The sequence below is a fragment of the Lissotriton helveticus genome, chromosome 11, assembly GCF_964261635.1.
Source record: "Lissotriton helveticus chromosome 11, aLisHel1.1, whole genome shotgun sequence".
NCBI lineage: Eukaryota > Metazoa > Chordata > Amphibia > Caudata > Salamandridae > Lissotriton > Lissotriton helveticus.
In genome coordinates this window covers 169190010-169334188 of record NC_136072.1, presented here as the reverse complement: position 1 = coordinate 169334188, position 144179 = coordinate 169190010, and the positions used below count along the sequence as shown (strand labels likewise).

General features: G+C 45.2%; 1 protein-coding gene across 1 annotated transcript; it reads left to right on the top strand.

Moving 5' to 3' along the window:
- Window positions 1-70638: 70638 nt before the first annotated feature.
- On the top strand, window positions 70639-143766 carry APOD (apolipoprotein D). Its single transcript, XM_078665631.1, has 4 exons — window positions 70639-70791; window positions 96473-96594; window positions 104283-104377; window positions 143253-143766. Exons 1-4 carry the CDS (start codon window positions 70663-70665, stop codon window positions 143483-143485), a joined length of 579 nt encoding a protein of 192 aa, XP_078521757.1. The 5' UTR covers window positions 70639-70662; the 3' UTR covers window positions 143486-143766.
- The last annotated feature ends 413 nt before the right edge of the window (window positions 143767-144179 follow it).

Here is a 144179-nt window from a genome sequence, read left to right as displayed (position 1 = left end):
CAGGGGCACCCAGGAGAACAAGCCGCCACCGCCGAGAGTCACTCTGCTTGAAAGAACCGCGCCGCCGCTCCGGGAACCACAACACCCAGCAGGCCTCGCGGCGGCGCGCAAACCGACGCGCTGAGAGAGCGCCCACGGCACCATAAGAGAGGAGACACCCCGGCAGAGCGGGGGAGACGCTAAAACTTACCTGCATCACGCCGACTGTGCCAGGGGCACCCAGGAGAACAAGCCGCCACCGCCGAGAGTCACTCTGCTTGAAAGAACCGCGCCGCCGCTCCGGGAACCACAACACCCGGCAGGCCTCGTGGCGGCGCGCAAACCGACGCGCTGAGAGAGCGCCCACGGCACCATAAGAGAGGAGACACCCCCGCGTCGCGGGACGCGAGCGGGACGCCCGGGGCTAAGCCCGGGCAAAGGGCGGGCCCTCTACGGCACGAGTAGGCCAGGCTAGGCCACCTCCCTAAAATCTTTCACTGTGCACCAGGGAGCAGTTCTTACCAGTTTTTTGTGAGTGAGGGTGTTAATGTTTTGGATTGACCGCTTCCTAAGTTCTAGCTATCCAGACGGGGGTCGACAAACAGGCTGTACAGCTGCCGCCGAATCGCCCAGGAGCTTAGAAAAAGGAAGGGGCCATTGTTGATAAGTTGATAGCAGACAAAACACCTCTACGAATCAGGAAACAAGTACGCTGGATAACTGCACAAGGCATTGAAGTAAGACTTTTGTTTTAACTTTGAAAATAATTCCTTGTTATTTTATTGAGTTGTGGGCGTAAGACTATCACACACCTTTGCGTAACTATGCCTAAAAGAAACCATCATATGGCATCTGAAACACCAAAGAACACCATGGAAAACTACCTTGTTCAAGTGGTTAATGAGATAAACAGTAAGCGCAGACAATCATTGGGTCTGTCCCAGTCACCTATTCTCCACCCCTTGAGCTCACCCATTCCCTCACAAACAAATGAGTCTCTGCTATTAGACTCTAACAATGAGGCCCATGAAACAGTTTCTTCAGTAGATGTTAATATCGACACCAGTGCAGCTAATGTGGCGGACACTGAGCAACATGCGGACAATGATCTAGATGCACAGGTTGTCACTGAGGCTGAAGAAAATGATGAAAAAGAAGAAGTAGAAGATGAACCTCCTGTAAAGCAGTCTTCAAGGGCAGTTAGAGCCTGTCGCAGATTACAAACTAAGCAAGGGGGGTCACGAAAAAGCAAGGTTTTATCACCGCAAAAATCAAAAAATACTTGCCAGAATCATGAGGAGAACAATTTGAGGGGAACATTGGATGAGGACCTAATGTCACGAATAGCGGAGTTGCTAGAAATAAAAATTCAGACAATTATTAAGCCACTTATTAGCAAGATTGATAAACTTTCTGCAGAGATAAAGAAACTGGGAGGTACCCAAAATGTATTAGCAGATGCGATAGGAAATGTTTTAAGTAATGCTAATAAGGGCCGTGACTGTCCAAAGGAAGACAATGAATCTGGGTTAACATTAGATACTACTCCACCAGGGCCAACTCTTCCAGAATGCCCACAAACTGGCCATATTATCAATGACTTGCCACTAGAAGCTCCAATTGTTCAATTAATTGACCCACCACATGTCACAGTGCCCCCTACTTTTGAGGAAAATTCTACACAATTTGTAGTTGAAGCATCACCATTGGTGTTAGTGTTAGCCAATACACCAATTCTACCACCGGGTCAAATTGAGTCAGCCTCGTCACTAATAAGCAAGGCACTATACTGGCTGTCAAATAATATGCGGATAGCACAGGGAGGAGAACAACGGTTGGCTGACGAAATTAAAACGGCAAGGAGGGTTAGATGGATAGGAAATAAGCAAAAAAAATGGAAGGGCGACTGTGTGATATTAAATTTTTCAACTCCAGCTGCTCTTCCTGATATTCTATCCAATATACTTCCACCACAAAGAAGAAGTAGTTCCATAATCCCCCTTTCATTAGAATTCTTTTATAATGAGTCGCAAAAAGCAAACAATCACAAACCTCCGAAGCCAGCTTGGTTAGTTAGAGATAATGGTTGGGGTGGGGGACCTACAATGTTTGACATGACCTATGCTTCTAAAAACAGGGTCGGTCCATGGCAAGTTAACCAACATAACACTCCTCGTCACATTACTCCAGGGCAAAACTGGAACCTAATGGGTAGGCGAGGGCCTGGTATACTGGCTAATAACCGTGGGACTTCAGGCACTGCAAATTATAACGGAGGATGGCTAGGTATGCAGCAGAATTTATTGTATCCTAATACACCAGCACCCATAGGCAATGGCAACTATAATGGAGGATGGCCGGGCACTCACCAGAACCCACCTTTTCCTATCACACCCGCACCTACATGGAATGCACCTGCAAATGGTTGGGGTTTTGGGGCCCCATCTTTTAATTGGGGAGTCAGCACCTCAAATAGATATGAGGCCCTAGCTGGTCTAGCCGATTGCGATTGACTTGATGGAGGGGCTTTGACTATGTCATGTGGTGCAAATCATATACATCTTGATTTGCTTCCTGAAGCTGCACCAAAGCAGATTGTATTTATCAAAAATCCTCAACAGTTATCGCATCCTGTTGACACAATGGTACGAACACCACATTCAGATGTAAATGGGTCAACGACACTACAGCAGGTAACAGAGAAACTAGGTATTCTAGGATTAACAAAAATTATCTGCAGGAACATCGCAGGTCTGAAAAAAAATCTTTCAGATCCGGCCTGGCATGATTATCTGGCTAGTGGGGATTTAATTATGTTCCAGGAAACTTGGGGGCTCGAAAACTATTTTAAGGTCGATTATAGATCTTTTTTCATCCCCGCAGTAAATACAAATGGGGGAAGACCTTCTGGTGGCCTAACAGTGTGGGTAAAAATTACAGGAGGCCTGTCCTTCAAGCAAATTGATACAAAAAATCCCGACCTTCTATTACTTGAGTTAAAAAATACTATGGGTTGCAGCATCTACGTGATCAATATCTATAGTAGACCACATCGATCATGTAAAGAATCATCAATTGTAACCCACTTGAGCAATATTGTGGCGGGGTTTGATCAAAATGCAAAAATGATTATAGGTGGTGACTTCAACAGAGGTTTTGAACCTATAATAGGTCTAGAAGACATCTATAAGGACGAGGACAGTGCCAACAATATCCCTTCAATTGACACAAATTATAAAGCTCCCTGTACAGTGAGAGCCCTACAATTATTGAATTTGACTTTAGAGTCAGGCTTGCGTGCCTGTAATGGGCGTTTGCCATCAGACTGCCCCAGCAAACCAACATTTACTAGAGGGGCGAATCCCAGCCATTTAGATTATTTGTTGGTTTCTTTGAATTTATGGCCCATGACCATTGACTTAATGGTGGATGATCGCATAGAAAGTGACCATTATCCCCTGATTTTATCTGTCCAGACTCAGATCTTTAAAACCCCTGATAAAAGCGTTATTAGTACAGTTTTCTTGCCACAGGATCCTCTAGTGGCAAATAACCGTAGATCCTTGAAGTGGCCAGTGGTATTAGACAACACAAAAATCATTACTCAAATCTATAATGTATTTGTGAGGCATATGTCTGCTCTCTTAGGAAATAGCACTGTCACACAAAATCCTCGTCCGATAGAATCCCCTGTACATTTAATCAACCAACTTGGCGAGATCCTGACCAGGGCGGTAAAAAGATCATATAACGCCCAAAAGAGCAAACAAACAGGGATTACCTGGTACAACCAGGAATGCCGGAAAGCCAAGCGGACCTAATTACAGCGGTCAGGGGGGGTTCAGCGGATATTGTGAGAACTAAGAGAGCTCTGTATAAAAGAACCCTTTTAATGGCCAAAAAAGAGTGGGACGAAAGGGTTTGGTCAGATTTGCTGGACGCATGTAAGTGTAAAGATCAGACCTCTTTCTGGAGCCTCATTGCTAGAGGCACCAGGGGGGCGACTGAATGCAAAGATAAATTCTTAGAGGAGAAAACATGGGTCGAGCACTTTACCTCGTTATATTCTTGTGAAAGCTCAAGCGAGATTGAAGGCTGGGATAGTTTGCGGGCTCTTTTTGCATCGCATAATACACCTCTTGCTTTCTCTCTGACAGAAACAATTCTAGCAATCAAGGCAGTTAAGCCAGGGAAAGCGCCAGGCCCTGATAAAATACCAGGTGACCTCTGGAAACACGAAAATTATATCTGGGCTCCTTATATCAACTTATTATCCAATGATATTGCCCAAGGAGCTCCTGTTCCAGAAACCTGGAAGGGGGCCGAGATTGTAACACTGTTCAAGAAGGGTGATAGGTCAAATCCTTCGCATTATCGACCTATCAGCCTAATTGACGTGTTGCAAAAATTTTTTGCCCGACAAGTTCTTGGCCGGCTTTCCTCTTGGATTGAAGAACACTCTATTTATACAAAATACCAGGCAGGTTTTAGATCAAAGATAAGCACTGTAGACCAGGTTTTTAGATTTTTATGTTTAGTCTGGAAATATACGATTATAAGAAGTTCCCATATATACGTGGCTTTTGTTGATTTGAAGGCAGCTTTTGATATGGTTCCAAGGGTAGCCCTATGGAAGACATTAAGTAAGATGGGCGTACCTGTGAATATCCTTCAAATTTTAATCAGACTCCATGAGAATAATTATGCACGAGTTAGATGGGGACCAAATGGAGAAGTCAGTAAGAAAATAAAAATAGCAAAAGGGGTAAGGCAAGGGTGCGTAATGGCACCTACCCTATTCTCTTTATATGTCAATGACATTCCCGATACTCTTTTGGGCTGCGAGCATGACTCTCCCAAATTGAGCGGGCAAGCCGTTCGGGCACTATTGTTTCCAGACGACACTATTTTAATTTCCCAGACACCCAGGGGGCTCCAAAACCTTTTAAATACATTTAGTTTGTATTGTCACGACAAGGAATTGGAAATTAATTCCTCAAAAACAAAAGTTATGACAATCAACCCTCATAAAGGTTTTAATAAGGTTTTTAAGATAAACAATGAACCTATTGAAGAAGTCCCCAATTTTAAATACCTGGGTATTATTTTAGATAGCCAAGTAACATGGAAAACACAATTGGAGAACTCGAAACTAAGGCTGACCCAAAATCAATGTCCAATTTTAAAGAGGCATACGAATAGCCATTTTAAAGCAGTCTCACCAGCCATTGAATTATTTAAATATAAAGTGCAAGCATCTTCACTCTATGGCGCGGACCTTTGGGCCTATGCTTCAAAGGATACCTTTCGAGTGAGGGAAAATTCCTTCATTAGGCAACTCTTAGGAATACCTGGGTCAACACCACTGACACCCGTATTATGGGATCTTAACTTTCGACGTACAGATGACTATGCTTCTCTTCGTCCGCTCCTCTATTGGATCCGTTTATGGTCCGTTGAGGAGCTGGCTGACTATAGAGAAGCACTGAAAGAGATATTGGCTATAAGAAATATTACGCATTTGCCATGGTTAGAGTACGTCAAAAATGGTTTGAAAAACTAGGGTTAAGTGACTTTTGGTTTGACCCTGACTCCCTCACAAATACTTCAAAAAAGATCTTGAAGCAAAGGTACTGGGACTATACTAAAGACTCAGTGTTATCAAACCCTAGAACAGGGACTCTAACCTCGAAATTTTTTGAAATTAAAATGACTATGCAATTAGAGCCCTTTATGGATGAAATTCAACCTCCACTGGCCAAAAGCCTATATTTAAAGTTCCGGTATGGTATTCTGCAATTAAAAGAAAGGACAACTAACTGGAACTGTAATAAGGGGTTGGCCGGGGCCGCTGGCTCCGATATATGTGAGTTATGCGAGATGAGGCTGAAAGAGGATGAGTCCCATGTTTTATTTATATGCCCAGCATACCTTAGAGCCAGGAAAAAATGGCTTAAGCCAATCTGCAAAAGGTTAGGCCTCAGACAAATTAAGGTTGGATTTAGAATTTTTAAGGGAGACACTGCACAACCGATCGTGTTCAGCCTAAGTCGTTTTCTCTTATGTGTAGCCTTGATTAGGAGGATGAAAAACCTAATGAAATAGGCTACTCCACCATGTTATTGAGTCATCTGTTAGCTGCTAAAGTGCTGCTTGCTTTACTGTCCTGATGTGTATTCTTTTAACAAAAAAACAGATGTTTAATTTATTGTTTTATTATTTGTATATTCTGTGTTCTGCATTCTAGAGGGGCCAATCAAGATCTGCCAACTTTAAGTGGATGATTTGGAAAATGAATTGATTTTTAGGTATTTTTTGTAAAGGAAATGTGTTGATATTTTTACCCATTGCTATTTTATCATTATGTAATATATTGTGATATTATGTATTATGATTGAATGTATTGCATCTTACAAGGTTTTTTAAACCGAATAAAGATTGAAATGAAATGAAAACTGCAAAAATAAACAAAATAAAAAATAGGTTTGCTACATTACATTACCATTACTAAGAATGCTGTCTTAGAATGGTAGATAAAATACATGGGAACCAAAAGACAGAGTGACTGCCCACATTAGGATCCGCGTGAACTTAAGTGTGAGGTGATAGCCTGTGTAGTTAGCAGCTAGGTATGCTGATAATAGGGTATCAGCTTAAAGTTAGGGTTTGGCTTAGTTTTGGGGTAAGGTGATAGGTTTTGGGTTAAGGTTAGTTTAGTACAAAGAGTATGCTGGGAGATGGATCTAAGCATAGGGCAAAGGCATAGTTTAGATGAAAGGTAAATTTTAGGATTACGGTTAGGGTTGGTGTCCTTGGCCAATCCCAGAGCTCACAAATATATCCCTGTGTTCGCCTCGCGTAGCAAGAGTAGACCTAGTCAGATATATGATTTGCCTTTGTTGGGAAGTTCGTCCTTAACAGTTTGATATTAATGCTAATTGCTTTGTTTAGTTGCAACTGCCTATTGATTGCAGCACACTTGCTCCTTAATAGACTATGATAGTGTCAATAAATGTATTATAAACTTTATTTCTTAAGTTTACTATAGGCATGCAGGAGTGAGTGAGGAAAGGAGAGGATCTGTTTCCACGGCTCCCTCTGGGACTTAAGGGTCATGTTGAGGTTGTCAAAATCACCTGTTACTCTGGAAAGGTAAAGGGATCAGGTGAGGCACTGTGAGCTAGCAAAGATTGGGTCGGCAGATACTGACGCCGTAGAGGGATTTAGTCACTACATTCTGACCTCCTGTCATCCTAACACACATTCAGGGTAACCAGCAGAATCCGTTCAACAATACTACAGAGCAAGCAGTTCATACTTACACTCAAAAAGGATATCTAAGATCAGAGGTTCAACGTGACACTTATTTCCAGCAGCATTTTCTCCCATTTATAAATTCATTTATATCCAAAGCTGGAAGCCTCAGCTTGGTTTGTTATTCTGATGAGGCATGTTTCATTTTTTTAAATGTGGCATAAAATATTTTGTGATTTCACTCTGCTACTTATTGATTGCGTTCAACCCCCACACATGCTCTACATCTAAATAAAGGAACCTAATGATTCAATATTTAGTATCATGACATTTAAATGTGTACCTACGGGCTCAATGTGCAAATATCCAATTGCAAACCAGAATATGCATTTTGCTCACCCACTGGATTGCACATGAGTATGCAATTGCAATAGGACCTATGTACTAATATGTCACTTCTCAAATTGCACATTCGCAGGGGGAGGGCACAAAATGACCTGGTCAATGAAAATAAATTAGCAAGTTCGTAATTTGCGACCCCCTGCGAATAAAGGGATGGTGGCCTCTAGGGAACAACAGACCACCAGCATTGCATTTTCTTTCCCAGCCTGGGTCCATTAAAGGAATAAATGAGGTTTTAAGAAAACCTATTTCTTGTTTGGGAACCTACTGGGGTGAGCGTGCAATGGTCACATAGACCAGTGCCTGCTCCTAACGTGGATGCCCAGTGTTATTCCCCAAGGGACAGCTTCCACTTTGTTAAAAAGTTTCTGTCCTCTGAGTTGTCGGTAATATTTCAATGGTTTGCAATTGCCGTCGCTAGCCATAGGGTGATACCAATGCGATTCACGGTTAGGAGGGGGACACCCCTTCCATACGATTCTTATTGATTTGAAAAATCCCTTTTGCATGTCTTAAAGCCTTTCATGATCACTAAAAGTGGTTTATAAATATCAGAAATGTATATTCCAGTCACAAATCCTTTTGCACGAGTGCTAATATCTTGTAGCAATCCTAGGTGTCATTTCAATCTTCTTTTGAGAGCTGACTAGATTTATCTTGACCCTCAAGACAAGCAGGGAGACTCTTGCAAACAACAATGATGTCACTGGCTCTGAAAATGTTACTCACCCCCACCCTTAATCTCCATTTATTTCCATATGATCTTTCTCTAAAAACACCCAATCTCACTCTCTTTAAGAAGACTCAGAATTTAAGAGGGATGCAAATTTGTGGTGTGGCATTTTATTTGACTACAGGGTAATGTCATGCAATAGCAGAATCTGGGTCATGAGAAATTCCTTCTGTAAAAGCACCATCCACCACACTTAGACCCTTATTATGACTTTGACGGTGTGGAAGGGTGGCCGCCTCGCTGCGGCCCGCTCCCACACTGACCAAGCTAAAACAGCCCCCCTGCCAGATTACGACTTTTGAAGTTGCTGACGGGCAGTTCTTTGGCGTTCCCACAGGGCTTTGAAATAGGCACCTCAATGGGAACATCAAAGCATGTTCCTGCACGGACCGAAATTCACAATATTGTGCATTTTATTCTGTGCAGGAACATGTGGGTGCATGCATACAGTGGGCACATCATGTGCACCCATGCATGCATCCCATGGTGCAGAGGCACAAGAGGGCCCTGTAGGGCCACCTTTGTTTCCTCACGCCACACTTTTCATGGCGGTCGCACCGCCATGAAAAGTGAGGTTGTGAAGGAACTCCTAATATGCTTGACGGTGCCGCAGTGGCACTGCCAGCATATTAGGGGCTTCAGACCGCTGCACCACTGCCAAGGGCAGCAGCGTTCCATTGGCAGTCGAACCTCCACAGAATTAATGTGGTGTGGGGACCGACAGTCTGGCAGGCGGATCACCAGTCTGGCAGTCCGCGGGCCGCCACCACAGGTTTGGCTGTCAGTTTACTATCACTGTTTTTATTCTACACTATATTTTTTGTTGTTATGCATTGCTCGATTATTCACATTTGCCTGTAAAGCGCTCTGATTCCCGCAATGGTCTTATTCGGGCTATACAAAACGTTAAAATAAATAAATTGGACTGCCGTACTCGTAATAACGCCCTAATTATGAGACTTGCGAAAAATATCCTGTGGAAGTTTACATCTAGTGTACAACTACAATTTTATACCTACAAAATTGAAAATAGGATTTCTGCTGATGCCAACAATTAGTCGATTTGCCAAATATGTCCTCGAATTCTTTTAAAAACTAGGCTAGCTCCCAGAGGCCAAGGTTTGCATGCCACATCCACAGCAGTAGATTGTCCCTTTGTGCTGCTCGGGGTGAAGAAGCACGCTCTGCCCTGCCACATTCCCAACAGAACAATGTTGGAGAAGCTCTGGCCCTGGAGGCCTTAGAGACAGGCATCAGTGCGTGGCAATGGTTATATGAGAAGATCAGGCGGCATGGTGTTACTTTCAGAAAGGTCTGAGGGCTATTCAAGCGCCATAATCTACAGCAGGAGAACAAAAGCTGTGCACAGAAACTCAAACACGGGGACAAGCACAGGGCGGAGAACAACAGAGAACTTTGTTGAAGAGATGAGTGTCATTTGGTCTCAGGAGTCTGAAAAGTGCACATCGTTCACACGACAAGTAGCCAAAAACCGAGGCAGGATCCCCTCTCGGAAATCCTACACGCTTTAAAAAAAAGGATTATTTTTCTGCACATCGGAGGAGACTTGGAGCAGCGGATTAGACAGAATGAACCCACATCTAAGCAGTGCTTGAAATGGAAAATGAAAAGTGCAGGTACTCTGTGCCAGAGTGCCTGTTTGTTTCTGAGAAGTGCAGGTACCCTGTGCCAGAGTACTTGCTTGTTTCTGAGAAGTGCAGGTGCCCTGTGCCAGAGTGCCACCTGCTTGTTTCTGAGAAGTGCAGGCATCCTGTGCCAGAGTGCCACCTGCTTGTTTCTGAGAAGTGCAGGTACTCTTTACCAGAGTACCCTCTTGTTTGAGAAGTGCAGATACTCCGTGCCAGAGTACCTGCTTGTTTCTGAGAAGTGCAGGTACCCTGTGCCAGAGTACCACCTGCTTGTTTCTGAGAAGTGCTGGTACCCTGTGCCAGAGTCCCACCTGCTTGTTTTTGAGAAGTGCAGGTACCCTGTGCCAGAGTAAAACCTACTTGTTTTTGAGAATTCCAGGTACTCTCCAATTAATGGTATTGCATATTAACTGAGAAGTGCAGGTACTAAACCTCTCAAAATAAAGAAGTGCAGGTGCTCAGTACTTGAAATTACCAGGCCATTTAAAGCACTGCTTCTAAGAAACAGTTTCCTTGCGATATAGCTTCTGTGCTTTGAGCTGTATACACATCCTTCTTTCTGAAATCTGGTGGCTTAGTGGACTAATGTGTCCACTGTAGGGGCCTGTATTCGGCCTCATGGTCATAGGTTCGAATCCCAGCTGGGTTCACTCAGCCTTTCATCTTTCTCAGGTCGATAAAATGAGTATCATTGATTTGGGTAACAAACATGTTATTCAGCACTAAGATATATTTCTGGGGTAACATGGGCTTTACAATTACAAATGTTATATTATGTTAAGTTAAGCAGTGTTCTCCAGGAACCAATACCAGATCTGTCCGCTCTCTAACCCGCGGCATATGGTTTTTCTATAGTTTGTGAAGATCATGAGCGTGGTTCTATGCAGATGGCTGGCAATGCTCTTCTTTCACCTATATGGAGCAGGGTCCTTGCAAACTGGTTACACTCAAAATATGTACGCTTGTCTAGTTTTGGCCATCCTGTGTAGCAGCCGCGCTGCTCCGAAGTATGGCTGCAAAAAGTTACTGAAGCCAACGGTTCTTGTAGGTGAGACCAGTTGGCCTTGCCAATGCTTGTTATTGTTTCCTGGGTTATATTTTTCCTTTGGGTTGTAAACTGCCCCAGTGATATGTGTAGAATCCCTTTTCCACACATGCTCTCAGACTGCACAAAAAATTAAGACCCTATCCATGCTGGTGATGTAAATAACTACTAGAAGCAGGATGCAGTGGGTGTGAGGAGCTAATAACCAGCAGGACTATTGTAAATGGTAATTTCAATGTAGCATTTCCGGTGTAGAGGTTGCCCGAGAAGACTCGATGTGAGGGTGTGCACCATTGCTTATTTTACAATGTCTCAAATTAGAGGAAAGAGTCTCATTGTTGTGAAAACACTGCAAAAACAAGGATGATTCCCCAGCATTCACTATAACAATTATTTCCAGTGGTCAAGGGTGGGGGGGGTCTGAGGGGTACGACAGGCCCACGCTTTTTAAATTTAAGGAAACAGTTCCCCTACTTTTTGTGAAAAGACAACTGTCCCGGGATGGTTATTTCTGAGAGTTCAAGGGGCATATTATCAAGCGAGTTTTCGCTAGTTTAGCGGCACTTCCCGGCGATACAGCGGCCATTTTTATATCGCACCATTAACAAGGACTCGCTAATAAGCTTTAGCTCTTGTTTTCTGACGATATTAGCCATTTTCCTTTTCGCTTTGCATGTCAGCCATGTATATCGCTAATGACATGCAAAGTAGGCGTTCCTGACTTAAACTCCATTGAAATAGTGACAAACACAGCTTCCGTCTATTATCAATGCCCGCGAAGCGATAAGAAAACTCGCGCTTATCACTGGAATTTATTACCTGAAAAAAACTTGACTTAACCATCGTGTCAATGGTAGGTGGAATGGTAGGTTAAGTACACACTTTCCTATTAGCAAGCTTTTCATTAGCGCACTTGATTTATCGCGGGAACACTATTGCTGGTTTTACACGGCATCGCTGGATTATCTATCACCTTGGCGATACGTGTTGATAATACAGCGCTATCACTGCGAGGAAACCCAGCGATAGCCAGCGATAAAAAAACCCAGTTCTAAGCATGCTTTGCGATAATTATCGCAATTCGTTGATAATATGCCCCCAAATGCTTTAGCTGAAAAATATGCAGGGAGACTCCTTTGCTGTGAATCAGAGGGAGGGCAGACAGCTAAACAAGCCTTCCTGCCAGGGTGCCTGTGGCCTGAGAGACATGTAAATGTGCGCAGCTGGTCAATCTGTACATGCAAAGGGTGCTTGGGAGCTGGTATTGGCTTTAAATGATGGAACTACTTGAAACTTTCTGATGACGCACTTTTATTCTTTTTGAGTGGTATTGGAAGGGAGTTACTACCTGAGCTGTGAAGTGTGTGCTTTGTTTTGGAAGAACTAATTTATCTTAAACCTTTTTGCTCATTTTGTCGCAGCCTATCTTTATACCGTATACAATATAATTTTAAAATAATTACTTTAATATTCATAGTGCTTTCTATCACATGCTAGGACCTCGTTTCACTAAGCATACACAAGTCACTATTGTCCACTGCACCAACCAGGATTCAGTTCTGTGGCTCTCTGTTGCAGTGCATTAACTAATAGAGGTTTCATAAAGTACAATAGTACATTTCCCACTGATTCGCTTAACTTGTAGAATTTATTGTTCGTTTCATGTGCATTATCCTATTTGTAGTTAGCTGAAGCTAAAGGACCAAAAAAAGTTATAGAATACTTTGTTATTTAAGCCATGCCTTTGTCTACGCCCCCACACTCAGGCACCTTGACCCCGTTGTGTGCAGCATCCCAGTTTCCATGCTTATTTTTAATGCACTTCGACCAGCTGATTATTTCAACTGCTTCAATTGCGGAAGTCAGCAAAGGTGCCCATGGAAGTTGCAATATCACCAAAGGACATTAACACGGTGTTGTTCAGTACCACACAGCGGTGCCATGCTATATAATGAGTTTGGGCAAAGTGTGACCCAGAGCTGCTTAATATAGTATCCTGTTGCTGAGTAGGAAACAGTGTATTCTAACCTGTGCAAAAATTCTGAATTTCGACACAGCGGTATTCAGTACGGTATTATAGTGCGTAGCATCACTCAGTGACTGCTTGGTGTGGTGCACGACTGTCCAACATACCAGTGTTATCCTGTGTGATTCCTGTTGTCAGTGCTTGGTGTAACTGTGGTAGGCTGTAGCCTTTCCTCTGTGGTCTCAGGTAGAGCAACACGCCTGAAGCCTTTCCTCTAAGGTCTCAAGTACAGCAATAGACCTGAAACCTTTCCTCTATGGTCTCATTTAGAGCAACAGGCCTAAAGCCTTTCCTCTATGGTCTCAGGTAGAGCAACAGGCCTGAAGCCTTTCCTCTATGATCTCAGGTAGAGCAACAGACCTGAAGCCTGTCCTCTAAGGTCTCAAGTACAGCAATAGACCTGAAACCTTTCCTATATGGTCTCATGTAGAGCAACAGGCCTAAAGCCTTTCCTCTATGGGCTCAGGTAGAGCAACAGGCCTGAAGCCTGTCCTCTAAGGTCTCAAGTACAGCAAAAGGACTGAAGCCTTTACTCTATGGCCTCAAGTACAGCAACAGGCCTGAAGCCTTTCCCCTATGGTCTCATGTAGAGCAACAGGCCTGTAGCCTTTCCTCTATGGTCTCATGTAGAGCGACAGGCCTGTAGCCTTTCCTCTATGGGCTCAGGTAGAGCACCAGGCCTGAAGCCTTTCCTCTAAGGTCTCAAGTACAGCAACAGGACTGCATCCTTTCCTCTATGGTCTCAAGTACAGCAACAGGCCTGAAGCCTTTTCTTTATGGTCTCAGGTAGAGCAACAGGCCTGTAGCCTTTCCTCTATGGTCTCAAGTACAGCAACAGGCCCGAAGCCTTAACTCTATGTTCTGAAGTACAGCAACAGAACTGGGCAATGAAAGATACAGAGATCCAAGCACTGTTGTTCTCCCTTCCTCTAATATTTATGATGGAACATGAGCTCTGCTAGCCCAGGGCGTGTCGCTCGTGCAGATACTCAGCCTTGCATTATTGACTGTGGTGCCCATGAAGAATTTCACTATTTTATCTCCCTTGAAACTTTAATAGGGGAGCAGAAGTCACGTTTGGGTGTTCTTTGGGGTATTGTCTTTCCTACTGAACTGGGAGTTCAGCCAACAAAGAAGTTATGAAGGAGAAGGTAATTAGAGAAGGAAGAAGGTGGGCAGCCACAGAGAATATCTCTCTCTTGATGGTTAGTTCAGGAAACCAAGCTACAGAGTCTAACATAAGTATCAACAGAAATAGACAGACAAGTGTGTCTGTGTTTGCCAGACTGCAGTTCATCAGCTGTAATCAGGAGACACATGGTCTCATCACACATTGTTAGACAGTGTTCTGTGAACGGGTGTAGCAGCACCAAAGCACAATTGAAAAGATCAACAGCTTTTATTTCAGAGATCAGAAGCAGCATAGGACTCCAACAACAGAACTGACAACCTTATCCTACAATAGCATGCCATGCAAACAAGAACTATTAGCATCTGTACAGAACACACCTACCCTCTGCCTCACTCGCACACATTCCCCGCATCTGCAAAAGCAAAACTGGAGGCCTCTTATTCTCCTACATCGCACCCAAGACTTGGAACGGCCTCCCTCAACACATCAAAGCCTCCTACTCCAAGAAGCTGAAGACCTGCCTCTTCATGTAAACACCTTGGGCACCTCACACCTGCCCAAGTGCCTGGATACTCTCTCGGGTGATTAGTGTGCTTTACAAATCAATATAACATAACATTTATATAAAACAACTGAATATATATAAAAATACAGGAACAACAGAAAAAATTGAACGAGCGGAATAAAATGTACACAAAGTTCTTAGAAAAAAACATATGTAGAGCACACATAATGTGTAGATTGAACATTAATAAATCCTCACAACCCGTACTCCTTTAACCACTCAGGATGTGTTTTATTTGTCTGCATGCCACCTTCCGCTCAATGTTAGTCACTTGACATCTTTCATGCACAACCCTTTCATTTGAAAAATAGCCTTCTGGTGTTCCATTTCTCACCTTATTCCAAAAGAACGGTGTTCCCAAGGTCCTGTTGGGTTTTTATTTGGATCAGAAATGTTTTACTTCACTTTACTCACCCATCCTTCAAGTTGAAACAAACAAAATCACCTACACAGAATTTACGTCTAGGACCACACATCCCATCATTAATTCCATCTTTATACGCATCCTATTCAGTTATCACCCACCTTGACACTTGCATTTGATCACAATGTACCACTTCACAACTTCCCATTTATGCAGACATGCATCAGTGGCTCTAATTCTTTCAAGTGGCAATACAAAATGTGGTTTCCCTGTCACACACTGTGGAGTGTTTCTGTAACTCCAAAGCATCTTTCTCAACTCATTTTTCCACTTCAACCCTGCTTCCTCAGCGAATTGTAAACACTCATTTAACACAATACTAACCTTTCTACTAGACCATTTCTCTTGAATGACATAGAGCTCTCTTCTGGTGAACTAGTCTGTGACTCCTTAGAAATTCTTATATGTTCCCTGACACAAACTGAGGACCAGTTTCTATAGCAATTTCCTTAGGAATACATTCTGGAATAGAAATATATGCTTTGTTATTAACACATTTACAATTTTTTATCTCTGGTCACTTCACAGATTGTCAATCAAGACTATGACTAACTTATCCTTCACTGCCCCATGGCCGAATTGCAGGCCCATTGTCGTTTTCCCTATGTTAGCATAAGCACTTTGCAGACTGCCCTCTGCTTTGCTCACGTTACTATATAAACATATTTTGCTTTGTGCCACACTGTACTTTCACACAGAATCTGCTGTTTTCACGTTCTGTTCTTTCCTGAGATTTAGTCTGCACACTGTAGCCAGGTCAAACAACAATGCCCCTTGTTATTTTGTTCTGGCCAGGCCTTAGCAGTTAGACAAGACTCACAAATGCAGCTGTTGTTTGGGAACACATACTTTGTCATGTAGATATGCACTGAATAGGTAACAACACACTTGAAGAGTGATCTTTCCAGGGAAGAGATCTTTTCAGCACCTGAGATGTAGAAATTTCATCTGTGCATGCTAAGGTAATGGGTCTGCTGCCAACACCCAGAGATGATCTGATATATAATTACTTTGCTTTTGTAGAAGGGGAGGCAGGTTAGGTTATTCTGTCTTCTATAATAACAGTTCCTTTCATGATTTATGGACTACTTACAATGCTGAGCATATTTGTGTTGGGCATTTTCTTACTTATTGTGGCATGTATACTGCACACTACAGCACGATAGTTAAAATAAACATTTTAAACATTTCTCGTGTCTCTGTCAGATCTTATTATGGACTAGTACGAGTGTGAGATTGAAAGGGTGTGTCCTGCATCCACAATTGCTGAGAGGGTTGGGAGTGTTGTGTTCTAGGGTGTCTAATAACGTGTTACTCTGTGAGTGAGTAGAAGGGCAAGTGAAACACTATAGCTAGTCGGTCCTGGGCTCATGGGTACTCAGGTGGTAGGATGACTCATTCCCTGCCTACTAAGGTTCTATGATCCCAAGCATAGTTCTGTGACTCCGCAGAATCCCTGCAATATTCCAAGGTGACTCACTCACTACCAAATACATGATACCACACATGCAACTGACACATTCTCTTACATGCTTCTCTAGATCACGATCCATATTTGCCACCAAATATTCATACAGGCTTTCTTCTTCATGGAAAATGTACATAGAATCAAATCCATCACACTTTGATGAAGAGATGCAGGAACAAAAACTCACCTTTAAAAATACCTCCTTGACCACTGATAATTCCTATCAAACCAGTTAAAATTTTCCTACCAGCTCGTCTTTTGCTAGTTCCTTCTTCCTTCCCTTTGAAACGTTTTCCTTAACACACAATTCACCATCACAATTTATGCCTTGCTTCCATTCTTTTTCAGTAATGGCTCATCCTGAAGTTGTCTCAATATTCGCTACAATCCAGTTATCCTCTGTCTCCTTGAAAGTATCACAGACTGGACAGGTAATCAGGTGTACACAGGTACATACTTTACCTAAAATAAATATTCTTGTAGCTTAATATCGACTTGGCTTTACATGGAGTAGCCTCCCTCACCCCTCTGGTAGTAATAATATCCACATGTGGTTTACGGTCTGCACACAATTAAAACTTCATTCCGCATAGGAAGGGCTGGAGCGCACAGCGCAGAGTGAGGAGACTGATCAGTTACCTTGGACTAGGCCACCCAGGGTGGTTGCAGCATGTGTGCTGGCTGCTCATGGTAGACTGACAGACCTGGTTGCCTGAGTAGGAGGCAGGGTGGACCCTGTCGCATCCAGGTGTGTATGGATCCAAGATGGTGGCCGGCCCCTGGAACCGAGCCATTTTGATGTGCATTCTTCTTTGGTGGACCAACAGCTGTTATCAAGAGGGCTAGTATTTGGGGTGGCAGCCTGAAGACATCAATACCGAGGGGCTGGATCTGAGCCTGGATCTGTGCTTCAACAGATGTGGTGATGATGTAAGCTGGCATGGACGGGAGTGGCTGGGCCAGTCTTATCCTCACACCACCTGTGGCTACATTCCTTGAGCACCAGGATAACCAAGGAAGCCATCCCAGTCCCGATCTGCCTGATGTGCGCCCCCCTCTCTTGTGGGTAGAGGGGAGAATGTGTCTGTGCGGGGGCTGCCACTGACATTTTTCTACCCAACTACGGACAAGCAGCCCCCCACATGCAGTTCACCAGCATACTGCAGAGGGGGCTCTGAAAACTGAGAGCCAGCAGGAGTGGGTGGCCTGGGCAGGCATTCCCAGAAGCACAGCTCCTGTGGAGGGTGCAGAATGTGAGCATTACTGGGGCATTGTGTCTGGACAGCTTAGAACTGGGGGGCTCTGTTGCCAGCAACTGGTAATTGAGCTGCACCTGTGACAGGAGGGTGCAGTTGCAAATGAAGCACATGGGCCACTAACAATGCATGGCCAAGTTAGAGGAGGGTGCTATCTGAATGTGCTACCACAGGACTCTGCTAGAGTGATATTGTTCTAGGGTGTCTTGCATCAGACTTTCACCATTGTAAACCACAATGGGAGAGACAGGGCATTGAAGTAATTGCACCAGATTAGGATAGAGCTGTTTGCAGGGAGGAGCTATGGTAGAAAGATGCAAGAGCAACACAGGTGTGGCAGTGCCAACGGGGCTTCAGATTTAGCTGCCATATCTTAACTGAAGTGAACCTACTTGGGGTGGACATCATCAAAAGTAAACCAGAGACTAAAAGTGGCAGAAAAACCAGCTGGGATCCTAAAAGCAGAGGCAGTCTGACACACCTTCTGGCAATAGGCTAAAAGAAGAAGGCAGATCACACCATAGTAATATACATGTTATAGGATTGCCAGAAAGAGTGGAAGTCAACTCCCTAAAACCCTTCATACAGCAATGAGTGAGAATCCCTGTGTCCTGCCAGCATCTCAGAAATATTTGTTCGGCCCGAGCCTTGGCCCCATGCCACCTGCAGAGGCACAGCTCAGAGCTGTGTTTGTAAGGATTCTGAATCATAAAGGCAGAGACATAATCCTGCAACATGCCGGAAAAGAAGTAGGCAATCAATATGAGAACAGGTCACTGATCCTAACATTGACTAAAGCAGATGGGACCGGGCTGTCACCTAGGTTGTATTAATGACACCTCGCACCAGCAGCTCTCAAGCCCATTTACTCAATCCCTGAAAGTTGCAGACAAGCGTAATGGAAAATGTTCTGTCTGAAATGCACCTCCAAGGCTCATGGAGGAACAGGTGGAGGTGCTGGGAAAAGGCCTTCAATTAGAGGAATGTATGGCAGCCATCCAAAATATGCCTAGGGAGGAAGACAACAGGGATGGATGGGTTTCCACTGAAATTCTACCAGAATCCCCACTCTTCTCTGACAAGCTCCTAGAGGGCAAACAAATGGGCTGATTGCTGGGAATATGAGGTACGATATTATAAAAATGCTATTAAAGCCTGTAAAAGACCTAATACTCCCAGGATCATACAGACCCCAAAATAATGATTGTATAGACTCATCTCTATGATAGGAGTAGACATAAAGATATTAGCGGAGGCCCAGGTGAATAGGCTGGTTTAAGTAGTTTGCATGCTGGTACATGATGATAAGTGCAGTTTCATTATGGGCCGTAGCACACTCATGAATATTAGAAGGCTGAACCACGTATTTCATTCTGTGAACCAGACGGGGCTAGAGGGTGCCCTAACAGCACTCAACATAGAAAAAAGCTTTTGATACATTTGTTTGGAATTATATGCTCATGGTCCTGCAAAGGTTGGGGTTTGGCACATGCTTCATTGGTTGGATGGAACTATCCTATACCATCCAGTTGGCGAGGGTTGGATCCAGGGGAAGGTTTTCCACATAATTGGAGATTCACAGGGGCACCAGAAAGGACTGTCCCTTGTCTCCATTGCTTTTTGCCTTAGCAGTGGAACCCTTAGCGATTAGGCTGAGGACTGTGAGACTGGGAGATACATATCGGGGACACATTGTGTCCATGTACACAGATGACACATTGTTATATATAAGTGAATTGCTGAGGTCAGTCCCCGTCATTCCACGAGAATTGAACCTCTTCACCAAAATGTCAGGGTTACATATAAATAGGGACAAGATGCTACTGTGCCCCTTGGGCGGCTGTCTACAATAGAGAGTGCTCACTTGCCTAACGCAGGCTCAGTTTGGGAGACAGATAACTTCCATTATCTTGGTGTATGTTCAGCCAGTTATGTTCTGCACAATACATTGTGCCCTCCATAGAGATACTTTTAAGGAGCTGGGCCACATACTGACATCCATAGTATGGGCAGGGAAGAGAAGTTGGGTCTGATTAGAAGTTCTTAAAAAACGTACAGAGGAAAGCAGCTTTGGTCTGCTTGACAATACTACATGGCGGCACAATTGCAGCATACTGCAAAATGGTGTGACAAAGCCAACAACTGGGAGAAGAAGCTGGTCGGTGGCACGCCGGAGGGAGATACTCTGCCTCAGGTGCTAATAAAGGGTGGTTCCCTGTGAGGTCATTATTTACAAAGAAATGACAGAACATGTTGTTAGCCTCTTTTGGCGTAACGATACCCTCTGCCACTTCTGAAACGCAGAACTGCACCATATTTAAAAGAATATGATGCAGACCTGCGTTTCCCCCTGCCCTGGCGCTAACTTTAGCAGCCTAGCGCCAATGCAGGCACTCTTGCACCATAGTGCAAGAGTGTCTGTGCACAGGGGAATATTGTTTATGTGCAGGATGGTCCCCCTTCCTGCACATAAACAATCTTTAAATGCCGCTTTGTAACTTCTATGTAAGCTGCTTAATGCAGCACAGACAGAAGTTGCAAAATGGCATTTAAAACAATTATTGTTTAAGTTCAGGAAGGGGACCTTCCTGCACATAAACAATCATTGGCTTTTTGCTGTTTCTATGTGTGCTGCACAATGCAGCACACATGAAATCAGCAAAAACGAGGAGAAATTAAACATTGCTCGTTGTTGCGCCAGGGTAAGACCAGGTTTTCCCTGGTCCTAATTCTGGCGGTGCCTCCTATTTACACCTCCCTTGTAAATAGGAGTGTAAATAGGAATCAATGGGTGTTACGATGCAACACCCACAGCAAAACCCATTGCCCTCCTCTTTCACGCTAAGCATAGTCTGAAAGGGGGTCTTATTTACAAGGAAGCATTAAGCCACATTAAGTGGCTTAACGCTGCTTTGTAAATAAGCCAAGGCCACTATCACCATCACAACGTCACTGAGATGTTGTGTTGGCGATAGGGGCTTGTAAATATGCTCCATAGTCTATATGATTCCACAACCCAGGGAGAAAACAGTGAAAACGTTTTGAGACACACACCCTTCTCTAGAGGCTTGGAAATTTGGTGGGTGGAAGCCTTTTAGATGAGTTAGCACTGACATGTATAGTGTCCACAAGAGAGAGGGCAGATGCAACACACCAGGAGACCTAAACCCAGGTGAAACCTTCACCTTGTTCGCAGCAGCGCAGGAGGCATTTGTATAGGACCAGGGCAGTTCCTTCAATTTACACGATGGTCAGGAACAGCCTGGGAGCTATGGGTGGATTTTTGTACTATTCCTGCTGCCTCACTCACACTAGAGGCCCTGTTAACAACGGAAAGTGGATGCGAGCTGGTTTAGAATCTTTATAATGCTCTGAAAGTAGATAACGTTAACATTCTCATTCCAGCCTGGGAAGTAGTCCTGCAGACACTTCTGTGAGAAGGAGAATGGGAGAGAGCATGTACTATGCCCCTTGGTTCGCCCCCCATACCGAAGGGGCGGGAGATATGGCTGGACATTGAGCCTTATTGGAGGCCACCTCCTCCCTCCACCGGGAGCAGAACCTGGATTTGACAGAGGGTATGAGAGAAATGGAGAAAGGTAGGGAAGTTACTGGGCTGAGGGACACTGGGTTCAGCCAAGTCGTAAATTTACTTACAGGTATTTGGCCTTGGGGGTGGAGGGTATTTAACTGCAGGTGCCTGGCAAGGGGCTTTCTCTCTCCTGGGGTGTGGTATGCACATGGAGACACCTGCAGGCAAACTGGGAGTGCATTGTGAGAAATTTGAAAAGGGTCAATCTGGATCCACGACATTGAGATCGCATGGCTAAACTGTGATCTGGTGTGCATAAGTATACCATGTTAAACTGTATACTCCGGATCTTACTGTAAGCCAGGAACCGTAAACCTCACAAAAAGCCGGGGATGTTAGTAGGTTGGTTACGCATTGCCATTCACTGGCTGGACCATAGAGCCCCCTGTGGTAGAGGAATGGAGAAAGGACCTGCTAGAATGGGATTTGGCAGAAGAGATAAAAATTAGAGCAGTCAGGACGATGAAAAGGTGAGTGAGGACGTGGCACTGTGGGAGGACTTGATACAATTTTTAGTTCGCCCTGAAGGCATTAAAGAGGATGTACATCAACAAGCAATGAATGGGATGGAACACACACTCCGTGGTGTATTCAATTACGTACAGTTGTGGCGTGCCTCAGGAGTATCACGCTCTGATCAAAGAGTGTGGCTGAATCATCAAATAGGTAGCATCACCTCCATAGGTGACGTGCCCCTGAGCACAGCTAAAGGCCTGCTGAAAGCAGGATCTATGAGTCTAGTTAAATGCAGTGATCAATACATTAAATAAATTGGCTGCGTTTTGAAAGTTTTTTATTTTTCCGATTTTATGGCTCCATATCGAGAATAATTAATCCAAAGATGTATTAATCCATTTTATCATTCAAATGAGTCTCCCGATGCATTTCGGGCAGAGGCTGCACTTCTTCAGGGGTAATTTCTATAATGTTCTTAGTAATATCTTTGCATACTTTGCCTGCATCTTGATATGGGTACTCATTGTCTTACACCGTTTTGCTCATCTTTGCACAAAATGTTATGTTAAAGGATTTAAGTTGTCTGTATAACCTCTATGTGTGTAAAGCGCTCTGATATCCGCGAGGATCTTGTTCGCGCTCTATAAAACTTTCAACAAAAAAAATAATTAGATTCCCCATATTAGACCAATGTTCTGATGTGTTACCTTTGCCTCAAATTGTAAAGAGCTCTGATATCCTTCAGGATCAACTCCGCGCTATATAAAACTTTATAAATAAATAAATAAATAAATTGTAACAAACCAGCAATTAAAATGATGGACTCTGACTTTCCTATTTTTTTAAACAGGCAGGGTGGGAGGTTCTTCAAATCTTTGATCTTAAATGAATTGTTGTTTGAGGTGGTGTTACCTGCGACTAAGGAGCAGTGTTTGTGATAGGCCAATTACCTAAAGGTGAGCCAAAGGATACCCTTAGGGGAAAATGGCTTAACAAAGGGAGGTATCCCTCATCAGCGTGTTGGAAACCCAACAGCACACATCGGTTATATGGCCTCCCTACTGTAGAGGTTCAGCATTACAAGTGGAAATCAAAAGCTATTCTTATTCGGTGGACTGGTGTGGCTCACTGGTTAGAGGCGGCATACCCGGAAGCAGAGAATGGCCCGGGACCAGGGTTCAATTTCCGACGCGGCGGGGTCGTGGACCAGGGTCAACGGACTCGATAATTCTCGCCTCGGTGCTTACTCTAACCAGGGACCACACTCGGCAACTCTGGGCATTAAGCTTGCCTCATCTCTACAACGGCCCCCCACAGATGCCGGGGATGCCTGGCTCCACCTTGGAGATACCCAGAAGGGACCATCTCACAGGGAAAGCCAGGACGGGTTCCCCAGCGGTCTTCAGTGCCAGGACGCTTACGGGCAACAGTGCGCTTTACAAATCCAGCACATTTACATTTACATTTTAACCTTCTTGATGCTGTGACCATGCTGCAATACTACAGGTCTCCACACACCTTGCACTGTGATAAATGTAGTTCCGGTGCAGGAGTTTGCACTTTTTATCCTTGCTAATGCTGTGTTCATGCAACAAGAACATACTATTTCCAAGATGCATTGCGTTGAGGAATCCATATTTCCAAAATCTAAATGAGCTAGGCTGTTACAACATTGTTGAGATGCCGGTTCAAATTAACATTCAAATTAGCTCTCCCCACGAGCCTCATCCCAGCTCTCAGACACTCAAAGCCTTGCCCTGTCCCTTCCCCTCCCCTTCCTCCGACCTCTCCCTCGATCCCGAAAAAGGATAACCTGACTTGCTCCACCATCAAGAGACCTCAATTCCTCAACCTGAACCACAACACCCTAGATGCCCCCAACTCCCACGATTCCGTGTCACAGCGTCTCGCGGCTCTTGAAAGCCAGATAGACGTAATCTCCCTGAGCCTAACGGAAATCCTCTCTAACCTAGGTATAGCCCGCAAACACTTGAAACCCCCTTCCAGGTCTCCCCACTCCATCAACACAAACCGCCCCCCTAGGCCCACAGAAACCACTAGTACCCATCTGCACAGTCCCCCCTACTGGGTCCCGGGCTCATGTGCATAAGGCCTCAAAAACCGGAGCCCCCTTCCCTAGGACCAAGAGCCATACTCTATCTGATACAAAACACCCGACCTCAAGGCCCTCCAGAACAGAAGCACCTACGTCAGACTGTGAAGCAGCCTTACTAGCCGATGCATACCACACTCCCGCCTTAGACTCTCCTAAATCCAAAATTCAAGTGATCACAGGACACCGGAAAGACCTTACCTGCACCAAACCATTGAGACATCCTGTCCTGACCGCCATACCTAGGGCGACTAAAGATAGAACTACCAGCAATCAGGTGCTTTTCACCAACTGCCTACTAATCAACTGCAGATCGGCCTCACTACACGCAACGGAACTAGCCGAGGCGATCCTCACTCATGATATCGACATTGCGTTCCTCACGGAGACCTGGTTGAATAAGCTATCTCCTCCCTGTCTAGACATGCTCGTACCACCTGGCTTCTACCTCATCACCAAAGACAGGATAGATCAGCAAGGAGGAGGGGTTGCTATCATCCACAAGGATAGTTTGGGCATCTCGGAAACCACCTCTTTCCACTACGATTCTTTTGAATGTCTATCCGCCATCATCAAGACCAAAGACAATGATTCTTTACTATGTCACCTGCTCTAACACCCCCAGGCAGAAACAACGCTTTTGGTGAACAATTATCCGACCTGATAGCTCATGGTGTACTTAGCGACTCCAATAACCTAATTCTGGGTGACCTGAATCTACGATGGAACGAGACACACAATCCTCTAATCCAATCGCTATCTAGCCTCCTCGATGATAAAAACCTTAAACAACACTGCACTGAGGAAACTCATTACAAAGGAGCCACATTGGATGCCATCATTTCGCAAAAGATCTCTATCACGGTCAACCACATACTTCCCGTCGACTGGTCAGACCACCACATGATCCTATTTCATATCAATCACCCCATTATCTCCTACCAACCTCCACACGACCCCCCAAAATGAATGATAGCCTAGAAGCTCAGTTGAACTCACTTCTCCCGGACAACAAAGCCCACCTCTCCACCAAAGATCTCACTGATCGGTACAATTCCGAGCTAGTGTCCATACTCGACAAACTAGCTCCACTAAAGCTCAAAAGAAGCAGAGCCACTCCATCCAGAACATGGTTCAACGATGACCTCAACACAGAAAGGAGAAACTTAAGAGCCAAAGAAAGAAAATAGAGAAATAACCCGACCAACTGAAATCAGCCCGTAGGAAGTACAACAACCACATCAAAAATAAGAAATCCAACTTCTTCCGCGAGGCACTGGACGAGGCTAAAAACAGACCGAAGGAACTCTATAGCATCATCAGACAACAAACCTCCAAGCCAGTGTCCTCATCTGTACAGGCGTCCAAAGAACTCTGCAACAACTTTGCACACTTCTTCAACGATAATATAGCAAGAATCGAACTATCATTAGACATCAATGAATCACACCCCACGAAGAGCAGCTCGGCTGTACCCCCTGCCCTCTCTCCTGGCTCTTCTCTCACCCCCTGGCTTAGCTTTCTCCCCATTCTAGAAACAGAGATAATCTCGCTGATCTTGACCTCCAAACCATCAGCTCACATCTCAGATCAAATTCCTCCCCTACTAATCAAGAAACTGAAGCACACTTTTGCACCTATATGGGGCAAAATCATAAATAGCTCCTTAAAAAATGGAGTGGTCCCTGATTGCCTTAAATTGGGACAAGTCACCCCCCTGCTGAAAAAACCCGGTCTAGACTTGACAGATCTGAACAATTTCAGACCTATATCTAACCTCCCCTTGCTCTCAAAAACACTTGAGTGCTGCGTTCTTCATCAACTGACACAACACCTGGATAACATCAACCTCCTAGACCCCCACCAGTCTGGCTTTAGAAAAGGCCGTAGCACAGAAACCGTGATGCTGAACATCATTGATGACATCCATGGATCTCAGACAAATGCTGCCTCCTCATTCTCCTTGACCTCTCGGGGACATAGACACTGCCTGCAGTATCACGGACGGGCGCAGCTCCCGAAGCGCCGCAGCACCAACAGCAGAGGGCTGGGCTTTGCTCCGCCAGGCTCCCGGCCGGGCTTGGCTCTGCCCGGGCCCCTCCCACTTCAGTGACGCCCTCACCAGCGCCAGGAGGTGCATAAAGGCAGCGCCAGCAGCGGGCTCTTGTTGGGGGACACAGACACTGCCTGCAGTATCACGGACGGGCGCAGCTCCCGAAGCGCCGCAGCACCAACAGCAGAGGGCCGGGCTTTGCTCCGCCAGGCTCCCGGCCGGGCTTGGCTCCGCCGGGGTCCCTCCCACTTCAGTGACGCCCTCACCAGCGCCAGGAGGCGCATAAAGGCAGCGCCAGCAGTGGGCTCTTGTTGGGGGACACAGACACTGCCTGCAGTATCACGGACGGGCGCAGCTCCCGATGCGCCGCAGCACCAACAGCAGAGGGCTGGGCTTTGCTCCGCCAGGCTCCCGGCCGGGCTTGGCTCCGCCGGGCCCCTCCGACTTCAGTGACGCCCTCACCAGCGCCAGGAGGCGCATAAAGGCAGCGCCAGCAGCGGGCTCTTGTTGGGGGACACAGACACTGCCTGCAGTATCACGGACGGGCGCAGCTCCCGAAGCGCCGCAGCACCAACAGCAAAGGGCCAGGCTTTGCTCCGTCAGGCTCCCGGCCGGGCTTGGCTCCGCCGGGGCCCCTCCCACTTCAGTGTCGCCCTCACCAGCGCCAGGAGGCGCATAAAGGCAGCGCCAGCAGCGGGCTCTTGTTGGGGGACACAGACACTGCCTGCAGTATCACGGACGGGCGCAGCTCCCGAAGCGCCGCAGCACCAACAGCAGAGGGCCGGGCTTTGCTCCGCCAGGCTCCCGGCCGGGCTTGGCTCTGCCGGGGCCCCTCCCACTTCAGTGACGCACTCACCAGCGCCAGGAGGCGCATAAAGGCAGCGCCAGTACCCCGTCCCGCGGGACGCGCGCGGGCACGCGCCGGGAGAAGCCCGGGACAAGGGCGGGGCCGTCTGTGGCCGTCCGGGGCAGGAGGAGGCAGGGCAGGGCCCGTCACCCTGTCCGGAACTATGGGGAAACGCAAACACGCCACGAAGGAGGGAGAAGGTAAGAACGCCAAAGTTCCACGCAACCCAGAGTCAATCATCTCATATCTTACCTCTGCGGTGGGGGCGCTGACTAATGAAATTGCAAATGCTGAGAAAGAATTGGGTCTTGTACAGACTGGCTCGCCTACCCCAGACCCCCGGGTCGATCCCCATTCTCACCCCCAGAACCTGAGAGACCCGGCTCATCCAATCCCACTCGAACCCAATATAATTTTGGTCACCCCCCAATCCCCTCACATGGCCAACCAGTCACCACTCCAAGATAAGGGCAACGCTGTAGTACAGGAGCCTCAGCACTCCTCCATGCCAAACAGCACAAAATCCAGTGACAATGCTCCCCCTCACCAGCCCATTACCAAGGCAGACTTTACAGCTCCTCAAGGATCCCACGCCTATTTGGCAGACTTGGTTGAAGAGATGTTTGCATTCCGGCTGGAACCACTACTGGTAAACATTGCAAAAGACATTGTGGACACCTTGAAACAATGCGTAGACAATATTTTGCTTAAATGTGGTCGTATTGACATCTGCCTTAAAGAGCTGGAGCTGCATACTCGGGGGAAGCGAGACTTGGGAAATTCGGATTTGATTGATAGCCACGAGGTGATTATGGCCTCCCCAGGGCAGGGAAACAGACCAGGTCCCATTATAAGCATAAACCCGCCCGAGGGCGCTAAAACATCTCATGGGGAGGCACAGAAGACCATAGTCATGGGGGTCCCACCTGAGCATAAGGCAGCCTATCCTTCAGTTACAGAGCAAAGAAATAAGAGGTCACAGGCAGATCGGAACCACATAGTGGAGCTCCCCCAGATGCAGCACCCCTTGTTATTATTTTAACAGGAATCCCACGCCTAAATGGTAATCAGAGGGAACTAGAACAGGACCTACTAAACAGAACTAGAAGGTGGTGCGCACAATTTAGTACAGGGAGTGCAGATGTGGGAAAACATATCATAGCTGCAAGAAGGGTGGATTGGGTGGGGCGACGGGAGAAATGTATTCCCGGTGATTGTGTGATCGTTAATTTTAACATTCCCAATATGGCGAACACATTACTCTGGGACGGATCTGCCCTAGATGGTGTAGGTATAAGACCTCTGCCACTGGGTTTCTTTTATCCACCTCCATCCCATCCACAGCCTAACATAAGATCTCGGCACACCCCCCCACCACTAGGCCTCGGGGGGAGGGCAGGGACGGGGGAAGCGAGACACTACTCTTACCAAGCACACCAGGCTCGTCTATGGGCGGGGGCAAGGACTGTCATATCGGGTCACATTGCCCCCGATAAGTTAGCTGATACCAGGGCAGACCCTGTTGCGCTGAGTAATAGGTTCTCACCCCTCGCAGATCCCTCTACCCTGGATCTAGTGGATTGACAACTACCAAATGTTTTGCCCGCACACGAGAACCACCCTGTAGTCAACCTATATCATAAAACAGTGGTACTTAGTTGGAACATAGCAGGGCTAAGGAGGAAAGCCGGGGATGTCAGATGGGTAAATTTTGTTTCAGATCATGACATCCTGTGTTTCCAAGAGACGTGGGATACAACTGGTAACTTTTACTTAAACGGTTATCGTAGTTTTTCAGTCAAAGCAACTGCTGGGAAGGGAGGGAGGCCCAAAGGGGGCCTGTACACAATCATTGCTATAAAATTGGCAGGCTCCATGAAGAAAATAGATTCACCATCGGATAGTTTCTTATGTGTGGAGTGGGTTAGGCCAAACCTCCCAACAATTTTAATCGTAAACTTTTATAATGCGCCTGATAAGGTCCCGGGTAACACCCACCTGAGTTCCTTATCCTCTTTTTTATGTCACTATAAAGCACAGCAATCAGTCATATCAGAAATTATCCTCATGGGAGATTTTAACACACACCCCTGCGGATGGGACTGTTTCTCTAAACAACATATGGCACCCCCGGGTGCAACCAGTCCCCACTTTGAACATATGGCGCAGGAAATGGAGTTGGAAGAACTACTTGCAGACACAAACCTGTTTGAATTAGCGGGGCCTGAGGGCGAAAACAGGGCTCCGACGTTTATAGGTAGAGATGCAAATACTGTCATCGACTATATTTTCATTTCTACAGGTCTTGTAGAGGCGGCATCCGACCCCGAAGTTAAGGTGACAGCATTTAGCGACCATAATCCTCTGACCCTGACCCTGAACTCTGGGAGTAACACTGCAGCCCAGGTTGAGCGTCTGGGCGGTGGTAGTGATTCCATTGTTCCCAAGGATCAGGGGAGAAGATTAAACTGGTCCAAAGTGGTCCCGGACACATTTTTTCACCATCTCAATGCAAATGTACAGGCAGATCTCTTAACATGCTCAGACATTACGGCAGCGGATACAGAAATCATCAAATCTTTTTCTAACATTTTCACACAGGTACGCCATGACCTAACCCTAAAGAATAAGCGACCTGAAACTGACCGCCCTAGGTGGTTTGACAGGGAATGCTCTAAAGCACACAAGGAGGTCATGGAGGCCCTTAAACAGCAGCCGAGAAACCGTGAGATGGTGACTCAGTGTAGAAAGTCGTATAGATTATCCATCACTAATCGGAAAAAGTCTATAAAAAATGAGGCTTGGGACAATCTCACATCAATTAACATCCTCAGAGATAGTTTGAAATTCTGGGCTGTGATAAATCATCCTTATTTTGCTGAGGAGGAAAACTCCATTATGGACTGTGTTATCCCGGAGGAAGATTGGGTTGCCCATTTCAGCAAAATTTATAACAGCGATGAGCCACTAGCCCCAGATAGTCCCCATCAGCTCATACCCCCTGAAGTCCCCTTGCAGTTCAGTGAGCATGAGGTAAGCCGGGCCATTCTGGAGATGACAAAATGTAAAGCTCCAGGACCAGACGGGATCCCCGCAGATCTTTATAGGTCACCCATGACCACGTGGGCAAAAATACTTACCAACGTTTTTAATTCCTCCATAACAGCTGGGTTCCCCAAATCTTGGTCCTCCTCAACCATCATCCCCATTTACAAGAAAGGTCCCCGATCAGACCCGGCCTGTTATAGGCCAAAATCACTTATCGACTCTGCCGTGAAAATTCTAGGAAGAGTCATATTACAAAGACTGGGGGACTTCATCAAGGAGAAGGGGGTCCTCTCGGATCTGCAGTATGGGTTCAGGGCTGGGAGAGGAACCATGGACCAGTGTTTGAACTTACTTATGCTGGTTGGCAAATACACAAAGGCCAAGGAGGGCAACTTATACATGGCGTTTATGGACCTCTCCTCGGCTTTTGACTTGGTCAACCGAACCAAGCTATGGCCCATGCTTGTCAGCCTGGGCATTGATGCATCACTGGTAAATTTTCTAGCGGCACTCCACTCAGATCTGACAGCCTCCATTAGAACTGATCGGGAGGGCAACTGTACTCGGCCATTTCGTTCTAAAAGGGGTGTTAGACAGGGCTGCATATTGGCCCCCCTCCTTTTCACTCTCTATATCAATTCACTAGGGAGAGAGCTAGAGCACTCATCACCCGATATCCCTCGCGTAGGGAATACCTTGGTGCCCACACTCCTCTACGCGGACGACGCGGTGCTCCTAGCCCGAACAGGGATCGGGTTACAAAAACTCCTTGATGCTTTTGGAGAGTTTATGGGCTCACTTGATCTGGTGATCAATAATAAAAAATCCCATATTATGGTGGCAGGGAAGCGCCGGAAAACCCAAAAAGTAAAGACGTTTACCTGCATTGGCGAGGGGGTGTCCAGGGTACCAGTCTTCACCTACTTGGGTGTCATTTTTGAAGAGGGGGGGTCCTGGACGGCTCAACAGAATGCAAAAAGTATAGCAATCAAAAGATCAACTTCAGCTCTATTGAGCTTTGCAAGGAGATTGGGCTCTCGCCCAATGGATGCCCTACTGAAAGTGTATAAAACAAAATGTCTGTCTATAGCCAAATATGGCGCCCCCTTGTGGGGTTTTTCGCCACAAGGGAAAATACAAATTGCAGAAAACACTTTCCTCAGAACACTGCTTGGAGTTCCGCAATCAACACCAGTGTTTTCCTTGCATACTGAGTTAGGCTTAGGGTATGTCACTGATGAGTTACAACTGGCCCCCTAGTCTATTGGGCTAAAATCTGGCTAAATAACGAGATCCCCTTGAACCACTGCATTCTTAAGGACTGTATGGCGCTAGATAAAGTGTCGAAAATTCCCTGGCTAGCATATATTAAAAATGAGGAGAATAAATTGGGTAGGCCAGACCTTTATAAACATCCTACCAACACAGTTAAAGGGGATATAAAATGGATCAAGGACAATTTCTTGCTAAGGGCGTACCAGGCTAGGGAGGAGGAGGAATTAACTAAGCCAAGAGTTAGAGCAAACTTTTTGCTCCTAACCACTCCTTCTCTAGAACCCTACCTAAAAATTGTAAGCAAACCCTTTCATCGCCACCTCCTCATCAGATTCAGGTTTAACATCATTCAATACTCCCTTGGGGATTTCCCAGTCTGGGGGGTTCCAGACTCATTAAGTCCTTGCAGCTGTGACAATTTCTCAGAGCAGACCCTGATGCATTTTGTCATGTTCTGTGAGCACTACAAGGAGGGTAGAAGGCGGTTTCTAATTCCTATCCTGAGAGAAGTGGGCTTCCGACAAGTACGCCCAGCCTTGCTTTATCTACAACTATTGGGTACTACCAAAGTAATGCTTGGGGTTGCTAGCTTCCTGGTGGCTGCTATGCGTATCAAGACCAGGAAACTATCCCCGAACATTCAGGTGGAGTGACTAAAGACACGGGGCTGCTAGCTTCCTGGTGGCTGCTATTGCGTTCTGAGACCGGGAAGCTATCCCCGAACATTCAGGTGGGGTGATTAAAGACACGGATTTTACTGTTTTTATTGTTTTAGTGTTTTAATCCACTTGTAGTATGCCCACTTTTATAACTATTGAATGTATTCTTATTATCATGATTGCTGTATGTTCCCAATTTGATGAAATGTGCCATTTTACTGTATTGCTTCTGCTTTTATGATTTTAATCAATCGAATAAAGCTTGTTTTGACTGACCTCTCGGCAGCATTTGACACAGTGGACCACAAACTCCTCATCAAGGCTCTCCAAGAAAGAGCTGGCCTCGGCGAGGTAGTTCTCAAGTGGTTCTCCTCCTTTATACACAACCGCACGCAAATAATAAAAATCAAGAACATCACCTCGGAAACCCAGCAAGTTAACAAGGGCGTCCCCCAAGGATCGGTGCTTTCTCCACAGCTTTTTAACATCTATATGGAATCGCTCTCCAAGTTACTCAATAAAGCCAACATCCGCTTCCACCTCTACGCGGATGATACACAGATCTATCTGGAAACCTCCTCTTTCACTGACATCCAAAGACTAAATGATGTCCTGAAAGATGTTCAAGAATGGCTAACAAACAACCATCTGAAACTAAATCCAGACAAGACCGAGACACTCCTCATCTCGAACAAGGACGACAACCCTCAAACCACGGAATGGCTAAAGACAATCGATGCGCTCAAAGGGAATCTTACTCTAGCAGACTCTGTTAAATCTCTTGGCGTCACCCTGGACCCTAAACTAAACATGATGAAACACATTAAGAACTCTGCCAAAAGTGCACTCTTTAACCTCAGACTTCTGAACAAAATCAAACCATACATTCTTAACAAGGATCTCAAACTGGCCACTCAATCCCTGGTACTGTCAAGACTGGACTATGGGAACGCAATCCTAACAGGTATTCCTAAATCACACTTGGCACCGATCAAAACAACATTACATGCGGCAGCCAGAATGATAGCCGGCATCAAATAATCTGATCACATTTCCCCGACACTCAAAGAACTCAAATGGCTACCAGTAGAAATGCGAAGTAACTTCAGAACGGCCTGCCTAACCCACAAAGCCCTCCACACCGGCAAACCCGAATACTTGGCAAAAAAACGCAAAAAAACTGGCCAAGCCAGGAATCTGAGAAGCTCTACCTCCCTCCTGCTCATCCTACCTAAAACCAGAAAGAAAAGAACAGCGGACTGCTGTTTCACGGAACACGCCCCTAAAATTTGGAACTCCATCCCCACGCACATCAGAACCATACCGTCCTTTGTGGAATTCAAAAGCCAACTTAAATCCTTGTTCCTCATCCGTTCCCTTGGCTGTGGATAACACGGAACAGACTGCAACACCAGAACTCTGTGCCCGCATTGAACGCTGAAATCAAAGAAGCTCTGCAGTACATTTATGCAGCTCTTACTGTGACACTCATTGACTGCCAACCTTTATTATGTCATGCTTCTGTTGATTATTTGCTATTCTCTTACTGCAAAGCACATTGAACCATGAAACCAAAGAAGCTCTGCAGTACATTTATGCAGCTCTTACTGTGACATTCGTTGATTGTCAAAACCTTTCTTATGTCATGCTTCTGTTGATTATATGCTATTCTCCTACTGTAAAGCGCTCTGTTACCTCTGGGTCTTGACAGCGCTATAGAAAACTTCTAAAATAAATAAAAATAAAAATAAAAGCAAGTTCAGTAAAACAATACATCTAATAAAATATACAATAAATACAGATAAAAAGTTAAATAAAACATCAACAAAACCGTACAAAATTCTAAAAGTGCAAAGGTTGCTAGACAGTGCAACACAGCACCACTTTTTTGGTGCATGAGGAATTAGGCATAGGCTTTGTAACAAGCATTATCGCCTTTCGCCCCTTACACTTTGGCTGAAGATTTGGTCTTGGCCAGGTATTCAATTAAGTAAGGCGATTCTGCAAAACTGTCTGTCCTTGGTTCACCCACTACATATATGTAACACGAAGGGAGAAAAAGAAAGGCTGAGAGATAACCACATCTGCCTCCAAAGTATTTATATAACACTAAAATGGTGTGGTAACTTTACATCAGATACCCCTGGAGGAGTGAAGCCCCAGATCTGTATGTGTAGGTCCAATATTTTTTATAGAACCATATTATGTTTCTCTGTCTCCTATTGAGAATGGCAATTCCAAGAACTGGACGAGATGGACCCACTCACGTAATGTGACATGCTTTATCATAGGTCACCTCATCTCACCCTGGTAGGATAGTGCCACCAGGGTGGACTCAACCTTGAGTTGGGCTGTCCAGAGGGAGTTCTTAGATATTCTTCTCTATTCTGGATACCAATGTTCCAAGTACTAACTAAAAATACCTCATCAAGGAGTAATGCCCTCTTCGATCCTACCAGTCTGCTATTGAAGAGGAAACGAGTAGGATCGAAGAGGCATTACTCTTTGATAAATGTGTGACTACGGGAAGTGCCCCCCTCAACCAACCATGATGCTAATAGCTACAAAAATATAGGCATCTAAATCAAATGTCTTGAACTCAGAGAGGTAAGGTCTCTCTGTTTTGAACTTTCCCCCTGGCCCTCACTTGTTGATAGGGTAGGGTTATATTGAACAACCCTGATGAATGCCCAAGGCCTGTTAGGTTGCTAGGAAGGGCAGAAACGTGTTGGAAAAAACTATGGGGAGGCAAGAATCATAATATCCTGGGCCAGACCCCTTCATTACCTTTTGGTAAATTGTTTTATCTATACCTAAGGTACCACAATCATAAAATGATACTTAGTGGTATACCATGAGGTATTTTTAGTTAGTAACTGGACCATTGTTATCCAGAAAAGCGAAGAGTATCTAAGAACTCCCTTGGGACAGTCCAACCCGAGGTTGAGTATGCCCTGGTCGCACTATCCTATCAGGCTGGGACAAGGTGGCCTATGATAAAGCATGTTACATTACGTGAGTGAGCCCACCTCATCCAAATCTTGGAATTGCCATTCTCAATAGGAGACATAGGGCCATATGTAGGTAGCTAAATACCGGTCGATAACGGCCAAAACTCGGTAAATTTGCCGTTACCGACCGGTATTTAGGCATTTGAGATGTAGGTGGCCGAATTTAAGGATTCGGTAAATATGAATCATTACCGAATTCAAAATTACCGAATCGGTATTTACCGATTAAGTAAATACCGAATCGGTAAATATGAAACGGTAAAATGAGAGAAGATATGTAGGTATTCTCGGAAATACCGAATTTCATGAAATTCGGTATTTAAGAGTCGGTAATTAACACCAACTAGAAGCAGGTGGTAATCAGCCACATGGTATATAAGCAATCCCAAAATGCAACATTGTGATCACTATGGTGGCTTTCTACGTCATTGCATGGCGGCTCCGGCTACAGGCAGCAGGAGAGAGGATCTGGAGACGCGAGGAGCAAGTCTACAGACAGCAGATCACACTCTTCCAACTTACTGAGGCAGAGATCCATGAAAGGTACAGGCTACACCCCCACACCACACTGGACTTGATAAGGGACCTGCACCCACTCCTAGAGCACCCAACACCAAGGGCGCACGTCATACCAACACATGTGCAGGTGCTCTGTAGCATACATCTCCTTGCATCTGGCAATTATCAGGGGGTGATAACTGCGGTAGGTGGGGTGTCTTAGAGTTGCCTGTCCCGTTTCTTTAGAAAGTTCATGGATGCCATGATGCAGAGAATGCACCACTACATCAGCTTCCCAAACACACAGGCGGAACTGCAGAAAACCAAGACAGACTTTTATCAGATTGCACAGTTCCCGCACGTCATAGGCTGTATTGATGGGACACACATTCCAATCTGCCCTCCTGCAGCCACTGAGTACATCTACAAGAACAGAAAGTCCACACACTCAACAAATGTACAGGTAATCTGCAACGCTGGCAACATAATCACTGACATTGTGGCCAAATTTCCTGGGAGCACCCATGATCGTACATATTCCAGAACAGTGGGATCTACACACGGCTGGCTGCTGGAGATTTTGGGGAAGGATACCTGCTAGGTAAATCACTGTGGCACACCCTGATAGATACTGCAGCTGAATGTGTTCTTTTCTTTGTCACTAATGGCACTCTCTTTCCCACCTATGCGATAGCGCTTATGCCGATGCGGTCCTTTGTCCTCACTCCCTACCTGAACCCATCAACCCGGAGTGAGAGACGCTAAAATGTGGCACACAAATCAACACGCAACGTTGTGGAGCACACCTTTGGACTTTTGAAAAGCAGGTTCAGCTGCCTCCACAAAAGCAGAGGTCAGTACACACCCATCATCTGTTGTAAAATCATTGCAACCTGTGCTATGCTGCACAACCTTGCCACAAAGAAAGGTACAGAAGTTGAAATAACTTATCATAAGGACATTGATGATGGACCTGAACAGCCAGAGCCCTACGCAGCAGGAGTAGCGCCAGCAACAGATGGGAGACTAAGACGGGCAGTGATCACACGCAACTATTTTTAAGTGAGTAAGGAGACACAGCCAGGCATTGCATGTGCATGACGTCGTTTAATAACTGGGCACTACGACAATTAACAAATGGCACACCATGCCAGTCCAATTGGTGACAACCTTAAGAGGTAGTCAGGGGTTACTTCACCCAAAATTTGTACATTAAGGTGTGGGCAGCATTAATGTCTGCCCCCACGCACAACAGTGCTTGATGCCTGCAGCTGGCTATCCTGACTGGATGTTGAGGCAGGGCCAGCAGCATGCTGCCTGCTGCTCCTCCGGATGTCAGGAACAGGTGGTGTATTGCTATTCCTGCTGGTGGTCTCTTCACTCTCCCCCACACCTAGAGCACCAGCGTTGGCTGACTGGGTGGTCAGCAGCAGTTTCATAGCGGATGTCACCTTCCCCATCCCCCTGGAGATATCTGTGCAGCAGTGCACAAGTCCCTCCTGCATTGCCACAGAGAGCCTGCAAAGCAGGGAAGTGGCAGTTGCCAGACGGTTCACCGCCTTGGTGTGCTGCTGCATGTACTGCCTCTCCCTGCGCCTTCTTGCCCTGTCGTCCTCTGCCATTTCCCTGATGCCCTCCACCATGGAGATGATGCCCCGGTCAATGTTTCCCATGTTTTGATTTAAGTGCCGCATTTGTCTTTGCACTGATTGTATGGCCTAGCCCTGCAGGCGCTGTACTTTAACCATGGTGGCCTCCAGCCCTCCGAAGACCCCGTCACCCTGACGAGTTGTGCTGCGCTCCCGGACCCTATGGCATCTTGCACCTGTGTGCACACCCTCGGAGGTGGACTTCAGCCCAGCATTGGTTTCCTCCAGGGGTACAGTTGGTGTCTCACCCTCGCTTGTGTCGTCAGAGGACAACTCCATGACATGGAGTGTGGGTACAGCATGCCTCCTGGGCCTTACCACTACAGATGCAGTTGAAGCTGGTGAGGCTGACTGTCCTTGAGAGTCCTGCTGTGGTGATTCGATCAGCAGTGGCGATGCTGGCTCTGCTGTGTTGGCTGGCTCTAGTGGTGAAGCTGCCTGTGGTGTTGGTGCGGGTGGTGTTTCAGTGCTGTGGCCTGCACTCGTGCTGGCATCCTCAGTTCTTCCCTTACGGGGTACCATTCCTTCCTTCTCCTGCGCTGTCCTGTGCGATTACTCTCCTGTGGACAGATATGGATGTTAGCTCAGTGGTCCAGCAACCCTGTATATCACTATTAAATTACAATCCTTTCATACTATCTCAATGTCCTCTACTGCTTCTGACTGATGTGTGTGGCATGCCTTGTTGTTTGGTGTGTTGACTGTCATGATGGGTGTTTCAATGACTACATCTCCCATGATGCATTGCTTGTGTATACCAAAACCTGTACTGGAGTCCGGTTCACACAGCCACATTGGGGAAGGGGGACAGGGAAGGGGGAGGATTACTGGGCATGCTCCTTACCTTGTTTTGTGGCAGCTCTGGCTGAGCTGTCTGCATCCCCAATCCCAAACACACTCTCAGGCTCCAGGGTCGACTCCACCAGCTGCTCCAGGTCAGTGAGGGCAGGTGCCCTGCTCCTTCCTCCCCCTGTGACACTGGCCTCTTTCCTCTGTGCATCCAGCTTCTTCTTCGTTATGATCCTGAGATCATACCATCTCTTTTTTAAATCATCAATTTCTCGTGGGCTCACCCCTATGGCGTTCACCTTCGCCTGGATTCCCAGCCAGGTCTTCCTCTTCACAGCCTCTGCTACCTGCAGGGACTGTTTCCCAAAAAGCTGGGTGTGGTGTTTCACAACCTCCTCCACGAGCACCTGAAGCTCACTTGTGCTGAACTTCAGCTTTCTTTTTCTATCAGCTCCTTCCCTCTGTGAATCTTGGGATGCCATCCTGCAGTTCTGCTCAGCACAGTTCAGCCAGAGGCTCAGTTTCTCACAGCTCTCCAGAAGGTTCTGATTGTCTGCACTGCATCGGCGTGGCCACTTCCAGGTTGTGGGGTGGGGTGGATGCACATGATTGGTTGAATCCTCAATTGCTTGTATGTTGAATCTCTGATTCGGTATTTACCGAATTGGTATTTACCGATTATTCGGAAAATACCGATTCAGAAAAATTTTCTGAATTTTTCCGAATCGGCAAATGTTACCGAATTTTTAGCTACATCTCATTTACCGATTCCGGAATACCGAATCGGTAAAATTCGGTTTTTAGGAATCTGTAAAATATATTTACCTTAATATGGCCCATAGAAACATATGGTTCTATAAAAAATATTGGACCAACACATACAGATCAGAAACCTCACGTACTACATATCCCATGGCTCAAATATATCAGAGCCTCCTTTCAGAACCTAGGCATAGGTGATCTATTTGGCTCACCAGTAGGGGTCTGTAAAACCGACAATGCTTGGGTTAAGGAACATTTTTTAAGGCAAAGGCTTATGGACAGAGAAGGGATTGAACTAGCAAAGCCCTGTGTCCGGCGTCATATTATGTTGAGGACAGTGTCACTTACACAACCTTATCTTCTATTTATATAGAACCGGAATGGTATATTTCTGTTAACTAGGTTTTGACCGGACTTATTGCCCTTTTTGTTAGCTCTTCCGCAGGGAAACTACATGCTAACAAGCATAGGAAAAGTAGCGCTAACCCCTGTTAACGCTACTTTCCTAACACCTGCTTGTGACCTGATTTAGCCATGTAATCCAATGGGAGGTGGATTCCATTGGTTAAGATTACCCTGCTCTATCAACAAGGTTATCGACAATTTCAATGGACTATCGCTGGAAAACCAGCGATATTCCATTGAAAACGGCGATAAACCCCACTATCGCTGGGATTTTTATCTTCATAGCGTTTAGCGTTGTTAATATAACGCTAACATGGAATTATCGCCAGCGAAAGATTTTCTCACGCTAACAGGGGTGTTTTCAGGGTGTGAGAAGAAGTAATGCAGAAAAGGATGGAGTTGTGTTATTCCAAGAGAGCAGTATTGATGTGTACACAATGACAGGGTGTGCCTTTGACAAGATGTCTTAGAGTGTGCCCTAGTTTGTTGAGGCGTAGAGTGGCAGATCGCTTACGGACATATAAGTCGGCGGTTGGAGCTTCCCCTGTGTATCTATTCACCACATCAATCCTTTGCATTAAATAACATCCGGCACCCCTGCCAGCCACGACCTCTTACTCCCTCTGCTTCCACCAAAAACAAGCTGTGGCAATGCACGTTAGCCTTTCCTATGAGAACACAAGACCAGCCTCACTGACCATAAAACACTAAATGAACCCTAACCTGGGGGTGCTGAGTAGCGTGCTAATCATAATAAAGTGCTGCATCAGCTGGCCAGGAGTAGTACGTGCTATTTAAATCCAATTACAGTGCAATATTTGCTAACTGGTCAAAGTTCAGAGCTTCGAGATTACCAAGCAGAGTGAGTGCATTAGTGATTTTGTCAGCCAATCAAGCCGGATACAGAAGTCTCCTAGCGTTGTGAAAAAGGAGTTGCCAAGCCTTTGTGCCAAGCCTTTGGTGAGGTTAGGGTTGGAGCTGGGAGAGTTGGAGATGGAAAAGAAGGAACATGTGTGAGTGTGTGAGTTCTCATCCAATGCAAACTCACTGTGTGAGTTTGCATTGGATGAGAAGTGTGTCGTAGCATTGTGCTTGCACAATGTTGACGTGGTTTTGTGACCTCTTGGTGAACTCGTGCTGTTTTTATTCTTGTTGTAGCCCAGGCAGCTGGTTGGTTGATTGTTGAACGTTCTTTGCACAACAGTACATTTTGTTTTCTGTGTGTAGTTTTATATAGCACTAACTCGGCCGAAGGTATTGGCGCGCTTTACATAAGCACCAGTTACGTTACACAAGGACTCAATCCTTCTTGGTAGGCACGGCGAGATGGAGTGATTTGCCCAGAATCACAGGATGTTGAGCCAACGCTGATGCTCGAACCTGGTTCCCCAGCTCCAAAGTGGGCAGCTCTGGTCCTAAGGCCACATCCTCTTCCCTTTCTCCAGTTCATTCTCAAATGTCCTGGCACGTGACTAAGATTCCATTTAAAAGAGCGGGAAGTTCCTTTTCACGCCTCCTGAAGGATTGGAAAACCTAGAGATACGTTAAAGAACGAAACTATGGCGTCTTCCTGCCTCCGTGGGGCGTCTCCTTCAGAGCTGTGCTTACCAGCCCTGGAAGGGCCATAACTTCCAAGCAGGTTCAATGTCTCGAGCCTTCAGGCGCACGCAGTATCGGTTGCATCCGTCAATGGGTGAGGGCCTCGTCAGCTCGGCTACGGTGACTCTGAAGGGGAGACGCCGACACCGCCATGCAACGTGCTCCATTGTGTCTGACCTGGTTTTGCCGTCCTTCAAACGCGGCGGGCGCGAGGGTGTGGTCGGCTTCCGCGTGAGACGTCACGTGCCCGGCCGTCCTACATAAAGTGGTGCACCTCAAAAGATTGCTATTCCTCAGAAGACCGGATTTAACTGCGCCACACAGGACTTGGAGTCATTTTCAGCAAATTAAAAACGGTACATGAATTCTTAATATATATATATATATATATTTATTTTTTTAATGTATTTATATAATTTATATTAGCATCATCTAGCTTGCAAGTTCCTCGTTTTTGAAACACGTTCAGATCTGGATATATATTTTAAAGTAGCAGGATGTCTGTTGTGCCGCCTTGTTTGCAGGTTTGAATTCAATGATGTTTGCAGGTAAGGTTGTCTCTTTCCTCAGGGAAAAATACCTTCCATTTGTATGTGTTTTGGGGACTCTGGAAGTGACGAATAGATGGTACTTATTTGGCAGTTTGTGTAAAATTCAGTTTTCTCTAAAAAACCAGCAATTTTTCCTCTGTTTGCTTTAAAAGCCAATTTAGGGAAAATCTAGACAGCATTGCAATTGTTTTAAAGTCTTTCTATCTTGTATTTGCTCTTTTTAGTTTATGTCACTAAGCGTGAAAAAACGCATTTCAGTGATTTTCATTACTTTTTTTTTTACTGGTCTTGGCATTAAAGGTGGCCAGGCCGGTAAAATACTACTAGGTGGCAACCCTATGAATGCATATATTAAAAAATGACTGCATGTCTGAAGCATGGATTAGTTATAGCTGCATGCATCAGTCCCTTTTTTATTGTTCTTTGATATTGTAATTACTTATATTAATATTCATCTTCAATAAATACATCTGCAATACAAAATCCATGTCTGAAAAGTTTATAAATTCAGTTTGAGTTGTCCAGTATTCAAGTTGTAAATCATAATCTGCTTTTACAGCCGATCGGCAGTTTAGTCTTCCTTAGTGCTTTCTACTGGAGTTCTCTTCTGAATCGTGGCAGGGTCTCCTCAGCATTTCATCCTTCCAGGGTAGATACATTCAGTGCCACTGAACAGGCAGTACTATCGGCTGTTACTTGTAGTGCAGAAAGGTGCTGTATAAAACAAGTAATTACGTAAAGTGACTCGTGCTGCCTTTTTGTTTATAATTATAATAAACGCCCACCCTTGGTTGGGGTACATGGCCGTCTCAAAGTGATCAGATTTGTCAATTTCCTTCGCTGTCATCAATCAATCATAGGAAGGATCAATGGAGTAAAGAGACTGCTGAATTTTTCGAGGAAATAGGATTTGTTGTACAAGCAAAAATTAAAAAATCAATAACAAACAGTTATTAAAAATGTAAAGCTGATGTAATGCCAGATATTTACACCTGTGAATGTGCCGTTTTCAGGCATTTTGAAGAAATGTCCATAGTGCATAGCTTGTTAGCGTGGCCATATAATGGAATATGCGAAAGGATTTTGTCTGAATCATGAAACAGCAAGCATTGGCAAAGTCAACAGGTATCATCTTGGGAACCTATCGGCTATGCAAATGATTTTAGCAATATGTTACTGTGTGTACATTGCATAAGTAAATATTTTGGGGCTTATTTATGAGAAATTAACGCTGCGTTTGTTTCGAGGCACAGGGATGCAACATATTTACAACAACGTGTCACATATCTGTGCCTTTCCCTGGGTTGACGCACAAACTGCTGCCATGCGCTGATGCAGGCACCCTTGCACCATGGAGCAAGGATGCCTGCGCCGTGGGGAGATTGTTTTGTGCAGGAAGGGGAACCTTCCTGCACAAAAACAATAACTTGAGGTGATTTCCCCTTCCAATGCGTGCTATATAGCGTGCTGTAGAGTACAGCACACATTGAAAGCGGAAAAACGAGGAGAAATTAAATAATTTCCTCTCGTTGGGCCTCGCTACGCCACCCCTGGATGGGCGTAGCATTCTGACACATTTCCAGGTTCATGATTGCTCATAAGTCTGAAAATGCATCAGTGGACATGGGTGTTGTGTGGGGACACCCACAGGAACACCCATGTCAGCCCCTAACACGCAATGTGTTGCATGAAACGGGGTGATTTTTACGAGCACACGTAAAGCCACACAGGGTGGCTTTACGTGTGCTTGCAAATTTCACGCAACATGATGCACCAACGGTGCAAGGGGTTCATGAATAAGCCCTTTTGAGTGTGTTAACATTTGTAAACTCTCTTTGCTTTAGTGCAATTTTGCATTGCAATTGGAATTTGCTTTACTAAGTATTAGCAAGGCCAAGAGGTCTCAACTCTAAAAGGCTGAGCTATTAGGTTTTACAATGCTTGTATGGTACATGTGAGCTCAGTTGATTTTAGGTGTTCAGGTGAGTTCTGGCTGATGGATGGTGTTCATCAAAGGGCATGATTGAGAACTGTGGGGCTGAGACTGAAGGCACTGTGAGTCAGTGGGCCATGTTCAGCTTACATGATCATTCAATACTTGGCCTCTATCCACTGCACAAATACCGATGGCCAGATATGTACCATTTGTAATTACAAGCTCAAATTATTTATCAAAAAGTCAATGATGTTACTCATTTATACCAAACTGCCAACAAGCATTTACAAAGCCGATAGGTCTGTCTTGTTTTAGCATATGTTTGTTGTGTGATAGGTCTGACTGTAGTTGCAGAAAGGCAGCTAAATGCCTGTGTAGCAGCATGCTGTGTAAACCACAGGATTGTAGTTCACAAGTTTCAAGCCACGGCCTTAATTACTAAGGCTACATCCCTATTAGAGACCCCCCCTCTGCAGTGGTTCCTTCATGGGAGCGGAGGAACGCTACCCCCGATTTTATTTTTCCTACTTTCTGCCGAACGGAGAGGGCAGGGCGAGGCCAGTGGGTCATTGCTGCTGATTGGCAGCAATGACGAGTGGCCCCTTCTTTATGAATTGCACGTCGGTTTGGCAGACTACATTATTACAGCCAAACAGACATGCGTAATTCAACCTGCCCAATCCGGCTGTCATAGACAGCTGAGTTGGAGAGCAGGCACAGCCCTTCAGTGCTCTTCAGAGCGCTGAGACAGCCTACTTCAGCCAATCCAGACACTTCTCTCATGGATCATGAGAGCAGTTTCTAGATTGGCTAAGGAGCTGCGGGACCTCGCAATGAAGGAGTCTGGAGTCGGGGCCAGAGAACATCGAGGACGTGCTGCAGACTAAGGTTAGTGAACGTTTTTTCCCCACCATTTCTAAATGTTCATATGCATGTTTTTTTATCATTGTATTTATGTTGTCGTTTTATGATGTCGACTCACCATTTTCGTGGGTCACCAACCGCCACTGGACTGCCCACTTTTTTGTATCTGACATGTAGCACTATGGCCACCAATTGAATATTGCCCACAGACAGCAAAAGGCCTTTTTTCATAAGATAAACTTAACAATTGTGATGTCAAATCTAAAACTTGTGGAGCAAATAGAAGCAATGGCCGCTTTGTTCCTCTGCAGAACTCACTCTGCCGTCTCTGGGAGGGCAGGAGCACAGCATCCGCCTCTGGGTGTGGAGTCATGCAGTTCAGTGAAAAAAACACAGAGGGCCTGGCTTCCTCTATTGTGACACCCCAGGCTGTAAGTGTAGGTCCCAGGTTTTTTCGGTGCCACAGTGCTCCTTAAGAAGTGGAGCTGCAGTATGTGTTCTTCGGCAAGATTCATCCAAAAGTAATGCAGGACATTTGCTCCTGGATAAACAGATGCAAATATCCTCCACTTCTATGGGATTCAAGTACAAACTGCTGGGGCGTAGCTATCAATAGTGCAGCAGGTGCAGTGGCACCATAGGCCAGGGCTGTGATCAGTCACAGCTGCTCCCGCAAATCAGTAGTGGGGTGGGGAGGGAGGGGATGAGGGGGAGAAAGAAAAATCACTTGCCCGCCGGCTGCTGCCTCTCTTCCGTCCTCTTCCTGGGTTCTGTTGGAGCAGCAAGCAGAATAGGGTCCCCTAAGTCCATCACAACGCTGCAGTGCAGCATTGTGATTGGTAAGCACCCAGGCTTCCCTGAGCCAATCACAACGCTGCAATGTAGCGATGTGATTGGTCTGAGCGCCATTGTTTGGCACTCATATGGGGTATGGAAGCCTGGGCATGTTCTCCATCCAGGCTGTAAACAGCCTGGATGGAGAACATGGAAAGTGCGCATTAATGTTTGGCCGGCCCCAGAGGGCCAGCAAAGCATTCATGCGCACTTAGGAGGGTGCCAACAGTCCCTGCACAGCCTAGCCCCGTCCCACAAAACTGCCCCAACGCAGAAAATTAAAGGATAATAACATCTTGTTATTATCATTATATTACATTTCTTTTGCTGTGCTGAAAAAAGGCAGTGGGGCGATGCTCCTCCGCCTTAGCCGAGGAACCGCCCCTGGCTGTGAGGGACACACAGCATGGCAAATATAGCCGACTTTTACTGCCAAAACTTTCGACGAGGGCCGTTTTCCTTGCTTGTGCAAGGGCCCACTGCAGATTTTCTGCGTCAATGGTAAAGGAGGAAATATGAGCGAGAAACAGCAATGGGCAGCAGCAGGGTGGTGGAAGCAATATGGTGGGTGGAGTTGTGGAATCATGGTAGAGGTTGTGGTTAAGCAACAGAAGGGTGGAAGAAACAACAAAAATGGTGGGCAGAAGAAACACGGAGGGCACGGGTGGGGGAAGCAGCATGGAGGATGGGGGTGAGGAGCAAACTAACAGGGAGAAAGAGCAACATGGAGTGCAGCGGAGGAAAAGTAAACAAGTATGAGCAATGAGAACAGGCAGTGGAGAAGCACAAGGGCAAGAGAGAGGATGCAACATGGAACATGGGGGAGGAAGAGAAGCACACTAGGGAGAAGGCTGGAAAACACATGCACTCATATGGAGTGCTTAAATAAAAAGAAAAAGGCAGTATCTGAAAAATGAGCAGTGAAAGGACGCACACAAATAAGGCACCCACGCTTCAGGAGAGGGACAAGCACAAGAAGAGGAAGGAAAGCTCAAATAAACTAATGAATAAGAAACAAGCAAATGAAAGGGACAAGCAGTGGATGGTCTCTAAGCCCGATGTAAACTAACCGCACGGCTTGCAACAGAGAGCGCCTGCACTTATTAGTGAGACCAATAGCGGCAGGCACAGGTAAGAGCAGTCTGTGGGTTGGGGCAGGGGCAGGCGGGGTGGGGGTCAGGTGAGTCAACAGACGGCGTGAGAAGTATAATTACATTTTAAAAAATCAAACCACTGGCCTTGCACTCACCGATGCGGCGAGTACAAGGTAAGTGGTTTTGTTTTTTTGCATGTAATTTTACTTCTCCCGTCCTTTGTCGACTTACCCCCTCCCCCTTCTCACCGCTCTTACCTGTGCCGGCCGCCACTGGGTGAGACCTTAAAACGTACAGGGCCAGACTTGGAATCAAAGCAGCCCTTGCAATTTTTTGGGGACCGTCCCCACCCCGGGGGGAGGGAAGGTGCAAGCGTGAAGCACTGCTTCTTAACAAAACCATCCCCGAGCACCACTGCTTTTGTTACTGGGGGCATCTCTGCAAAACCAGCCTCCACGCTCCAAAACCAGCCCCCATCCTTACAGCCTCCTGGACAATAACCCTCAAACTCGCCCCCACCTCCCCTCTTTGTAACATCCACCATACTGCATACCAATTCTGCCAACTAAATAACCAACACACCCTTCTTTTGTTGTGGTCATTTAATTGGCCGCAGTTTTTATTTTTTGGAATACAGTGATAATATACATGACATTTGCATTTTTGTTCTTGTTAGCCTCTTTTCTTTTCGGTAGGTTGGATTTTTGGGCTCCCCTTGTGCGGAGGAGAGGGGTAGCTTCTGTCCAAGGAGTTAGGCCATGGCTCACTACCTTACTGGTTCTGGTTGTGCCCACGCGATTGATTCCTTTAAGAACCAAGTTACCGGCCCCGGCTTTCCAACTTCGGGGTCCGGTTTTGAGGCCACAACCAGGTTTGAGGCCGGTCGAGAGCACTGAGGGCGTGAGTTGACGCTGCAATCGAGGTCGCCGACCCTTCTGCAAAAAGAGCTAAGTGTCCGCTCGTACATGCTATTGCAACTTTACTTCTTTTTCTTTTAGGATGTGCCAGGTTTGCTCCGATCCCCTCCCGAGACCCATGGTGCTAGTAGCGCCCCATTTTAAAGTGAGAGTTCTACCTTGATATACCACCTTGAGGGGCACAGACCTTTTAGGTCCATTGATCCCTTCATAAGGAGTACACGCATTTGTGTTTTTAAATCCCCCCCATTCTAGAACGTTTGTTGTAAATAGCACACCTTTAGCACGTCACTTCCCAGAGTTATCCGCTATCATCCTCTAGGGGCTATCTGGATGGTGCTTAAAATCAATGTTTACTTTGGGAACACCACTTAAGCCACATATCATGGAGCACTATGATAACTCAGAAAGGCTCATATTAATAATGTTTATGTTTGTCTTCTGTTTGTCTATGTCCTTCACTTTACAGGTGCTGTAACACTCCAAAATTTGTGGAGTATTTTTGGAATGAGTAATTCACTCTTCCCCCATTTTTAAGCACTTTTTTCACTTTTATAATTTTCACTTTCACGTCCCCAGGTCAGGGTGGGTGATTAGAGAGCCCATACCGCCGGGGTTTAGTCCTGACGAATGCCTTGGTAAATGAAAACCACCCTTATGGCAGAAACATGTTGACTAAGATTGATTTGAGTATATTCTGTATTTAACCAACCCTAAACCTTGGCAACTAAATCCAGACACTTAATACTCTTTGTTCTGTGCCTTAGGGATCACTCATTAAAAATTTGTTTTTGATACCCTTTTTAAGGCACTTTTAAAACTTCACTGTAATTTACATCACGCCCTCCCCACACAACCAGCTCCGCAGTCTTTCTGGCGTCGTAGCACACCAAAGAGGCACTCGGCCTCTTTGGTGGGGCCCGATGATGAAGCATGACACTGACTAGGTCGGTGTGTGAGGGCTTTCTTTACCACCCAAATCGGGTGTGCTAACCTTGTTTTGACTCCATTACCTGTGGTCTTTAGAGATTTTTCAAAGATTGACCAGAGATTGATCTGACCTCTCTTTTCTTGTTTATGTGCATCTGGTTGTGCCCTGCCATCCGGCGGGAGCTGGGCTGCGAGCGCCGTCTCTGTTTTTACTACACCCCCTTTCTTGGTAGGCCGCATCACCCAGCCTTGAGGGATCTGAAGGTGAGCGGTCTTACCCTCTGGCCAGCTCTCCCAGCCGTGAGGCATCCCAAGGTTAGTGGTCCCATCCTGGTACACCGCCCTCCGGTGTGCCTTTTTACCAACCCTAATCCACGTAGTTCTCTGTCACACCTTCCCCTAAGCCTCAGCCTGCGACATTGCTGTACCTTTGGTGCGGGTGGGTGGGAAACTTCTGCGTCAGGCGCTGCTCCCCCTGCTCCGACCGTGGACATGGAGCTTACCTGGGGGAGCAGCCTTATATCCCCCCCTCTCCTTTGGTGGCCTGGTAGCCTGCCTGCCAGCTAGGCCCCTCATTGGGCGATTCGTATCTCGCCCCCCCCCCCCCCCCCCATTGGTCCCGGCGGTCTGTGCTGGGGGCGGGGGGGGGGGGGGGGGTTGTGGCGAGCCCGGGCTACTTTCAGGCCCTTGCTGCTTGCGCGCCAAATTTTGGCGCGCTGACTTGTTCCTGGGGGGAGGAGACAGGCACGGCGATCGTTATGGCGCCGGCTCTCGAGCCCCCCCCCCCCTTCGTGGAGGCAGCCTCTGTGAACGCCAATGCCTGCTATGGCCAGTTCAGCCCTGAAATCGTGCATAATTAAATGTACCTCAAGTAGGGCAACAGTGATTCAGTTTTGACTCGACACTGTTTTCTTTCACTACTCATTTAATTGATGTTTATATCACAGCCATGGATCCCAAAATAATAGTTGTTGTAAGATGCCATTTAAAGTTCAGAAGAATCCCAAGCATAGCTGCATCTCTTTATAAGGTCTGTGGTCACATCACATGGAGTGAGCACTGGAAGTGCTAATTTAAAAAAGGCTTCTGACACAGTTTTGGGATGACCGGTGTCTTTAATAGTTGAAGAGCTGGTGCAGTGGTATTTTACCAACTAAGATGGGAGTAAATGATTGTTTGTCAATGTAACTTTAAAGGAATATGTTGCTTTTGTTGACAGAGCACAACCCAATAACATAATAAAGCAACATTACAATGCGGCAAAACCATAACAAAGTGAAACAGAATAGAAGGAAACAAAACAACTAAAATAAAACACAACATAAGACCACAATGCAATAATGGAACGCAAATACAACAGCAAAAGAAAAAACACATTGCAGCAACAAAAAAAACAACACAACAAATATACACACATAATCTTGTGATATATTAACTCCTCCACACATCTGATTTCTTAATATGAAAGTGACAGGTGTATGCACCAAACACTGCTTTAATTACCCCCAGGCCATATAATAGCACCAGTCAACAATGTTTTGTGATCTGACCCCACATGTCTTGAATCCTAAAGTGAGTCCTACCGTGAGTGGTGCTAATTAGCTATGCTGCTATGCAGGGCTGTTTCTGAATGAAAAGAAATGCTTCCAGAACACATACAGTGTGGATAGGGTAAACGTAAAACTGAAGACAAGTGTAAAAGAAATCTGAGATGCACAGAATAAAAGAGGCACACCTTTTATTGCAATAAGCGTCTCACCAAAGACTTGCTTTTTGCTGGGTGAAATATTTTATATTTTGTACAATGGTTGATCGGATTGCTTGCACTGCTGAGGTAATTGGAAGACACCTTTATAAAACGTTCTCATTTATGTCTGACCTGGTTATTTCACCCTTCTGTGGTTGGGTGTGGTCAGTTTTAGCTGATGTCACGTGCATTCTCACCTTACCTAGTGTGAGATCATCTTGAGTCAAAAGTCATAGGTACATAACAAACATGAAATGTACCCTCCGTTCTGCAGGGTAGTCTCTTATTGGAAAGAGGTCCATACAGGGTGGACACTGAATAATCCTAAAACTGAAGACAGGTTTTAAAGCATAAAAGGGATGACAAGAACAGAAGAAGCACACACGTGTTCATATGTGGCTCTTTTCTACAGAAAGAAACATTGTTCAAGTTTAACACAAACTATGTTGCTCTTGAGATAGAAGGGAAAGTATTAATAAAATGGTGTCTTTGAGTGTCTTTGCAAGACCAAACCATTATTATTCGAGAATTTGCTTTTATAATTTAGAAAAAATCACAGCACAGTATGGGCCGCCTTTACCACTTAATTCCAGCGGACCTAATTGACACAGGTCTGACAGCCTACAAAATGAATAAATACATCATTTCCTCGGGGAGTTAATATATGAAAGATAGAGCCCCTCTCATACTTTGCTTTGTAACATTTTAAACACAGATATTCGGTGTGTCTGTGAACAGTTGAAATTGTGTTTTATAGATTTGGGATCATTGATTGTCTTGGTTGATTAATGTGTACTGAAGTGAAAGATTTATTTTCAACATCTGCACCGGAGAAAATACATCCTTAATATTGTGATGAAAATAAGATATGAAAGGCAAACACGCTGCTCTTAATCAAGGTGGAAATAACCATGTGGGGGGCCTCACAATCAGTAACACGTCTGTTAGCTCCACCCCCACTGGAGTTATAATACCGAGAGTGCTAGTAACTGTAGGGGTGAGGTGAAAAGAAACTAAGGGATTGCATGAGGAAAAGTAGAAACTTGAGTGTCGCCCTAGAAATGAGGAACCTTTTATTCCCCATTCACGTCTGGTATTTTACTCAGAAATCTTGGCTGCTCTAAATTGCCGGAGCCTCTGGGTGAAAGACACCGGGTCTGTAAATTTACCATGGGCCTTTCACTTCTAATTCTTGTACCAACCCCAACAAATTAAGTAGGTACTCGCAAACGACACCGGAGATGTGACATCTTCATACGCTAGCAGCGATTTCCACCTATGCTTCCGAATTGATATTTTTCTGTATTTTTATTCATTTGCGGGAGGTTGTCAGCAGAAATACTACACATAGGTTACAACATTATTTGAGATTAGGGTTCATAGAACAGATTATGAGATTTACCGTTGGTGTCCGAGACGTGAGACAGACACAACTCCATGTATATTTGCAGGTGCATCAACTAGGGATAGGGCTTGAGGTAAACTCTGAGGGGTAGTTTGAACCTAGGCAGGATTATGGGTGTATCTCACAGGGAAAGGTGTTTCCAGAGGTGAGGCACCAACAAGTAAAAAGATTGAAAGCAAGAGGCAGCATGAAGGAACGATCAGGAGGTCTTAGTTACCAGAACGGTGTGGTCTGTATGGAGTTCATCAGAAGACAATGTTGCCATGGTCAAGGGGCGGGGTTGAACTTGGGTCACTTTAAACAGAAAGTGAGTAATTTATTTTTGTCTTTGATTGGAAGATTGTCTTGTGGTGGTGTTGAATGGAAGTAGGATTGTTACTTGGGAGTTTAAAGGGAACGTGTGGCAAAGACAAGGGGAGAGGGTGGAAAGTGGAAGGCTGAGTAGAAGACTGTTAATTGTTCAACATTAGAGTGTTTATGAGAATTTTAGCATTTTGGAATGAGAGGTGGTGTGAAGCTTTCAGATGAGCAGCTGGAATCTGACTTTTGTGGCCATGGTACAGCTATGACTCCAATTCCATTCTAGAATGTAAGAGATTGGTAAAGTTGCTAGCAGGTGGTGATTGGATACAGGTCCCGGGGACCAAAGTTAAAGGAAGGAGATGTCACTGGCGAGGTGGTTGGTGCAGCCGTGGAAGGACACATATAATAGGGACACGTCCAGGAAAAGGACAAACACAAGAAGAGGAAGGAATCCCCCACACAATAATGAATATAAAGCAAGCAAATGAGAGTAACAGTAAAGTCAGCCAGTGATAAGCAATGTGCTGGTTCAAAACCTACTGTTAGTCGACAAAAGATCTTTTTGGAAAAAGCCAGTTTTCACCATCTGTTGAGCGAGACCTAAAAACAGAGATGGAAGCCTAGTCAACACTTTCAGAATCTTCAGATTCTGAGCCGTGCACAAGCCTGGACCTGAGCAATACAAGTCATGATTTATTGGCAAACATCATTATTTCCAATCATGTCTTTCTCTTCCCCCTTCTTCCCCCTTTGATTGTTTTGCCCTCTCTTGCTCTCCGAAAATGTCAGAAGGGGAAAAATATGTGCCGGTTCCCCACCAATAAGTGCCGGTGGGCCCCACCCACAACCACTTGCTCAAATTAAGCACTGAATTCCTGATCCTGTTTCTCTCACCTTTCCCGGAGAAGAATAACAGCCATCTGGTCACATTCTAAGATTCTGCAAAGACCGGGACATGATTCTTAGGTAGAACTTTATATGAAGTTTTCTGTATCCATTTTTAATATGGCCTTTCTGTCTTTGCTTACTTTAATTATCAGTCAGGGGTCATAAGAGCAGCTGTAGAACACATTGTTGAAAAGTGTTCTCTTTGACCATTTACTGTATAAAGATATACTGCTTAAGATAAGCAGAAGAAATACCACCATAGGTGGATATTTCAAATTTTTGTACTGGAAGGGACATTAAAATACCGGCCAGGTGATAATCCTAACAGGGAGGCGCCTGTTGTGAGTATCTGACAAGGTGACCACCTGCACAAAACTGATCATTGAGTAATCAGCACATACATTTGTGTCACTTTTTAATCATTTGTGTACCACCTGTTCAAGATGCTTTTTTTTTTAGATCTGGCTACAGACAGCTTTAGTTCCCAAGGTAGGCTTCATGTCAGCACAAAACTGACCATTGTGTAATCAACACATACATTTTTGTCACTTTTTAATCATCTGTGTCTGTTCAGACACAGATGACAAACACCTGTTCAGAATTTATTTTAGAGCTGGCCATAGGCAGCTTTAGTTCTCTGGCAGACTTCATGTCAGCATAACAGATAAAATGCAACATCACATTGACATTGACATGAAGAGGGGCATTGAGTCATCATTGTTCAGGCATTGATTTCATTGCTTTGTCTTTTAGTTTTGTTGTTACATTTTGCATTGATTGAAAATAGTGCTTCTTCATTAACGCAGCTGTTATTCACAGGCTCACTGTTCTGAAATAATATGCAGTGGCCCCAAGGGAAAAGTTATCACCATTTCCTAGTGCCATGATACCCTTCTGGGTGAATGTCACACTCGCTAAATTCCATATCATAGAAAAGCACTTAGTGTCACTAGACTCCTTTTCCACTTTATTGGCCTCATTTACGAGGCCCCTTGCGTCACTTTTGTGGCATCAGAGGGTTACTTTTTCGACGCTCTGGTGGCACAGTGTGCCGCAGCATATTTACAAGGCCACTCAAAGCCTTTTTGCTTGGCTTTTCATGGCCTTGTAAATATGTTGCTGGGGGTGTTCCCACTCAGCACCCATGGAATCTGAAGCATTCCCAAATTTACACGGAATCGTAAACCTGGTAAATCGTCAGATTCTAACACCACCCCAGGGGTGGTGTTAGGGAGATGCGACGAGGAGAAATATCCTTATTTCTCCTCGTTTTTCCCTATTTCTATGTGTGCTGAAGAAAGAGGAAAACATCTCTCTTGATTGTTTTGTGCAGGAAGGTGTCCTTTCCTGCACAAAAACAATAACCCCACCAACGCAGACACCCTTGCACCACGACGCATAGGTGCCGGCTTTGGCACATGGCAGCCCATTGTGCGCCAGCGCAGGGAAAATGCACAGGAATGTGCTGTATCTCATAGCTGCGGCACATTCTGTCCTTTTCTTTTGATGCAGGACAGCGCAGCAAGATTCCTTACGGCACTGCGCCAAAACCTCTTAATGAGACTCTTTGGGCCTCATATATGAAAAGTGACGCATCGCTGCGTGAAAACAGCGATGCGCCACTTTTCACTGCGCCCTCCTTGCGACTCCAATGATGTGTCATATTTAATGTATGACTCATCATGTCGCAAGGAGTTACAGATATGTCAGTATTTCTGACGTATCTGTAAGCGCAAAAGTGATGCATTGCTGGAGTGTGTCACAAAAGTGACACAACTCCAGCAATGCGCCCTTTCACATGGGGCAAGCCCCATGTGAAAGGGCCTGCGTCAGTCTTACGCCTGCTGTGATGCAGGTGCAAGATTTTGACGCAACAGCTCATAGATTTCACTGCGTCACTTCTACGACCCTTCCTTGCGTCAATACGCCCCCCTTGCATACATTATACCTGGCGCAGTTATCATGTAGCGCAGGGGTTTACAAAGTGACGCATCTACCTAGATGCGTCACTTTGTAAATATGGTGCAACAAGGCACATTATTTACGCTGCTGGTGCGTCACAAAAACTGATGCACCGGCGGCGTAAAAGTGACGCACGGCCTCATAAATGAGGCCCAATGTGCCTACGACGAACAGAACAGAGAGCAATCAGTCACATTTGACAGACTACCAATGTGAGTGATTTCTGATCATAATGCTCAGAGGTGACCACTGAGAATGGGGTTTCCCAAAGAAGGTAATGAAAATCCCATTGTAAAATGACTCCCATTCATCTTTGTAAATGTACCCATAATCCCAGTTTACAGTGTAGGTTTTTGGTAGATACCTTTACCTTGAACACCCTTTTGGAAGAAGGGAACCTGCCGAGTGCTGTCTTCTCCTCCTTAGCCAGTTTCACTCCCTCTCTCACTGCTAGTGTGCTTTGCTTTCTCCTATCACACCGCAGAGCCGCTTTCACATAATCCTGGCATAAAATCTCTACTGCATTGATTATTGATTCCTCCTCTTACCCTAAACAGCTAAATCTCCAGTGCCTTGTCTGCAGATGTGTAGGCACCAAGTGAAATCTTCCAAGATGTATTACTTGTCCTTTGAATTGAAATTAAGTGGATGAATGTTTTTGAATAATTATGTGTCATTTTGCATATATTGCTTCTCTTAAAACACTCATGGAGTCAGTGCACATTACAATGAACATTCTAAGATTCTGAACCTCGAAAAACCACTAGCTACATCATATATAATAACAACAAACATTGCAAAGACAATAGGTTTGGTTGATAGCTGAAAATACTAGTCAGACCCACTGACATTGCCAATGCTTGTTCATCGATTTAACCAACTACACTCTTAAAGGCTTCTCGCCAGTTTTCCAAGTTCCTAAAATGTCCACAAAATGCTTGGAAATCGATTTGGTTAAGAATAAGAAAGAAACATAATGTAGATTTTTCAAAATAATGAATTTTGGATTTGTATAGGATTCATGGATTTCTAGATAGCGGTACTAAATAATGGTAGTGTTTGCAGTTTAGTATTGTCAGCCTCGAATACCAGCATTGGTGCTAAGTCTAACAAAATGCATACGCATACCTGTCAATCATCTACCAAGTTCTATACCGTAAGCACGGAAAGGTTTGGTATTAAGATAACTTTCTTGTGTAGACCTGTTGTTCTTATTACAGTACGAGTGTGCGAATCCATATGTGTTGGGTTATAAAAAAGGTTAAATATTAAATATATTTGATGAGGTGGGAACAAAGTCATTGATGCACAGTATTCAAAACTGGGTTCAATGTCTACAACTACTTATTCTGATTAGTCAATGCACCCACTCATTTCTATAGAAAATACCTTTCCCATAATCTTCTGGCCTTCTGATCTTCTCACTGGTGGAGTGAGTGATTTTTTTCAAAATACATCCCTTGATATGGAAGGAGATGCAACTATCATTTGGTTTCCAGATAAACAACCTTCCTTGTAAACTGAAGTTTAAAGGGGATCGTTTGGTTGTTTGTGTCTTGTTTGCACTATAAGCATCCTTGTAATCTTATTTAGACAGTAAATTTAAAAGAATCCAACTTTTACTTTGAAAATATATACTTTAAATATAAAACGCAATTAGTCTGAAAACATTGAAAAGGAATTAATTTACCCATTTGACCTCAAAATACTTTCTTTTCCTTAAAAGGAAAAATCTACTCTCTGATCTAAAGGCTATACACATTTCTTCTCAGTGAATCTTAATAAACAGCTCTGTAAACTAATCGGGGTCTGGTACTCCCTAACATCGCCTCAAAATGTAACACTAACCTTCAATCCATATCCCTGTCTAGTGTCTCCAATGTTACCTGCCAACACACAAATCCACACAGAGTCCCTGAAGGCTCTATCCTCACCTTGCTTACGTTGAATCTTTACACAGAGACTGTAGTGCCCTAATACATAAACTTGGCACTGACGAGTATGCTGATGACACTCAGCTTTACATCAGAGTAAAGTCGCTTGAGAATATCTCATTTCTTTGGATCACACCCAAAGTTGGATAGGTAAATTTAAGCTAAGATGGAGAAATCATACATCTCTAGCAATGACATCACTGACCATATACTAAGATACTACAATATCTTACTTTTTCCCAACAAAAAGGCAAACCCGCCAATAATACAAAATGCTCCGGAGGACAATACCAAAGAAAAATGTTTAACATTTGACACATGACATGAAGTAAAACAATGACACAGAATACTTCCACAGGGACCTACAAAGGTGACAGAACACTTTCAAACACTTCATCAGATTCTCAATACACCACTGTTCTCTGTCAGCCATTCTCATCCTTTCTACCAATAAATGTTCTCACCAGTTGGACAGACCAGTATAATCAAACAACAAACTAACCATATCAAAAATCTATCATTTACAATACATTTATCATACATACCAGAACATCGTTCTTCTCTGTTCCAACGTACAACAGCAACACATACACTATTTTCCAAATGCCCAGAGCAAGGTGCATCCAACATATACACACATTTATAAATATCTAAGGCAAAAAGACTGAAAAAACAAATCTAATAGGTCCTCAGATGTCTATTACAACCAGACTGTTTGTACAAAGTTTGTACAAAACATCTAAAAGGTCTGAACTTGCCCCTAGTAACTAAATTACCTATAGAAACATCTTACAGATCTTGACATGCATATTGGAATCAGCCTGCCTCTAGAAACATGTTTGAGGTCTTCACATACAGTTAGTAACCAGACTACCTGAAGAAACATCTAATGGTCCTAACGCATGTAGCAACCAAACTACCTTTAAAATCATCTGGCAAATCTTAACATGAGTATAGCAACTATCCTGCCTATAGAAACACCTGACAAGCCTCCATATGGTTAAAGCAACCAGATTGTGTCTAGAAAGGTTTCTTAACATACATTTGGCAACCAGACTGCCTGCAGCAACATTTGATAGACCTTCACATGTGAATACCAACCAGAGTGCCTATAGACACATATAAAAGGTTCTAACTTGCCTATATTAATCAAGAGACCTGCAGAAAAATCTGACATAACTTGGCATGCCTGTATCAACTAACATTCTCAAAGAAACACCTGAGATGTATTCACGTGCCTTTGGCAACTAGTCAACCAGTAGAAACATCTGATAAACCTTAACATGCCTAAAGCAACAAGACTGCCCATATAAACATCTGATAGGTCTTCACTAGGCTAAAGCAACCAGGCTGCCAATAGAAACCTCTCGCGTATCTAAACAGGCCTGTAGCCAGGAGACTGCCTGTAGAAACATCTGACGGAGCTTCACATGCCAATAGCAACGACTGCCTGTAGAAACATCTAACAGGTCTTCAAATATCTTTCGCAACCATATTGTTTGTAGAAGCGTCTAGCAGGTCTTTATATGGGATGTGTGTGAATTAATACAAAACAAAAACTGAGAAACCACATTTGAGGAAACCAACTCATGGAAAACCAATTTCAAGGAAAGACAATTTTAAGGACATACAAAAAATCGAAAATTAAAGGAAACATTTTAAAGAAAATATAATTTTAAGGGAAGTGCAAAAATACATTGAACTTAGGTGGAGTTTTGGATTACTGTAAGGGTTTGGGTTCAGGGATTGGTAATGTTTTGGGTGATGAGGGGTTTTTAGGGCTCAGGAATAAATGGAGTTCGGGCATAGAAAGGTTTTTTTTAGGGTTCAGACATGGTTCAGTGTAGGGGTGGTAAGGGTTTTTAGGGTTCACGGATAAGTGAGGGTTAGGTGTGTGAGGGTTTTTAAGGTTTCTGGGATGGGTGGAGTGTAAGGGTTTTGAAGGGTTTTAGGGTTCAAGGATGGGCATAGTTTATGGCTGGTAATAGTTTCTAAGGTTCGAGAATGGGTAGCGGCTGGAGCAGTGAAGAGGTTTCAGGGTTCAGGATGATGTGAAGTTTAGGGTGGTGAGGGGTTTTATGGATTCAGGGATGGGTGGAGTTTAGATGTAGAAAGAGTTTTTTAGGGTTCAAGGATGAGTAGTTTAGGTTAATGAGGAGTTTTTATGGGTCATTGATGGCTGGTGTTTAACCTGTTAACCGCGGCCGTTTCTTCGCGGCAGTGCGGCCGTTTTAAAGAACTGGCGGGGCTGCGTCGGCCGTTGAACGTGCGCAGCACCAGCCAGGTAGTGCTCCGAACATTCAACGGCCGACGATAGCACTTAACGGGTTAAGGGCCGTGGGTTTTTTTTAGGATTCAGACATGGTTGGAGTTTGTGTGTACTGAGGTGTGTTAAGGGGGGTGCAATGGGTGGGGTTTAGGAGTAGAAAGCGTTTTTAGGGTTAAGGAATGGGTGAAGTTAGGTATAATGAGTGATTTTATGGTTCAGGGATGGTGGATTTTAGTGGTAGAAAGGGCCTTTAGGCTTCAGGGATGAGTGTAGTTTAGGTGTGGTAAGAGGGTTTAGGGGAGAGTGACTGATGGTGTTTAGGGATTTTGAATGGTCAGCAGTGGATGGTGTTTATGGGTGGTGATGGGTCATTGAATTAAAAGCATTTAAGTAATTGACAATGTCAAAGATATATAAAAGATATAATGTCCCATGAAGTAAAGCATTGAAATAAATATCTCCGACAAAACCGTTTTTGAACGAAAGATCTGCAACCATTGCATTTATACTTAAAAATTAAGCATTCAAAGGCCACTTTCTCCCAAAAAGATATTCTATGAATTGGTTTCTATGAAAAGGTAAATGCCATTAATTCTGAACATTTCCATTAAACAGTTTAGATTAAATGGTTTCTCAGTAATGGTATTCCATGAAATAGTTTATTTATGAAATCACATACAACCGTTTATCTGCCTATAGCAACCACAACTAAAAAAGTCATCATTACACAATATTACGGTATACTTATGCACACCAAATCATGGTAAACTAAGTATGCACCCTTCCTGGCGTGTAGCCCTCTGGCCAGACACAATGCCTCCTGCCCTGCAACAACTACAAAATCAACATGGCACGGAGCCGCCGTATATAGAACTCTACAGACTGTGAAACAGCCTGTGGAAGCCACAATCACATATGTTCCACACTTTGATCAGAACAAGGATAAAAGGACACACAGAAGAGCAGCCAAAAAGAAAGATGCACAGGGAAATTGGGGAGGGTAGAGCCAAGTATGTAGTAGTGCAAGAGCAAAAAATATCACTGCAGGGCAAACGTGGGCATATAAAGTGCTTTGGTGTACGTCCTGCAAGGAAATGTTTGCAAATCTTTAAAATTTCAGCTTCATACAACACTTCCATGCTGCAACATTTTTAATATATACGTACAAATAAAGCCACTATTTTGTAGAATAAAGTGCACCAACATGCCCTATGCAGAGATCTGATACTCGCCTCTTTATTCCTCAAATGAATCTTCTATTCTTTATTTTCTCCGACCTTTTTTATCCTTGAAAATTAAGTATAGCTTCCAAATAGGATTTTTCTTGGAAGTTATGAGGTTAATTGTAAGTAATCTCCATTGAAATTTTTACTTTCCTCAAGTATAATTTCTCAGAGTTTAATGCACCAGAATATCATCTCAGTGTAGTTATAGTTACAATTCATGACTGCAAAGCTCCACTGTTCTTTAACATTCTTCAAAGGGGCAACATTATTTAATCATTTGCATTGTTTCCTCCTATTAATGATGCCATTATGGTAATTCTTCCTAGAAACTGACATAATCACACTTGTTCTTCCTCCACTGCGTTTCTTGCTGTGTGCTTCAGAATCCATGATGGAGTGTAGAGGTAGTATAGGTTGTGCCACAACATAGGCATATGCTCCAATAATACAATGGATTCAAGCTAGGCTGGCTGACGAGGGCTGTTAGCCTGAAACCGGTCCCAGGATGCTTGTTTCCGGTCCAGGGAAGACATGGCTTGGCAGTTCGGGCTGGACTGTTCCCATGAGGCACAGGGTCAAGACTGATTTGTATATAGCTGGGTCTAAACTGAGGTGGCGAAGTGAGCTAAAAAATGATGATGGATTCAACCCAGATCTGTGACTGGAGTTGAGTGACTAAAAAGTTTCAGCGCTCCGTCCATCATCTCATTGTGTTTGCTTTGTTTGTCCTAAGTTGGCAGGGTATGCCCAGACGTGGGTCTCTCGCACACTTTGCCACTGGATTCAACCTAGCCTGGCTGATGCTGGCTGTTAGCCCGAAACTAGTCCCAGGATGCTTGTTTCTGGTCCAGGAAAGACATGGCTTGGCAGTTTGAGGCACAGGGTCAGACTGAATTGCATATGGCCATGTCTGATCTGGGGTGGCAGAGTGGGCTAAAGAACGGTGATGGACAAACCCAGATGTCTTAACTGGGTGTGAGTGTTTGATTGGTTCAGATGCTCCGTCCATCACCACCCCCTTTTGTACCGCTTTGTTCGCCATAAGTTTGGCAGGGTATGCTCAGACGTGAGTCCCTTGCTCACTTTGCCACTGGATTCAAGCAAGCCTGGCTGAAGACGGCTGCAATGCCAGAAACCGGTCCTGGGAAGCTTGAGTCCGGTCCAGGGAAGACTTGGCTTGGCAGTTCGGGCTGGACTGTTCCCATGAGGCACAGGGTCAGACTGATTTGCATATGGCCATGTCTGATCTGGGGTGGCAGAGTGAGCTAAAGAACGGTGATGGCTCAAACCCAGATCTGTTGACTGGGTGTGAGTGTTTGATTCGTTCAGATGCTCCGTCCATCACCACCCCCTTTTGTACCGCTTTGTTTGCCATAAGTTTGGCAGGGTATGCTCAGACGTGAGTCTCTTGCTCACTTTGCCACTGGATTCAAGCAAGCCTGGCTGAAGACGGCTGCAATGCCAGAAACTGGTCCTGGGAAGCTTGAGTCCGGTCCAGGGAAGACTTGGCTTGGCAGTTCGGGCTGGACTGTTCCCATGAGGCACAGGGTCAGACTGATTTGCATATGGCCATGTCTGATCTGGGGTGGCAGAGTGGGCTAAAGAACGGTGATGGCTCAAACCCAGATCTGTTGACTGGGTGTGAGTGTTTGATTGGTTCAGATGCTCCGTTCATCACCACCCCCTTTTGTACCGCTTTGTTTGCCATAAGTTTGGCAGGGTATGCTCAGACGTGAGTCCCTTGCTCACTTTACCACTGGATTCAAGCAAGCCTGGCTGAAGATGGCTGCAATGCCAGAAACCGGTCCTGGAAAGCTTGAGTCCGGTCCAGGGAAGACTTGGCTTGGCAGTTCGGGCTGGACTGTTCCCATGAGGCACAGGGTCAGACTGATTTGCATATGGCCATGTCTGACCTGGGGTGGCAGAGTGGGCTAAAGAACGGTGATGGATCAAACCCAGATCTGTTGACGGGGTGTGAGTGTTTGATTCGTTCAGATGCTCCGTCCATCACCACCCCCTTTTGTACCGCTTTGTTCGCCATAAGTTTGGCAGGGTATGCTCAGACGTGAGTCCCTTGCTCACTTTGCCACTGGATTCAAGCAAGCCTGGCTGAAGACGGCTGCAATGCCAGAAACCGGTCCTGGGAAGCTTGAGTCCGGTCCAGGGACGACTTGGCTTGGCAGTTCGGGCTGGACTGTTCCCATGAAGCACAGGGTCAGACTGATTTGCATATGGCCATGTCTGATCTGGGGTGGCAGAGTGGGCTAAAGAACGGTGATGGATCAAACCTAGATCTGTTGACTGGGTGTGAGTGTTTGATTGGTTCATATGCTCCGTCCATCACCACTCCCTTTTGTACCGTTTTCTAACGTCGGCATCAGTTAAATTCTTCTGAATGATTGGATATATAGGATATTATCCTGGGATCAGTGACATGGTAGAAGGGAGGGGCGGCCGTAATATGAAGTTGACTCTGTCATGGTTTTGTTAAATGCCGGTTACGTAATTCCTTAACCAAGAATTGGCTAAAGGTTTGTTATTCATGTAGATCTCGAGCTGGGACATGACTTGACTCTATATCCTTATTTCGGGTGACTGCCTGGTGACGATACAATGGCTTACACGGGAAAAATTGTGAACACACTATTTAATATATTAAGGTGAGGCTCTTGTATTAATTGATTTGGAGACAGGATGTGAGGCATTCCCTTTGTCTAATGGCTCAACTCACCCCTTTCAAATTATATAACTAATTCAACTAATCCACTTGAGTTTTTTCTCTTGAGTAGTCAATCAGTACTATAAGCACGGTGTAAGCAGGTTCCACTCAGTATTGCTGTGAAATGGATTGTGTAGATGTGGACAATTGTATGTTTCTCTCCCTTGTGTTTATGATTATAAATATTGTGTATGTACGTGTTTTGTGGGCTGTCTAGTGAGAAACTACATTTAGTGTGACTTTTTGATGTATTATGACATCACTCAATCAAGCATTTATAAAACGCACCACATAACCGTAAGCGTTCCAAGGCGCTGGGGGAGGGAGGGGCTGCAGCTAGTGGTCGAAGAGCCAGGTCTTGAGTAGTCTCCTGAAGGTTTGAGGGTCTTCCGTCTGCCGAAGGTGGAGAGGGAGGGAGTTCCATGTCTTTGCGGCGCGGTAGGAGAAGGACCTGCCTCCGGAGGTGGTCCTGTGGATGGTGCACAGACATAATATCGACTCCAAAATATCGTTTGGACAGTATATCGAGTTTGAAATATCGTTTGGACAAAATATCGACAGGACAGAATATAGACAGCCAAAATATCGTTTTTAAGGTAAGTGAAGTAATATCGACTGTAAATAATATAGAAAGTGAAAATATCCAAGTATATAATCTAGATAGTAAAAAATATCGTTTTTTTAAATAATATTTAATTATTTATAGTGTTTTTTCATGTTATAATATGTGTGAAAAGTGTCATTTTATGTTATAATTATTTTTAATTAATGTTTTTTTTTTATTATTGTGTAATTTTATTCTGTAGCGGGTTGTGGGTTTATAGGGGAATAGGGTGGGAAGTAATTTAATTATAATTAATTAAATATGTAAATTTATTAATTGGTAGTAATATTTAATTAATTGGTAATTAAATAATATTTGTTAATTATTTAAAATTTAATTGGTAATTAATTTAATTTAATTGATTAATTGCTAATTATGTAAATTTAAATAATTTATTTCCTGTAGCGGGTTGTGGGTTTATAGGGGAATAGGGTGGGAAGTAATTTAATTATAATTAAGCATGGGCGGATTTTGCGGATCCACGATTCGCGGATTTGCGGATTCACGGATCGTGGATCCGCAAAATCCGCGGATTTTGCGGATTTGCGTATCCGCGGATTTGGGGCGGGGCTTCCATGCGAGTGCACATCCCTCTTGTGTGTATAAAAGGTCAGAGACCGATCAGAGCAGCAGATGAAAGATGCAAAGGCCTCTGGGTAGATGTATAGTGCTTTTACTACACTACAGCTGCCTAAAGTGCCAGAGAGTTGTCTACAGCGACCAGGTGTGTGTTACTATGCAATTGCGCCGAAGGGCGCAGGGGTCCCTTGAGTGAGCTGCCCATCATAGTGGGTAAATGGCGGGAAGACGGTGCACACCGCGAGTGTGTGGGCGGGGCCAAACGGACGGCGCTTCCATGCGAGTGCACATCCCTCTTGTGTGTATAAAAGGTCAGAGACCGATCAGAGCAGCAGATGAACGATGCAAAGGCCTCTGGGTAGATGTATAGTGCTTTTACTACACTACAGCTGCCTAAAGTGCCAGAGAGTTGTCTACAGCGACCAGGTGTGTGTTACTATGCAACTGCGCCGAAGGGCGCAGGGGTCCCTTGAGTGAGCTGCCCATCATAGTGGGTAAATGGCGGGAAGACGGTGCACACCGCGAGTGTGTGGGCGGGGCCAAACGGACGGCGCTTCCATGCGAGTGCACATCCCTCTTGTGTGTATAAAACGTCAGAGACCGATCAAAGCAGCAGATAAAGATACAGAAGCTCCTGGCCACAGGAACAGCACGAGGATTGCGCTCGTGAAAGTCAAGAATGCAAAGGCCTCTGCCCAGCATCACACCTAATTTTCGATGGTATATTTAGGAAGAAGGCACATCTGCCCAGCCTTAACAGCGCTCACAATTGTTTTTGGGCAGATGAATGAGTCACTGAATTTAAGCTTCAACTAGGGCACATGCTTAATCGATATCTGAAAGTGCCTGCGGTTGAGGTTTAATTTTTGTGCCAGGACCGTCGTGCCAAAATGAACCCTGCCCTTCATATTTATTCAAGAAGACACCACCGTTTTGTGCCTGTTGTAACTAATTTACGATGGCGCCGGCAAGTTGCCAGCGCCATCCTAAAATAGTTACTAAATTAGCTTCAACAGGAAGCTCTAATAGATAAAATAAAGCAGGCGCTCGATGACCTGCTTTATCTTATCTATTAGAGCTTCCTGTTGAAGCTAATTTAGTAACTATCTTAGGATGGCGCTGGCAGCTTGCCGGCGCCATCATAAATTAGTTACAACAGGCCAGCAAGGCTTGAACTTTTGCCCCCGGAATCCGCCGCTCGCGGATTGCGAATTTTCGGTAAATTCGCGAGAGTTCGCGGATCGCGGATTTACCGAAAATTCGCAAAATCCGCGAGCGTAGCGGATTTTGCGCTCATGCTTAATTATAATTAATTAAATATGTAAATTTAATAATTGGTAGTAATATTTAATTAATTGTTAATTAAAAAATATTTGTTAATTAATTAAAATTTAATTGGTAATTAATTTAATTTAATTGATTAATTGCTAATTATGTTAAATTAAATTATTTATTTCCTGTAGCGGGTTGTGGGTTTATAGGGGAATGGAGTGGGAAGTAATTTAATAATAATTAATGAACATTTTTGTAATTTTTGGGTAAAGGGGTATTTTTAGGGTTCAGGGTCAGTTTTTAGTTTTTGGGTAAAGGGGTATTTTTAGGGTTCAGGGTCAGTTTTTGGTTTTTGGGTAAAGGGGTATTTTTAGGGTTCATGGTCAGTTTTTAGTTTTTGGGTAAAGGGGTATTTTTAGGGTTCAGGGTCAGTTTTTAGTTTTTGGGTAAAGGGGTATTTTTAGGGTTCAGGGTCAGTTTTTAGTTTTTGGGTAAAGTGGTATTTTTAGTGTTCAGGGTCAGTTTTTAGTTTTTGGGTAAAGGGGTATTTTTAGGGTTCAGGGTCAGTTTTTGTTTTTTGGGTAATGGGGTATTTTTAGGGTTCAGGGTCAGTTTTTAGTTTTTGGGTAAAGGGGTATTTTTAGGGTTCAGGGTCAGTTTTGGGTTTTTGGGTAAAGGTTTTTTTTAGGGTTCAGGGTCAGTTTTGGGTTTTTGGGGTACAGGGGTACAGTGTAAAAATGAAGTAAAATTAAATTTACATTAAATTAATTTAATGAAATTAAATTAAATTATATTAAATAAATTTTTACTATTTTGTATTTGTACGTTAATAATATTGGCTATTATTTAATTAAAGTTTGTTACTATATATATATATATGTTTTAAGAAATATGAATACAAAAATATTTTTTTTTACTTTCATTAATTATTTAATTATTAAAAGTTATTTTAAGTATTGTTAAGTATATTTTAGTAATTAATTTTTTATATTAATGTAATTAAACATTGTTTTTATTAAAGTCGATATTTTTTACAACTATATTTTTGTAAACGATATTTAAAACTCGATATTTTTGTACTTACCTGTTTGTACATAGAAAGTCGATATTTTGACAGTCTATATTTTGTCAACGATATTCTTGAAGGTCGATATTTTGTCACTCGATATTATTTCAGTGATCCCCTGTGGATGCGTGGGATGGCGGCCAGGGAGAAGTCGGCAGAGCGGAGTCTCCTGTTGGGTGCGTAGAATGACAGTCGGTTGTTGAGGTATGCCGGCCCGGTGTTGTGAAGGGCCTTGTGTGCTTGGGTGAGGAGCTTGAAGGTGATTCTTTTGTCGACGGGGAGCCAGTGTAGGTTTCTCAGGTGGGGGGTGATGTGGTCTCGGCGGGGGATGTCGAGGATTAGGCGTGCCGAGGCATTCTGGATTCTTTGGAGTCTACTGAGGAGTTTGGCAGGGGCTCCGATGTAGAGTGCGTTGCCGTAGTCGAGCCTGCTGCTGATGAGGGCGTGTGTGACGGTCTTTCGTGTGTCGGTAGGGATCCATCAGTAGATCTTGCGGAGCATGCGGAGGGTGTAGAAGCAGGTTGAGGAGACAGCGTTGATCTGGTTGGTCATGGAGAGTTTCGAGTCGAGGATGACTCCCAGGTTGCGTGGTGTAGGGGCGGTGCCCAGGGAGGTGGGCCACCAGGAGTCGTCCCAGGCTGAGGGGTTGGGTCCGAGGATGAGGATCTCTATCTTGTCTGTGTTGAGTTTGAGCCGGCTTTCTTCCATCCAGTCAGCAACCGCCTTCATGCCCCGGTGGAGGTTGGCTTTGGCGGTGCGGGGTTCGTTGGTGAGGGAGAGGATAAGCTGGGTGTCGTCGGCGTAGGAAATAATGTTGAAGTTGTGGAGTCTGGCGATGAGTGCGAGCGGGGCCATGTAGACGTTGAAGAGCGTCGGGCTGAGGGATGATGCTTGTGTGACACCGCAGATCGTCTTGGTGACTCCGGAGCGGAATGGGGGAGGCGCACTCTTTGGGTTCTGTCGGAGAGGAAGGAGGTGATCCAGTCCAGGGCCTTGTCGCGGATCCCTGCGTCGAAGAGGCGTGTGCGCAGTGTGTGATGGCAGACGGTGTCGAAGGCCACGGAGAGGTCGAGGAGGATGAGGGCCGCCGTCTCCCCGTTGTCGAGCAGGAGTCTAATGTCGTCTGTGGCGGCGATGAGGGCGGTCTCGGTGCTGTGTTTCTTGCGGAAGCCTGACTGGGAGGGGTCGAGGATGTTGTTGTCTTCCAGGTAGCGTGTGAGCTGGGTGTTGACGATCTTTTCGATGACCTTAGCTGGGAAGGGAAGAAGGGAGATGGGCCGGAAGTTCTTAAGGTCGCTCGGGTCCGCCTTGGGTTTCTTTAGTAGGGCGTTGATTTCGGCGTGTTTCCAGCTCTCAGGGAAGATCGCGGTCTTGAAAGAGAGGTTGATGATGTTGCATAGGTGGGGTGCGATGGAGCTGTCGGCCTTGTTGATGATGTGGTGGGGGAGAGGGTCGGACGGGGCACCTGAGTGGATGAGCTCATTGTTTTGCTGGTGTCTTCGGTGGTTACGCTGGTCCAGAGGGTGAGGTGGCCGTGGTTGGAAGGTATCGGTGGGGCCGGGGTGGTGAGGTTGGCGGTGTCCGTCTGTGGATTGAAGCTGTCATGAATGTCTGTAATCTTGCGGTGGAAGAAGGCAGCGAGGGCATCGCACAGGGCTTGTGATGGGGGTATGTCGTTGGTGCAGGAGCTGGGGTTTGAGAGTTCCTTTACGACGTTGAAGAGCTCCTTGCTATTGTGTGCGTTCTTGTCTAGCCGGTTCTTGAAGGCGGCTTTCTTGGTGGTCCTGATGAGGTGGTGGTAATTGCGGGTGGCGTCTTTGAGGGCAGCGTGGCTGTCGGGTGTTTTCTCCTTGTGCCAGGTGTTTTCCAGTCTCCGGCTGGTGCGTTTGGAGGCTAGGAGCTCTGGGGTGAACCAGCTGGCTCTTTGACTGGTATCTCTGGAGGCGAGTTGTCTTGTTGGGGCTAAGGCGTTGGCGCAGTCCTCCATCCAGAGTCTGAGGGTGCGGGCCCCTTCCTCGGGGTTGGTCGGGTGGGTTGAGTGCGAGGTGTGTTTGCAGTAGTTCCTTGGTGATTTTGCTCCAGTGGCGTCCAGAGATCTGTAGGGTGCGGTGGTGTGAGATGGGTTTCTGGAAGGTGAAGTGGACGCATCGGTGGTCGGTCCAGGTGAGTTCGGAGGTGTGGCTGAAGACAACGTGGGGACTGGAGGAAAAGATAGCATCGAGCATGTGTCATGTGTCCGGCGATGTGGGTAGGTGTCGTGACGATCTGCGTCAGTCCGAGGGAGGTGAGGTTGTCGATCAGGGTGGAGGAGTTGCTGTCGTTGTTGTTTTCCAGGTGGTAGTTCAAGTCGCCGAGGAGGATGTAGTCGGTGGAGGTCAGTGCGTGTGCGCTGATGACGTCTGATGGAGTTGCAGAATTGGGGGTGGGGTCCTGGTGGTCGGTAGACGAGGGTGCCTCTCAGGGTGGTCTTGGGTTCCGTGTGGATCTGGAAGTGCATGTGTTCGGCGGTGCTGAGGGTGTCGGCGGTGTTTGTGGAGACCCTGATGGTGTCCTTGTGGATGATGGCGATTCCTCCGTCGACGCCATTGGTGCGGTACCTGCGGGTGATCTTGTATCCGTCGGGGATGGCCACTGCAATGTCTGGGGCGGAGGTTTCGTTCATCCAGGTCTCGGTCAGGAAGGCGATGTCAGGCGATGTGGAGTCGAGCAGGTCCCAGAGCTCGACGGCGTATATGCGTGCGGAGCGGGTGTTTAGCAGAATGCATCGGAGCTGGTTGGGTTCCGTAGTGGCGAGTGTCTCGGCGACTACGATGCAGGAGAAGCTGCAGTTCCGGCAGGTGAAGGGGCCATGGGTGCGCTTTGGGGCGGCCTTATGGCAGCTGGAGGGTCGTCCAGGGTTGAGTGCGATGAGGGTGTTGGCGTCATACCGGACACGGGCTGCCTGGATGCTGCGTGGTCCAGGGGTCGTGGCGCTGGGCGCGGTCCAGGCACGGACGGGCGCAGACAAGCTTGCCTTAGGTGCGCCAGCCGCTGCACGCGTCCGCTGCGCAGCCTCGCCGCGGCCGCCATAAATGTGGGAGTGTGGTGGGCGTCACAGCTGGGAGGCGGGGGGGGTCCACAGGAGGCCGGCGAATCAGGAGCGGGGGGTGGGGCCGCGGGGGAGTCAATGGCGGGAAAGAGAGCGAGGCGCGAGGGAGGGGGCGGGGGAACAGAGGCGGAGAGCGAGGCAAGGGCGGCAAAAACGGGCACAGCGACCGGGGCTACCGCGGGATGAGCAGGCAGAGGCGGGAGAGCCGCTGGAACTGGCAGGCGGCAGCGGTGGGTCACAGAAGGTCTCAACAGGAGGCAATCGGCGGCGGCGAGCTGTAGCTGGAGGGGGAGTGACCAACCAACTGGTCAAGGGTCGCCAGGTGCGTTATATTTGTGCTTTATTAGTGTGATCCCTATGGGACACACAGGGATTAAGACGTTTTGTGTATGTATATATGTAAATATGTAATGTCAGTTTTACACGTTTTTATGTGTGGTGAGTTATACTGTTTTTTATGTGATTGTTTCAGCCCTGATGAAGTTCCTAGTGTGACAGGAACGAAACGCGTTGGCTGATTTTAATTCATATGCAACAGTTTTCAATAATAAAAGAAGATGATGGACTGAAATTTGCCATATTGAATTCATTTCTGGTGCACCTTCCATTTTGAAGTATATCCTATTCATTCACATGTTGGTAGCCTTATCAATGGCGTAGATGTGCTTCCTCAATGAAAACAAGCTTTGGCAAAGCCAATAGGTCTATTGGCTTTGTCAATGTTTTTCTTATCCATATTGTACAGGAGCGCTGGCTTCAGTGCAGCATGGCTGAAAGTAAAAAAAAAAAAAAGCACTATGACATGGTCAACGCTGGCTGTGTCATACAACTTTGTTTCTTTACTTTCAGTCATTTTGCAAAATTGGCAAAGCCAAAAGATCTCATATTGGCGAGACCTATTGGCTTTGCCACTGCTTCTTCTTCTATTGTCCCACATTTAAGATATGTTATGTTTTCTATCTGTAAGTGGTGGGTTACTCCCACAACACTTTCACATACACTTCATCCCCAAGTATTGTCATCTTGCACATCCCAATTTAGACGCCACGCTACCACTCTTTTATCAAGTTTCCTATGTTTATCACCATTATTATAATACTGATAAGGATAGTGATTAATATTACCTTTCTTAGAATTGCCATTCAATTCACACTAAGGGCCTTAATTAAAGTTTGGTGGATGGGATACTACGGCACAAATGTAGTGGATGCCCCGTCTTCTGTATTACAAGTGCATTATAGCCAGAGCCACTGGAATAATCCAAATATGCGGCTGCAGCATTTGTAGCATAGTTATGAATATGCCACACTTTTCCACATAATCCATAATCTGGTGCATAATCTACAGATTTCAACAAAAAACATGTTCTTTCTAGCTCAAAAAGATAAAACCTTACTATAGCGCTTGTAATACTGCAGACTGGATATACACTAAGTATACACAGAGTATTCCATTGACCACCTCTTATTAATTTGTTTTCGTTTGATTGATTTGCTAAAGATGTTTTCATAAACAGCTGATTGGTTACTGAAATATGTGTTGTTTAAAAAAACATTGAATAATGTTCTTGCTCTAAAATAAAGAATGTATAGGTGCAAAGAATTTCAATCACTGTTGCTGAGTTCCATACCATAAACTAAAGGTATTTTGCTGCTAAAAGGATTTTAAAATTAGTGCCAAGATGTGTTAGTGATATGTAAGCCAGCCTCCAGGTGCCATAGTGTCCTCATGCTAAATATTTTATTTCTTTACAGGCTTTATTTGTTGTCACGAAGGATTAAAAACATGTTGGAGTTATTTGTAGTGTTCCTCATCCTCTCTAGTGCTGAAGGTGGTCGACTCTTTAGCTTTGACAGAGTTACCTATGGTGATTGCACAGAGCCACCAGTCCAGGAGAACTTCAATATAAGCAAGGTCAGTTTACCTGTCTTAACAGTTTGCCGTTTGTGAAAAAACTCAGCACTTTTTTGTACTGCTTATGTAATGTAATGTAATGTAATGTAATGTGTATACTTGTAAAGCGCACTGTTGCCAGCCGGCGTCCTGGCGCTGTATACCGCTGGGGAACCCGTCCTGGCTTTCCCTGTGGGATGGTCCCTGCTGGGAATCCCCAAGGTGGAGCCAGGCATCCCCAGCGTTGATGGGGCCGTTGTGGAGATTAGGCAAGCTAATGCCCAGAGTTGCCGAGTGGGACCCCTGGTTAGAGTAAACACCGAGGCGAGAATTATCGAGTCCGCTGACCCTGGTCCACGACCCTGCCGTGTCGGGAATCGAACCCTGGTCCCGGGCCGACTTCTGCTTCCGGGTCTGCCGCCTCTAACCAGTGCTGCTTATGTACTACCAATTGGAGCAGACATGTTTTAAAAATATATTTTACCTTCACCCTTTAAAAACTATATAACCAAATGGGCCTTATTGTTGTTACGACTTCTTTTGTGCCACATGAGACTTATCATTAGCACCTGCTTCAAGGGGGGCAAGCTTTTGGTTTTCTATTGTTAGATTACATCACAAGACTGACTATAACGAGCAAGGGCAATAATACAGGTGTCCATAGTGCACCATCAGTGATGTGCTAACTATACTATCTGGGCAGCTGCATAATGGGCACTTATCCATATTAATCTAGTTTTAAGTTCTGCTGGAGCTATTGGGGTGCTAGTGTTTATTTAATACAGTTATATGTGTGTATGGTTTTTATTCATGAGGGCCGGATATTTGGCGTACCTCCAGTTGGTGATGGTGCATAAGTGAAGCTGCAAACCAGAGTATAGGAGTAATGGCATCTAGTAAAATTTACTTTATCCATTGTAAGCTGGCCTGCCAAGGGAACGATGGGTGGGGCAATAAGATAAAGTCATGCCTGTTAAGAATGAATGTGTCCAAAGCCATTTTATAAGAAAGAAAATTCGGTGAACTCTGGGAGGCGGGAAACATCACTTACAACGAAACTTTTACAACGCACTACCATTACAACGCGGTCATTACAACGCAAACCATTACAACGCATTGCGCTGGGGGGCGCTCTAGGATAGGGAATAGGTTAATTTACTATCCAATAACCTTCCCTAGTGTCCACACGGACTGGAGTTGGAATAGTAAATTAAACTATTCACTATCCAACACCCAAAAGCGCTATGCGTTGTAATGGTATGCGATGTAAAAACCACGTTGTAAAGGCATGCGATGTAAAAGCATGCGTTGTAACGTCATACATCCCTGGGAGGCTGTTTACCAAATGAGAGGCCAGATACTACTTCTCCTTTACATACTCTATCAGGTTAATTCACTATGACTGCCATGTTGCATTCATTTGTGATATAAACAGAGTGACATATCTCCTGCTGTGCTTACTCATCCCCAATATAAGTGGTTGCTTCTACTTTTTGATGATAGCTGAGCACATTGCTAGCCAAACATAGCTGCTATTTGGTAAGGTTGGGAGGCTTACTTTGCATTCTTCACTCATTCTTAGACTTATTTAGGCTCACTGTAATGCCATTGGGAACTTCTATGATGTTACTCCAGCTGATGTCCATCTATGATCAAACGAGGGTCAGTAGGGTTACTTGTTCCACTCCACTGTGTACTCCACCTGCCGCAGGATAGGCCATTGGTCGGGTGCGCCAGCATGTAAACATTTTAAAGTTTTTGGGTGTTTTGAAATATCCGGTCAGGTTTTTTGTCACATCATGCTATTTCCCCCACCTGCAGAAGGCATGGGCGCAAGAGCATCCAGTATCTCATCTTTAGGCCTGCATTGTTGTAGAACTTGGCTTCCCAAACATGATTGAAGGAATCATCCATTTGATATCTTGACAAAAGCAATATGATATAGAGAGCGAGGCATTCAAAGTGGGGACTAGAGGTGTCCGAATAGGTGTCTCAAGAGGTGCATGTAACACTTTGATGTGACAGATTCACGCATTGAAGAGAAACCACATGTTGATGGTGAATAACTGGATATCGCCCAACTCAACCTGAGAGGGTTTCTATAATGACAAAGCTAATTGACAAGTCTGTAGGCTAGGCAAGTTTGATTATGGCAGCTGAATTGTCGAATAGCACACCAAAGGCAGAATGCTGCCAACCCTTAACATTGACGTTGACAGTGGTGATAATAATGCACCCACACCACAATTGTGTTGTATACCTGATCAGTTCAGACCCTGTCGTCCTAGGTGTGTAGACAGAACCTAGTAAAACCTGATAGTTCAAACAAATTCAGAAAAGTACACCAATCGCACATCCATATTGGTTAGAGTTCCCCAAAAATAAAAGGTCTGAAACTTGTGATGACTTAGCTTCACATAGAGCTCTTTAATTCCTCACCCCCATCAAGGAAGTAGTTCGCATTTGCGCCATTATGTGTCAGTCATGAATCTGAAGAAAAAGTCTGGGTCCTTTGGCATTCTTTCTTTTGGTGACATAGGATAGTCTCTGAAATTATTGGGCTACTCAGTGGTGAATCACTCGGGTAGTGCACCTTCACATGTATATAAATATATATATATATATATATATATATATATATATATATATATATATATATATATATAAAAATATGCACCTGAGCATAGGATTGTATTTAAATGTTTACTCATCACAGCTTAAAATACCTGAATTTTAACATGTCCTTATGCTGGACTCTGTTTTATGTGTGATCTCAGATACTGAATTGTGCTCAAGGTTTGTCAAAATCAAGAAGTACAAGCGTCTCTCAATTTGTTTGTCCTAGTCTGTAATCTTTACAACAACTATATTTCCACCCTTGTTGCCCTTCTTGTTAACTCTTACTGCTTTATATTTTGATGCTCACTGTCAAGTAATCGGTCAGTGTCTCTGGTCAAAGGTATAAATGCATTACTAACCAGTGAGTCTGAAGTAAAGTAGGCAATGACTCGTGTCATGGAAAATCATGGAGGTAGGGTCTACTAAATCGCTTGGGTACAGAAGGGAATGGTTATAGACTACAGGGAAAAGTAAACAAGGAGAGGGCAACTGGACCACCATGGTGGGAAGGGGTGCAGGGGACCTTGCCTAAGTGGTTCAAATGGTCACTGCCCATGCAGAATTCTACAGAGGAACAAACAACTGGACAGGGCAGTATGTGGCTCCCAAAGTGTGAAAGAGGTTAGTGGATGCTTCCAGAGACCACTGTGGGGAGGGGGGGGGCGTTTTTTGGGGAAGACAGGTGTTGAGAACAAAAGAGGAAGAGGAAACCTCGAAATGCAGAGACAGGCGGGAGAAACTGCAAGAAGAGAGGGTAGAAGGGAATGTTAAGGGGAGAAAAGAGGATAATTAGGGTCAACGTGGAAGGGAAACATCGTTTACAACGCGGGGATTACAACGCGATGCTATTACATTGTGGTTTTGCTAGATGGCGCTCTAGGACAAGGAATAGTATAATTTACTATCCAACACCTTCCCTACTGTACGTAGACTGGAGTTGGAATAGTAAATTATACTACTCCTAAGTCCAGCGCCCTCCAACGCAAGTTGTTGTAACGACTTGCGTTGTAAAAACCGCTATGTAATGCACCGCAATGTAAATGTATGCGTTGTAACGTCATACATCCAGGTGGAGCAAGGGGGAGAATTATCTGTTTTTTTAATATAAAGTCCCAGACAAATTGTGGGCTCTCAATTAGATTTCAAAGGCAAAGTTGCTAATGGGGGGAAGTAAACAAAGATGTTGAGAAAAACTCTGTCTCTCATTTCAGTTGAGTCTGTAAACTGTTTTTGCAAAAAATAATAGTCTATGAATCACAGAAAATACTGACAAAGGGGTCTCCATACATTAGCAATGAAACTTAGATCCCCAAGAGAAGGAAAGATGCAAATATGTACTCTACTGCACGCACTGTTTCTAGTATCGAACAAATTACTAAATTCTCACAAAGTGTACAAGGCAGCGTCTAACTGAGCTCATGAGATTAGTAGATGCCCGTCAAAAGGAGCAAAAATGTAAACAAATTCAGCTGAGCAAGCAGCTTTGCAAACTTCATCTCTCAAGTGCCAAGGCACAGTGTGTCGTAGTCCCAGCGATGTGAAACTAAGGAGCTAGGTCCATACGGGGCAAGGGGTAGGCTGGACCCTATTATATCAAGCAAAACAACGAGATGTGCCCAGGGCTTTAAGTGGGATGAAAAAACTGGGGGGTCTCTCAAAGGGGCGTGGTCAGTGTAATTAGGGGCGTGGCTCTAAAACACTTATGGAAAATATCTGTGTTTAGGATAGTGTGCCGCACGAATTGTATTTTGCTGTTTCTGTCATTGCATCCAGATATGTGATACAACAAGTAACATCATACTTACAAGTAAGTACTATTGGCTTTGTCAATGGTTATTTGTTGCATTAGATAAATAAGCTGCAACTATGGATTGTTACATATAATATTGAAAAGGCTTGCAGTTAAAGCCCTGGTGACCCTACCACAATGTTGCTGCTTTTGCCACAATGTTGCTGCTCTTTCGTTTCAGAAAGAGAAGGGAAATCCAGAAAGAAAATGACTCTTTAAAGGAGTTCCCCTCCCCCACAGCGCTCACCTGGCATGACGTCATGCCCATGCCGTAACTTCGCCGCTACTGAGAAGTGAGGGCAGCGCACATCCATGTGCTTGCTGTCTCGAAACGGGTCTCTATCTGGCTCTTTTGCGCACTCGCACTTTTTTCCAGACTACAGTGACAGCAAACTGCAGTCCGGGAAAAAAACACAGACCACCTGTGCCAGGGTTCAAAACAGAGCCCGATAGAGACCCGTTTCGAGGCCCCCATAAAAAAACTGCCGGTGCTCAGACCCCTGGAGACCCGGCCCACTTAAAGCCCTGGATGTGCCTATACCCAACTTATTTTCAAAAAATTCTTCACATGAGGTTCAAACACACAATTATTTAATCTGATCCGGTATTTTTATTTATACCCATCTGGTTTATAGTATTTTTAAATCTTATATTTTATCTCTCAAGCAGAAGAGGAGAAACTATACATTTAGATACAATTACATTAATATACAATAATATTTACAAACATGTATATACATTTCAAAAATCTAAAATAACATACATCCAAAACACAAACATCGAACATTTCTGTTTTTCATTATGTTGAATCAATCCATATCCAAAGTAAAGGACAAAGTCAAAGAAAGGAGACAAATGAAGACAAATTTTAACTAGCAACTGCTAGTATGCACGATCAATGTTAATGCTTGCTCCGGCCGTGTCTCCTTTTCTTTTTAGCCCATTTTCCACCATAAAATAAGTATTTTTTTGCTTGACACTTTTTTTTGTGGTGATGGCCGTGCAGTCATACGTTGCACTGGGCGGCTCTATGCAGGTAATAAGCGGACTGGGTTAATTTTCCTGATTGCCCATGGCTCGCCTTCCACCTCCGCCCGTGGCCTTGGCAAATCCAGCGATTTCGAAAAGCCTTAAGATATTTTTCATTCAATTTAGACATGTCTTCTCTAAATAATTATCGTTCCGTTTTCTTCTTGTTAATTTTGACTTTCCCTCTTTCTGCTTTACGTTAGGAGCCCTCCTCCGACACTCCAAGCACAAACGCAGTCCTTTGTTTTATTTGTTGCTTTCACCCTCCCACCTTTCGAGCACAAATGCATTGGTTCCCTTCCCCCACCTTTTCCGAGTGCATCAAGTTAGGCAGCAAGAGGCCCGGGCACCCACTCCGCCTCAGATCACATTCAGGGTGCTCAGTTGCCCACTGGGTTGCTTACCGACGGATGTGGGTTCTAATCTCCTACAGCACAGACATCGCCATGGGGCATCAGCGAGCGTATCTAAAAACATTTATAACTGTTGCAAGTACAAATAGTACGCATGCAACGTTTCCCTTCTGTCGCTGTTTCTTTTTAATTTGGTCTTTCCCTCTTTCCGCTGCACGTTAGGAGCCCTCCACACGCAGCTTTGGGGTTCTCAGCACACATGTACATGCTGATGTGACGCTGCTACAGCTGTATTACACTACGTTCTCCTCACCCTCCACTCTTGGTAGAGCTGCGCCTTGTGTGTAACAAGTGGTGTGTGTGCATCACAGGCAGAGCAAACGCAAGTGACAGCGACTTTAATTAACGACCACCCTTAAGCAATCTCATCAGTAGCCATGCTTCCCCAGTCTTGGTGTCTGTGTGTATCGCTGTGAGTCACTGTGTCTGTTTTAATGTATCTGTCAGTGCGCACTGGCTTTTACTTATATTGTCTGCTGTGTGCTTAAAGTATATCTCTGTGTCGCTGGGTCCGTTTGCAGCGTCATTTCTCTGTCACTCACACTTACCTGTTTGCCCATGTGTTGTGCGTGTCTCCATGTGCCTCTGTTTCCTTTTCACGTCTAGAGAATGGTCTGTTTATTGTGTCTGTTTCCGTGAGTCGCACCTTCACGCTGATTACCTGTCTTCATCTGTGTGTGTGTGTTCAGCTCTTTGAGGATCTAGCTTGTGCGGTGGTGTGTCTGTCAACCCGTAAGCTCATCGGTTCATTCATGTGTGTGTCTTGGCGCGATCAACAAATCCAGACTTCTCTGCAGCAGCTTCGGCCTCACAGAATGAGCTGTGTTTACAGAATACACATCTGCAGGAATGAACACATCTCGGCAAGCACGCGCAACACCCTGTGATTCTGGGCAAATCACGTAATCTCCCCGCGCCTAATAAAAATGAATGTGCCTCTTGTAACATTACTGGTGCTATGTAAAGCGCTCTGATACTCTATACCTTTGAGTCAAGTTTGCGCTATATAAAACGCTAAAAAAAAAACAACCTTTCCATGAGACCTGTCCCGGTGTGTGCATTATCGTGCAGTTAAAGTATAGAAGATGCATGCACAGTACCATGGTTTTCTCTTGTCCATCTTCCCGTTTTGACATCCGTACCACCTTCTTCATTGCGCTTTATGCACTTTATGTACTTTCACCAGTGCAAAGATAATACGACTCCTCTTTCACAATGTGTGTGCTGGTGTTAGGATATGCCACACTGACATTCCAGGTCTATGTTACCCAGTGTGCACGTTGGAGTGTAGGTGCACGTCTCAGCGCACTTAGTATGGTTGCATACCGATATTTGCCCACTTGTGCTGCTGCATAGCAAAGATGTTTATGCTCATACATACGTTTCGTTTCAAAAAACTTTATTCGACTCAAATAAGAATCATAAAAGTCAAAACAATACATTTTAAAACATAATTTAGATTTCATTTCGAAAACCATTTAAGACTATACCACTGAATTGGTGGGATAAAAAAACGTTAGTTAATGTAATCACAGTTTAAGCAAATAGTCTTTCAATCAAATTACGTTTAGTCAATCGTAGTTTCCTAATACCTATAAAAAATCATAAACAATAAAATACATGGCCTACAAAGAAAATTGTGGGAGCAAATTTAACCATACCGTTTCCTAATCAAAAGTGACACCCGTATAAAATTTAAAATAGCACAACAAATATCAGGTGTGGACAAAGTTATCAAATGGTCATAACCTTCTTTGTAGTAGCATGGTACCTTTTCCTTAAGGATCGGCTTGATGAACCTGATTCTCGGATCCTTATATATGGGGCAGAAGAGAACAAAATGCATAGTGCTTTGGCTAACTCTGTTGTTACAAGGACACGGGGGCAGTCTCTCACACCAACTCCCTTGTTTAGGAAACGCAAAAAGAAAGTGCAGAATGTGTAACCTAAACCGTGTCAAATAGAATCGCCATTGCACATGATTTGTGAAGGTTAAATAAAACTGATGCTGCAAAGTAACCTTAAAAGCATTAGGGCTAACCAGAAAATGCACAAGTGGGGATTTCCAATAACTTGTCTTGATAACAGATTTAATATCTCCCCGAATATTTTCGGGGTTATCAAAAATCTCACCCAGGCCTATTTTGTGAAGTTTTATATTAACATAGTGTAACCACGGGATCTTATTCATATTTGTCAATTTTAAACAATCCCGAAGGATATCTCTGGACAGTTGAAGGTCCTCTGACAGCCATATTTTACCCCATAATAATAAGGGGGAAAGGTGAATAATGTCACTCACATAGTTCAGACCTATCTCCTCGTGTGCAAATTTGTTTGAAGTACTTGATGGAATAGCCAATACACGCTTTAAAAATTTGTTCTCCATGATTTGTATTGCATCAGGGCTCTCAATTCCCCAAACCCCTGCCCCATAGGTGGCTACCGACAAACATTTTGCTTTGTACAAGGTTTTTAAATGTTCAACAGGTTTTTGACCCAACTTCCCGCAAAAACGGAAAAGACCTTCAACAGCGCGACTAGCACCCTGAACCCGAGTCTTCATTAACGGGGCCCAGCTTAGTTTGTTATTGAAAAGGTTTCCCAAGTAGGTAAAATTTTCAACCTTTTCAATGATAGCATTATTTACTACAAACTTTCTGGATTTTGTGCCCTTTGGGCCACAGACCATGGCAAATGATTTGGTAAAATTAACCTTCAGGTCTAGGTCCAACATAAAATTATGAAAGGCATCGAGACAATGCTGCATACTGTTGCCTGTAAGTGTCATTAGTACCGTGTCATCGGCATATGAAAGCATCGGTATGCTCCTACCATTGACCTTGGGAAAATCATGGCAGTGATCCATCAGATATTTTTCCAGCCCATTAGTATAAACTAAAAACAAAAAGGGAGCTAAAATACATCCCTGACGGACGCCCTCAGTCGAGGGAATGGATTTAGTTTTTTCTCCCCCTGGCCCAAATCTAATGGCTACAGTGGTTGCTTCATGAAGTCTACGGAGCAAGTGAACCAGAGGTTCTTCAAAACCCATAGCCTCCATCATTTTCCACAGCTTGCTTCGACAAACAGTGTCGAATGCACTTGAGAGATCCATGAAGGCAAGATGGATGGAAGAGTTCATTGCCTTCATGTATTTCCCTATAATCAAAGCCAGGTTTAGGCACTGTTCTACGGTGCCTTTTCCTTTTCTGAACCCATATTGGGAATCCACAATAAGGCCCACCGAGTCTGCCCATGTTTCTAGTCTAGCTAATATGACCCTGCCCAATATTTTACATGACGCATCAATGAGTGAAATAGGGCGATAGCACCGGGGGTCAGATCTATTGCCTTTCTTAAAAAACGGCACCACTACTGCCTCCTTCCATGACGTTGGAATACGCCAAATGACAACAGCTCTAAATACATTTAACAAAAGTGGAGCCCAAATCTTAATGTTGTGTTTAAAAAAGTCCAGTGGGACTAGATCAGGACCGGGGGCTTTTAGTGATATACCCTTAGACAGGGCATCTTCCACTTCTTGCACGGAAAACGATAAACTCAGGGACATGGAGGATTCAGAGACCACAAAATCCCCGGGGTCTCCTATTAGGGGTTCATTAAATAAAATTCCATGAGGATTAAAAATATCCCCAAAATGTGATTCCCATGTTTCACATGCAATCTGCATCACAATATCGTCCTTACTATTATTTATGAAAAGTGGACGATTTATTACTTCCCAGAAAAGCCTATTATCCTTTAATTCTGAGGCCTTTTCTAAATCTTCCCAAGCTCTATTTTTTAATTCCATCTTCCTTATTCTAATGGCTTCTTTATAGGCCAATCTAGACGCCCTAACTAAATCTATATCCCTTGTTTTTTTTTTCAAAACTGTATTTATTAGAAGTTCAAGCAATCAAGTGTACAGCTCTCCAAGAGCAGGAGAGCACGTCAATATGCAAATTACAGCAGAATATACGTATGGCTCAAACCTATGACTAACCCCTACCCGCCCCATTATCCCCCCCACAACTGCAACGGTCCCAACTACCCACCCCTTATCCCACCCCAACCCGATGCACGTGATCACAATCAGCTGCAGTATACAAGAGGAAACATACTAAGTGTCTTGGAACTTTCCAGGCCCCGAGGTCTCAATCATCGGACAGATCATCATTCGTTTCAGCGGGAGGATCCAATGTCAGGTCTCTGTAGTCCGCCCACCGCTTCCAGATCCTGTAATGTTTCCGAGGGCAGCCCCTGGCTTCAAACACTGGCTTTTCCAGCCCCATGAGGAAGTCTAAGCCCGCCTTCCAAGCGTTAAGCGGGGGGCGCGGTCACTCTTCCAGGCCCTCGCCAGATCCCTCTTGGCCACAACAAGGCCTAACAGAAGGAGATGGCGCTTATAGATGTTACCACCCACTTGATCCAGGATATGAAGAAGACCCAACCTAGGTGTACGAGGTAGCTCCCATCCCAGCACCTCCGACAGGCAGTCCCACACTCCACCCCAGAACCGGACCAGGCCCACACACGACCACACAGTGTGCACCAATGTGCCTCTCTCAGCCCCACAGCGCAAGCAATCAGGGGAAGCAATCAGGCCCGCCCTCCACAGTCTCTCTCTAGTGTAATAGGCCCGATGTAAATATTTATATTGTATGAATCGCAGCCGCACTGCTATAGCTGTGCCCCTATATCCCTTGGTTTTTGATTTAATGCCACTTTCAGGGATCTGTTTGTTGCCGAGCATGCGGCATCAAACCATCTGGGCCCTAACCTTCCATTTTTCCCCATTGGTTTTGTGAGCCGTTCGGCTACATGCCCACATAATAACTCAAAGTTCCCTATAACTTTTTCTGGGTTGGCTGTTGATGATAAACAAGCATCATATTCTGTGCTATATCCATTTATTATTTCGTGCTCAAGACCTGCTGCGTCTATTTTGCCCCACTTAAGAGTGATACCTTGATTTCTGTTAAACTTTATAGGTTGTACCCAAACGGAATGTTTGGGTTTAACAGGACACAGGAGGGATAGGATCAAAGGGTTATGGTCACTGGCGGCATTTGCAATCACCTCCAGTTTGTCCACATAATGAGCGTACCCACTGGAAATAATTGCAAAATCAATGAAACTCGTTGAACCTCTACTTCCCTGAAAAGTTGGTATTGGAGCCAAATCTGGGCCAACCCAGGGTTCTACTATGAATAAATCATTTAAAATAATGATATTATTTAAGGCGTCCCCCTGGGGTGTATGTTTAAAGTGAGCCAAAGGAAAATCATGAGAATCTCTCAGACCACACACCTTCGAGTCCCCATGGGTGCATAATGAACAGTTAAAATCGCCCACCCAGATGACAAAGAGTAGGGGATGCTCGAGGCGTGCCCTGGCTATGGCTTTCTCCAACTTCAACATAACGGTTATCTCGCTGCTATCAAAGATGTTATAGTACCAATTAATTAATAACAGTGGTTCAGGGAACAAGTTCACCAACATCGACACTTGAAACCATACTGTGTCGACTACCTTAGTGATTACAAGTTTACACAGTTTTAGTGAAGTTGCAGTCAACAGACCACCCTTAGCCCTACCCGCCTGTGAAGGTACCGCTAGTGTGTTAAGGGCACAGAAGCCTTCAATGTTCTGAGTAGAACGGCTCCATGTTTCCTGGAAACACAAAATGTCACAGATACCCACAAAATCTAACCATGCCTCATCCTCCAGTTTTGAGGCAAGCCCAGCAACGTTCCAAGAAATTAGGCTAGTCCTTGATTCACTTTGGTCCTTTCTGACTGACACAGGTAATATTTCCGAGTTTTGTACTAGGATAGTTGGACTTAGTACGCTTTCAGTGTTAATGCCAACCTGAGGGGCTTGGGAGTTAGAAGCACGACCGTCACCCATGGGAACATTCTCCCATAAGTTATCGTTACGACTTTCTCCCTTCTCCCTCTGGCTGTGCTCTTCTACTATCAGGACATTACCATTAGAATTTTGTGATGGTCAGTCTTGCTCATCCATGCCCACTAGTGGATCAAAACGGTTTCTCAAAGGAATATTATTCGGGAACCACCCCACCACTTCCTGTGGGCAACCGAGCATGTTGGTATTAGGTGCCCCTTGCCACCAATTATGCTGATTATACCTATCGGGCCTGTTTGTTGTCCGTCTGGTATTATGGACAGTAGTCCATGGATCTTCCTTAGCATAATGATTTCTTGGGGGATAAAAGAAAGTAAGGGCTCTCAGGACTATTGTGGGATTGACTTCATACGAAGGCAATGCACATAAGTGCTGTGCTGTGTGAGGATCAGCAAAGGTAACCACTATACAGTCGCCTACTAGTGACTTAGGTGTAGGACCTATCCACGGCACTCTTCTAACCATTAATACACTGCTTCTTTGCTGAGCAGGAAGCTGTGCATTAGAATTGAGCCAATAAATGACTTTATTTTTCAAAGAGTGGTGGTTCTCCTGAGAGTGTTGATCCAACTCGGGAACTCCAGCTAATATGATAACATAGGGCCCAGCTTCAGGTGGAAGGTCAATAAAACCTCCACGGAAGTTAGGGCGATTAGATGGCCGCTGAAAATTTTGGGCTTGCCTTATGGTGTTTTGCCTTATAGGGTTTTGTGTATTAGCTCGTGGATTTAAGTTCTGCTTAAGGGCCGGGTTTGGCAAAGGACATATATTTGGAGCGACGGAAATAGGGGTTGAAACAGTCTGATTTACAATAGTAGTAGTACGTGGCTTTGGTATAGGTTTAACCATTGGTACGGGCGTAGCTATATTATGTGATATTTGTACGGGTAATGGTGAGGGTGTTGATTCTTTTACCTGAAGAGGTGATTCAGTCCCACGAGAGATTTTTGCGTCCATATCCTTCAGGCTTAGAGTGGCCAGGGTTACTATTGTCCTGTCCATTTCCAACAAGTTGTTCTCTATACGAGAAAGCCTCAGTTCTAAAGGGGTTAGTAGTTGTTTTAACGTGGCCCAAACCATTTTCAAAAAATCTTCATCTTCCCCTCTATCGATCGATGTTCCACATACCTGCCCCACATGATCATCTGTTCTATTCAACTCTGGGGAGGCAACCATAATACCCATATCCACTGAGCCATTTAAATCCACAGTGGCTGTCCCACCCAAATTACCTGTATTAGTTGTCGTACTAGCATCCTTTGGCCCCAGAGATACTAATGCCCTTCTACTATTGAAAAATTGCGATCTAGCAATTTTTGCTTTTTTCCGTGCATGTATCGCCTTAGCGATACATTTTTTTTTAAGGATTGCTGCTTTTCTGGCCCTAACAGACTTTGTGGGTTGATAAATTTTAGGGGAATACAAAGTACCTGGCGTGCAAGTTAGTGTAACAGAGTCCTTAATTTGTTCCGACAAAGTGGGTATGGGGATAAAAGAGGATGTTGGAGAGGTGATGGGAGGGGTTGGGTGGATATCCGCCATAACCAGCAAAGGCTGAGGACCTGCTATATGCTCTGGGGTACGTGCCGAAGCAATATTCCCCAGAGAGGATTTTCTGGTACTAGCTAGGTGCACAGATAGTCTTCGTGCAGCTTCAAGATCCAATGAGACCCTGTGCTGCATTTTGTGTATTTCCTCATCTATGGCTAAATTAGTTTTAACTAAAAAATCATCCAGTGTTCGGTTGGAATTACTGGCAGCCATAAGGGTTTTACTCCGACTGCCCCGTGAGCACATTGTACAGAATAGTTAAAACCCAATAAATAATTAAATATGTGAATATAAAACTAGTAAAACTGTACAACGCACCAACCAAGGGGCGTGGCCCAGCCCAGTCCTCTTTGTCCTCGAACGGCCTCAAACGGCCCAGTCTTTGCCCTGTCTTCGCCCGGGCTGCGTCCCGCGCTGCGGGAGTGCTAAGTCTATAAATAGGAGGTCGAGTACAAACAAGGGGGCGTGGCAGCAGGGAGAGCGGACCGGAAGTTGGGAAATGGTCTTGCAGGGACTCCTGGGCAATGGAGTCCCCTGCACGCTCGCAGCCCCGCTGACCGCACTCACCCGGTAGCCCGCAGTCCTTCAGCAATGTTCCGGTGTCCCAGGCGGCGAGTTCTAGGTATGGGCTCCTGGAAATACTGGTGGTTTGCAGGGTCAGTAGCAAAAGTGCCTCCGTGTGCAGTAGAGCGTCCCGCTGATGGAAAGGTGGAAGAGGTTTTTAAAGACCGCTGGGAGCGGGGGGCGGCAGCAGGGAGAGCGGACCGGAAGTTGGGAAATGGTCTTGCAGGGACTCCTGGGCAATGGAGTCCCCTGCACGCTCGCAGCCCCGCTGACCGCACTCACCCGGTAGCCCGCAGTCCTTCAGCAATGTTCCGGTGTCCCAGGCGGCGAGTTCTAGGTATGGGCTCCTGGAAATACTGGTGGTTTGCAGGGTCAGTAGCAAAAGTGCCTCCGTGTGCAGTAGAGCGTCCCGCTGATGGAAAGGTGGAAGAGGTTTTTAAAGACCGCTGGGAGCGGGGGGCGGCAGCAGGGAGAGCGGACCGGAAGTTGGGAAATGGTCTTGCAGGGACTCCTGGGCAATGGAGTCCCCTGCACGCTCGCAGCCCCGCTGACCGCACTCACCCGGTAGCCCGCAGTCCTTCAGCAATGTTCCGGTGTCCCAGGCGGCGAAGCGGCACCCGCGAAGCGGGTGCGGCGAGTTCTAGGTATGGGCTCTAGGTATGGGTTCTAGGTATGGGCTCCTGGAAATACTGGTGGTTTGCAGGGTCAGTAGCAAAAGTGCCTCCGTGTGCAGTAGAGCTCATACATACATTGTAATCTGATCCCATCCTAGCCGTGCATTTTATTTAACTGACTTACTTTTGTTTTTTGTAAAATGAATAGTTATAATTCAACCAAATGTTAACTTTATAGCTTTAGGTAATTTACATGTTTAGTTTTGTACTTTTTTACATGTAAAAAGTTTTAGCATTAAAAATTAGAAACAGAGGAGGAGCTTGGCGGGCATCCGTGATGGCCGCGTGAGCACAGCGCTCTCCGGACCCCCGCCACTCCCGGCATGATATCCTGAACATATCCTGATTCTTCACGAGGATTAATGTAGAGGACGCTGGGCTGATCTTCCTGTGATTTTTGGAATTTGATTTGGACCCGGGGCGCCGAAGATATGGCGATTTGAACTTTCGGGGTCCGCCCTTGGGGTGTGCCCGGGACTGGGTGAGGTTCTCTGGCCGACTCGGAGTTGAACAACAACGGCAGGGGGATTGGACTTGTGGGTCCCCCTCTTAAGTTTCGGTTTCGATTCTGCCTCAGACTGAGACATCTGGCAGGGGAGTCTGGCCTGGGCTGGGTCCGGCACACGGTACGGCTGTCGGGCCTTTGGCTGGCTTATTCTCCTTTCAAGCTGGTCCTCTCCTAGTGGTACCCTTGCAGCGGCCTTCTGGTCCCGACGCCCTACTTTCCTGTGGCCATTTCCATCGGGTCGAGTGAGTCTCCTGGTGGCGCGGTTTCTGACATGGCGGGCAGAGGGGACCGAGAGACACGAAAGACCAAGACGCCCCTGCGTGGGGGCCCGGTCCAGTCTAACGTTATGGACCGTTACACCCATGCGAAGGGGTCCCCCGGAGCCGCCCTGCCTGGCCCAAGTGCGGTTTATCACATCGTGGACGCATCAACGGAACCGTCCTTGCAGGACATCATGGGCGCCATTTCTGGCATAAAGGAAACGTTGGGTCAACAATATGAAGCTTTGGCCCACAAAATCGACACCGTGGCCATTGATGTGAACTTGATTCGGGCCGACCTATCTAAAACCAATGAGAAGGTGAAGTCATTGGATCTCAAGTCATCCAGCCTCACGGCAGACGTCTCGGAAATACAGACAGAGATTGGCAATCTCCGTAGGGTGAACGATTTCATGACCCGGCGCTTGGAGGACTTTGAGAACAGGGCACGTCGCTGTAATGTGCGTGTGGTCGGCGTTCCGGAGAATCCAGAACGCACTCTGTTGATCTCCTGGTTGAGGACCTGATCCAGAACTACCTCTCTCCGTCTGGGCTGAGTAAGTTCTTCGCAGTGGAGCGTGCCCATCGTGTTCCGGGAGGCCAGGGTAAGCCTGGCGCCCCGCCGAGGCCTATTGTTGCGAAACTCTTCCACTATAGGGATCGGGACGCTATCCTGCAGGCATCACGTGTGAAGGGCCCGGTGGCCTTTGAGAATGCCACGGTGAACTTTTATCCGGACTTTTCTCAACTGGTGCAGAAACAGCGTATGGGATTCCGTGGAGTCAAGAAGCGTCTCCGGGACATGGGACTGCGCTACGCTATGCTTTTTCCGACCAGGCTGCGAGTTGAGTACAATGAACGAACCTTTTTCTTTGATCGGCCTGATTCTGTGAATGACTGGCTGGACTCCCTGCCGGACCGACCTCCTGCGGCTGAGTCCGCCGCCCACCCGGGTGGTGCTGAGGGTGGTGTAGAGAGCTGAACTGTTTGTTTCTGCCCGGGTCCTCGTGTCAAGTAACTTCTTCTGGGATTCTATGCCCAAGTGCCTCTGCTGTCTGAGTGATATCTTTGTTATTTTTCTTGTTGAGGTGGCGGGTGGGTCAGAGCCCTTCCTCCTCCGGGGTCTTTTTGTAGAATGGGGGTTCTTGGGCGACAGGCACACTGCATGTTGGGGTGGCTTTTTAGCTTCTTGCAGGGTGGGGGGTGTTTTCTTGATTGTTGGGGGGTGGGTGGATGGGAAGTTTGATGTTTGTGTGTTGTGTTCTCAAGGCGATTCTATCTTGCTAATGATGTTTTTGATGTCATGCTCATTGGAGGGGGGTTGCGGCGTTACTTTATGGGATGGGGGGTAGCGGGTTGAGGTTTATTTCGTGGAATGTTAATGGTCTGGGGGATCGTGTTAAGCGGGGTGTGGTGTTGCGATGTATACGACGTTTGTCTCCAGATATTGTTTTTCTGCAGGAGACTCACTTGGTAGGCAATACATGTCGTGCAATGAATAGGTGGGGCTATCGCCTCGCCGCACATTCGGGGTTTACCACGGGTTCCAGGGGGGTGGGTATCCTTGTTCGGGCTTCCCTCCCCCTAGCTATTGATGATGTGATCCTTGATGATCGGGGGCGATACGCCGTCCTCGTGGGTCGCTATGAGGGTCGAACCCTTTCCTTGTTTGCCGTTTATGTGCCTCCCGGTCTACAGACCTCTACCTTTTCCGATTTGGGCCGTGTGTTGTTGAACCTCCCTGATAGTACTCTCTTCATAGCAGGTGACTTTAATTCTGTGCTCTCCGGTCTACATGATCATCACCCCCCTAGGGACACCCCTTTGTCCCAACAGTGGCTGGGTGGGTTTCTGGATACGTTCGGCTTGGTGGATTGCTGGAGACTTATGCATCCTACTCAGCTTCAATACACTTTCCACTCTGGGGACCATGGGAGTCTGTCTAGACTGGATTATTTCCTGATGCCTGCGGCGCAGTCGCCAGCGGTTCGTGAGATTAGGCACCTTCCCCGGGGCATCTCCGATCATTCCCCGCTCTGGCTTTGTTTTGAGGTGGGGGTGGAGGCGGCGGGCCGGGTGGCTCCTATCAACCCATGGTACCTCACCTCCCCCGAGACCCGCAATCTCTTGATTAAGTCTTTGGACAATTATTTTTTGGACAACGAGGGTTCCGTCTCCTCTGCTGTATCCCTGTGGGAGGCCTTTAAGACAGTGATTCGCGGGCAGGCCCTCGCCCTTATTGCCGAATCCAAGAAGGCGAGGAATCGGGAGGTGGTAGACCTTGAGAGGGAGATTGCTGAGATAGAGGCTGACCTAGAATCGAACGTTACATCTGATAAACTCCACGCCCTGGGTCTGAAGCAATTTGCTTATAAGTCTTTGGTCACAGATGCGGCTAAACTGATGTTTCGGGAGCAACAGGGTCGTTTGTATGATGTGGGGGACAAAGCGGGTAAATTACTGGCATGGTTGGATAAGACGGAGAGGGCGAATCGTGTGGTGCCTGTGATTCAGACTTCGAGTGGCGTGGGAGTGACAGACCAGGTTGAAATAGTTGAATGTTTTGCGGATTATTTTCGTGCGGTTTATACCCCTGTGTCTGAACGGGATGTTGATGACTCTCGCCTTTTGTTGCGTGATATAGCTCTGCCCAGTGTCTCCGATTTAGACCGAGTCTCTTTGGAGTCCCCTTTTACTACGGACGAGATAGCGACGGCCATTCGCTCACTCCGTTCGGGCAAGGCTTTGGGCCCGAATGGATTGCCAATTGAATTGTACAAGCTACGTCCTGACAAGGTGGCACCCTATCTTCGTGCCATGTTTTTGGAATCCCGCGAACAGGGTATTCTCCCATATGATCAGCGTTTGGCTACGATAGTTGTTATTCCCAAAGAAGGTAAACCTCGGGACCTTTGTTCGTCTTACAGGCCCATTTCCCTTTTGAATGTTGAACCCAAGGTCCTGGCTAAGCTCCTGGCAACCCGCCTCTTGACGGTCATTAGTGGCTTGGTTCATCCGGATCAGTCCGGATTTATCCCACATCGCAACACGGCTCTCAATCTACGCCGTCTCCACGGAGCTGTTGCGAGGGCGGGGCTACTGACGGAGCCGGCCATTTTGGCTTCGCTGGACGCCTCGATGGCCTTTGACACGGTAGAGTGGCCCTATCTTTGGGCAGCTCTTGAGAAATTCGGTTTTGGGCCTGAGTTTATTGGTTGGGTGAAGTTGTTATACGCCGAACCCTTGGCACAGGTAGTAGTAAACGGTCGAGTTTCTGTCCCCTTCTGTCTTGGTAGGGGGACCCGTCAGGGGTGCCCCCTGTCTCCGTTGCTTTTCGCGCTTGCTCTGGAACCGTTGGCTGCGTGGCTTCGATGGGAACCTTCACTCAAAGGGATCCGTTGGTCACCGGATTTTGAAGACCGCGTCTCGCTCTACGCGGATGACATTCTTCTGTATCTTACTTCCCTGCGTAAATCTTTAAATGTCCTATTCGACGTTCTTACTTCGTTTGGTGCTAACTCGGGTCTGGTTATTAATTGGGCTAAGTCCTGTGTATATGTTCTCTCGGGTGTTTTGCCCCCATTACCGGACAGGTTTCCTATCCAGGTTGTCCACTCTGGCTTCAAATATTTGGGGATTTTTATCACGCTGGACTCCTCACTCCGGTTCGAGCGTAACCTCCTTCCCCCGCTTCTTAGACTGCGACTGGATGTGGCCCGTTGGCGTAAGCTACCCCTGTCTCCTCTGGGCAGGGCTGCCCTTTTTAAAATGATGTCTTTGCCGCGATTCCTATACGCGCTTCAAAATTCTTATGACGACATTCCCGCTACCTATTTCCGGGAGATCGAGAGTCTTCAAAGGCAACTGATCTGGGACGGGAGTCCACGTATCGCCCTTGCGAAACTTACTATCCCTTGGTATGACGGGGGCATGGCGCTCCCCGATATCAAGAGATATTATTGGGCTGCCCAGCTGTCTGCCATTAACCACGTAATGTATTCCCCGGGTCGAGATCCGGCCTTTGAGATGGATAGACTCCAGCTGCCGGGAGGGGATTTTAATAGAGCGCTTTATTCCAGATCGGCCGGGCGCCATCTTGTGGGCCCGTCCAGGATCGCAGTCAATGTGTGGCGCGCCGCGAATGTGAGTTTGGGATGGGAGAACCGACTGACAATGGCGACCCCGCTTTATGCTTCTGAACGTTTGGGGTGTCTCTGGTCTACTAAGGGCTTTGACCGCTGGGATATGATTGGGATATGTAAAGTGGGTGACGTCTGTGTGCAGGGTAGAGTGAAGTCTTTCCAGGCCCTTAAGGCAGAATATGACTTGAGTGATAGAGAGTTTTTTCGGTATTTGCAGGTCCGGCATGCCCTGGCCTCAGTTCTGACTCCTGATGTGACCCTGCCCGAGTCCTCTCCCCTTGAGGATCGTATACTGGATGGACACCTGCCCGATAGCACTATCTCCCTTATCTACAAGAAACTTATTAATAATCGCGCTGACTTATTGGTCCGCCTTCGGGAGGTTTGGGTCGATGACGGATTGGACTTGGATGACGAGGATTGGCAGTCGGCACTCTCTTCTCCGAAAGAGGTCGCCATCCCCGCCCGTCTCCGTTTGGTTCAACTTAAGATCCTCCACCGGGTGTATGTAACTGGTCCGCGTCTGGTTGTGATGGGTTTTTCCCCGGATGGTTTATGTAAGCGTGGTTGTGGGATGAGTGGCACATTTCTGCATATTCTTTGGGAGTGCCCAGTGGTAGCAGCCTACTGGATTGATGTGCTTGTGGTGATGACTGTTGTGACTGGTATTACCCTGCGGCCTGAGGCCCGACGATGCCTGTTGAACGTGTGGGAACCCACCGACTATTCTGTGGCCCAGACCAGATGGGCGACCTTGGGATACATGGTCGCGAAGCGGGACATTGCGCAACTTTGGGGCGCATCCAGACCTCCCGAAGTTTCGGTGTGGGAGGATAACATGGACTGGTCCATGTTCCGAGAGAAGACCGTCTATGTGGCTAGGGGCAGACCCAGGGCGTGGACGAAGATTTGGGGTCAGTGGAATGCATATCGTGGAGATATTTGTGCCCCTCCCCTGGTTGACGCTCCAGATGTGACCCTATCTCCCTAGGCTGACGTTCCCGAAAATTTTTCATATGGTTTTAGGATTTTCCTGCCCTCCCCGCTGGCCCCCCCCCCCCCCGGCCATGCCGAGTTTCATTGCTTTGCTTTTGTCTTCCTGATTAGTTGCTTTCCCCTCCGCCTCCTGGGCTGACTTGATTACTGTGCATTCGCCTTGTTTTAAAGTTTGTTGTTTTTATGATTATTATAAAAATGGTCAAGTCCTGTCCTATGCTTCGAGCAATAATTGGTACCTTCCTTGTGCCCGGCCACCGGAATGATCGTTCGCTACTTATGTTGTGCGTTGCTACTAGCGGCCAGCCCATGTGGTTGTAGGCCCATCTCTGTAACTCTTATTTTATTGCTCAATAAAAGTTTTTAATTAAAAAATAAATAAATAAATAAATAAAATTAGAAACAACATTAGGTCACTATCCTTTATTTATAACATTTTACACAAAATTGTAAGTTTGCACATCAAATACATGTAAACAAGGACAAAACTAAACATGTAACTTTACTAATGCTATAAATTTAACATTTGGTAGATTTATAACTATTCACTTTACAAAAAACAAAATTAATACTTTTATAATTTGAAAAAATATAAACGAAAAAAAAAGTTTTACATTTGCAACACCAAAAGGTCAAACTCTTCTATTGCAAGACCTATTGCATTTTCAATGCTTGTTATTATTGGACGCGACCTTAATTAATCACTTGAGTGTGCTAGAAACTCGTTTTGTATTCCGGACAAAATCCGGGGCCGAACTGGCAAGAAAAAGAGAGGTTGGTTCAAATTATTACCCTTTGTGCGGGGGCCTAAATACTTTAAACACAATCTCTCGCATATCTTAGTTAAAAGCGTACCTGGATCTCATTGTTTTGCGTAGTCCCAGCGATGGGCACATGCGGAAGGCTAAATTAACATGAGCGAGAAAACTTAGCCATAGCAGTTTACAGTTATACTAGGACAAGGAAATGTTAATAAATTCTTTCACAATCCATCCCTTCAGCACTATTTAATTCTGATCTACATTTCGCGGTAGCCCTTTCACTTCCCTTATCATTTATAAATACATCATAAAACACATTAAAAAACATTAGCAGTGAAAGGTTTAAGACAGTTCGATACTCATCAAATGAAATACTTAACCTTTCACCATCTTCTCTAGGTATCAAGGTATCTTCATCAAGCTTATCGTTGGATCTTAAGGGGTAGGTTGGAAAAGTATTATTGCCTCTAGCGAGATTAGATATGGAGGCAATACACACCCAGGGGAGAGTTTAAGTCCGTAGCAATAATTGAGTATCTTCATACGCACACTCCAAAAATAATTTTCACCCAAGAACAACATTCCTACCACTCTAACCCATTCTCAAAATGATGCAAGTCCTGAACACTTTCACATACATTATCAATCTGTTCATGGATCCTTACAGAGATACCAGGGATAAAAGTGCAACATTTATCTCCAGTTATAGCACAGGATCCACCCTTAGCAACCAAGGTGAAGTCCAGAGCATTCGGTTTCATAAAATTATAATTCTTTGCGCCACTAGATGGGTGTTTATTAACTAAGTGAATTAGCAATCAAATGATCTACCTCCTCCAATACTTTAGCAATCATATTGATGGACAACAACATTCTATAGCTTAGTATTAATTTAGCATACATATGCCCAGGTGTCACAGATGTAGTAAATTCCTATTTCATCAGAAACACTGCACCAGGTGAGCAGTAAGTCATCTAAAAAATAATTTGCAGGATCTCAGCGTGAGTAAAGACTAGAAAAGTAATAGGGCCAGTTTCTTAATTATTGCCATACTACATTCACTGCATGTTGTATGGATGCTGCATTCTTCTTCACAAACCAATCCATGGACAGCAGGAAGTAGCAATTCTTGGTTTGGAAGTGACCCAGTAAGATTCTCAAGGGTAACAATGGTGGTTTAGTTGTCACAATCAGGAATACAATGCCCATGCAGCACCATGCAGAGCAACTACGCCACCCGTTTTACCCTTGGTGATCTTACTATGCTCCTTCCCGACTAAGAATTTATTTCTAAAAGTGATGACTACACCCCATGTTACCAGTGATGAGCTTAGAGATTGCTTGTACTGGTCCAGTACCTGTAGAAAGTTGTCTTTGTAGATCAAATGTTTTTGGCAGTGGGATCTGTGCAATTGTCTTCTCTCAGGATGCTACCCGCTCCCTCCTGACATAGCCAACAATGAACTAACCAAGGGACCTATCAGCAAAGAGGGCCATTCCTATCCACTGAGGGGTCATTTGGCTGGGTAGCTTTCTACTCCCAGGGTACCAGCTGTACTATAGGCAGCAGAAGGACTCCTTGGTCATCAGGACGAGTGTCCCTTGGCTCTATAGTCTGCTTGCAGCACAAAGCATGGATCTACAGCGCAGTCCCAGGCACTTGACCTCACTACCAAGGCTACGTTGTCGTTTTACCCTGGAGGTTCTTTGGTGTACATCTAGTAGCCAGGTTGAAGGTTGAGGCCGACTTTGGTTGGGCCAGTGGACAGTGCAGCTTTAACATGAGAACAGAAGGTGTTGAGACAGCAAGTCAGTTGTCTACAATATTTAAAAGTCACATCTTGAGACAGGTGCAAGTCAAGAAAAGCTGAATAGATTCATGGGTCTGCCAATATCAATTTTGTTTGAGCTCAGGCTAGGAAGAGCTATCATCAACAGTAACAAAAAGGGCCTAATTACGATTTCGGTTGGAAAGCCATCGACCTCTCATCAGAGGCTTATCGACCGACATGGTAGGTTAACATTCCGACCACCGAATTATAATGTCAGCGGTCGTAGTGTAAATCGGCCGGCGTAACCAACTGGGTTCCGATGGGCTCAAGGATCCTGTCGGCCAGTCGGCAGATGCACATAATCCCTTAAGGACGGCATTTCTACTGTCGGGATTATGATGTCGGTTTCCAACAGCCTTCCCATGGTCGCCTTTCTGACATGGAAAGGCTGTTGGTGATCGACTTTGGGGGCCCCTTCAGGGCCCCTTCTCCCCTGGCCTCACGGTTAAGGCCGCCCCCCTTCACATCCCTGCACCTTATGACAGGCACCATGAGGCGCACGGTGCATGGATGTGCAAAAACTTCCATTTCACAATGGGAGCTTGTGCTGCGGGCAGTTTAGGGCCGATGCACAAGCTCCCATTGTAAAATGGAAGTTTGCAACTTCACCATGTGTGGTCACATCCTAATTGCGGTTTCGGGACCTCCAACCGAAGATCGGTCGGTTCCGCATCCGTGGCGATGTCGTGGGCAGGAACTCCGACCGACATCGTAATGAGCCAAAAGTGTAAGGCACCTGGTCATTTTAGTTTTTTTCCTTCACATATTGCATACATTTTATTTTTCAATGCTCCATTAAACTGATCAACTTTACCAGATAACTTGTGGTGGTATGCACAGTGAAAATTCTGTCAGCTCTTGAGAAATTTGTGAAGTTCCTAAACTACAGAAGACACTAAATGAGTTCCTTTGTCACTTCCACTCTTGTGTAGGGTTCCAAACCTGTAGACAAAGTGTTAAATCAGTTACTTGGCTATAGTAATATCATCAGCGTAGCCACATGGATAGGCTTCCACCCACCCAGAAAACATACAAACCATTACTAGGGCATGAAATCATGAATAGCATCAGGATATTTGGATGAAAACTCTCTAGATGTAAACTAATCCTCACCAGGGGCAGAATGACAAGCTGGGGTAGGTGCCATTTCTGATTTTATATCACAGAAATTACCAGCATCAGGGTCCTATATGAGCAATAGAGCGTGGCTCATTGAAAGAAGCCAAGACTCAAATGTATACTCTACTACACACACCGTTTCAAGGGCTAATCACACGACTAAATCCTCACCAAGAATACAAGCAGGTACTAAACTAAGCTTTTGAGAATTAGTGGATAACTTTCATGAGTAATAAAAAAATATGAGCAGTTGCAGTAAGCTCAGGTGCCATGGCACAGCACATTTTAGCCCCAGAGACAGGCATTTCCAGTAGACTATGATAGAATGAGCAAAAAAACGTGGGCGTAGCAGGTTTAGGTTAAACTTAGACATGCTAATTCGTTTTAAGTTCTTTCACAAAACAAAAATAGATATGTTGGTAACAGAGTATGGCATTCAAGGAGATGTAGATTGAGGGGCAATGGGAGTACAAAGACAGAAATGTGGAGGCCAGGACTAGGAAAGAGGTGGAATTTGCTATAGTTGAGAAATTCTCACTGGGGATTCGGAGATAAATGATAAAATGGGCAAAATTAAAGCTGGCCAGAGTACAGAGAAAGAGAGGGAAAGGGGTGAAAGTAAGATTGTAAGGTTACAAATGGGTCAGGACTTGGGTAATGAAGGCCTTGAAGGGTAGGCAGAAATGGGGTTAGGGCAGGGTAGGGGGCGGGGTTAGGGCAGGGTAGGGGGCAGGGCCAGTGCCAAAGAGAATGGATACTGTTGGCTCTGCCCTCCAAGAAATCTATGAACCATGTTACCATGAGGCCACGAATCTTGCGTAAAGTAGGATCCCACTGGATTGAATTGAAAGCTGTCTGATTTAAATCACCTAAAATGTGTTGCCTGTGCCCCTACATAACAGCGTTGTTCTGTGCACCACTTCCTTGTATGGGCGTATAAGTGTGTGATCTCCCCAATAAAGTAATCTTCCCAAAAAAGTCATCTTAATAGCGGGGAAGGAACGTGATCATGGTTGGGGCTTGGTTCAGAAAATGGTGGACTTGGTCCAGGGGCCAGGGCGCCACTCTTTGTTTTTTTTCAAAAATATGATGCCTACTATCAACAAAGTCAATTTAGTCAGTTATTTATTGTTTTTTTCGTTTTAAGTATGAATACATATTCATAAGTAATATTCTTAATATATATTTTCAAATTAAACAAGTCCCCTATCTTGTTTTGGAAGTAAACATTTTCTGAGGATTTAAAAGTTTGCCAGCAATTACAATTATTTATGAGATCATGCATTTGAGCACATTTTAGATTTTCTGACATGCACGCAAAATGCAGACATTTATTAGCCAAAGCTGGATTTGGACAAACAAACAATGTTATGCTTCTCAAATTTTGTGATTTATATACAAGTTATGCTCAAATAACAAATGAAGTCTGCAATTTTTTATGCTTCTCAAATTTTGTGATTTATATACAAGTTATGCTCAAATAACAAATGAAGTCTGCAATGTTTTGCAGTTCCTAGGAAAATGGTATGAAATTGAAAAAAATCCAGTGATGTGTCTGGAAAGTGGATGCAATCAAGCAACATATTCACAAAACTCTGACGGGAAAGTAACTGTACTATACCAAGATATTTTGTAAGTATCCATCATTTTGTTTGTGTAAGATTGTTAGAGAATGAAACACTGCATTTGTTTATGAAATAACAAAATATTTAAGAGAAACACAAAGTTCTGATATCTTTATGCTTACATATATATTTCTAAAACAGTTGATCAAGAAAAATACATAAATCTTATAAGACATTTAGTTCGGCTCTAAGGGATAACAAAGTCACCAAATATTTTTAGAAGTGAGAAAGTTGACGAATCATAAATGTTTAAGTGCAAAAGACAGAGGGCCAGATATACGACCCTAAATTGCATGCAAAAGTGAATAGGGCCACTTCCTATTTAGCGAGTTGCAATTTTTTTGCGACTTGCTAAATAGGAATTGCGACTTCATATTAGGAAGGGGCGTTACAAGGGCGTCCCTTCCTACTAGCGACTCTCTACACAGTGTATTAATGTTTTGCGGGCAATTTACCGCCCTCTTCAAGAGGGTGGTAATGCACTCACAAATGGGAAGGGGTCTCCAGGGACCCCTTCCCCTTTGCAAATGCAGGGGAAAATATTTTTTAGGGGCAGGCAGTGGTCCCAGGGACCACTACCTGCCCTTCAAAAATTAAACGAAAACATTTTTTTTTAATACATTCCTTTTTCCTTTAAGGAAAACGGGATGCATTTTTTAAAAAAGAACTGCTTTATTTAAAAGCAGTCCCAGACATGGAGGTCTGCAGAGCCCAGCAGGCCACCATCCCTGGGAGGGCCAGCCATTCCCAATGGGGTTGCAAATTGCGAGTGCCTCATTAATACTGATGAGGCCTGCAATTTGCACCCCCATTTGGAATCACATACAGTGTCTCAGACACTGTTGTACATGGCATTTTGCGACTCGCAATCAAGCTCAATTTGCGAGTCGCAAATTGTCAAGGTCGGACATCTGGCCCAGAGTGTCTGGTAATAGATTCCGTTCCCCAGATCATTGAAGCAGCCTCTTAACTCATGAACTGATTTGCTGATTAAAATACCATATAACTAAATGAAATCTGTATACTTGAAAAGTCAGTCATGATGGAATCCCACTCGGTGCACCCACCTAAAAGTGTGTTGGAGTGTGCGGGGTGAGGCCCAGGGCCCCCGCTGGCTCTCTGCATCCACCCATCCTTGATGCTGTGAGTGCCGACATTGTTCCCGCATAGCATGAGCAGCTGTTTTTGTTTGCTGTCGCAGGTGGGAGCAATGGAAGTTTCCCTGGCCACATGAGCGTACGCAGGGAAACAAAAGTCTGCTTTCCCCGGCTGGAGCATTTTTAAAGCTCCCTTTGAGTGGGAGAAGACATGTCTTCCCTCTCTGTGTTCTTGCGATTTAATGGGTGCTTTAAAAATGTTCCAGCCATGTGGGGCAGACATATGTTTTCAACGACTGTCTCCTGGGTTTGAGCTCCTCAAGACACAGTAATTGAGCCGGCTCGGAGGTTGGGCTCACAGGGTCTTTATAGGTTTTGGGGGCCTTGCACCCTTTCCTTTCATTTTACATTGATCACAATTAATGAAGTTCCCAGGGCCTATTGAATCTCGGGGAGGGGGCTGCATGCTCCCCTCCCCACTGTTTTGATGATGGCCCTGGAGATGGGGTCCTCAGGGCCTCCCAGAGGCTCTAAGAGGGGGCCACGTGCTCTCCTCCCCTAATGACATTTTCCACTGCTCCCCCCGACTCATGGCCCGAACTGGGCTCTATTTATTGCAGTAGCGAGGGAGCCCGTGCTTTAAAAAATATATATTTTGCAGTGGATTTGTAGATCCTCTGCAAATTTGCTGCAAAATTAAAATAAATGTTTTTGGCCCTAGTAAGGGATCCGCTGGGACTCAACCCCTCCACAAGGCCTAGGGGATGTGAGGATCCCTACCCTGATGACAATATTTTTTTACCTTGTTTTTAGGACTTGAGAGTGTGCAGATGGCTGCCACTATATCCTTGTTGATGTGGTGGCAGCCAATCAGATCTCATCTTGAGATCTGTTGGCTCCCCAGATCCTCTGTGGGATGAAATGTACATCGTTTGTGAGCATTAATTCCTCAAATGCGTCTGAAAAGATTTCCACCAAATCACAAAAAGCACACTTATGGACCAAGATCTAGTTTTCTGCCAAATGTGGTATAATTCCGTTCAGTAATTTTTGTGTTATCACTGTTCAATTTTCCAATGAAAAAATGAATGGGGAAAATGTGTTTTGGGACCTCTTTTTTTTCTTGGCTTCACTTGATGGATCACCCTGAAACTTTCCAGGAGGATCTGGCGTGGATGAGGCTTTTTTGTTAAACTCATTGGGAATATTCATAATACGGAGCCAGAGAGTTATGAGGAAAACAAAAAATGCTTTTTCTATGGAATTGCAGACCTATCTAAAACTACCCAGCATATATATGTATGTGAACAAGGGCACTAGTTGCTCGAAACGCGTCGTCAGAGGAGGAGTGAACAATAAAAGAACATCTTGCCATCTATCCGGGTGTCCGTTGCTCTCTTTTTGCCGAGAGGAGGTCTTGGGAGTAGTTTTCGTCCTGAATATATATATATATATACGTCCACAAACGCCAAAGTTATTAGACATAGAATTTTCAAAAATCCCATAGAGAAAAAATCCTAACTATATATACCTACTGGCGACCGCCAGTAGGTAATATATATATATATATATATATATATATATATATATATATATATATATATATATATATATATATATATATATATATCGACTCCACACTTCCCAAGTGCCTGGTCGCACAAACAGGAACACGGACTCAAAGTACGCTGGTGTCAGATTTTATTTTATTTTATATTATAATAGTGGAACGGTGCATGCCTCAGACGCGTTTCGGGCATGGGGCTGTGTCCTTGCTCACTCAATGAATGGGGAGGCTAAAACATTGAATTTAAACAAACAAAGTACAAGGTATAAACATAGAGAACAGGCTCATTTTGTTGTACTCTATTACGAGTGGAGACGGCCATCTTGCAATGTTTTACATTTTCATTTCGTAAATACATATATGTGCACTGCGTGGAATATAAAACTGACCAGATGTCAAAAAACGTTCGACTTATGCCACAGAGAAATGATTAAATGTACATAAAATGTTTCCTTATTCCCTTTCAAATGTCAAATGACACAATAAGCATTACATTGAATGTAAATATTTATACAAAAAGTGCAAAGTGCCTAGGTAAAAACAATTAGATATATAAATATACAAATACATTTGTTATACATTGCATAAATGATGTTTAAAAGGCTACTGTTTGCTATTAAAAATGCTTATTAAAGGATAATATAGGGAGCCATGCTCTAATGACAGTGGGCGAACCTGAATTGATCATTAGATATTTGTGCAAAATATTACGTGATTGTGCAAAAAACGCAAGAATGGACACAAATGCCTGTGCAACAATGGTCGTACCAATACGATAATAACACTCAATAGCAAGTTCCCCCTGCGACCTTAAAATCAGGACAATCCTGATCACTAGTGCAAAGATGAATATGTGCAAATACGCTAAGCTAGATCATCACATACAAGTAATGGTCGCTGTGCAAATGCGCAGAGGGATATAGGTTAAAATAGACCTAGAAAAGAACAGAGTTTTGTATCGTATATAGGACAACTATATCGTGGATGGCTAAATTCATCATCTCCTATACTTAATTAACATGTACCCCTATGGCGCCGCTTTGTGAAACAACTTATGTAGTGTCCTACATAGTAATGTGCATAAAACCACAGTGCTGAATAAGGTTTGAAAAAAAGTGGGTGATTACTAAAAAATAATGAATACAAAATATGAGATGGAATGAAGACAGCAGGACCGCTGGTTCGCAAGACTGTGTGGATATGCTTGCTCTAATCACATAAACTTATAATAGGCTGGTCTCTCAAATGAAAGTAGTGAATACACTGTCTGCATAATATATGTGACTAGGAACTAGGGCCAGATGTAGGTAAATAGCATTTACCGATTCGAAAATACTGAATTTTACCGATTCGGTATTTTCGAAACGGTAAATGCTATGTAGCAAATCATTCGGTAAAAATTACCGAATCGTTAAGATTCGGTATGTAATTGCCATTCATTTCTTTGGGCCTGGAAAACATTGAAGGGTGGCAGGGTGTCACTTTGACACCCTGGTGCACCCCTCAATTGTGTATGGGTGAAAATGTATGTCTGCAACATGGCACTGAAGCAATTTGCATAAAATTGCTTTTTGGGGTGTTTTCGTTATTTACCACCAACTTGTAGTTGGTGGTAAATAACGAATCCTAACATGGGATAAGCACTCATTTAAGTGCTCCCTACATTAGGAATTCCGTAATTTACTAAATCGGTATTTAAGAAATCAGTAATTTACCGATTCCTTAAATTACAGATTCGGTAAATTACTGAATCGTTAATTTCGGCCCCTACATCAGAACCGTTAATTTCGGCCGTTACCGACCGGTAACAGCCTTCCTACATCTGGCCCTATATGAGCAATCTTTCAAATGGTTCAAAAAGGGCTGGAAATTCATGAATGGTGTATATATAAGACCATAAGCAGTCGAAGATATCACCCAATGGTAGAAGACGACGAGCATCCTCAAAAAAGCTAAATCTAGTGGGTTCCATCATGGAAAATCATGGAAAATCAAAGCCAGGATTCACGGGCAAATGAGCTTATACAACTTAGAGCACTGCAACTGGGCTAAACATGCGACATGGACTCAAATTAAGGTCCCCATTCACAGGAAATTATAAAGGTCTTCCCCTAAGTTCAACCCCAATGGGGCCTTACAGTCTAAATTGACCATATACCTTGACTCCAATTGACGTAAGCATTTTTCCCTGTTGCCCCCTCTCATACTGGGTGCCACCGCATCAATGACGAAATACTGTAAACAGTTGAAATCATTTTCGTAGGTGGCCTTAAAATGCCGGGCAACCGGGTTAGCTGGGTCGGAGTTTACGATAGCTCTCAGGTGTTGCAGTATCGGTACATGAGCTTGTAACTTAGTGCTGCCTACGTAGTACATGTTACAACTGCATTTCAAAACGTACACAGCAAATTCAGTACGGCATGTGTAATACGCTTTGAGAGCAACAGGAGTGTTGGAAAAAGGGGTCAAATATTATGTCGTATTTATGCCGAATTTACAAGCTCGAATGCAATAAAGGGTTGTGCAGGTGCACACCTAAATTAAAATATTTTTGTTCTAAATTTCTAGTAATGTATAGGGTATTTTTTTTAAAGTGTGTAATGAAGTTGCATGCTATTCCCTTTTTGTATGGAAAAGGACCCTCATTTCCCATGTGTAACAGCAAAAAGGACTGTGGGGTAACCCACAGTTAAGGGAGTGCACAGCCAAAGGACTTGATGTCTCAAAACAAGCTTTTCATGGGTGAACTCAAACAATAATAACAAATGCTCAAAGGCACCAAAATTCATATGAAATCATCAGATTTAGTTAGTGTTTCATCAACAACTTATATACAAATAGTCATTAGCATCATTTGTATGACATTTATCATGGATATAAACAAAACAGTCTATTTTAGAATACTCCTAAGCAAACACAAAAATGTATACATAAACATGTAACTCCATATTAATGTTGTTCTTTTTCAAAAGTCCCAATGGATTTCGGGTTTATTGGAAAACCCTTCGTCAGGGGAAATCAGTTGCATGAATATGATGATCTTCACGAGTAGAAGTGCATCCACAGTAATCTAAAACGCAACAATATGCAGTGAATATACTGCTAGACATGTAGGATTTGTACCCTGATATGTGCTGTAGGTGTGCATTTGTGTAACTGTGGAAAAAAATGTGCTCAAATGCGTGATAACAACCATGACCCATAGTTTATGCTGAGAAGGATAGTTAAAGGCGCGTGAAGATAATGTAAAAGAATAAGTGATTAAAGTCCCAAAACCCAAGTAAAGGGAGTTAAAAGGATGAGGAGGAGCTTGCCTGAACACTCCTACGAAATGCCGTGGAGAACAATCTGTAACGTCCAGCTCGGGGCTTAATTGTACAACTGCAGAGGATAACATAACTCTTATCAAGATACGGTTTAAGGCAAAAGTGGAGAGCAAGGCAAACGATTGCCGAAAAAGGCTTACCAGAAGCCAGAGGGAGTTCTGGTCCGTGAACACTCGGGACGAGAGCTTCATGGGATCTGTGAAAAAATCCGAGGCGCACCATTAATGAACTGTGCACGTGAAAGAAATTCAGAAAGTAAAAATTGCCAAAAAGAACGTGTGTTTAAGCCTACCCGAAGTGTAGAGTTGAGCGGTGACAATTCTCGCCGGTGCTTGCAAACGCCGAGACGCGTAGTGTTTGTAAGCTATCCCAGAATGCTAAGCGGTTTTAAAGGGACAGTCACTATGAAACTATTAACACGAGGGTAACGGAAGAAAAACATGACGAAAAACATGACGATGAGCCCTTGTGTTTCAAGGTGATAGAAAAATAACTCCACTGCCTCTAAGCCTTCGTTGTGTGCTATTGAGGTGTAAAGAGCCACGACATCTATTGTGCACAACAGGGTGTCATGGTTCACCAGATCATCAATTGCCTCCAATTTTAGGAGACAATCTGTAGTGTCTCTTATGTACGTTTCCCAGGTTTGTACCAATGGCTGGAGGTGATGATCCACAAAATATCCAATTGCTTCATGTATTGAATTGCAACCGGCCACAATGGGCCTGAAAGGGGGTCTTAAATTGTCTTTATGCATCTTAGGAAGCATATAAATGTGTGGAGCTTTTGGTGTTTGGTTCACGATGCTATTCCACTCAGTATACTTTATTTTTCCATCATGTTTGCTTAGGAGTATTCTAAAATAGACTGTTTTGTTTATATCCATGATAAATGTCATGCAAATGATGCTAATGACTATTTGTATATAAGTTGTTGATGAAACACTAACTAAATCTGATGATTTCATATGAATTTTGGTGCCTTTGAACATTGGTTATTATTGTTTGAGTTCACTCATGAAAAGCTTGTTTTGAGACATCAAGTCCTTTGACTGTGCACTCCCTTAACTGTGGGTTACCCCACAGTCCTTTTTGAATTTGAATTTGCAAGCTCGGCATGAGCTACATTTGAAAAAACCTTTGCGAGCGATATATATATATATACATAAAAGTGGCATTATAGTTAGGTGAAAATGTCAGTTAAAACATACTGTTTTAAACAAACAAAACCACTGGAGCGCACCAGGTATGGTTATCTCAAGTAACTTTAATGATGCCCTAAAGTAACTATAACTTGCACCCTCGCCTTTTAAAAAAATTTAAAGTAAGATGTAATTACATTATCAAACTATAACATCACTTAGACCTTTGTTTTTTCCGTGAATTTTTATGCGGAACAATAATAATTTTCACAGCTTCAATTTCCCCCACATAAGTGCAATGAAAATCAGAATTAGCACACATAAACAAACTCAGAACTTTGTGGTCATGTTCCATTTTTCATTCATTCCGAGCATATGGCAAGTGAAACAGTTGTGTAGAGCTTGGCATAAGTGGCTCTAATGGACAAGGGGTACTTATTCATTGTTTCTTTTTCACATGCTTTCTTCATTCTGTTTCAGTACAAAGTTATTTTTATTGAAATTATAGTGTACTTGTGTGCACTCACTCACATGCCTTGCCTTTACACTGATAATCTCTTTCAGGACTAATGGCAAACAGCGTAATTTCCAGTGTGAAACATATTTCAAGAAAGGACCCGATCCAGCCAAAATGGAAATGGAAATCAAGTATTACTGGCGTATGTATTGTCACTTTCTTTGGGGTAAAGCGTGTTAGAAATTGGTTTGAATTAAAGAATGTTAAACTTTGATAGGTGGATAGTAAACCCCTTGCCCTCTAGATACTCGAGCACACAAGTAGCATAAACTTCATCTCCATGACAAATGTAAAGCAAGCATTGGCAAAGTCAAGCTTTGAAGGAACTACCTACTAGTTTTCAAGTGTTTGCTCACATTGCCATGCACACGTATGCATCAAAATACATGCCCATTCTTGTAGGCAGTGTTGGAAAGGGTGTTCTCTTCAAGGAAACTGAGAAATTGTGTTGTTGCTTGAGTGGGGAGTTAACCCTGCTGAAGCACCAGCCACAATCCCAGTCACAGTGAACCACAAAAGTCACTAAATTAACCTGTGCTTAACCCTCTAGTAGCTTGGCACAAAAGCAGTCAGGCTTAACTTAGAGGCAATGTATAAATTGTTTATGTAGCACATAAGTAATAAAGGGAAAACACAAAACAAGAAAAACACCACACTGTTAGACCTGGCTACATTGGCGTGGGTCTCCCTTCCATTTTCCGCTGTTGCCTCCTGTATTTTTGCTATGTTTTTGCTGGTTTTAGATGCTTTGGGCACTTTGCAACTTCTATTCAGTGCCAAAATGCAAGTGCTCCCGATTGTAAATTGTTGTAATGGATTAGTGACTCCATAATTGGCTATTTGATGTACTTGTCAGACCCTAGTACAGTGCACCATGTGTGCCCAGGGCCTGTAAATCAAATACTGCTGGTGGGCTTGCAGCACTGGTTGTGCCACCGACAGAAGCAGCTTGTAAAATATGTCTCAGGCCTGCCATTGCAGAGCCTGTGTGCAGTCTGGTACTGCCATGTCGACTTGGCAAGTGCACACACTTGCCAGTCCATAAACCTTCCATAGTTTCAATGTTGGTCACCCTTAAAGTAGGCCCAAGGTACCCCCATGGGCAGGGTGCATTGTATGTAAAAGGTAGGACATGCCCTGATGTGTGTGGCATGTCCTGATAGTGAATTACAGCCAATTTTGTTTTTCACTATTGCAAGGCTACCTGTTCCCATGGGCCAGAAGGGACAGTTTGATTGTAACATCTTATAATCCTAACTGACCCCGGGAACAAGGTAGAAATTCGAGTTTAGTATGCCTGAACTCAGAATGTTAAAATACATCTTTTAGTGAGGGTGATTTTTACATTCTGTGTTTGAACATACCACTTTTTGAAAGTTGGTATTTTCTTGCCTAACCATCCAGTTGTCTCTGCTAGGTTTGTGTATTCCATGGCTAGTTTGTGAGTGACAGGGGGCTGGAGAGGGCCTTGGCTCCAGCAGTCTGATGGGTCAGGGCTGGGCTGAATAGGACCTGCATTGAATAGAGAGTAGGGGGAGGAGGTTTCCTTTTAGTGACCTGATGCCTCATAGAATTGAGAGTTGGGGGAGGAGATTTCCTTTCAGCTACCTGGGCCAGGTCTGCTCTCAAACAATGCTGTCTCCACTTTCTGCCAGGAATCTGCACCCAGGAGGACAGAACTAGTTTTGATTAGGTACAAACACTCTCTGCCTTCAAAGAACAAAGCATTTTGCAGTATGAATATTGGGGCCCAGACCCCAGAACTTTAGATCACTTCTGGGAATCAAGACAAACCTTTGCCAAGGAGAAGAACAAGAGAAACTGAGGGAAGATTACTGCCCCTGTGCTGTTTGATGTTGGGGTTGGCCTGCAGTGGTTACTTTATTGCCAAGAAAAGGAGAAAAGGACTTTGTTGTGTTTACTTTACCATCTTGAGGAAGATCTCCAAGGGCTTGTGACTGAGCTTGCCTCCTCTTTTGAAGTCTCAGTGGCACAAACACTTCACCTTAAACATAACAATAGGAGGGAGAGATAGTGGATTCAGTCTCCCTGTTAATTCGTATAAACAAAATGGAATCCACCTAGAGAGTGGTAGTGATCCCTAAAGTGATGGGGAGCACACAGTGTTGGTTAAATGCCCCTCACACACCAACAGGCCCCTTGGTGTCATGCTTCATCATCGGGGCCTTCGCATCCCTCTACGGGATGCGGCGTGCTACGACTTCACGAATACGCAGGAGCACTTAGTAGTGACCTATGTGTACGTGTGTGAAGGAATGTGAGTGATAAGGTGAGGTGAAACAGTGAGAAATAAAAAATACCTGTCTCGTAGGAGAAAGATATATTTATTGAATCCTCGGCTGGTATTTGTTAAAAAAAACACTTCACCACCAGCTCCCCCTGAATTCCCTTGCTGGGAATTCTACCTGCAGGGAGATGCCTTCTGTTGTTTGGGCCCTCTGAGAGACTGCGTGTCACTGGGAGCTGGAAGCGCAACACAATGAGGAGAAGCGTGTCGCCCCCGCAGCAGTTGCTGTTGCATCACTGAAGAAGCGTGCCGCAGCTGTTTGCCGTCGCATCACAGACGAAGCGTGTCGCATCACCGGAGAAGCATGCCGCCACCGCAGAGGTCGCTTCTACAAATGTGGTAGCAAAACACCAGTACATAGCATGTTGACTCGCTATTAGGAAGGGACGCCCCTTCCTAATAGCGAGAGTCGCAAATGATATTGCCCTTTTTTTGCGGCCTTTTGCGGCTGCAAAAAAGGGTCGTACATCTGGCCCTTAGTCTCTTTTTCGAAGTTGAAAATCTCCAGTTGGACTAGGCTGTAGCCTATGAGGGGTATATGAGGCCGGATACCCCTTCTGCGAAGAACTTCTGAACAGGTTTTGCTGTGGAGAAGAATGAAATGCAAAGGCAAGCTGACCAGCGGTGCAGCTTTGGTGGTTAGACTGGCAGGTTGGTCCCAGTCTCTTCGTGCAGAGCTGTTTTTAACCAAAGGTTCTCCAAGACCCAACATTTGGATTTTGGTTTTCTGGGTACCTTTGTCACCCCATCTATGTGTCAAGACAGGAGGGTCACCACTTGGAGGGCCAGGACTCACTCTGGTTGGGTTCAAATGAGGGTTATAGATGGATGGAGCCTTTCATGTCCCTGACGCTATGATCAGGAGGCCAGCCAACTAGCCCTTGGAGTCACCCTGGTAGTACAGACTCCAAGCAGTAGAACAGTGCTCAAACAGCAGTGGTTCAAGGCAGGCTCCAGGCACCAGGGAAGCCCTTCCAGCTGTAGCAAAGCAGTTTTCCGAAGTACACAGCAAGCCACAGCAGCAGGCAACCCTCTAAGAGTCCTTCGCTTCTGCAGGTCCTGAAAGTGAACTGAAGAGTCAATCTGAGGGTTCTATTTTCATACCTGGTGCCTCCTTTGAAGCAGGAGAAGTTTCTAGAGCATTACCTTTGAAGTGATTTGAGCTTCCGACCTTTCTTGCCCTGGCTCCAGCCTTGCTGAATGAGCAATGAAGTGGTGTGAAGTCCTTTGTGTGAAGGCAGGCCACGGTCTATTGATATGCAAGTGGGGTTGTGCCTAACTCTGCTCCCCCGAACCTGCCAATTATGGCCCATCCTGGCACACCTAATTCCTCTATTGTGTGGCTGTCTGGAAGGAACATACAAAGTCCGACTACTAACCAAACACAGTCATGTGACCCAGGAAAAGGCTGCAGGCAAAAAATAAGGAAGATTGATGCCACAATTCTGAACGTGGCATTTTTTAAATTGTAACATAAAATCTGACTTTACCATTAAAGAGAGTGCAGGCGCACTAGTAGCATTTAATTTACAGGTGCTGGGTATATGGTATACCACTTTACTATGGACTTATAAGTAAATTAAATATGCTGATCTGGTGTAAGCCAATGTTACCATGTTTTGGGGCTGGGATACTTAAATTACAGCCCTGTGGCCGCATGAGGCCCTCCTGACCTTTATATCCAGCCTTCTGGTGAACAGCCGCACTAGGCTGCTTTTCCTTGACAGAGCATGGACATTCAGGAAGCAGGCAAGCATTTATTTATTTAGGAACTGTAAATAATCTAGGGCAACTTCAACTTTATAGAAAAATCAGAACATGTCAAATGAAAGTAGTGACACTAATAGTTAGAAAAATACAAAAACATGTATTTTATTATGTATGGTAATATAAAAAGATTCATAAATATGATTTTTATAAATCCGCCAAAGCTGATAGCCGCTACCAGCTTTGGCGGACCATTCTGCATCCGTAGGGCTTTGTGATTTTGTGGAGCTGCCTGTACCATGTTGTCTCTTTATTGAATGCAACATAGGTGGTGGCACTTTATGGATTAGCAGCTCATCCATTGGATTAGGACCGTGTTCTACGAGCACGCTTTTAGAGAAGCAGATGTTGAGAGGGATCTTGAATTATAAATCGCTCTAGCTATCATATCAATGAGTTTTGAATAATTACCATACAGAGAATTATCTGGAGTCTTTCTTGGGTTGACCGATACCCTGATAAATCTGACACTGGCTGTAAGACTGGATTTGTTTTTATCTGCATCCGCAAGTTAGTTTATATGTTGTAACTTATACCCATTACAAGTGGGCTAAATCACCAGTTCAGAAACGCTTACTTACTGAACATACTATTTGAAGGTGGAACTCCTGAGGAAGGCAGTAGTCTGCTGAAACGCGCGTTGAGAGACAACTTGGAAACCACCCGAAAATCATATCTTCAAATGAAACCTTTAGTATATCCTGTATGGTTGTCAATGATTTGCATTCCCATCAAGAGAACTGAATTTTGAAATATCAACTTAAAAGTATGAACGCATGAAGGATGATTGCAGTTAGTATGTTGTATAAATCAAAGCTCTTTGCAGATTTATAAAAATCATATTTATGAATCTTCTTATATTACCATACCTAATAAAATAAATGTTTTTGTATTTTTCTAAATATTAGTGTCACTACTTTCATTTGACATGTTCTGATTAGTCTATAAAGTTGAAGTTGCCCTAGATTATTTACAGTTTGTATTTCCCTGTCTAGGTGAACTTCACGTAGTACCAGGGGGGGGCCTTATCTTTGCAAGCATTTATTTAGGAACAGTGTCAAGACTGATTTGCATATGGCTGGGTCTAACCTGGGGTGGCGAAGTGAGCTAAAGAACGATGATGGATTCAACCCAGATCTGTGACTGGGGGTGAGTGTCTGAACAGTTTCAGCGCTCCGCCCGTCATCTCTTTGTTCGCCCTAAGTATGCCAAGACACGAGTCCCTTGCTCACTTTGCCATTGGGTTCAAGCTAGCCTGGCTGATATGGGGTGTTTCTTTGAAACCGGTCCCAGGATTCTTGTTTCCGGTGCAGGGAAGATCTGGCTTGGCATTTCTGGCTGGATTGTTCCCATGAGGACCAGGGTCACAACTGATATGCATATGGCTGGGTCTGAACTGGGGTGTTAAAGTGAGCTAAAGAACGACGATGGATTCAACCTAGATCTGCGACTGTGGGTGAGTGTCTGGAAATTTTCAGCGCTCCGTCCATCATTTCTTTGTGTTTGCAACATTCTGAAAGTGGCATTTTTAAAATTATAACATAAAATCCGACTTTACCATTAAAGAGAGTGCAGGAAGCAGGCAAGCATTTATTTAAACTTTAAAATAAAATAATGGTAAGAAAGCTAAGAATGTGTCCTGCACAGCTTATTTTTAGGAACACCTACATTTTCAGACATCTTGCTCTGATTATGTAAAAATATGAGAAACTATCTACAAAATTCAAAAAAAATTATTTCATTAACATGAAACAGCTTTGACCTTAGATTATAGCACTGTATTGAGAGTCATTTATTAGAGGTGATAATTTTCAAACTTGAACTTTGTAACAATTAATGCCGCCCGTCCTGACAACAATGCCATTAGTGAATCAAGATGTAACTCATTTCTCAGGTGCACCTCTGTGTTGCCTATGTTGCTATTATAACTGGAAAAACATTCACCTTTATAAAATCAAACACAAGAGAAGGCTTTGTACAGCATGCATCTTGAACTCTTGTATTTCAAGGTGCTCTTGTATGAGGTAATGAAGAAAAGGAAGGCAACGTGAAATAAAATGACTTCCTAGGATCACACAATTGGGAAAAGTGAGGATGCTGCGATAGATCCACAGATTTCTGGTTTTATAATGTGCAATTCAGCCACTTGATGATCATCTTAGGTTTTACATCAAAAGATAGGTTTTACATCAAAAGTTAATGTCCTTTCTTTCATTCTTGGTGCATGGAGTTATAGTGTGGGTGGCAGACAGAAGCCATGTGAAGGCTCGGTTGCCAGCACCATGTACATGCTTCGCTTCCCTCTGTGCCCAATTTACACAACCCCGACCCTCACAATATGGCCCTCAGGCATTTCATAGACCATAACTTTTACCCCCTAGGGAGATGTTTGTGAGTACCTATGTTTTAGGGTGTGAGCACAAGCACTTTAGCACTGATTAGCAGTGGTAAACTGAAGAGCGTCCTAAAGCCAACAAAACAAGCATTGGCATAGCCAATAGGTCTTGCTTTTGGGACCTTATAAGTATTTAGTTATGCAGTACAATATCCTTGGTGCAATAACATCAACTGTTGCATGGCTAAAAACGTATGAGGTCCCAAAGGCGAGACCTATTGGCTATGCCAATGCTAGTTTTAAGAGGCCTGCATGCAGTTTTAAATGTAGGCTGGTAAGAAAGGTGCCAACCGAGGGGAAAGGTCTAGAGAGAAATAAGATAGGAAGAGAGGTGAGTTATTATGAGATAGCACAAATAGAAAGGTGAAGTACAGAATGACAGGTCGGGTAAACAAAGTAGCGAGATAGAGAGGCAGGTAGAGCCGGTGGGATGAAAAATAGAAACATTTGAGAAGTAGAGAGAAAAGAGGTGCAGATGAGGTAGAGAGATGAGGCTATTACAGAGGAAGGGTGAGGGAGAAGTAGAGAATGGTGAAATAAGGAGAGAGAGAGAGACAGAGGTAAGACAGATGTATTAAACGAGCGAGACATTGGAAGCAGAGAGAGTGAAAGGAAACAGTGAAGGAGATAGAAAGAGAGATGAAAGCAAAGGGAATGATAGATGGAGTGGAAGAGGTAGAGAGAGCATTGTAGAGAGAAAGAAATACAATAATGGGAAAGGTGACATCAATAAAAAGAGAGACATAGAAGGCCAATAGGTGAGGTAAATTGAGAGGCTAGATAGTGTATGAGAGGTGGGGAAGAGAGAAATGAGGCAGTGAGTTGTGAGGCAGAGAGAGGTAGAGAGAGAAATGAAAGAGAGAATGGTGAGGTAGAAAGAGGCATGTGAGAGGTAGAGAAAGGTAAGATATATATGGCAAAAATGATAGAAAAAAATTATAGAAAGGGTAAGATAAAGAGAGATGAAATTAAGAGGGAGGTGAAGTAAATGGAAGAGAAATGAAGGGGGATGAGATTCAAACAGAGCAGAAAGATGCAGAAAGAAGAGAAAGTAGAGAGAGAGTGACTTGAGGAGAAGAGAGGGGCAGAGAGCTGACCGAGAGCTGGAGATCTAGAGGTAGAATCGAAGAGAGGTGGCAAGTTGAGGTCATGCAAGGAAAGTGCTCCCCACTGGTTGAATATGCCTTCGGCTAATGCAACTATGCACAGTGGCTGCCTTTTCAAGAAACAACTTTCTAAAATATCCTCCTGATCAGGCTGTTGGAGAAATGATGGGAGTTAATTTATATTAGAGAGGAGTCAATGACTGACAGCAGCATGAACACATAGGAAAAGTAGCACATCCATCTGAATAAGCAAATAAAGGGGCTTAACAACAAACAGCCAGCATGGGACAAGTGACAGATTTCCAACTTACAATTAGGTTTCAGTTGACGAAATATGTACAGCCTGATCACAGCAAAGGAAAGTCACTCACCACAAATGTCGGGACCTCTGAACTTTTAACTTCTCCAATGAGCACCAGATAGTTGACAAAGTCTCTTGCTACATTGCTCTGTGCATCTTTTTTGCTAGTAGAATTGCCCATGCCTGTGTAGTTGAACCCATCCACGCGCACCTGAAGTCCCATGACAGTCTTTCCATAGGAAACAGCATCAGTAGAGCAAGCGTGAGAGGAAAAGAGGAAGTGCGAGCAAAGAGAGCTAGAGAGAAAGAAAAAGAGAGAGATTGGAAAGTAGGCAGAGAAAAGGAAGTGGGAGAGACAGAGGCAGAGAGAACCACAGCGAAGAGGAAAGACAGAGACAGAGAGAAAGAGACAGGAAGAAGTCATACGCAGGGACGAAAGAAATAGAGAGAGAAAGTGAAAGAGGACGAGAGTGAGAGGAAAGCCAGATGGCGCCGGGAGCAGCAGCAGCCAGCAGGAGGAGCAGGACGCGCTCTGAGGTGGAGGAGGGGGAGGAGCGTTGTGCTCATGGTAACAGGAATCCGTTTTTCATAAAGTTACTGCCTTATTACACTTTTTCGATGCACTGCCCCCAAACTTCCATGCAGGCAGAGTGCCGCCCTACCACATTTGTTAGGAAACCACGGAGGAGGCATGATGCACGTGTGCACGTGTCCGAGAGGATCGATGTTAAAAATAAAACAAGCTGCTGCTGTCACGCAGCAGCGCTTCACTGTACAGTGCACAAGAACAGTACCAGTGCCCTATACCAGTGGAAGAGGCCAAACTGCACTCAGAAAAATAAAGTCAGAAGGTGAGAAAAGCCAGGTGGCGCCGGGAGCAGCAGCAGCCAGCGGGAGGAGCGGGACGCGCTCTGTGGAGGGGGAGAACAGGGAGAACAAAAAGGAAATAAAAAACAAGTCCGGGAGTTGTGTGCGCGCGTGCTAAAAGAAAAGGGAAAAAAAGCACGCGAGTGGTGCGCGCACGCCACGGCTAAAGTGAAAGCAGGATGGCGAGTGGTGTGCGATGTGCGCACACCATGACGAGAGAGGAAAGCCAGATGGCGCCTCTGCTCGTCATTGTGCGCGTAACCGCACGCTCTATGCCAGCAAAAAAGCTGTGGTCGGCTTTTGAAAGCCCACACACTAAATGTCTCGCCAGAGCAGCGCATGCGCAGGCTCAGGCGAGACCTAAAAACGAATTCCGCAAAATAGGAGGGTGAAAGTAAAATGTTTGAGGGAAGACCAGCTTAAGGCTCACAGGTCTAACAGAAACCCCTTCCAAGATTGCCACCAATGTACATGGATGTGTCATGATGGATGTGTGGTTTGTGACACATGCACGCATGCATCTGGGACATGGGCATTTTGTGTGTTATGACACAGGTGTGCACATGCGTCATGATGCGTATTTCCATGTTAGAATGGTAATCTAAATTCAAAACAGTTTTTAAAAAAACAAAACGTGAAAAAGGGAGAAAGCCGCTCAGCAGCACTTTGCAACTGCTAGCCCTTCATAAACAGATGTTGCGAGGAGGGAAGAGAGGTACATGATATTTGTTTGGATCATTCATGGGAAGAAGGATTCAATGCAAAGTCATAGGTCGCAAGTGTAGATTGTAGGATTTGTATCCAATTTGGTGACACAATGGATTGTAGTGTTTGGTGCAGTTGGGGTGACTGAGTGTGCGGAGAGGCAGTCAGTGTGTGAAAATAAAATGATTTGGTAAGGTCATGAAAGAGGACAGGATGGAAAGGGGGAACTTTTTAACGGCAAGGAGTTTGGCAGGCTGAATTCTACATTTTCAGGAGTGAAGGTATCCAATTTTACATTTTGTGGATGTTACCAGTAATCCAAGGCTGAGAGTGAAGTTAAGCAGGGGTGAATGTCTGGCAGAATTAGAATGCGTACTTCTCATAGAAAACCTAATTCAGAGTGTTGCAACAGCCATTTTATATTTATCTTTCTTGCCACTGTAACGTAAAACTAGAATTGGTAAAGCAAATAATTCACAGCTCCCTTTTAAAAGGTTTGCTAATGCACTTTTAATGAGCTGCCATTGGCTGTGTGGGCGATACTTAAAGCCATGCCTTGCTGAATCGCAGAACGCACTCTGACAAAGCCCGATCAATGCAAAATGGCTGCTACCATGCACTGAGTTTCTTATGTTTATTTGAAACTCTACTACAAGAGGGATTTGTGTATATTCACAGAAGTAATCTTGTAGTGAATGTTGTGTAGTATGAAGCTATACATATATATAGCAAATCTGTTATATATATATATATATATATATATATATATATATATATATATATATATATATATGTATATATATCAAAACCACTGAAATTTACCAGTCATAGTTATCTCAAGTAACTATAACTTGTACCCTAAGGTAACTATAACTCCTGTGCTCGCCATGAATAGTTTTCTCATCAATAATTTCATTGCAAAAGTTACAGTGATATTATCAATGATGTTGTAATATTTTATTGCCATACGTAAAGTCAAGCCCTGCTGCACAAGGACTGTGGCCAGGCCCTGTGAGCAACCTCCACAGGCAACTAAGCATGGGCGTAAAATCCGTTCCGCTCGCGGATTTTTTGGATTTTCGGCAAATTCGCAATCCGCGAACTCTCGCGAATTTGTCGAAAATCCGTGAATCCGCTCGCGGCAGATTTTTTGCTTGGTTGCGGCGCGCGGCGTGGTGCACGGCGTTCACTTTCCGTCATTAAGCGTTTGCCGAGTTGTTTTTCTCGATCATATTTTGCGACTGCTGCGCCATTTTGGATCTTGCTGCATGATCCCGCGGGAGTTTGGCGCCCGCGAATACGTAATCGCGGCTTGCCACCTTGCACAGCACACCTCGCGAGAGTTCGCAATTGCGAACACGTAGTTGCGGCGGAAAGGAACAATCTCGCACTCGCGAAATAGAGATTTTGCAATTCTGCACAAGAAATCCACCAGCAAACAGGATAAACCTTCAGAAAATGATGATTTTTATCAGAATCACTCCTCAGGTTGACATTTGCATGGCCTTTTTTTTTGCAAGGAGTCCATTTTTTGGGGGGGGGGAGGGAAGGAAGTGCCCCACAGTCTCCAACTTCCTGTTCCTGTCCAGCAGGCTCCTCCCAGTGCTTTGTCCATCTCCTGGTCACTTTCATTTGGATCTGGAGCTGGAAGGATTACTTTTTGTGGGTGCTGCTGGATATTTGGATTTGAGGCCTTTTTGACTTTCTTTGGATCACTTTTGGATTAGAAATCAACTTTCACAAGTAAGTTTGTTTGGGGCATTACAGTTGCTGCAACTACAATTTTGGAACTTTTTCAGAACATTAAATAAATTATATTGTGGGTAGCCACAGTATCCAGTAGGACCAGGGTTGGTTATGTGTGCATGATACAACTGTTTTGTTGAATTTAAACACCATTGAGGCCATGGATGGGCTGGGATTGTGCTTATTTTTTTTGTTTTTGTCGTTGTTTTGGGGCTGCTGGTGGGGCCTTTTGCCCAGGGGTGGTGGTGCATGGACTGAGTGTGCCTGTGGTGTGGTCTCACTCTCTTTAATGTAAACATCATGGATGGCATTGGATTGTGGTGATTTTTGGCTGTTTTTCTGTTTTTTGGGGGTGTACTGTTGATGTGGACTGGCCATGTGGGTGGTGGTGGTGGCCATCTTGAGTGCTGGCTGGTACAGGCAACATGTGCTTGGGGTGCAAGGGGCCATTTTGAAGAGAGGCAGTGTCTGAGGCCTGCACTTATTTTGCCTACTTTTCATCCATTATGCCCAGGGGTAGTGAGTGTTGCATAGGCCTAGTCTTTCTGAGGGGAGTGAGTGTTGCATGGGCCTAGTCTTTCTGAGGGGTGTCTTCTTGAATTTAAACACCATTGAGGCCATGGATGGGCTGGGATTGTGCTGATTTTATTGTTTTTTGTCGTTTTTCTGGGGCTGCTGATGGGGCCCTTTGCCCAGGGGTGGTGAGTGTTGCATGGGCCTAGTCTTTCTGTGGGGTGTCCTCTTGAATTTAAACACCATTGAGGCCATGGATGGGCTGGGATTGTGCTGTTTTTTGTGGTTTTTGTCGTTTTTTTGGGGCTGCTGGTGTAGCCTTTTGCCCAGGGGTAGTGGTGCATGGACTGAGTGTGCCTGTAGTGTGGTCTCACTCTCTTTAATGTAAACATCCTGGATGGCATTGGATTGTGGTGATTTGTGGGTGTTTTTCTGTTTTTTTGGGGTGTACTGTTGATGTGGACTGGCTTGGGGTGTAAGGGGGGGGCATTTTGAAGAGAGGCAGTGTCTGAGGCCTGCACTTATTTTGCCTACTTTTCATCCATTATGCCCAGGGGTAGTGAGTGTTGCATGGGCCTAGTCTTTCTGTGGGGTGTCTTCTTGAATTTAAACACCATTGAGGCCATGGATGGGCTGGGATTGTGCTGATTTTATTATTTTTTGTCGTTTATTTTGGGGCTGCTGGTGGGGCCCTTTGCCCAGGGGTGGTGAGTGTTGCATGGGCCTAGTCTTTCTGTGGGGTGTCCTCTTGAATTTAAACACCATTGAGGCCATGGATGGGCTGGGATTGTGCTGTTTTTTGTGGTTTTTGTCGTTTTTTTGGGGCTGCTGGTGTGGCCTTTTGCCCAGGGGTAGTGGTGCATGGACTGAGTGTGCCTGTAGTGTGGTCTCACTCTCTTTAATGTAAACATCCTGGATGGCATTGGATTGTGGTGATTTGTGGGTGTTTTTCTGTTTTTTTGGGGTGTACTGTTGATGTGGACTGGCTTGGGGTGTAAGGGGGGGCCATTTTGAAGAGAGGCAGTGTCTGAGGCCTGCACTTATTTTGCCTACTTTTCATCCATTATGCCCAGGGGTAGTGAGTGTTGCATGGGCCTAGTCTTTCTGTGGGGTGTCTTCTTGAATTTAAACACCATTGAGGCCATGGATGGGCTGGGATTGTGCTGTTTTTTGTGGTTTTTGTCGGTTTTTTGGGGCTGCTGGTGTGGCCTTTTGCCCAGGGGTAGTGGTGCATGGACTGAGTGTGCCTGTGGGGTCTCACTCTCTTTAATGTAAACATCCTGGATGGCATTGGATTGTGGTGATTTTTGGGTGTTTTTCTGTTTTTTTGGGGTGTACTGTTGATGTGGACTGGCCATGTGGGTGGTGGTGGTGGCCATCTTGAGTGCTGGCTGGTACAGGCAACATGTGCTTGGGGTGCAAGGGTCCATTTTGAAGAGAGGCAGTGTCTGAGGCCTGCACTTATTTAGCCTACTTTTCATCCATTATCCCCAGGGGTAGTGACTCAGTGTTGCATGGGTCTAGTCTTTCTGTGTGGTGTCTTGAATGTAAACATCATGGATGGCATGGGATTGTGCTTATTTTTCTGTGTTTTTCCATTTTTTGGGGTGTATAACTGAACTGATGTTCCTCTGTCTTCCATTGCTTTTAGGTGCACAAGACTCTAGAGAACCACCAGTGCCAGGAAGAAGTCCTGCAGCGGTGTGTGTGTGCAGCATAACGTCACGCGACGTCACGTCTGGACACAGACAGCTCTGCAACTCGTGCAACTGCTGCCTGCTGTTCTGAAGAAGATGGCCCCAAAAAAAGTTACCCGTAGCTCCTCTAGCAAGAAAGTTGCCAGTAAGGAGCAGAAGAAGCAAGGTACCAAGGAGACTGGTGTGCCGGCCGCCCCTTTTTTTGGGAGTAAAAAAAAAAGTATGCCTGCAGCAGCAGCGGGATCTGCTGGGGACCAAGCTGGGAGCAGCACCCCCGCTCCATTGGGCTCAGTGCCACCACCACCACCACGCCAACTTAAGTCCAAGCCCTTCAGTGCTGCAGAGGCACTTAGTCTAGTTGTTCAATCACCATCGACCAGTGATGTTGGCTCATCGCAAGAAAGTAGCAGCAATGTCCCTCAATCAACACAGGTTGTTGTAACTCATCTGACGAGTGTTGAACAACCACAGCCGCAACAAAAACCACATGTGCAAGTACAAGCCCAAGTACATGTGGAAGGAGAGGCAGCGCAAGGAGATGCGCAAGCAGAGGTGCATGGAGGGTCACAAGTGCCCACAATAGTTGTTCCTCCCGAAGTAGGGGCACATCAGGAAATCGACAATCAAGGCGAGGTATCATTTGAGGAAGACACTCCTCCTGATGATCATTCATTGTCTTCCACACCCCTAGCAAGGAAGAGATCAAGGGTGGTGTCTACATCTTCTTCAAGCACACCTCCTTCTGATGATACGGATCAAAATTGGGAACCAGCACCACTGCCGTCTGAGAGTGAGGCACATGATCTGACAAAGGTAGTTAAGCGTAAAAGGAAGCTCGTCCAAAGTCTCAGAGTTATGGAGTGTGATGATGAGGCTCAACAAGAAGTGGCGGATACTGTTGCTGATGAAGACTCTGACAACGACGACCCAGTCATCATAAAGGTCACTGCAGCCCCAGCGGGCATGCAGCAAACAGACATTTTGACCCTAGCCCGAAAAGCTGCTGAGTGTGATGATGATGATGTTGTCGACGAGGAGGCAGTGGAAACACCACAATCATTGGAGTTAAGTACACCAACTCGTACCGCTTCCATATTTCTTTCTCACAAGAAGGGACCTCCATCCACCTCGACCTTAATTAGTGGCGGTGAAAGTGCACAACGTACAAAAGTTGGGCAATCCAGATCCTCCACTTCATCTGGCATTAGCAGCATGACCACCACCACCAGTATCGCCGCCTCCTCCAGGCCCCACAGACACTTCAAGTCACCAGTTTGGGACTTCTTTACTGTTTGCCCAAAAAGGGAAAAGTTCGCCATTTGTACCCTTTGTAAGCTTGCAGTTAGTCGTGGTAAGTCAGGTACCAACTATGGTACCGGAGGCCAGAGAGGTCATCTTGAGAGACAGCACACTGTCCTATGGTTTGCGCACCTAAATGCGATCAAGGAAGCCCGAATTGGAAGTCAAGAAAACGTTGATGTTGCATCTGATGATGACAAGGAGGAAGAAGACGTGTCAAACACTTCACTTACACCCAGTACCCCTGTCAGCAGCACACCCCATGTGAGGCACACTAAGAGTGTTGGAGCGAGTGAGACACCAACGCGCAAAAGTTCACCAGCGAGCATAATTAAGTCAACAAAGTCATTATCATCCCGTAAATGCTTGGTCCAGGGCAACATTAGAACCATGTTTTCTTCAGACGCGCCATATGAACGCAACCACCCACTGACGCGTCTGTATAACACTAAGCTGGCTAAAATGCTAGCTGTGGACCTTCTCCCTTTTTCTTTTGTAGAAGCGGTAGGTTTTCTAGAATTAGTGGCAACGCTCTGCCCTAAATGGAAGGTTCCTAGCCGGTTCTATTTTGCCAGAGTTGCGGTTCCAGCACTACATGAAGATGTGCTGGAGGCGATTGGGGCAGCTTTGCAGAAGAGTGCTGTTCACACAATACATCTGACAACAGACATGTGGACAAGTGGCGCAGGCGCTGATTACATGTGCATCACTGCACACTGGGTCTCTTTTTCAGGGGTTAAAGCAAAGCTAAACGCAGGTGTTGACCCGGACCAAGTTTTTAAAGCTGCTCGGAAACATGCAACACTAGCCATGTTTGGCTTGGAGAAAAGTCACACAGCACGAAACATTTTGGACGAGTTTAACAAAAAGGTCTTTCACTGGCTGTCCCCAAAAAAACGCCAGATTGGTTATGTTTCCACGGATAATGGCGCCAATGTAGTTAAGGCCATGGCGCTGGGTCACTATTTCAGAGAGCCGTGTTTGGCGCACTATATCAACCTGGTAGTTCAAAAATTCTTGAGTGATAAAGACAGTCCAGCGTGCGAGGTAATGGCCACCTGCCGCAAAATGTGCAACCATTTCAGCCATTCTTTTAAGGCCCGGAAGCATCTGAGGAGCCTGCTACTTGAACGTCGAATGCCAGTGAAAGCACTCATCCAGGAGGTGGCAACACGTTGGAACTCAACCTTCTACATGCTTGAGCGTCTGTATGAGCAGTATACGGTACTCGATCACTATTTCTTAAGAGAGGGTACAGCTCAGAAGGACCTGCGGATGGGTTCTTGGGTAAACCCCCCTGCATATACCCTGCGGATGGGTGCGGCGCAATGGGACATAGTTAAAAGCCTGACAGACATGCTTCGTCCTTTTGAGTTCTTCACGCGTGCAGTCAGCCAGGAGGACTGTAATTTGGGAAAAGCTATCCCATTGTTGTGCATGCTGGAGCACCAATTGAAGGCAGTGTCTTCTGAGTTAGAAAAAGATGAAAAAAACAAAGACCCTTTTCTTTTGTCGGAGAAATTATTAGAGCGCCTACGTGGTGATGAACGTCTTAAAAAGATCAACTCAGAACAGCATTACATTTGTGCTACTATTCTGGATCCACGCTACAAAAAGGCGCTGGCAGGCCAAGCATTCTTTCCTTTTGCTGATGAAGATGTTAAAAAGTACAAACGTTGGCTAGCCTGGTCAGCCAAGAGGTTTGAAAAAGAACGGCAGGATATTGAAGGAGAAGGCAGTACATCAGCATCAGCAGGCCATCCCCAGTCAAAAGAATCCACTTCTGCACCTGTGGCTGTGGCACAAGTGACCTCTCAGCCGTTAAAGACACCGGCAACCGGATCATCTGCACCACACACAAGAGTAACAGTGGCTGCTGAAGCGGATTGGCTAACTTTGCTTGGGTATGGTTCTCAAAAAAAGGTCACAGGCACAGCAAAAAGTAAGCAAAGTGGAGGAACCGTTGAGGACCTTGAGTCGATGGTGCAGGACTATCTGAATGACTCAACAGAGGTCTTTCTTAATGATGAGCCATTGCAGTATTGGCATGGGAAAAAACAATTGTGGCCACAGCTCTCCAACCTGGCTATAAACTATTTGTCTTGCCCACTCGCAAGTGTGTCTTCTGAACGTGTTTTCAGTGCTGCTGGTGGCATTGTAACTCCCAAACGGAGCCGCCTCTCGCCCAAAAATGTGGAGAGGCTAACAATGATCAAGATGAATCAGCACCTCATACCACCAGATTACAAAGTACGAGAAAGCACGCCGCATGAAGACGAGGAGGACGGCAACGTAGATGAGGGGATTTGTTCTCTGTTCGGTGACGCTGACCTCATCCTGCCTGAATTCGCAGAGTATGATGACGAAATCTTCTTCTTATTCCCTGACACCGAGCCCTGAAAATGAGACAATGAATCAATAACTTTCTTTTTCGTCCTTATTCACTTTTATTCCTGTGTGTCTGTCTTTCTTTGTTTTGCACAGTTAATTTAATTCAAACTTTAATCACCTAATCCCAAAAACAAGCCCATCAGCAGAACTGTCTTCACTTGTTTGCTTATTGATTTGAAGGTGCCGCAGTCTACATTCCTCAGGTTCACAAGTTCAGAAGAACATGCTCCTCTATCCTCCTCCTCCTATTTCCCTCAAAGCAGAGGGCTGGATTACGCCCAATGAAGAAAGACTCAGCACTTGTGGGGGTGTTCTACTTCTTTGCGGGTGAGTTGACGGCTCTGGGCCCATTGCTGTGAAGCTCTAATAACGGATAAAAGTGTTTTAGACCAAATATGAGGTGGAAATTTCTTGCAGTTTTTGCTGACTTGCTTGCCTTTGAGGTGCTCTTTGGCGGGGTTCCAGGTGTTTGTGGGTGAGTTTTGGGGTCTGGGAGCACTGCTGCGACAGTCTAATCTTGATTGCATTTGCTTTTCAGGAAATCCGTGGTGGAAAACAGGAGTTATGATGATGACCTAGCTGCACAGCGCGTTTGGACCGAAGGCCGAGAGATATTGTAAGTATGAGATTTTGCTTTTTGGCTGTTTGGGGGTGTTGTCGCGTGCTTTTTTGCGGGTGGGTTGGCGGGTCTCTTGGGGCATTCCTGGGAGGGTCTAATACCGGATAGAAGTGGTTTGGACAAAATCCATAAGGAAAAGCCTTTTTTTTGCTATTTCTTCTGACATCTTGCTCAATGTAGTGTTTTGGGGGGCTTCCTGGTGTTTGTGGGTGGGTTGCGGGGTCTCTGTCGAAGCACTGCTGCGACAGTCTAATCTTGATTGCATTTGCTTTTCAGGAAACCCGTGGTGGAAAACAGGAGTTATGATGATGACCTAGCTGCACAGCGCGTTTGGACCGAAGGTCGAGAGATATTGTAAGTATGAGATTTTGCTCTTTGGCTGTTTGGGGGTGTTGTCGCGTGCTTTTTTGCGGGTGGGTTGGCGGGTCTCTTGGGGCATTCCTGTGAAGGTCTAATACCGGATAGAAGTGTTTAGGACAAAATCCATAAGGAAAAACCTTTTGGCACTTTTTGTAACTTAGGGTTCGTTAGGGTTAGCCCTAGCAGCAGGATTGCATGTGTTTCAGGGTGTTCTATTGCAACTCAGTTCTGGGGTGTTAGAGAACTCTTGGAGCGATGCTGGCTATGGATACTTTTGCTTGCTTGCAAGTGGTTTGAATACAATCCATGGTGGGTAAGGGTGTATTTGGGCCTAATTTTACTTTCAAAGTACGTGTTGTCACCATTTTTCTGCTAGGCCTCGTTTTTTGAGATCTGATTGGGGGTCTTCTACATTTTTGCGACTGGCTTTAGTAAGGGTCTTGGTGGGAGCATTGCTGGGAAGGTCAAATTTTGTTCTAAAACACAGTTTACAGTACACCTAGCTTGAGGGGAAAGATCCGCTAAATTATTTTGGCCATACTTATTTATCCTTAAAAAGGTGACTCAGACAGAGTACGCAATTTCAAAAATATTGTACTGACTATTAGGGAAATCAAAGTGTGACTTTTTGCACCACACTGCGTACATACCTTATATTTATTTATCAGTGGTATTGTAATAGCACTTCCTGTTTTCCGTTCAATAATTACAGGCCGGGTTTCAGTCAACATCCGCCAGGCAGGCAGTGGACAGGGTGTCTTCTGTCAGTGGTCACCAACATTGATGGACGAAGCGTCAGCTGGAATGGAGGAGTGCCGCTAATAAGAGGAATTGTTTGCTGCATGCAACTTACTTACCAAATTCAACAGGACAACTCCAACAACATACAGAATACAGATACAGTATCCATTGTTTTCTTCTATGAGTGTGACTGCATGTGGTTAGCTTTAGTTTGTACCCAAAGATTTCTTTATCTTCAATTATTGTTTGTCCATGCTGTGCTTTTTTTTTCTTCTCTCAACAAAACCTACCCAAAAAGAAACCCCCATTCCCATCCATTTTCCAAACCCTAACCCTCTTCCCCCGGGCTGTGTGGTTTTGCTTGATGTCTGACTAAATGACATCAATAATTCCACACACTTGCTGGGGAGGATAAGGTCATAGCAACAGGCTGGTGAAGGAATACGAGGATATATTCTAGACTTACTCAGCTTCAGTACTATTTCTTGTAGTAGTAGGAGCCAATGTCAAATAAATTCAACGCAAGTACTAGTTATACTTGCAATACTTTACCATTTGTTAGGCTACATTGTGGCACTGTTCTAGTGTACTGTCACCTGCTATATTATCGATCGTACCGTAACCGTTGTAATGCTACAGTAAGGACAAACCAGGTTTCGTTTTCTTTTTTTCCATAGGCATGCAACTGCCACTGTGTCACACCACTAGTACCACCGCAATGAGGAAATTTCATCCGCCCAGGATTGCCAACCTTAATCCCCATTTCACGTGGAGCCAGCCCTGGGCCTAGCCCTAATTTCTAACTCAAATTACAGGTAAGATAAGCGTTTGGTGGGAGGTAGTATAATGGAGTATTAGGACTAGACGAGAGATTGACGGTAGTACTACTAAAGTCCTAGGACTCTTCAGGAAAACAAACTTACTGTTACACCCCCACCCACCAGACTGAAAAGCAGTAAAAAACAGGTATGGTCAGATAAAGTTTAAAAAAGTATATTTATGTAGCCCTAACAAAATAATCTCCCTCAAGACCCTCCCTAACCCCAACGATTGTCTTTGAAAAGTCCCAAAAAGAACCCAACTCCCAAATCCCACCCCCCAAAAGTCTCTAAAAAAAGGGCAAGGGACACTCCACTACTGGAGGGTGCTGGTGAATTTTGCGGCCAGGGCATCATACTCCTTGCGGAGGGTGGCAAGGTCAAAGCGGAGGCCCTCCACCAAGTTCTTGTACCTAAGGACCTCCTGCTCCAGGTAGGACATTCTGACTCCTAGGCGGCGCGGGCGTGCTTTGCAGCTCCTGTGGGGGGCAGCTGGTCTTTTTGCTGCTTGGCGGTAGCGGTTGGCTTTGTTAGCTCGGCTCCGTACCGCTGGAGCACTGCGCTGGCTGGCAGCCCGTGGGGTCACGGAGGAGGATGCAGATGTCCCAGTCGAGGATGTTGTAGTTGCACCGGTCGACTGCGTGTCCTCCTCCTCCTCCAGGGCCACCAGCCGCCGATATTCGGCTACAGTGGCATCCAGCCTCCGTTGCCGGGCCATTCGAGCCTGCTCCCTCCGTGATGTCGATTTGGAAGGAGCAACTAGATGAAGAAAGAAAGACATAGTCTGTAACCAATGCTCCTTAACATTAATAACACAAAGTGATTGAGCCGAAAGTTGTGTCACAGTACAAGTAGCAAATTGAAAGCACAGTACATAACTATTGAGGAAAGTATCTATCTAACCGCCCACTTCTGCATCCTTGCTCTAACATTAGTGGTAGTTTAATGAACAAATTCTACGACCACTATGGACTTCCATTACAGTCGACTATGACAATACACCAGTCTTATTCTTCTTCTTCTCTCTTGTTTAGGAAAATTGGTACGTTATCTTATGCAAGCCGGCAGAATGCCAGCGCAGTGAACTTGCACCCGAGAAAAACAGACGCACACCATGATGAGTGAGACAGACTTGCGTTACTGTACCGGTCCAGTACATGCAGGTGGTGAAGCTATTACTTTTCTATTACGGGTGGCACTGAGAATACTCTGTTACAAGGGCTACTGCTTAATTAATTTACCTTTCACCCTACAGTGCAAATGAGTACTAGAAAAGGAAAATGAAGAAGCTAAATAATTAGATTATCTATCACTTCACATGGGATGTATTTGATGACATATGGGATGACTTTAGGTGCTTTGCTTATTATTGAGTGAACAGTGATACACCCACACATGAATGACGTACTACTACTAAACTAAAGTTATTAAGAGAGGTACGGAGTGTCCACCGTAATAACCGGATATATCACAGCTAAGTCGAAGTACATTTAGAGGAGGCTACTACCTGGTTGATTTATAATACACCCGTGCAGAAAGCACACTATGCAGTCTTCAATCTCAATAAGTAAGGAATATATAGCTTACCTCTTCCCGCCACCACCGTGCGAACCCTCACAGGAACGTCCGGCACTTGCACGCCTCCTCCCCAGAGTCCGCGTCCAACACCACCACCTCCGCGCTGGCCCCGCCACCAGATGTTCCACCTACAAAGTACATTTAAGAATGTTAGAATACACCACTCACTACTATATAATATTTGGTCTAGGAGGAATAAAGAAATGTTAAAAAAACGAAATACATGTAATAATTTGTAACTGTCTACTCTAAAGTAAAAATGTCCCTTTTTCCAGGGAAGGCTGTTGTCTTGCTGCACTTTTTGGCACAACTGATGAATGCTTGCTTTTTATTTTTAACACACAACACTTTTTCTCCTAACAGAAGCTTAACTTCTAAGAACACGATCAGGGTCAAGCTCAAGTTCAAACCAGGTGAGAGCTCAGGTCGACCACAAGAAATGTGTCCAATTAATCGTTAGCACTAAGCACTTTTCCATTTGCAGTTAAACGTTTACTTTTATGACAAAGTTGATTTTAATAAATGTGTTTAGTTTTAATAAAGCTTTTAAACTTAAATAGACTCTGTGGTTTTTGGTCCTCCAGACTAGAGTGGATGAGCTAAAGGTTTTGGAATTTTTGCAAGCATGAGTGTCTCTGACACTTCTTGACTGTGACTCCGTACTCTTGTCCTGCGTAGGATAATCTAATGATCATTGTGGATCAATCATCGGTGACTTAGGGAGCTAAATGACTCTGCCACACTATCTAGTCAGTAAGGAGATTGGGGGTTCTTCAAAGTCTGATATCACTGAGGTATGTGGAAAGAAAGTCTACATGCGCCTATTATAATTGATAAACAATGCACTATTTAGTGTTCATAGTTCGGTTTGTGCAGATTTGTCCCTGCAACAGTAGTAGAATGGATTGTCCTCCTATCCAAACCAAAAGTAAAGTAGTATCTTATTCTTTCCTGGTGGTCATTCACCTTTTTATTGTTGGCAATTGTCAAAGCATAAACATTTAGAAGACTTGAAAAGACATTATGGACAATCCCAGAGGACTGCACTCAGTGCATAGAGCTATTGCTGACTAGAATGGGAGTCCAATGGAATTGCCAAATGTGCAATCTTAGTTAGCTACACACACAGACTAATAAGAATAATCTACTAATACCACAGGGAGTCATAGTCGAGGCAGGATAAGAATTTAGATCCAGTCTACAAGAAGATCAAAGACGATTTTGAAAAAATCGAATGAGGAACGCTAGGAAAAAATAGGTACTCTTTATTAAAATTAAAACTTACTGGGGCCAGCAAAGGAGCCCTCGCCTGCCCGATCCTGGCCTGCATCCTCCTGAACAGCACCCTCCTCCTGCTCCTCCTGTGTCCTCTTGCCCTTGGGGGGAGCTGATGTACAACATGAAAGAAAGAAAGACCAGAAAACATGGATGAGATTTGTCAACCAAATCAAACATTTCAAAAGAACAATAACAAAATATTTTGGAGAAATAGCAAATAGATAGACAACTATTCCACGGGATATATTGACCTATCTCTTGTGGTATACTACGTTATTCGTATTGCCTGATTTGCGGACCGTTGACTTTCAAAGTTCCTATGTAACTCAATAAACAGACTACTAAAAAGGTTTGCCTAGGCCTGGCAGGCAGCAGTCCGCAGCACGCGAAGTGACAGACAAAGTCCATCCTGCTTGCAGATCAGTGAATACTCAAACTATCAATCCACCGACCACCACCACTATTTCTTCTTATAGCCATGTGTCTAAAGGAAGGACTGGACTTCAGTCTGTTGGGGCTGATTTAGAAGTCCCTTGCGGCTCATTTTCCTCCATTGTTGCGTGACTTTTGTGACGCAGCGGCGTATATATTTTAAAAAAACGCATATGGGAGATGCATCACGTTGTAAAGCCCTGCGCCATCAGGGGACGTTCCGGCGCAAGGGAGGGCGTTCCTGCGCAGGAACGAATCCTAAAAGTGGCTGAGGGAAATCTACAAGATGTCACTTTTAGGACAATGATGCGTGACTCAAACCCTACGCCTGCTTGAAGCCGACGTACGGCTTGATGCAGCATTGGGGAGATAGGGCACCCCAGAGCATTGCTGGAGCTGCGCCATCGTTGGCACGCAACTCCAGCAATGCGCCGCCTTTACGGCACAGATGCGTAAGGCTTCTGTGACGTTTTGGGCCAATGGGTGGTGGTGGCATGGCGCACAATTACTGCCGGATCCCTGCTACTTTGCAGGGATGCACCGGTAATTGAAAATATGACCCTTAGTGTCTAGCATTACGCAGTTCTTTACACTACACTCATACATAAGTTCTCAGGCCAATGAAATGAACACAAAATACAAAACAAATAAGCATAGTAGCAAGCAAGGCTACTGAGAAGGAGAGCAGTGCACCTGAAATGCATAGAAGATTTTGAAATATAATTTACCTACAATGTAATCGGCAGCATTATTGCTCTTGGTAAAGAACAAAGATTTGCAAATAACAGAGCCGGATAAAACAGATTAGTGATGAAATAGCTAGAAATAGCTACTACTACTCACCAAGCCCGGGGACCTCTACGCCGAGCGCGTCCAGCAAGTCCTGTTCCCGGTCCATGACATCCGTCCAGCGGTGGGTGGCCTGGTTATAGGTGCGCCGGACCCCAGAGAGCTTAAACATGGCCCGGCACACCTTCTCCCACCGCTTCCGGCGCTCCTGGATGCCATAGCCGCTTGCGATCTTGCCACCTCCCAGGATCGTCTTGAGGAGGCGGCGCTGGACGTGGAAGATGAGTGCGGCCACCTCCTCCGCGCTACAGATCTCCCGTGGCATCACTTGCTCCCCCCTCAAACGCCCGCACGGGAGCCGGGCACGGGGTGCGGGACCCTTCCCCTTCTCAGGGTGCTTCCCGGCTCCCTTTACCATGGTCTGGGCAGAAATGAGTTAAATAATAAAGAAGAAATAGAATAGGGAAGAAGAAAAGAAAAGAGTTTCAAAAAGTAGTTTAAAATTAACAAAAAGTAGCAGAAAACACAAAAATATAGAGCTAGAAAAATAGAGGGATAGATAATAAGTAAAATAGATCAAATAAACTTCAAACAAGCAAAGGATGGCAGAGATTCAGAGAGGATACAGAAAGCATGCCCAGAACCATAGCAATGAATGAGAAACAAGATGGCCGCGCCCATTCACGACCGCGTGGGTAAGTTCGCGCGAGATTTTCCTCGCGATCACGCGCGAAATTGTACTAGCGAGCAGCACACTTTGCGAGATTACACATAGCGGCCGGAAACGGAATTACGTCACGCAAACAAGATGGCCGCGCCCGTGTACGACCGCTAGGGTAACTTCGCAAACGTATAGCTACAAGCGCCTTGCGAACACGCACAAAATCACGCGAACATACACGCCGCCCAAAAAAAAATAGTGTATTCGCACGCATTCGCGGCTTCCGAAATCGATCTCGCACGGATTCGCGCCCCGCAAATCGCGCGAAATTGCAGAAAAACGATTTTTGCTAAACTGAAAGCAATCAGCAGGTGCAAAAGTTCAAACTTAACATTAGTAACCATTCACTCTAGTGCTTCCTGAGGGGCCCCTCCAGAGTTCAGTTGCCTATTTGCAACTATTCCATGACCCTGCTATGACTCAAACAGCAGGCTCATAGAATAGCTACAAGTAGACCATAAAGGTCCTGTGAAAAAAAATTGCACTGCAACAGAAAGCAAATTACAGATAAGGAAGGAAGCAGGTGCCAGCCAGACTGGAAGTTTCAAAATTACTGACACATTAATCACCCCCTAATTAATTCATGGCAGTTGAAGAAGGGCAGGTGTGCTTGCTTTCACTGCAACAGAAAGCAAATTACAGATAAGGAAGGAAGCAGGTGCCAGCCAGACTGGAAGTTTAAAAATAAGTGATTAATCAACCCCAAATTAATTCATGGCAGTTGAAGCAGGGCAGGTGTGCTTGCTTTTTTTCACCCCCATAATCCACAGTGATAAACAAACCTAATGGGTGGCAGTGAGGATGTACCAGAGGGTGGCATGGGTGTACCAGAGGGTGGCAGTGGTGAAACAGAGGGTGCTGTGAACCTGTGATGATAAACCAGACGTAGAAACAACATAGTCGCGGCCGTTGCGAGCCGAAAAGTAAGTTCGCAATTGCGAAATGGTCCACAAATCCTCGCGAACGCTCGCCAACACAAAAAACGTAAAAATCCGCTAATCCGCGAGAGTTCGCGGATTATGCGGATTGCGAATCCGTAAATACGCAAATTCGCGTACGCGAGATCCGCTAGATCCGCCCATGCTTACAGGCAACCAACCCCACGTCATGCACAGCCTTTGGCCATGTACGGTTGGCCATGGGACAATGCCTGTTGCCATGCCCTGCATCCAACCCCCCACTGGCTGCCAAGCTGCAGACTTGTGGGGTGTGGGTTGACTAAGGCCTGGCCATAGGCCAAGCCCTACGTCCAAACCCCTGGGCTGCAACCCTCACGCCACAGATGGCCTTCGCCCATCCACTTGACACAAGCAAATTCAAAGCTCCCTCCAACTGAGAGCACACGAGGTCCGCTTTAAGCTGGCGGGGGCTTTAAAAATTCTCCCGCCAGCTGGGAGCAGACTTCAGATCTGTTTCACTGCCTTCAGTGATATGGGCAGGGAAACAGATCTGAATATTAGATCCGCCTGCAGGGAGCACCATTTTTAGCTTCTCCCTGTGGGCTGGAGCAATGCGGACTCCCGCTGGTAGCAGGGAGTCTTCTGGGGCCGTGGGGACTTGGGGATCCCCCCACGGCCCCTAAAAAGGATATGGTGTGTGCCTTGCTTGGGCATCAGGGCACCCACTCTTTGCTGGCTGAGCCCCGGGGATGGAGTCCCTGGGGCTGAATTTGGCCAGGGAGGAAAGCCACACTGCCCCCTCACCCTTTAGAAATTAGCTGGACCCTGGGGGATGGGCCCCCCAGGACTGATATCAGCCCGGAGAGAGGGGGACTGCATTCCACCTCCCCCTTATTAACTTTGGCCAGGCCCCAGGAGATGGGGTCTCCAGGTAAACAATCGGCCCAGGAGAGGGGCTGCATGCCCCCTCGCACTTATTAATAAGGCCAGCACCTGAGGGTTGGGATTTCCGGGTCAGAAATTGGCCCAGGATCCCCCATAGATATAATGGTGGGTCCCCAGAACCAAAAATAGCCCAGGGAGTGGAGCCACATATCCCCGCCCCTAAAATAATACCCGGGCAAAAATTGGCCCAAGGAGGGGGACACATGCCCCCCTCCCCCACAAAATGTGCTGGAAAATAGGGTCCTTTGGGCCAAAATCACCCCGGGAGGGGAACATTTTGACCACCTCCCCCTTTAGAATATGTCCAGACCTCCAGGAATAGGGTAGCTGGGGCCATAATCTCAAAAATATAATGTGGACCCCAGGGGATGTGGTCCTGGGGCCAAAATCGGTCCCAGGGAGGGGGACGCAGGTTGGCTGTCTTTGGGGGGTTGGCCACAAGGACAGGCCGCAGGCTCAATACCATGCTGTGCTAGGACAAAGGCCATGCGCAGCGTGGGTTTGACTGTTTGCAGGGGGCTGCCAGCATGAATTTGGGGTGTTGTCCAAAGGGAATGGCCAACCTAAATCTTAGAAATTCACTAAAAAACAAAGGTTACAGGGACGTTATAGTTAGGTTAGGATTTTACACACACAAAACCATAGAAATCCAGCAGTTAGAGTTATCAGAAGAAACTATAACGTGTGCCCTAAGGTAACTATAACTCGTGCCCTCACCATGCACTGCTAATCACCCTACATATTACATCACTCACGACATCTTCTATGACATCATTGATAATATCAGTTGTACATTTGCTCTAAAATTATTGATGAGAAAACTGTACATGGCTGGGACAATATTTATAGTTGACGGCTGATAGCCAGAAACCGGTCCTAGGATGCATGATTCCGGTCCAGGGAAGACATGGCTTGGCAGTTCGGGCTGGACTGCTCCCATGGGGCACAGGGTCAAGGCTGATTTGCATATGGCCATGTCTGAACTGGGGTGGTGTGGAGTACAAAAAAACGATGGATTTAGGCCCAGACCTCTGTACTGGGGTGAATGTATGACATTGTTCTGCATTCTGTCCATCAACTGTTGTTTTTGCATTTGCAATATTTATAGTTACCTTGCAGCATGAATTATAGTTAATTGAGGTACCTCTAACTTTAACTGTTGAATTTCTATGGTCTTGTGTAAATTCTGAACCTAACTATAACATCTCCGTTACCTTATATATAAAGCCATTTTGAAAATAATCAACTAGGACCACCATATATTTTTTGTTACTATGTAGAAGGTTGAATAGTGCTGCAAAATCAAGAGGTATTTTAACCTGTGGTCTCTTGGGTAAAGGAACCATGTGTAACTTAGTCTCACATATCTTCCATTGTTTATCAGAAACCAGACGTGCTGCAAGCAGATACCGTTCTGTTAAGTTGAGCATCCATGACTGGCCACAAATAGAAATGTTTGAGTTTGCAGATCGTTGCTGTGATTACTAGATGTCCCTCATGTGCAGTCTTGAAAAAAGACTCTCTCAAAGTCATACGTAGAATGAGAAGATCGTGTCTTAATAAAAATCCATTCACAAGAGACTATTCATCAGCAACATGAGTAAACGTTTCAAACCTGGCTCTAGATTTTTCTCCTTGGACCACCCAAATGTGAGAAGCTGACTTGGTATATGGTGTACATTTATGTGAGTGGGCACCCTGCACCAATCCAGACAACCTTTATGGTGACTTTTAGTGGTCTTCGGTAACCTTAGAAAGCTCTCTAAGTGGTAGCTGTGGAGAGCAGCCTCTGGGTTTAGCCCAGAAGGAGTGTAAAGCAGCTTGTTTTACCTGAACATAATCTTATAGGTATAGATTAAGTGAAAAAGAGCCACACAGTGTTTTAATAACAATATGTATTTATTATAAAACACTCACTAACACATACAGATATCTCCTAGCCAGAGATATACAAATTTTTCTGAAAATACTGAATTCAGCAAGGGGTCATTTGTGTTGATCCTTCAAGGTTTTTTTTTATAGAAACTAACAGTTGAAAATAGGAAAAATTGAAAAAAAAAATGCCATTTGTGCCAACATTTTCACCTGTAACTTCTTCTAAGTATAACAGATTTTTTAAAGTAATATACTGTTACATTTGCTAGACCCTTCTGGTTGTGGGGATACATAGGACTTGTAGGTTTACAAAGAACCCAAAGCCAATAACTGAGCAGCGTCATGCAATGGTTTTTTATTTTGTACTAGGTATATAACAATTAATTTGAGAAAAAATAAACAGTAAAAAATCGGTATGAAAGACACCTATGTATTTCTGAAATGGGAACAAAATATAGAGTTAAGAAACAGTAGCGATTTGCACATCTCCGAAATTGTGGGTACCCACACTAGCGTGTGAATTATAGGACATTTTTCAAAGTGACTTCTTTGTTACACATTGTCTTACATTTGGAAGGCAAAAATGCATTGTAAGTCAAAAGGTAATAACAGTTGCTCTACAATTCTGTATTTCCCTAAGTCTCCCGATAAAAATGGTACCTCACTTGTGTATGTAGGCCTAGTGTCCGCGACAGAAAATGGCCCAAAATACAACGTGGACACTCCACAGTTTTACAGTGAAAACAGACACTTTTTTTGCAAAGAGCCTAGCTGTGGATTTTGAACCCTAGCTCAGCCGGCAGCTAGGGAACCTAGCAAACCTATACATTTTTTTAAACTAGACGCCCCGAGGAATCTAGGATGGAGTGACTTCAGTGACTCTCACCAGGTTCTGTTACCCAGAATACCTTGCAAACCTCAAACTTTGTAAAAGAAAAAAAACAAATTTTCCTCACATTTCAGTGATGGAAAGTTATGGAATCTGCATGGATCCACAAAATTCCTACCACCCCACATCCCCAATAGTCTTCTGATAAAAGTTGTACCTCACTTGTGTGGGTAGGCCTATTGCCCACGACAGGAAACGGCTCAAAATGCAACTTGGACACACCACATTTTTACAGAGAAAACGGACCCCTTTTTTGCAAAGGGGCTAGCTGTAGATTTTGAACACAAGCTCTGCCGGCACTTATGGAAACCTAGCGAAGCTATACATTTTTTTTAAACTAGACACCCAGGGAATCCAGGATGGGGTGACTTGTCTGGCTCCCACCAGAGTCTGTTACCCAGAATCCCTTGCAAACCTCAAACTTTGTAAAAAAACCACATTTTCCTCACATTTCTGTGATGGAAGGTTCTGGGATCTGCGAGGATACACATAATTCTACCTACCCTGTATTCCCCAAAGTCTTACGATAAATTGGTACCTCACTTGTGTGGGTAGGCCTAGTGGACGCGACAGGAAACGGCCCAAAACGCAATGTGGACACGCCATATTTTTATAGTGAAAAGTGACCCTTTTTTTGTAAAGTGCCTAGCTTTAGATTTTGAACCCTAGTTCTACCGGCACCTTGGGAAACCTAGCAAACCTATACATTTTTTTAAAGTAGACACCCAGTGGAATCCATAATGGGGTGACATATCTGGCTCTTACCAGGTTCTGTTACCCAGAATCCCTTGCAAACCTCAAAATCTTAGTAAAAATAAAACCCATTTTCCTCACATTTCTGTGATGGAAAGTTCTGAAATCTGTGTGGATTCACAAGATTCCACCCACCCAGCATTCTCCAAAGTCTCTTGATAAACTGGTACCTCACTCGTTTGGGTGGGCCAGGTGCCCGCGGCAGGGAAGGGCCCAAAACGTATTGCGGAGACATCACAATTACCTATCACAAAACGACCTAGTTTTGCAAGGGGGGTCACCTGGGTTTTTGGACCTGGGCTCAGCGGCCATCTAGGGAAACCTACCAAAGCCACACATTTCTGAAAACGAGACACCCGGGCAAGTCCAGGGAGGTATGATTTGCGTGGACCCTCCAACATTTTCCTATCCAGAATCCCCCTGCACATCTCAATTTTAGCTGGAAAAAACACTTTTTTCTCAAATTTCAGTGTGGCAAAGTTGTGGGATCACTGGGCTGACACAAATTTCCTACCACCCAGCGTTCCCCCGGGTCTTCTTATAAAAATGGTACCTCACTCGTGTGGATGGGCCTAGTGCCCGCAGCAGGCAAGGGCCCAAAACGTATTAAGGAGACATCAAAATGACCTATTACAAAACAACTTGGTTTTGCAAGGGGGTCACCTGGGTTTTTGGTCCCAGTCTCGAAGGCCATCTAGGAAAACCTACCAAACCCAAACATTTCTCAAAACTAGACACCCGGGGGAGTCTAGGGAGTTATAGCTTGCATGGACCCCCCAAAGTTTTCCTATCCAGAATCCCCTGCAACCCTCAATTTTACCTGAAATAAAATCACATTTTTCACAAATGTCTGTGTGGGAAAATTGTGGGATCACCGGGCTGACACCCAGGTCTCCCGATAAAAATAGTACCTCACTCGTGTGAGTGGCCCAAGTACCCGCGACAGGCAAGGCCCCAAACCGTATTGAGGAGACATCAAAATTACCTATCACAAAATTATCTGGTTTTGCAAGGGGGGTGGGGGTCACCTGGGTTTTTGGCCCTGGGCTCAGCGGCCATCTAGGGAAACCTTCCAAACCCACACATTTCTGAAAACTAAACACCCAGGAGAGTCCTGGGAGGTATGGCTTGCATGGATCCCCCCAACGTTTTCCTACGCTGAATTGGGGGTTACTGCCCCTAACTTCCCCTCAGGGGGCAGCAGAAAGACTGTCTGGGGTAAAATTAAATGGGGGAGCAAAGGCCCTTGCCCAAGGGGCCGCCCCCTCCCTGGTGGTTAGTGGGGGATCACTACTTAGGGATCGCCCTCCTGGGGTGATACCCAAGCAGGGATCCACTAGGGAGTGGTACCATTGGAAAGGGGGGATTCTCCCCTTTCCAACAATACCTCTCCCATGTGTTTCGGTGCTCGGGGGCTGAGATAGCCCCACGAGCACCGAAATGGTGAAAATTGAACTAAGTTTCAGTTTTGTTTTCGTTGTAATGATGACAGTGCGCCATGCGATTGTGATTGCAAGGAAAACCAAAACCATGACTTGGGAGGTTGGGGAAGCTCTTCCCCATCTCCCAAGGCAAAAAAACACATGGGAAATCCTTCTGCTGTTTACAAGTGTGCTCATGTGCTTGTGCAACATTCCGTCCCTCATCTTGTGTGTTTTGCTGTTCACCCTATGTGGGAAGGGCATGCCCAGACGTGGGTCCCGTGCTCACTATGCCACTGGAGTCAAGCTATCCTGGCTGAAGACAGCTGATAGCCAGAAACCGGTCCTAGGATGCTTGATTCCGGTCCAGGGAAGAAATGGCTTGGCAGTTCGGGCTGGACTGTTCCCATGAGGCACAGGGTCAAGACTGATTTGCATATGGCCATGTCTGAACTGGGGTGGCTTGGTGAGCAAAACAACAATGGATTAAACCCAGATCTGTGACTGGGGGTGAATGTTTTGCCATTGTCCAACATTCCGTCCATCATCGTGTGTGTTTTGCACCACATAGGATAATGCAGATTTATAAAGCGCACTAATACCCGTAGGTGCCAAGATGCTGGGCGGTAGAGAAAAAGAGAGGAGAATGCGGAGCAGCTGACCAAACTGAAAAAAGCCAAGTCTTTAGCAGCTTTTTGAACACCGGGAGCGATTCTACATTGGAGATCACAGAAGATAGGGTATTCCAGAGTATTGTGGCCACCACAGAGAAGGAACGGCCGCCCCATCTGGCTTTGCGGACTCTAGTGGCGATCAGTTTTCTCTGGGAGGAAGATCTCAAGGCCCTCTCAGGCATATACCATTTAAATATGCTTTTCAGCTGCTGCAAGCCTTTGTTATGAAAGGCCTTGTGAACCGTACATAGGGCTTTGAAAGAAATTTGCTTCCTATTAGGGAGACAATCCAGAGTATGAAGCCCCTCTTTTGCTGAATGCCGTTTGGGGATATTAAGGATCAGCCTGACAGCCACAGTTCGTATAACCTGAAGCCTGTTCAGGGAGGCCGCGCTGATATTCAGATACAAGGCATTGCAGTAGTCAAGCCGGGAGGTGACTAATGCAATGATAGTGGTCCGATGCAGTGCTGACTGCAGAGGCTACCTGCTGGCATTAATTCACTGAGCTCCATGGGTCTGGGGTTGCTATCAGGACTGGTGGCCCGGGGCGTGTGGGGTTCTTGGAGGGCTGGGCTTGGTGGTGTTACCGGGGGCCCTATCCTCCCCTCCTGCTTGCTGGCATTGAGTGGTACTCACCCGTTGCTTATCTAAGTGCATGGTGCCGCGAGACCGGAAGGGGCGCTGGATGTAGATCACGATTCCCTAACCTACAACCACACATCATGTCTAAAGACAAGGCCCCGGGGCCTGGCCAAAAACGAAGCACTATAGATAGACTTGCTGCAGCGCTCCCCACTGAAGGTGCGGGGGTCGCACCCGGCACGCCAGACGAGGGTGCCCTTTTGCACGCCATTACCCAGTCCAGGCAGACATAGGAGGTTCAGGTTGGCGCTGTAGGTACTGAGGTTTCTCTCCTACGCCAAGAGCTCTGCAACGCTGTCAACCACATCACGGAGAAGGAGACAAGGGTCTCGGGGGTCGAAGATGCAGTAACTACATCACAATGTAAGGTCATTTCTCTGGAACAGCTGACCAAGGGCCTAGCACTACGAGTAGAAGATGCGGAGAGACGGGCCAGGAGAAGCAATCTCCACTTTGTAGGTTTCCCTGAAAATTGTGCGGGAGATGATGTTGGAAAGTTCCTCACACAATGGCTTATCTATTGGCTTCTGAACCGCGCTCTGTCGCCATGCTTTGTGATCGAACTCGCACATAGGGCCCTGTGGCAGAGACCTCAACCTGGGTTCGGCCTTGACCTATGATTGCACATATCATAAACTTCTGAGACCGGTACATGATCATGCAGCAGGCTAGGCTACGGACAGAATTGGTATACGAGTACCATCAGATCATGATATTTCCAGACTACACGAAAGTGGTGCAATAGCAGCGGCAGCCCTTCACCGCATGTAAGGCGCGTCTCCGTGACCTCAAGATTCCATTCATGCTCCTGTACCCAGCTCGCCTGAGAGTGGTCTTTAACTCTGCACCATATTCTTCGATACCCCAGAGGAGATCTTTACCTGTACTGATGAACAACGGTCTCTTAGGCCGCACGCCCCGCCGCACAGGGACTCTGATTCCTCGATGGTAGATTCTACCAGGACACAGACGAAACTAAAAGACAAAAGACGTCTTAGATCCAGATCCTCATAACGGTCTAAAGCTGACAAGCAGGATTCCAAAAATGTGCCTACTACAAAGAAATACCAATGTCCGATATGGACCTCTGTCTCCCAGGAGGGGTTGTCTGGGAATTTCTCGTGCATACTGGCATGTGTTAAGGATTAAATTGGGCCACTTACGTGGGTTTGCTCCAGTCTCCCCTGTAGAACTTGGGATGTTATGGGGAATATGGAGATTATTATTATTATTAAGTGAGATTTATAGAGCGCATGGTTACGCTAAAACAGTGTCCCCGCGCTAACTGAAGCACTCAGGAGTAGCAGTAGGGGAAGGAGCCCAGCTATTTTGAAAATCCATTGGGGAGCTGGTGTTTAGCCCCCCTGTTGGTAGTGGGCTACCAGGCTTCCCGCAACAGATACTTAGTGGTGGGTTGTTGACCATGTTCTGGTTTGCTTTGTTTTGACTTGTTATGGCTGCGTAGTTTGTATGTCCATGCAATCACATTTTCCCCGATCATTCGCAAGCACATCTCGCTACCCTATGACACAATCACAGCAGAACCCATAGGACACCCCCCTCGGCAACTATATATTGTGAGCTAGAATACGAGGGGCTTGCAAGCGGGTGCGGTTCTCCGCCAGGCCATACACATAGATGCTGATATTCTTCTCTTATTGGAATCACACATGCTTGTCACAAATTTTCTTTGTCTGGCTTGTTATGGCTTTGTGCACACCTTCCATGCGGGGTTCAACTGGGGCTCCAGGGGGGTTGCCATCCTGATTCGCCATCGTGTAGCTTTCACTCTGATACAGAAATGGACTGACATCCACGACTGTTATATATTCATACACGGGACTGTGGTTGGCGAATATATAGTGCTTGGTAGTATATTGGGGAACAGCCTTTACGACGCGGCTGTTACACCGCGTGCCGTTACAACGCGGTTTCTTCAACGCAAGTCGTTACCACGACTTGCGCTGGAGGGCACTGCAGGACAAGGAATTTTTTAATTTACTATCTAACACCTTCCCTACTGTACGTAGGCTGGTGTTAGAATAGTAAATTAAAAAATTCCTAAGTCCGCACCCCTCCAACGCAAGTCGTGGTAACGACTTGCGTTGAAAAAAACGCGTTGTAACGGCACGCGGTGTAAAAGCACGCGTTGTAAAGCCGTACAACCTAGTATATATGCCCCACCTCCCCTAGGTCAGAATTTCCTACACCACCTGGTTGAGATCTGGGGCACCCTGCCCGCTTAGACTTTCAGTGATTGGTGGTGATTGGAATGATGTAATGTCCCCGGGGAAAGATAGGTGGCGCTCAGCGCGGGACGGGACCCCAGTTTCCACACTGCAGACCCTGGTAGACATGGTTGGGTGGGTTGCTACATGGCGGACACATAACCCTACTGAGATCAGTTTCACTTACTTCTCCCAAACTCATACTTCTTATTCTAGGCTTGACTACATATTTGTTCCCCGTGCCTTTGCTCACAGAATACCGACTGCCACGATCCTTCCCAGGGGTCTGTCAGATCACTCTCCGGTGGCCATACACCTTTTGATAGGCACGAACTGACTCCCGTTTCGCTGACGGTTCTCGGCATAGCACCTGCAGAACCCAACATATCGCGCTCATATCCACAACATGCTTTCGGAATATATTTCACATAATCAGGAGACGGTATCTTCAGCCTCCACCTTCTGGGAGGCCATAAAGCCCACATTGCGGGGGCAGATATTAGCTTCTGCATAGTGGAATGCAGATGGCGGCGACAGTAGCTTATCCAGCTAGAGACACAAACCATGTCACTGGAACGTCGGGCCTGTGATGAAGATGGTGCAGTGGCGCGTCGACCACTGCGCCTGGTTCAGCAGAAGTACCAGGGTGTGCTGCTAGATAAAGCATGGGGCGCATGGCTCACGACACAAAGCAGGATTTATCAGTGGGGTGACAAATCTAGTAAACTTCTCTACAGACTGTCAGCATAGGCAAACATGTGCTTCACTCCCAAGACTTCGCACCCCAGATAACACACTCATTACAGAGCTGGCCAGTAGCGTCATGGACTATTAGTGTTCCTTATATACTGCCCAAGATGTTCTTGAAGCCTCTGAGATCAAACAGTTCTTAAACAACATTCCTCCGAAGGCCCTCTCCGAGGAGGTAAAGATGTAATTAGAAGCCCCCTTGACCGTAGAAGAACTGATCACTGCACTAGCTGATCTACACACAGGAAGGGCACCGGACCCTTATGGCCTCCCAAGCAAATTCTATAAAGCCTATATGGCCTTGCTAGGGCCCCATTATCTGGGGGCTATACAAGAAGCAACTGAGACCATATTTATGCCCCTCGACTGGCGACATGTGGACATTGTTGTGTTGCGAAAACCGGGGCACCTGCCTGGAACTCCATGCCTCCTATAGGCCAATTTCTCTTTTGAATGTCAAGGCTAAACTTTTGGCTAAGAGACTTGCTACTAGATTGCTGGCTCATCTCCCAGACCTAATCCATACAGACCAAGCAGGATTCGAGCCCCGACGCGGTACATGACACAACATTCGTCGGGTACACAATGCGATCACTGCTGTCGACCGTCTTCTCCGCCCTGCAGCCCTCTTGCTAGCTGACATTGATCGAGCTTTTGACTCTGTCAGCTGGATCTATCTTTTCATTCTCTTGCAGCGCTTACATTTTGGCCCACAATTCATCTCATACATATGGATGCAGTATCATGGGTTGACTGCGTCAGTACCAATAGCCGGTAGGGTGTCTGCGCCCTTTCCAATTAGTCGGGGCACTAGACAGGGGGGCCCACTGTCACCCTTACTATTCGCTTTAGCCATCGAGCCATTAGTGGCCTGGGTTCGTATAGATGCCCAGATCCCCGGATTTGAATGGTCCACTGGGCTGTATAACCGTTTGGCCTTGTACGCTGATGATGTCCTCTTCTTCATGACAGACCTGTCCAGGTCTGGCCCCTGTATCCTTCAAATCATGCACATTTTTGGCGAGACCTCGGGCTTTTCATGAACGTAAATAAATCCACACTATGGCCACTCCGTGGGTCCTCAGAGGATTACAAATGGGCCACCAGCCTTTCTCAGACTCAGGACGGTATACAATACCTGGGCGTCTTTGTAACAGACAGACATGAGGTATCCTGGATACGCAACATTGATTGGGTTCTCATTAAGATTAAAACAGAGCTGAGGTCCTGGGTGGGGTTGCCTCTATCCCCACTTGGCCACTCAGCAATATTCAAGATGATCTGTCTCCCTCGGCTTTAATATCAACTTCAGATCACCCGTATCCCATCCCACAGCTGTGGTTCAGAGAGATCAATTCACTACTCAATGGGTTCCTGTGGGGAGGAGGGGCAGTCAGGCTGGCTTTCCGCACCTGTTTTCTTTCCACATATTACAGGGGCATTGCAGCTGCCGATGTACAGTCATACTATGCAGCCTTCCATCTACAAGTCCTTAACGATTGGTGGCATGGCCCGAGGGATGAACCGGCATATAACTTCGAGAGATGGCTGCTGGGGGACCCGTCGCAATATAAATACTTACATGGCCTTGCCGATCCCGCACGCTCCCTCTAGCTACTAATGTGGTGTTGGCCACGTGGCGCCAGACTCTTCGATGTATTGGCTGGCAGAAGCGACTTACAGGTGTGGCCCCACTGTGGTACAATCACATGCTCCCACAATTGCAACACCTACAAGGTTTTCGAGGATGGGACCAGATTCAGATCCCCACATTGGGGGATGCTCTCCGGGGTCTCACTCTTAAATCCTTCTCAGACTTACAGGAATAATACTCTATGCCGCTTTCCCAATTTTATAGATATTTACAGTTTTGCCACAACCCCCCCATATTTAAGGGATCTTCCAGCCCTTCCCGAATTCAGCCCACTAGAAGGGCTGCTTCCCATGGAAGACCTAGTGGAACACAAAATGTATAAGATTTATCAAACACTGATTATCCACAGCGCGTCAACACTCGAATTTCTCCGAGAGATCTGGCAAACAGACATAGGATCTATTGACAATGATGCCTGGAGGGAGATTCTAGAGTCGCCCAGGTCGGCTGCCATCTCCTCGCACCTTATACAGTTGAAATATTTACACAAAGAATACTACACCCGGGTGCGGCTTTATAGTGCTGGTCTCATAGCTTCCCCGGCATGTCTGCATTGTGGGGTGGGGAAAGCATATTCATCCACACGGTGTGGACATGTCCAGGCTTGGACAGGTTTTGGAGGGGCGTTCATAGATGTCTGGGGGAGGTACTGGGGTGGACAATACACTGCACACCACGCCTCGCATTAGTGCACATCACGGAGGACATTGGGGCAACAGATATAAACGCCACCTACTGTTCTTGGGTTTAGCCAAGCGCGATATAGCACGTGCTTGGAAAGCACAGTCCCCTCCCCTGCTGGGGGTTTGGAATCAAGGTTTAGATTTTTGCAAGGGATTGAAAGAACAGGTATTTAAGGCCCGAGGTTGCCCCCCAAAACATACACGTATATGGCAACGCTGGGCAGACTACAGGAGTATTGTCTCCACCGACCCCACGGCCCGCGTTGTTGGATGTGGAGGTTTTGCCCCATGTATAGCGTACTATATGTATATACCATTACCAAGTTGACAAAGTAAATGATTGCTGGGTCAGTATCCAGGGACATTATCATATTCTAAAGGTTCCTTCCTTTTCTATCCCTACTTTTTCTTTAGTTCCCATTATTAATATACAAAAATGTTATTTTCTTTATATATGCCATATTGTGTCCTGTTTCATATGCATAAAATGGCTCTTCGAGCATATTTTTGAAAATTCAATAGTTTGTTTTAAAATATATATATATATATATATATTAATGTTATCACAGACCATAACATTTTTTTTTTTTAAATGTATAGAAATAATGTTTTTTTAACTCATGTATTTAGATACTGCTGGAATTTGGCTGATATTAACAGATTGTATTGTAATTTGCTCCTCTCTGCACGTGGCGGGGAGGGGAATTGAGATTTAAGTGTAACTATTGAAAAATAATAATAAACATATACATTTAAAAAAAAAAGAAAATGTTAAGAAATATATAACCTTTGTTTTCATCATCTAAATATTCATATGCATGTAAAAAGGTACCACATATGGGCCCCCCTGGTCGAATATCTATCGGAGGGTTTACCTCTAATTTGCGTATGGTCCCAGGCTGAGAGCTCTCCACCTCTTCCATGTCTAGTACGCACGGGGGGGGGGGGGGGGGTGCTTCTAAAATAACAATAAAAATATTTTGACATAAAAAGGTACCCCACTTCTCAAGAGAAGCTATAATATTAATGTAGGTACTGCGCCTCTGCGGACATGCGCCTGTACAGAAGGTGTGCCTGTGTGACTGCTGAGGCATTTCAGATACCTTGTTAAAAACTCTTGCAATTGCCGCCATCCCATTTTACTTAATTTCTTAATTTTCTCTTTTTCCAGTTCTGGTTTCTACCCCACACTGGGTTCTCTCAACAGATTATGACAATTATGCATTGATCTACAGCTGCTACCAGCTGTGGTTTTGGCACGTGGACTACATCTGGATTCTCTCAAGAGAGCGGAAGCTAGACCAGGAAACTGTGATGACGTTGAAAAAGAAACTGACAAGCTACGGTATTGGCACAGATCAAATGATTATCAGCAATCAATCCATGTGCCCAGAAGACTTCTGAAGTCCATGGTGGTGGAACACGACCATTGCGAATGCCAGCTACAAACTTGATGACCCTTTTCTAAGATATAAAGTGGAAAGATGTAGTGAAATTTTCAGAGTGCAGCTTTATTTTGAACATTTTTGGAATTAACTAGTAAACATACATCCTAGAAAACATTAAATGATGAATAAAGGTATTACTTTCATAAGGTGTCTTCCCTGATATTCCATCTCTATAAACAACTGACCCAATACCATATGTTTTATGTATGAGTAATAAAGGTAGTAAAATACTTTTAACTTGCACCTGCGTGGTATTCCCTGCTCACCAGGGACACTTCTGATGGTTCAATGACCAGTGCCTATTACTCCCTCAGTGGGATTAAATTAAAAAAGGCTGGTTGCAGGAGAAGGCATGGTTAGGAGTTTTCTACCATAGTAGAAGTTGTCTACCATTTGCTTGGTTAAGGCAGTGCACGGTCTAGATGCTGGGGTGGGCGGGCACAGTAAGAGGAAGGATCGGGAGAGGACGCGGTCTAGTAAGTGGGGATGGGGCCAGTTTTTTGGGGTGGTGTAGTTTTTAGAGCTCGGAGGGTCGGGGTAGTTTTTAGGGCTCAGTGAGGGGTTTGGTATTGTTAAGGGTTCTAGGTAGATTTTAGGGCACAGGGCGGGGGTGATCTTTACCACACATCCCTTTACCAGTCATGTCTTTC

Coding starts and splice junctions, on each gene's coding strand:
- APOD (XM_078665631.1), top strand. CDS start 70,663: ATGTTGGAGTTATTTGTAGTGTTCCTCATCCTCTCTAGTGCTGAAGGT. Junction 96,595..104,282: donor GTACTATACCAAGATATTTT/GTAAGTATCCAT, acceptor AATCTCTTTCAG/GACTAATGGCAAACAGCGTA. Junction 104,378..143,252: donor GGAAATCAAGTATTACTGGC/GTATGTATTGTC, acceptor CTCTTTTTCCAG/TTCTGGTTTCTACCCCACAC.